Source organism: Suncus etruscus, chromosome 12 (assembly GCF_024139225.1).
Source record: "Suncus etruscus isolate mSunEtr1 chromosome 12, mSunEtr1.pri.cur, whole genome shotgun sequence".
NCBI lineage: Eukaryota > Metazoa > Chordata > Mammalia > Eulipotyphla > Soricidae > Suncus > Suncus etruscus.
Genome location: NC_064859.1, coordinates 12,926,015 through 13,070,193, shown reverse-complemented (window position 1 = coordinate 13,070,193; position 144,179 = coordinate 12,926,015). Strand labels below are relative to the sequence as shown.

The 144,179-nt window shown below is 44.2% G+C and overlaps 2 protein-coding genes and 1 non-coding gene across 4 annotated transcripts; 2 read left to right on the top strand and 1 right to left on the bottom strand.

Moving 5' to 3' along the window:
* The first annotated feature begins 27,904 nt into the window (after nucleotides 1-27,904).
* FBXO11 (F-box protein 11) lies at nucleotides 27,905-109,897 on the top strand. The gene is made up of 23 exons (XM_049784340.1): nucleotides 27,905-28,252; nucleotides 81,554-81,681; nucleotides 81,807-81,888; nucleotides 83,122-83,266; nucleotides 85,722-85,851; nucleotides 86,168-86,251; nucleotides 86,342-86,474; nucleotides 89,605-89,711; nucleotides 89,841-89,952; nucleotides 90,043-90,149; nucleotides 90,235-90,372; nucleotides 94,279-94,496; nucleotides 98,362-98,447; nucleotides 99,519-99,613; nucleotides 102,038-102,160; nucleotides 102,282-102,367; nucleotides 104,375-104,451; nucleotides 104,541-104,684; nucleotides 106,269-106,379; nucleotides 107,332-107,439; nucleotides 107,637-107,745; nucleotides 108,415-108,513; nucleotides 108,594-109,897. Exons 1-23 carry the CDS (start codon nucleotides 27,958-27,960, stop codon nucleotides 108,721-108,723), a joined length of 2,847 nt encoding a protein of 948 aa, XP_049640297.1. The 5' UTR covers nucleotides 27,905-27,957; the 3' UTR covers nucleotides 108,724-109,897.
* On the bottom strand, nucleotides 109,864-122,122 carry MSH6 (mutS homolog 6). Of its 2 annotated transcripts, XM_049784337.1 has the most exons (9): nucleotides 121,921-122,122; nucleotides 120,432-120,598; nucleotides 115,154-117,668; nucleotides 112,506-112,771; nucleotides 111,703-111,820; nucleotides 111,442-111,531; nucleotides 110,389-110,543; nucleotides 110,110-110,309; nucleotides 109,864-110,020 (listed from the first exon to the last, which is right to left on the bottom strand). In XM_049784337.1, the coding sequence occupies exons 1-9, from the start codon at nucleotides 122,087-122,089 to the stop codon at nucleotides 109,942-109,944; spliced, it is 3,759 nt and encodes a 1,252-aa protein (XP_049640294.1). In that variant the 5' UTR covers nucleotides 122,090-122,122; the 3' UTR covers nucleotides 109,864-109,941. The 2 variants fall into 2 exon arrangements, with proteins under 2 accessions (XP_049640294.1, XP_049640295.1); XM_049784338.1 differs by lacking the exon at nucleotides 109,864-110,020 and having other exon boundaries at nucleotides 110,132-110,296; nucleotides 121,921-122,105.
* A 546-nt stretch (nucleotides 122,123-122,668) lies between these two features.
* LOC126025086 (U6 spliceosomal RNA) lies at nucleotides 122,669-122,775 on the top strand. Its single transcript, XR_007501133.1, has one exon. It is a non-coding gene; the product is annotated as a U6 spliceosomal RNA (small nuclear RNA).
* The last annotated feature ends 21,404 nt before the right edge of the window (nucleotides 122,776-144,179 follow it).

The following is a 144,179-nucleotide window of genomic DNA, read 5'->3' as shown; positions in this document are numbered from 1 at the left end:
TTCAATGTCCAGCAATGATCCCACAAGTGTCAACCTCCTGTCACCCACCAATGTTCCCACATTCCCTGCCATATCCACTCCACTGCCTATCATTTTGACAGCCACCTTTTTAAGTCTGGTTGTCCAAGTTTGGGTCTCATGAGTTCTGTGTAGTTGACATGTCTCCAATTATAAAACACTTATGATGAAATGCTTCACCAAAAATGTAGTACACACATTTTTAGGAGAAAAATAATGCAAAATTATTGCCCATTTTTAAAAACACTAAAATAAGATATGAGGGGGTGGGATATGTCTTAGAACTGAGGAAAAATGTAAGATAAAATCTTTAAAGGAATTAGAAGATTATTATCATTTTATTGTAGGCCATGGAGAATTAGGGGAACGAGATGGAAATGTGGGAAAACATAGTGGCCCTGCACTCTGGTCAGAAAGGTACAGAACAAGACCATGGGGACTTGGCATGAAAGACCGCAATAATGAATAGAAAGACCTCAATAATGAGGGAGGAAAACCTTGAGACAGTCATGGGGCATGCAAAGGCCTGAAACCTGGTTCAGGGAACTAGCCTGTGCCCCTCCTATTTATTTTGTTTTGAGGCCAAACCAACTGTGATATACTCCTGACAGACTGGGGGAACCATATGGGATGCCAAGGATCAAACCCTTGTCAGCTACATGCAAAGAAAGCACTTTACCCTCTGTACTATAGTAGTGACCCCAAACTATGTCTCCATATAATACTTATAACCAGAAACCTACAAGAAGTTATTAAAGTGAGCTCTCACTTCCACAGTGTTTCTTGTCAAAACATACCCAACAGGAAAAACACAAAGCATTTCATTGTGCCTGTTTGAGAAAATAGGCCTGATTACTCAACCTCATAGAACATTAAAAATTATATTTTATTTCATTTTAGTGTTTATTTAAAAAACAAAACATTTTAGTAACATGAACATTGAGTGGAAATAAAAATGATCAGACCTAAATTCCCAAAGTCAATACCTAAATTCCTAAATACCAGTAGTCAAAAGTCATTGACTTTTCAATGACAACAGAATCAAGCTTCCTAATCTACAACAAGTTATATACAAAAGGGATCTGTTATACTAGCAGTACAGGGGGGTACGGCGGCAGGTGTGGGATGCATGCCTGGAACAGGGACGGAGGGAGGACAACACTGGTGGGGGGAATAACCCTAATGCACTGTCACTATGTACCTTAAATATAGTAATTCACATTGGTCACAATAAAAATTTTTTAAAAAACGTTTTTTAATTCTATGTGGTAAGAAAAGCAAAATATTTTCCTAAAAACCAGAGAAGTCTAGTCATTAGGTGTTACAGTGTTTACCCAACCATTGGCCCCTTTCCTATTATGGATGAATCTGTTTCGGAAGAGAAAAATACATTAAATAGAAAACAAATCCCCTACCTACATGAAGGTCATGTGGGCTCTTTGTAACCAGGAATGAGGTATTGCAGTAAGTTTACTAAGCACCTGGTATTTCGTTCAGATGGCTTACTTCACTCTGTAAATGACAGTTGCGGGTTTGTGTAAGTGTGAATTATTAAAATAATTAAAATGGTCACTTTCATGTAATACTCTCATCCCTGTTCTCTGATGGGGAAAACAACATAAAAATTGTGGGCACTATGTGACTAAAAAAATACATAAATAGTTTGGGAAAAGAAATCATGTTGGGAGAATAAGAGTCCAAAAGGCCTTCCAGACTTCTGGTTTTGATTCTGTTTTCACCAAAGTCTAAGTGGTTCCAGAACAGTATCCATTTCTGTGGAGTTGCTCATTACTGACTCCTTTTCAGGTAGAGAAAACACTTCAATCTAATCAATTTGGTGGTTGGAACAGGCCACACTCAGCAGTGCTAGAGGCTATTCCTGGCTAGATGCCTGGGATCTCTCCTGGAGCTTGAACCTAGGTCTTCCTGCAGCAGAATGTGCAGTAGCCTATTGAGCTATATTTCTAGCACCATCAATATTTTTCTTTGGGGGTATTGAAGTGGAAGATTAGGGTCACACCTGGCTTTGCTCAGGGCTCACTCCTGGCTCTGCACTCAGGAATATCTCTTGCTGTGGCTCAGGAGACCATATGAGATTCGGGATCAAACCCAGTTTAGCAGCATGCAAGGTAAGTGTCCTACCCACTATACCATTTCTTGAGACCTGTTGTCATTTCATTTCTTAAGCCCTTGGTCAGAGGCTTCATGTGAAGGAACTATTTCCTTCACTCAATCTTCTAAAATGTCACAGCTAGGCTTATAGAACTGAAGATTACTCAATTCAAGTCATTTTCCTTTGAACTATAATATGGTAATAGATAATGGTCAATCATTGAAAGCAGATAAGAAAGCAAATTGTTAGACTGCTAAATATTTATAACAGGCAGGCAGGGCCTGTGGAATTTTGGTGGGCAAGGAAAGTAGGACAGCAAACTGCATGAAGACTTTCTGAGAGGTTTGTGGGGAGCAGAGAGGTTAAAGGGTTTGGTTTGGTTTCATTTGCAGGGCCTCACATATACAAGGCAAGTGTACTATGGCTGAGCTAGAATATCCTGAACCCAGAATATCAATATTTTTGTGAAGTAAAATAGTTTTTGTAGAGAAATTTGAGGGTGGTGGGGAGAAAGGAAGGAAGGAAGGAAGGAAGGAAGGAAGGAAGGAAGGAAGGAAGGAAGGAAGGAAGGAAGGAAGGAAGGAAGGAAGGAAGGAAGGAAGGAAGGAAGGAAGGAAGGAAGGAAGGAAGGAAGGAAGGAAGAAATGGAGAGATTGAAGAACAGAGGAACAGAGGCGGGGCCGGAGAGATAGCATGGAGTTAAAGCGTTTGCCTTGCTTGCAGAAGGTCAGTGGTTCGAATCCCGGCATCCCATATGGTCCCCTGAGCCTGCCAGGAGCGACTTCTGAGTTGAGCCAGGAGTAACCCCTGAGGCTTCTCCTGAAGGAGGGGGAAGCCAAGAGTACAAACCTCAGGTTGAGATGTGGGCCAATCTCCAGGGTGGAGAATGAGCCTAAATTTCTACCCAGTGTGTATCCAGTAGCCAGATGGTGTTCAGCAAAGGAATGTAGGAGAGCCCTGTTGGCAGAAAGGACAGAAAGAAAATTGGCAAAGAATTGTCAAGTTGTTAGAAGGCATCTGAGTCAAAAAGAAAGAGGAGGGCCTGGAGAGATAGCACAGCGGTGTTTGCCTTGCAAGCAGCTGATCCAGGACCAAAGGTGGTTGGTTCGAATCCCAGTGTCCCATATGCCCCCCCCCCCCCCCCCCGTGCCTGCCAGGAGCTATTTCTGAGCAGACAGCCAGGAGTAACCCCTGAGCACCGCCGGGTGTGGCCCAAAAACCAAAAAAAAAAAAAAAAAAAAAAAAGAAAGAGAAAGAGGAGCAGGAATTTGATTCTGCTGTGAAGGTAAAAGAGTCCACATCAAGTTTGGTTTTGCTTTTGTTTGGGGCTACCAAACAAGCCCTTCAAGACCTTGAACCCTAAGGTTTCAATCAGCACTGCCTCCTACCACTTCCATCAGAAGAGAGCCCTCTACCCTAATTGTTAGCTCTAACTTTGACCTAAAACTTGGCTTTTTGACCCTCTCTAGGAAAGAAAGGACAATTCTAACCTCACTCTCTGGGCTTGGCACTTTGGAAGCCAGCATCTTTCCTCCCCTCTCTTTAAACATTAGTGCTTTAATGTATTTTTCTTTTCTTTTCTTTTCTTTTCTTTTTCTTTTTCCTTTTTTTTTGTTTTTGGTTTTTGGTTTTTGGTTTTTGGACCACACCCGGCGGTGCTCAGGGGTTACTCCTGGCTGTCTGCTCAGAAATAGCTCCTGGCAGGCACGGGGGACCATAAGGGACACCGGGATTCGAACCAACCGCCTTTGGTCCTGGATCGGCTGCTTGCAAGGCAAACTCCGCTGTGCTATCTCTTCGGGCCCTAATTTTGTTTTCTAGCACTTGGTGGAGCCAGCAGCTACTCCTAAATCTGTGTTCAGAGATCACTCAGCAGGGGGACGGGGGCAACCTCTAGCACCAAGCAATGTGGGATGTGTGTCCACATAATTATTTAAAAGTCAAATTTAGGGTATCTTGTTGCTTGATTGACAGGTGTTCCAAATCCTTCCTGCTTAGTTTAGTTCAATTAAGTTTTATATTTTGGGGGAGAACTACACCCTGTGATGCTGAGGGGTTGCTCCTGACTCTAAGCTCAGAGATCACTCCTAGTGGTGCTCAAGGAACCATGTAGGATGCCAAGGATTGAACCTGGTAACTGGTTCAGGTAACTGGTAACCTAGTAACTGTTGCAAAGCAAGTAAGTGCCCTTTCTGCTGTACTATAGCTCTGGCCCCTAGTTTGATATTTCTTTATCTTTTTCAGAAAGAATATGCTGACTCAAAATAAGAGTACTCAGAGTCTTTGGTCTTTAAATGGTTTCAAAGAAATAACCAAAAGCCATGGTTTGAGAGCCAAGAAACCCCATTGTCATGAAAATAGCCATACAAGTAGAGTTAGCTGAAAACCTAAAGATTTTTTTGGGTCACATCTGGCAGCACTCAAGGGTTACTCCTGGCTCTATGCTCAAAAATCACTCCTGGCAGGCTCAGGGAACCATATGGAATGCTGAGATTCAAACCAACGTCCTTCTGCATGCAAGGCAAATGCCCTGCCTCCATGCTATCTCTCTGGTCCCATATTTTAAAAGATAAAACTATGAACACTTAGTATGCCAAGAGCCTATAGTTGGTCTTATGCCAGGATGATTCATGGGTAAGGTCTCCCTATTTTTAGTTCAAAGGTTTTTTTTTTCCTTTTTATTTTCCCCATATTTTGCTATGCCTATGGAGAACAAAAAACGAAAACAAAAAAAAAATCCCCCCCCCAAACAATACCACACACATACTTTTTTATTGTATTTTCTTTTTATCTCTTATCTTTTAAATTGGAACCTTGGGACAGGGATTACTTTATTTTACCTCTATTCCCACATTTTTCTATAAAAATAAGGAGAAAGGAATAAGGAAATGCTGGGGGCCAGAGGCCAAGTGGTCTCAGATGCATTGGTGGGGAAATAAGGACAGAACTAAATACCCAAGCCAAAGTCAACAATAATAAAATCAAGGGACCTAAACTTTTTTTTTAATTTTTATTTTGATCATAGTGGCTTACATATCTTTCACATTAGTATTTTAGGTACATATTAACATTGAATCAGGGGAATACCCACCACCAAATTTGTCCTCCCCCCTCCCCGTTCCCTTTCTGTAACCCATATCCCCCACCATCACCCCCCAGGCTGCTCGAGTAGGTGGTCCCCTCTTTGTCTAGCTTACTATCAGTGATCATATATCTGTTTGGTCCTGGTGCCCTCCCTTGTTTCTCCCTCTATTTGAGAGGCTAACCTAGATAAATTGAGTTATGTGGTTTTGTTTGAGGAAAAAAAAGGCAATAGAATGGGGTAAAGATTAAGCAAAAAATTAATTAATTAATTAAAATAAAAATTATGCTGAAAATGGGTGGAGTCCTTCTAGTGGATATCAGCCTCAGTTTGAGAGAGGACATGAAAAAGGTAATTGAAACACCATAACAATACAAAAATAAATGTCAAATTAAATATCCAGTGAGCCCTACAGCAATAAAGAGAAGCACTACACAATAGTCTCGGTTCTGAATTCAAATCATGCTGGAGTGCAAAAAGAAAGAGAAAGATAAGATAAAATAATATAAAATAAAAAGGAGACATCAACTTCAATATCTATGCCAAAACAAAGATGTCAAAAAACAATCAATCAATAAATATATGTGAAAAAATGATTATTTTGTGCTTTTTTTTTCTTTTTTCCCCTGCATAGGCACAGTAATTATTGGGGATATTATAGAGGGAGGGACCTAAACTTTAACAATCTTTTGTTTTGTTTAGTTTGAGTTTTTGTTTTTGGGGCACACCCAGAAGCGCTCAGGGGTTACTCCCGGCTCTATGCTCAGAAATTGCTCCTGGCAGGCTCCGGGGACCATATGGGATGCTGGGATTTGAACCAATGACCTTCTGCATGAAAGGCAAACACCTTACCTCCATGCTATCTCTCCGGCCCCCAAACGTTAACAATCTTAAACTTAAAGGGGCCTGTTTTACTGCCAAGCCAGGGGACAAAGGGTGGTGGTATAGGATGCACTCTGGGTTCATTGGTGGAGGGAGGTTGTGAGAAGGGTTGTTGGTGGTGGGAAGGGCCCTGATTCACTATATATCTGAAATTCAAATATGAAGAACTCTGTAGATCACAATAGTTTTAATTAAAAAAAACTATGAACAAATTCTTATGCATACTACTTTATTTGAAAGTAAAAAAACAAAATGGGAGCAAATACAATAGTTAAAATGAAGAACAACTGGGGCCGGCATGGTGGCACTAGAGGTAAGGTGTCTGCCTTGCCAGTGCTAGCCTAGGACAGACCGCGGTTCGATCCCCTGGCGTCCCATGTGGTCCCCCAAGCCAGGAGCGATTTCTGAGTGCTTAGCTAGGAGTAACCCCTGAGCGTTACCAGGTGTGGCCCAAAAACAAAAACAAACAAGCAAAAAAACAAAAAAAACAAAATGAAGAATAATTAAAGTTTAATCAACAAAGTGGTCAGCATTTCAATGGGAACTATAGGCCTGTTTTTGGTGGGCTATAGTTTGAGGACAATTAAGATAGAAAGAGCCTAGAACTAGCTGTGGTAGAGGATTGGGGTGCAAGCCTGGCACCTCAACATGGGCTTGTACCCCAATCCTCTAACACAGCTAGTTCTAGGCTCTTCCTATCTTAATTGTCCTCAAACTATAGCCCACCAAACAGAGAAAAGGAGGGAGTCGGAGAGTGAGGTGCACATACCACACACACATGCACATTGTGAGCCTGCGAATCAGCAGCTAAGCAGGATAGACAGTGGTGGCAAAAAAAAAAATACCCAAGGGCCAGATAAATGTCCTTGGTGGCCACATGTGGTCCACAAGCTGTAGTTTGAGGATCCCTGGCCTACACCAACCTTCACATTTCATTTTCCATGCACACTCTGAGTTCCTAGGACTCCACACCTGTAGCAGCTTCTCCTTGGACCAAGTTACTTCTCTATAGCAGATCTGGGCAGATCACTTTGAGGAGCTGTTGGCGGTATCTTGTGACCATGAGACCTACTGGCATTGAGCAAGGCAGAGTGGGAAAGAATGTGAAGAAACAGTCCTAATAGAACAGAAATTTGTGCCACTTCAAAACTTAGAAGAACAGTCCTTAGTCATAACATCAAGTCTGACTTGGCCCAACCTCTGGGCTTTCCAATTTCACCAACCAAACAGTACATTCTCTTATTGGGTAAACCAGTTTGAATCATACAAATTCACCCCACCTATTTTTTTTTTTGGTTAATAAAATTAAAAGTCTTATAAATTTGTATGACGCAATAGCACAATGGGAAGGGCATTTGCCTTGCATGTGGCCAACCCAGGTTCAATATCTGGCTTCCATATGGTACTCAAGTCTGAAGAAGTGATTCCTGGGTGCAGAGCCAGGAGTGCTGAAGGAGTGATTCCTGAGTGCTGCCAGGCATACACCCTCCCCCAACACACACACGCGCGCGTGCGCACACACACACACACACACACACACACACACACACACACAAAGGAAAAAAAGCCATGCTAAAATATAGATAAGATTTCCTCATTAAATTATCAGGGTTTCTTAAGAGCCCACAGAGCTCCTCCTGGTTACTCTCAGTTCCTGTGATGAGTGAGATGTTCCCTGCCCAGTAGTGAGCAGGGACACCCTGGAACCTGGAGCCACATGGTGGCAGAGATGGGACTTGTGGCCTCCCATGTTGAAGTGCCAGGCTTGCACCCCAATCCTCTACCACAGCTAGTTCTAGGCTCTTTCTATCTTAATTGTTTTTTTGTAGTGTGTATGTGTGCTTTTTCTGAATCAAGATCATATTTATTGAATGACAATTACTTCAAAGTAGGTGGGGGGGGGGGAGAGAGAGGAAGAGTGTGTTTGAAAGAGAGCACAGGCTTTCCTTGAGTAGAACCAGCAAGCAAAGAGACAGAGATTAAGAGCCTGAATTCAAAGTATGTACTTGTGCCAAGAGATAGCACAGTGGGTAGGGTATTTGCCTTGCATGCAGCTGAGCTGACATCCCATATAGTCCCCCAAGACTTTCAGGAGTAATTTCTGAGCACAGAAGCAGGAGTAACCCTTGAGTATTGCTGAATATGGCCCCAAAGCAAACAAACAATAAATAAACAAACTGATGAAATACTTGGAAAAACCAGTTTGTGTGGCAACAAAATAGTAAACAAGGAAATTTTAGGTTTGTCTCTTCTGCTCCCACACTAAGCAAGCTCTGGATCCACTCTCCTAAGAATTCTGAGAAATGGGGAATAGGCATTTGTAGAACTGATCCAAAAAAGAGACAGAGATGAATAAGGGAGACATATGTTCAAGGAAGAATACAGGCTTGAAAGCTAAAGCCTCATTTTACCTATTTCTTAAGAATAGAATGCTCGGGAGCCAGAGAGACAGCACAGTAGCAAGACATTTGCCTTGCATGCAGAAGGACAGTGGTTCGAATACCGGCATCCCATATAGTCCCCCGAGTCTACTGGGGTTGATTTCTGAGTGTAGAACCAGGAGTGACCCCTGAGCACTGCCAGGTGTGACCCAAAGACAAACAAACAAAACAACAACAACAAAAGTATAGAATGCTTGGCAAATTATGTCTCTCTTGCATGGTGGGTCCATGCCAATGTACTGCCTAGATCAGCACCCGATTTTAAAAGTGTAATTTGGGGGCAGAGTGCTGTGGTCTTCATCACTGCATATTCCAGTCAGCATCCTGTGTACTTTTAGGAAACCCCACTGTTTACCTGATTACCTTTTTCCTCTGTTGGTGTTGGTCTTCCCAGATTTGCACACATGTACAAATTTGGTTGTGGTACTCAGTGGGAGTCACACACGAGACTGTGATGCTCTCTCACTTGGCTGCAGGCTTGATAAGTCTCCCACTCATTCCATTGCAGTGCTCGCTCCCATGTTCACCAGGAGTCACACATAGCATCTTGCTGGGGCAGAGGGATTTGATCTGGCCATGGGGCCTGCACCTCTTTTCAGTTATGGTACTCACACACATTCTCAATATGATGAAGCTAGAAATTGCTGGTGATATTGGGGTTCACAGAGAGCAGAGTGCTGGACTGTGCTTGGTACATATGGTAGCACTGGGAATCAAACTGTGGCCTCACACTTTCGAGATAGGCACGTTAGCCACTTGGCCATCTCCTCACCATGGATATAGGATTCTCAAATGAAACTAAGCCTAGATTGTGATTTTCTCAAACTGAACCATTACTTGGTGAAGATTTGTTTACTAGAACTGAGTATTGAAAGGAGGTAAAGTGATGTGCACGTTACTCCTTCAATAGCAGCATTGCAAATCATGGTGCCTAAAAGGATAAAAAGAGAGAGTGGAGGAGGAGAAAGAAGAAAAATGAAGATGAAGAAGGAAGAGGAGGAGGAGGAAGAGTTGAAGAAGAGGTGGAGGAGGAGGAGGAAGAGGCGGAGTAGGAAGGGGAGGAGGAGGATGAAGAGGAGGAGAAGAAAAAGAAGAATGAGGAGAGGAGGGGAAGAGGAGGAGGAGGATAAAGAAGAGGAATAGAAGGAGGAAGAACAGGAGGAAGAAGAGGAAAAGGAGGAAGAAGAAAGTCTGCCATAAAGTCAGCTTGGCAGTGTGGGAGAGGGAGGCGTCAGAAGGAAAACTGGAGACATTGGTTGTGGGAAATGTATAAGGGTGACAATCATGAACAACTTTGTAACTGTGTGTCTCATAGTGATTCTAGTACAAAAATTATTACGAAAAATAATTTTGCTATTTTGGGGATCACACCCAACCATGTTCAGGAAATACTGGTGGAAATTGAACCCAGGCCTCCGACATGCCAAGAATATAACCTGCCCTTTGAGTTATCTCCCTAGTGTTTAGAGTATTTAAATACAAATACACCCTATTTTTCATAATTTATTATAGTGAGATGTTAAAAACTCAAATAAGGAAAAGGGGAGAGAAATTGGTCAAAGGACCAGCCTAGGAACTACAGCCCAGAGAGCAGAATCATGGAAAAAGCAGATTCAATACTTGGGAACATGGGAGGACCAGAAAGGGATGACTCCAACTCTGGAAAGGTGGAACTGGAAGTTGGAGTTGAGGAAAGGAGACCACATGAACCCAGAAGTAGGATTTGACAGGTGTCTCACGCATAGAGATTAACAGGCTGAGCTGCCTTTGTTCACCTTACCCTGGCTTTAAGGCGAACAATCCTTGTCCTGCCCACTTCACAAAAGGATTCTGACCTGCAGACTATTAACAAAGTATATATTTAAAACAAAAGTACCCTGTTTCACATCAAGCATTCATTAAAACCAGTCACATAATAAAGGAGATCTGTATCAGAAGCAACTATTTCTGGGGTGGGGCTGTTTCATTAAATAAAGTCTGGAATGATCCAGAGCATGCTCTAGTTAGAAAAAGATGAATTCGGGGCCCGAAGAGATAGCACAGCGGCGTTTGCCTTGTAAGCAGCCAATCCAGGACCAAAGGTGGTTGATTCGAATCCCGGTGTCCCATATGGTCCCCCATGCCTGCCAGGAGCTATTTCTGAGCAGACAGCCAGGAGTAACCCCTGAGCACCGCCAGGTGTGGCCCAAAAACCAAAAAAAAAAAAAAAAAAGATGGATTCCAAGTAGTGCTCCCTAGAAAAAAATAAACACACACACACACACACACACACACACACACACAATTAAAAGAAATTACAAGGTTCTGTGTAGAAAGCTACTCATCTTTGATGAGTATCTCTTAATTGTTTACTTTTTTAACTAAGGGTTTTTAACTAGGGCTATTAGAAGGGGGGGGGAAGGGGAGGCAATAATCTGTTGATCTGTTTGTTTTCAAAAGTCTGGCTCCTTTCATTTGTGATCCCAGGTAAACAGGGTTTTACTTATGCGAAAAGACAGATCCCTGATTTTCCATTTCTACTTGTGCTCCTTTCTACTGGTTTGACATGGGAGAAGGACATTCTAAGAACTGATGGAGTATGGCCAGTGAGACCGCTCCAATGGCTGGAACCCCAGCTTTGCACGTGAAACATCAGGGGGTTAGAGGTCAGACCCATCGTGGTCCTTGGAGCACCCCTGAGAGCGACCTCCATCTGAGCACTGAGCTAGAAACAGCTCCTGAGCATCATCACTAGGTGTGGCCCAAACACACTCCTTCCAAACCTGGCCCTCCTCCTAAATCCTTCTCCTGCTATCTAATGCAGGGATATGCTCACATTTGGGGCGCAGATTGTCCAGGAGAGCAGGCACCTTTGCCTGGCATGCCTCTGCCACGACTCTGGTTCAAACCCCCAGCACCACACTTGGTCACCTGAGCACTATTTGGGAGCAGTCCTGAGCACAAGGTCAGGAATTGAACTTCAACATCTCCAGGTGTGACCCCAAAGTAAACAACCAAAAATTAAATACTTTTTCCATAAATTTTTCCCACATAACTCTTAAGAGCTGACCTGACGAGTGTGAAAGGAGCCCTTATTAAAACCTTATAAAGCCCTAATAAAGGTTTTGCAATCTTTATTGAGCAGAGGAGATGCGCTACCCCTGCCTCAGAGCAACATTTGAAGAGTGACCCCTGGGTGTGAACAGACCTCTTTGCTGTTTATAATTGGGAACAGTTTTCAGGGCAAGGGACAAAGTATGCAGTACTGCTTATGTCCTGGGGTGTGGGGGCCTCCAAGGCCACACATAGGAGTTGCTCTGGGGGGGGGGGGGGTAACTGGCCCCACCCACCAAGGCTTGGGGCCTTTCAGGGATCTGTCTGGTATACATGGTGCTAGAGATAGGACCTGAGAGCAAGAAACATGCAAAGCATACTCCAATCTCTATTATTTCCTCGATCCTACCCCAACCTCTTTGCTATTTCCTCGGTCCTGGACATGCAGGTTGTGGTTTGGTTTTGTTCAAAAGTTTTTATTTTAAAGATTTTTTTAACATGAAAAACACTTTAAAAAGCTTAGTGCAGGAACTACATAGTATAGTGGGGCGGGTTCTGGCTTTGCATAGGGCTGATTCAGGCTCATCCCAGCACGCTTCACCCCCACATAATCACATGAGCTTGCCAGGAATAATTCCTGAGGACAGAGTAGGGTGTAACTTTGAGCACAGAGTGAGGAGTAACTTCTGAACCCTTGTGGGACACACACACACACAACCTAAAAATAAAAGTTTGGTGTGAGGGCGAGAAAGATAACATAGGGGTTAGATGTCGTCTATGTGGCCAACTCTGGTTCAATCCTCAGCACCATATGTGCTCCTGAGCACCATAGTTGTGGCCTGGAGGGCCCCAAGCACCTTGGGGGTGGGCGTCAGATCACCTCTGGGTCCACAGTACCTGAGCAGCACCATATCCTCAGACTCTAGAATTGAGCTTTTGGCCAGATTGGCTGAGAATTTTTGTGGGTCTCCAGCATTGTCTGGGACCACCCCTCCTCAGAAAAAAAGCCTGTGTGTAGCATATGTTTAATAAGTTTGATCCCTTTAGGGAAACGTTAGGTTTGTGGCACAGTTTGCCAGAGAGTGCCAGTGTTTCCTCTACCTCCAGAAGCACAGCCCTCCCTGCACTCAGAATCCACGACCGAAGTGGTTCAACCATTACCATTACCATTTTCCTCCTGAATTGAGTGTTTAGTTTACTTTGATGTTGAACTCTCTTAGGACGATTATATTGTGACATACCTACACTCCCCATTATAGTACAACAGGATTGTTTCATTGGCATGTGTAAAGCTTCTTTTCTGCTTATTCATGCCTCTCTTCTTCCTGGTCTCTGGCAACCATTGTTTTCTATTTCCACAGCTTTGTAGAACACTTTCTAGAATGTTTTTGTTAGTAACATAATTTCTGATTAGATCATTTCCCTTAGTAGTACATATTTGTTTCTTCCATGTCTTTCTATCACTTCAGAGATTTTTATTTTTTAGTGCTGAACAATATTCCATTTCCTGGATATAACATTTGCACCTTCACCTACTAACAAACACCTTGGGTGCTCCCAAGTTTGATCATTAGCTAGCAATGTTATAAATGCAGGCTTTATGTTGATGTATACTCTATTTTGGAGCAAATGCCAGTGAATGTAATTCCTGGGTCAAATGGTAAGTGTATGTTGACTTTGGTTTGTTTCAAACTATCTTCCAGAACAATATGGCCCTCTGATCTCTACGAGCAATGAATGATATATTTCCCGCCTGCTTGTTAGTGTCAGTCTTCTCACATTTGGTCTTTCTAGTAAGTGTACAGTGTTTAGCCTCTTCTTTCAGTGTTTATCCTCTTCACCTTCAAGACTCCTTAATGCTTCCAAATTGATCCATGGGCCTTAAGACTGGCCCAGTAGGTGGCAGAAAATGAAGCTACAACAGTAGAAAGGTAATAGAGAATATTGAGAAAGAACTGGCTTCAGTCATTTGAGAGTTCTGCAAGCAAGGATATTCTGACATGCCTTCAACCAGTGCTCTCTTGGCAAGCCGAGGGCAAAGATATATAGCTTTCTCTGGTTAAAAATAGTCTACTGCGGGCCCGGAGAGATAGCACAGCGGCGTTTGCCTTGCAAGCAGCCAATCCAGGACCAAAGGTGGTTGGTTCGAATCCCGGTGTCCCATATGGTCCCCCGTGCCTGCCAGGAGCTATTTCTGAGCAGACAGCCAGGATTAACCACTGAGCAATGCCGGGTGTGGCCCAAAAACCAAAAAAAAAAAAAAAAAAAAAATAGTCTACTGTATGCATGAATATAACAATATTTCTACTTATTTGGGATTACCTTTCAGCCCACCTAGTATCATCTAACTTGAACAGCAAGTTACTCACAAGCTTAAATTGCAGCTTAAAAAAAAAAAAACTTGGGGCCGGGCGGTGGCGCTAAAGGTAAGGTGCCTGCCTTACCTGCGCTACCCTAGGATGGACCACGGTTCGATCCCCCGGCGTCCCATATGGTCCCCCAAGCCAGGAGCGACTTCTGAGCGCATAGCCAGGAGTAACCCCTGAGCGTCAAATGGGTGTGGCCCAAAAACCCAAAAAAAAAAAAAAAAAACCCAACTTGCCCCAAATATCCTTATAAGTTCTTTAGATCTTTTTAGTTTATATATCACAAAATGGGTCTATCTTTTCTGAGTTATAGCCTTCATTTCTCAAGAATTTGAGCCAGACATGCTGTGTTCATGGCTTTAATTAATTATTTAGGTATATATCTGATATATATAAGTGGGGCTAGAGAAATGGTATAGCAGATGGGGTACTTGCTTGGGTTTGGTTCTCAGAACTAGATGGCTCCCCAAGCCTGCCAGGAGTGATTCCTGAGTGCAGAGCCCAAAATAATTGCTGAGCACTGTCAGGTGTAGCCCCCACACCAAAAAGTAAAATAGTGGAGAGGCCAGGGAGAGAGCTCAAATGGTTGGGAAATATGCTTTCCGCACACAAGCTTCACCTTGGTACAGCTGGCCTCCAAGTAGCCCTGGGTATGCACTGGTAACCTCCAAGCACCACAAGGATGGCCCTGGCTACTATGTAGTCACCCTCCCTCACAAATGCAAAAAGTGACAGTGCTGAAAATTTGGGGGCAGAAATCCAAATTCCAGTCCTCCTCCTACCATGCACACTGGTCCTTACACCCCAGTGAAGGCCCCTAAGACTCTGAGTTCTCTAAATAGGCAAATTATCAAACTCAAAGTGAGGCTCAGGTCAAGGATTACTAGAGGCCTTGGAGTACTCAGTGAGGCCTTTTGCCTTTCCTACTTCAAAAATAAATCTTGTGATTCCCTCAAGAAAATCAGAAAACAGTATGGCAAAAAACAGAATTCAGAAAGTGAAGTTTTAAGAACAGAGCCTACATTCCATTTATCTGACCAAGGCCTGTCGACATGAGAGAAGAGAAAGGATTAGATTTCTTTTTTGGGGGCTGGAGAGATAGCACAGCAATAGGGTGTTTGCCTTCCACGTAGCCGGTCCAGGACAGTTGTTGGTTCGAATCCTGGCTTCCCATATGGTCCCCAGTGCCTGCCAGGAGCGATTTCTGAGTGCATAGCCAGGTGTAGCCCTGAGCGCCACTGGGTGTGATCCAAAAACCAAAAATAAATAAAAAAAAATTTTTAGGGTCATACGTGGTAGTGCTCAGGGATCACTCTTGGAGGACCATATGGGATACCAGGGATCAAACCCTGGCTGGTCCTGCAAGGCAAACACTCTACCTGCTGTGCTACTGCTCCAGCCCAGGATTAGATTTCCTTCCCAACAATCCCACACCTGCCCCTAACCCCATCATACCTCTTGAGGATGTGTAAAACAGCAACTGCTTCTAGAGATAGGAAGTGAGGTATAATAAGATAATAAGGCCTAGAAGTCATGATCTCCCCCTTAATATTCTCAGAGGCTCTGACCAGAATGGCTACTTCTTGCATGCACAGGGTATCATAAGGGAGTAGAGAGAGGCAGAAGCTTAGGTGGAAGTAAACTCCTTCAGGGACTCTGCCCAAATTCATGATGACTCAATAAAAAATTAGTTTAAAAAATTATCAGGTCTCAGAAAAGTAAAAATGCCTTAGTAATAGGCCTTAGTAATAGCACAGCAGTTAAGGAGTTAAGGCACTTGCTTTGCAGGTAGCTGACCCAAGTTCAATCCCTGGCACCCCTTATGGTCCCCTGAGCCCTCTCTGAGCACAGAGCATGAGTAAGCCCTGAACACCACTGATATGGCACACACACACACACACACACACAGCTCAAGAGTAAGCCCTGAACACCACTGATATGGCACGCACGCATGCACGCGCGCACACACACACACACACAAACACACGCACGCACACACGCACACACGCGCGCGCGCACACACACACACACACACCACAGCTCAACAGAATACCTTTAGAAGATTTTGTGTGTGTTGATCAAACTGGAACTACACACTTATAAGATAAGCACCTGCTGAATTACAACTCTTCCTCCTACATTCCCCATTATTTATTCTCTCTTTAACAAGTAAACTTAATAGTTAAACCTTTGTCTAGCCAGAATTGTCCAAGTAGGAGAAATAAATCCTTCTCCTAATTACCACCACTGCTTCTTACTGTAAAGTCCAAAAACTAATGAAATGCCCAGTTAGCCCTTCTTATAGAATTTCTGTAATGGGTCCTAACTGATCATTAATCAATTTAACTTTGGCGCTATAGAGCACCCCTGGACAAATATTCACTCCCTGGTTTATTTCCCAGCTGAAATCATGTTTGGTTATGGTGTCCAAAATCGGTCAAGAGATTACTTTGAGAAGTCCAAATACAACAACAATGAATGGCTGCAAACAGAATAATTTGAAGAGTTTTCACGATTGAGTTACAGGCAAAACTCCAGTCCATGATAAATTCTTCCAAATCTGAAATAAACTACGAAGACCTTCAGGTCCAAATGACTCTTCTCCCTAATTTCACTGGAAAGACTCACCTCTCAAAAGCCATGGGGTTTGGATTTCTCCAGGAGCCATAGAACTCTGCATTTTCTTCCAGTAGAGTGGCAAGGCACCTGTGATACCCCCAAGTGGAAGTCATCCAGCCACTCTCTTGTGGCCCCAAAATGTAGAAGCAGATGTAACCTCTGTAGTAGGAGACTGGCAGGGCAATGAAGCTCAAGGGAGTGAGCAAGATGCATTGTGTACAGGAGGCCCACAGTCTGGAACTTGTGCCAAGACCCAAGAGCTGCCCAATCACTGGCTCAAAAGTAGTTCCTGGGTGTTACAAGAAAATACTACCACCCCACCCCATCCCATCCCCAATTTACAAACAGAACACTGCACCTAGCACCTACTTGTACAGTTGGTCTCAGAGATGCGGTAGACTTGGTGTTGCTTAAGAGAAGAGCAACAGATACAAGATGGAGAACATGGCTTTGGCTTTCACTGTAACCAGGGGGCTGCTAGAACTTAGTTTTTTCATCTTGCTTTGAAGTGATGCACACATGCTGTTGGTGGGGGGTCCTGGAAGGGGTTTTGGCAGTACTCACAAACTTGTTCACATGTCCTAGCCAGTGTTGGCACATCTTTTATTCTTTTTGGTTTTGGGGCCACACGGGGGGATGCTCAGGGCTTATACCTGGTTCTGTGGTCAGGAATCACTCCTGGCAAACTCAGGGGAACTTATGGGATGCCAGGGTTCAAGCCCGGGTTGGCCATGTGCAAGACAAACACCCACCCTGCTGTGCTATCGCTCTAGTCCCATGGCACATCTTTTTCGTTGTGCTACTCACTTGCAGTCACTCCTTTTCTTTGTGCTCACACTTACCTAACTGTGGTGTGGCCAGAAATCACTTGTGGCACCAAGGACCCACAGAGAGAATAGTCAGGCTCAGACAGTAGAATTGCGGGATTGTGCTCAGTGAATGTGAGAAATGGGGATTTAAAACTGATGGCCAGGGTTGGAGCCATAGTATAGCTCATAAGGTATTTACCTTACACACAGGCTGACCTGAGTTCAATTCCCAGCACCCCATTAGTGAACCCACCAAAAAATGAGCCCTGAGCACAAAACCAAGAGTAATCCATGAGCACCAACAGGTGTGGCCAAAACACAACTTGCTGATCATAAACTTCCCAGGTGGCCTAAGTCACTGTGTATTCCTGGGATGTTTTCTAACTGCTTCTCCTGAATTCAAATTCAGTTGGGAGCAATGTCCCATAGAGAAATTGACTGACGCATAACATACTTGTTCTTAATAAGAACAGAGTTGAGGGGCCGGGCGGTGGCGCTAAAGGTAAGGTGCTTGCCTTCCCTGCGCTAGCCTCGGACGGACCGCGGTTCGATCCCCCGGTGTCCCATATGGTCCCCCAAGCCAGGAGCAACTTCTGAGCACATAGCCAGGAGTAACCCCTGAGCGTTACCGGGTGTGGCCCAAAAACCAAAAAAAAAAAAAAAAAGAACAGAGTTGACATCCTGTCCATCTTCCTCTATTCTGTCCCCCCCCCCCAAAAAAAAAAAACAACCCCAACTTTTCTGGTCTGTATCCTCCAGCAAATTGGTCACATTTGAAGCTATAGGTGCAAGTCTTTCTGGTCTTAAGAGTATAGGGCCCGGAGAGATAGCACAGCGGCGTTTGCCTTGCAAGCAGCCGATCCAGGACCAAAAGGTGGTTGGTTCGAATCCCGGTGTCCCATATGGTCCCCCGTGCCTGCCAGGAGCTATTTCTGAGCAGACAGCCAGGAGTCACCCCTGAGCAACGCCGGGTGTGGCCCAAAAACAAAAACAAAACAAAACAAAAAAGAAATCCTGACCTATGGGGCCGAAGAGATAGCATGGAGGTAAGGCATTTGCCTCGCATGCAGAAGGTCGGTGGTTCGAATCCCGGCATCCCAAAAGTCTCCCGAGCCTGCCAGGAGCGATTTCTGAGTGTAGAGCCAGGAGAAACCCTTGAGTGCTGCCGGGCGTGACCTAAAAACAAAAACAAAAACAACAAAAAAAAAAAGAGTATATTCGTGCTGGAGATTAACTCAGGAATGAGCATCAGTACCGATTAGGTAGATTTACCCTGGTAGTTTACAGTGCCACATTTTTCTTCTTTCTTTAGCAATCCTTCTCATGTTTTGAACACTTCCTTTTGATTTTAGTGTTGCTGACCTCAAAAGCGTGTGTTCAGTTGAATCTGGTTCCCAAAGAGTAAGTTTTCTTTACCAGTGGTGTTCAGAGGGGCCGGAGAGATAGCAGCGCGGTAAGGCGTTTGCCTTGCATGTGGAAGGTTGCTGGTTCGAATCCCGGCATCCCAAATGGTCCCCCAAGCCTGCCGGGGGCGATTTCTGAGCGTAGAGCCAGGAATAACCCCTGAGCATTGCCGGGTGTGACCTAAAAACAAAAACAAAAACAAAAACAAAAAAACCAGTGGTGTTCAGAGCACTCACATTTATACAAGTGAAACCTGCAGTCTGTGTGGTCTTGGCACTGTTGTCAGGGTACATATCCATCTTCAGAAGGCAGAAGGATCCCAAGACTTTTTTTTGGGGGGGGGGGAGAAGAGGGCATACCCAGTGGTACTCAAGAGTTATTCCTGGCTCTGCATTCAGAAATCATTCCTGGCAGGTTTGGGGGTCCATCCTAGGCCGTCCACAAGCAAGGCAAGCACCCAACCTGCTACTCCGTCTCGTCAGCCCTGACTGGAGAGATTCTGCACAAGAAGTTTGCTCTCAGTCAGTTCCTAGTCAGACTGGCTACCTTCCTGACCAAACTGTTGGGCTTTGGGGACGTCCTCCCATTATCTTTAAACACATTTCCTCCTACCATTCATTTTCTAATGTCATTTCCAATTTCCCTACAGTAAGAGCCTACCTATATCTGTCATCTGGAAGAATGAGGGAAGCTTGAAACAACACCACCGCCACCATTGCCAGCTGCAGCAATGAAAATAACTAAAATGAAATAACTGAAAACAAAAGCCTGCAGTTTACCAAACCCCTGCAATAGACTGAGCACTGTCGGAGGCACTTTAGAGTTCTTCATTGATTAACTCCCCATATAAGCCTAGGAAACCGGGTCCTTTCCAACACCCTCCTTTTCCATATTCAGTCTGAAGAACAGGGATGTTATATTTACCCAAACCGGGGGGGGGGGGGTGTAACTCCTGAACATGTCTATACTTTTCTGTTACAAGTCCTTCCAGAGAACAACACTTTTGTTGTTTGCCCTCATCTTTTCTTGGTGCCTGGAAGTAGGATTCTGCTTTCCTAAAAAAAAAAAAAAAAAAAACAATTTATGATGGCCTATCTCCTCTCCTTCTAAGTCTTGAACTTAATTTCTTTTAATAGTGCTGTCTCACATTATTCCACATGTAGGGTATTATAGATTCCATAATTCTTTCCAGGATCATTTCTCTGATGATTATCATTGGTTAGCATGCTTACCAGGCCTTCCCGTATATATATTAAACTTAAGTCCTTAAGTTCCAAATTAATTTTCACTACCTGATAAAATATTATCTGTGCATGTTTGAAAGAATGAATTTTTTGCAGCTTATCTTAGGGAGATAAGACATACATCCTCTAACGAGGAAATTTTGAACAGAGCGAGTCAGTCCTTCAGGAAAACCATCTTCAGATCAAACTCATTTCCTAAATGACATAAAAGGCACAAAGCAGCTTCGAAGTGTCTGACGGTAATGATGAAGTGCTGATGGTTTGGGACTAAGATGGAATGACAGAGAAAAGGAAAGCTGACTCTTTGAAAAGGCACACATTATCTATTAAAAAAAAAATAAAATCACAATAAATATCACCTGCTACCTACTCCTACTAGAATGATGAAAGCGCTGATTTTTTCCAAACTCCTACTGTGATGGGTTTGATTAATAAACAATTTTAAGCACACCAGCCTGTTAAGCAGCAGTAATTAGTTGAGAAAAACAAACACCACTGTTCTGGAAAAGAAGCAAGCCCTGAGGGACAGAGTCCTCTGAAAGGATGTTCAATGGAAACTGGGATCATTCGAGGAGACTCTGGCCCTAAGTAATCCACCCCCCACACCCCCCCCACATTGTTAGTCTATTTCACTCTCATATGTAGCTTCTAAGTAAGCAAATTTATGGGTTTATTTGCTGTCAATTTGCTGACCCGGTATGGCTAAAACCAGCTAGAATATTTTGGGGTTTTCACAGGAAGAATTAAGAGTCTTTATATAGTAATATGTGGAAGAAGCTTTTAACAGGCAGGCAAATAACTGTGCCTCTAAGTTGTTCCAAGATTTGGTTTAGATCCTTCACCTCTGAACTTCAGCTTTCCAATCTGTCAAATACAGAAATGAGAATTAAAGAGTTTCCAAGGCCAATTCTGACAACTCTCAAGTTCCACAATTTTGGTGTAGGGCTTCTTTTTTGTTTTGGAGGGCGGCATAAAAGAGACTTGAACATTTTTTTTTTTTTTTTTTTTGGTTTTTGGGCCACACCCGTTTGACGCTCAGGGGTTACTCCTGGCTATGTGCTCAGAAATCGCCCCTGGCTTGGGGGGACCATATGGGACGCCGGGGGATCGAACCGAGGTCCGTTCCTTGGTAGCGCTTACAAGGCAGACACCTTATCTCTAGCGCCACCTTCCCGGCCCCAGACTTGAACATTTTAATCCCATTAGATAAACTGAACATATGCATGAGCCAGTGATACTGACAGTAGGATAACTCTTTAAAATCTCTTTCCTAGGAGCCGGAGAGATAGCACAGCTGGTAGGGTGTTTGCCTTGCATGCAACCAACCCGGGACAGACCTGGGTTTGATCCCTGGCATCCCATATGGTCCATGGAGCCTGCCAGGAGTGGTTTCTGAGTGCAGAGCCAGGAGTAACCCCTGAGCGCCAACAGGTGTGGCTCAAACCCCCCCAATAAAAATAAATAAAATAAAATCTCTCTTCTAAATGTTCTATTATTTATCTCTCTTGTATCAATCAGCCTCTATAGCTCCATGAAAACAGACCATTTTCCGTCGCAAGGATGAAGATAATTCAAGCACCTGACAAACAGAAAGAAAAAAATCCAGAGGCCTTGAAACAAAGTTTGGTAGTAGAGCACTTTTCTTTGCCCAGGGTCTGTGAGGGTTTCAATTTGATTGCTGGCACCTGTTTAAAAAAAAAAAAAATCTTCTTGGATTCCTTAGGGTTAATGGACAAAGAAGAGGTAACTGGATCCTTTCTGTTTCTTTTCAGGGTGGAAACTAAGATTCGAAGCATTTATACCAGTGGTTCTCCATTATTTTCTGTCATGCCCCCCAGGAAGAAAACAGTTTTCGCGCCCTCCCCCCCAACTATAAACAGACATAAAACATGGGGCTTAGCTTGTTATGACAGTGTTTGCAGAGGTCAAAAGCTCCCCCTTTACGGAGCGCACCCCACTATTTGAGGAGCACTGATTTATACAGATCTAACACAGTACAAAAAAAATTGGAAATAGTGTTTGTCTCCCCTGGGGCACATAAGTGAGAGGTTGAGTCCTCCAGGAATCTTTTCTGCATGACAGTGTGTTCAATAAGATGTAAAGAGAATGTAACATCAGTGAAGGAAAGTAGCAAAACAGATGAACTTGAAGCAAGGTTTCTAGCTCATCAAGGTCCACATGCAGTCAGTGATCAGGAAGCCCAGAAGTTCCCATTCTGGTTCAGGATAAGCTGCAATGGACCTGCATGCATGTGTCAGTATGAAGGTGACATAGTATAAGGCTCAGGTATGAACTTGGGCAGCTCACAAGGACAGAAATGACCCACAGTTCTACTTCTGAGATCAACAGTCCTGTTCTCGATGACCACATTGACCATTCGAGGCCCCAGGATGACTTGATGACTAGCCTTCATGGCCTAAGGCCCTTCTGATGCCAGGCAAGGGTCCCATTCTTTAAGGTGCAAGGAACCTGTAAGTCACTGTCAGATCAAAAAAGGCACTTCTTTTCCAAGATAATTTCATCTGTCAGAAGATCATCCTCTGGGGTTGGAGAGATAGCACAGCGATAGGGCATTTACCTTACATCATGGGTCTCAAACTCAATTTACCTGGGGGCCGCAGGAGGCAAAGTCGGGGTGAGGCAGGGCCGCATAAGGGATTTCACAAAAAAATTAAAAAGTCCTCAAATGTCATTATTAACAGTTTTAATTATTTCTTCTGAACATGAATAGAACATTGAGTGAAGATCATGAACCATTCTTCTGGACACGACATCTTTTGCCTATTCCTTGCTGCCAGAGACTTGACAGCACTTCTTCTCACATTTCTGAACCACATTTGGCTTTAGAGAGGAAGCAGTTGAGACCCTCAGTATGGCTTGAAGATGATCATCATTAAGTCTAGACCTGTACTTTGACTTACTGAAGTTCAATGTGGAGAATGAATAACTTTTCACACAAATATGTGCTCCCAAAAACGCACATGGTGCACTTGAGCATTCGGGAAAGCTCAGGGAAGCTGGAGGGCAATTCTCTCAAAAATTGCCCATGCATGCCTGCTTTTCCACTAATCTCCCTGAACTTGGCTTTGAGATCAGAGTTGTATTGCAGGTCAATGAGCTCCATTTGAAGCACAGGAGGGGCATCTTGCACATCAAAGGAAAACGGGTCCACAAAAATTTGAAAAGTGGCTCTGTGCTTTTTGAAGTCTGCAAATCTGTGATCAAATTCCTTCTCTAGCTTAAAAATAGCATCAACATATTTCTCACCACTGAATGGTATGCCTGCATCCACAAGTTCCTTCCATGCTGGGAAATGGCAAAGGTTTGTCTGAGAGGGCTGGGATTTCCATAACACAAGTTTTGTGGAGAATGCTCTCATGTTGTCATAGGCAGCACTGATAAGCTGTCCCCAGGGCCTTGTAACATCTTGTTTAGTACATTCAGCTTATATGTGATGTCAACAAGAAAAGCTAAGTCCATGGTCCATTTGTGATCACTCAACTCAGAAACAGCATTCTCATCCTTCTCCATGAAGGCTTTCACTTCTCTCAACTCAAAAAAACTTTTCAGGACATTTCCCCTGCTGAGCCAACATACCTTGGTGAAATAGAGCACATCTCCATATTCTGACTTCATTTCCTCTAAAAAAGCATGAACCTCCTGTGCTTTAAGCCCCTGGATCTGATTTGGTTGATGCATTTCACAACAACAGACATCACATTGTCACACTGCAGGCATTTACTGCAAAGGGCCTGCTGATGGATAATGCAGTGAAGAGCAATGGCCTTCTCTACACCCTCCTCTTCAAGTTTTTTTTGAACAAGTGCCACCAGTCCATTTTTCCTCCCTGTCATCGATGGCATGCCATCGGTTATTATTCCAACAAACCTCTTCCATGGCAAACCTGCATTCTCAATGGCATCACACTGATGCCGAAATATCTCATTAACGGTGGTCTGGCCATGCATTGGAATTATTGTGAGCAGCTCCTCTGTCAATTCAAAATTGCAATTAACACCACGAACATAAATTGTGAGCTGTGCAGTGTCTGTTATATCTGTGCCCTCGTCAAGAGCAACTGAGTATGCAACAAAACATTTGGCTTTCTCACACAGTTGATGATAAATGTCACTTGACATGTCAGAAATGCGCTCTGCCACAGTGTTGGCAGAAAGGCTGATTTTGCTAAACTGACCATTCTTTTCCAGACAGATAATACTTGCAGCCTGTAACATGCATTTTTTAACAAACTCTCCTTCTGTGAATGGTTTCCTGCCTTAGCAATCATCTCACTAACCATGTAACTAGCTTCGACTGATGCAACATTCTCTTTGGTTGGTTTCTTGAAGAAATCTTGTTGCCTCATTAGACATGCTTTAAGACTGGCAACCTGCTTGGCTCTCTCATTTCCTTGATATTTTGCACATTCTTCAGCATGTTCAGTTGAATAATGGCGTTTCAAGTTGTATTCCTTGCGCACTGCAACTTTCTCTGAGCAAATAAGACATGTGTTTGGGGTGCCCCTGTGCTCAACAAAGAAATACTGCATCTCCCACTTTTCCTGAAATTGTCTGTGCTCGTCATCAATCTTTCTCTTCACTGTAGGCTTTGATGAAGTCATGATGAAGGTATGACAAAATCTAATTCTGTAATAAACTTCTCTCCCTTCTCTCCCTTAGGCCTCCGATAATGCAAGGGACAGTGGGCAGGAACAGCGGAAATGATGTCTGTGCTAGATGCAAAGTATTCACAATTATTCGCTTACCGAATATTCACAGTAAAAAATCGCATTAGTGGGCCCGGAGAAATAGCACAGCGGCGTTTGCCTTGCAAGCAGCTGATCCAGGACCAAAGGTGGTTGGTTCGAATCCCGGTGTCCCATATGGTCCCCCATGCCTGCCAGGAGCTATTTCTGAGCAGACAGCCAGAGTAACCCCTGAGCACCGCCGGGTGTGGCCCAAAAACAAAAAAACAAACAAAAAAAATCGCATTAGTAAGAAAAATATCGCATTAAACATTTGCACACCCCAAACGGAACTGCTCGGGGTATGCGAATGTTTAATGCGATTTTTTTCTTACTAATGCGATTTTATTGCGATTATTCGGTAAGTGAATAATTGCAAATAGTGCAATATTTGAAGGCTGGCTGCGGGCTACAAAATTTGTACAGAGGGCCGCAAACGGCCTGCGGGCTGCAAGTTTGAGACCCCTGTCTTACATGCATCTGATCCAGAATAGAATGGTGGTTCAAATCACAGCATCCTATATGGTTCCTGCCATGCCTGCCAGGAGTGATTTCTGAGCACAGAGCCAGGAGTAAACCCTGAGCGCTGTGGGTGTGACTCAAAAACCAAAATAATAAAGAAGAAAATCAGCCTCTTCTACTGCATTTGTTATAACAATGCAGAAGATCACCCTCTTCTACTGAATTTGCTATAACAATGTAATTCACTGCAGAAAATTCTACCATGCTTAGAAATCAGGAAAGCTGAAGATGCATGGCAATGCTTAAAATGCGATGGTAGGAAAAACAAAAATGGAAAGATGCAGCATTTCCATGTATAAAAGAAACTGAGGTTAAAAATAATAGAAAATGGGGGCCAGAGGAATAGCAGAGAGTGAGGGCATTAGTCTTGTACACGGCTGACTCAGGTTTGATCCTGAGCCTGCCAGGAATAATTTCTGAGCGCAGAACCAGGAGTAACTCAAGCACCACTAGGTGTGGCCCCAAACCAAACAACAACAAAAAAAGTCAGAAAATGAACTTTATAATTTAAATCAATCTAAGTAATTCTGAGTAAAGCATACACAAGAGAAAGCAGGAAGGGGTGTTAGGTAAAAAGGAAACTTTTAAAAAAATATATCAAAACTATGCCCTTTACTCAGAAAATGAATGTTTTCTTGCCCCTTTAATTCAAACCAAGTTAAGTTCATCAAAGTGGGTGGGGAGTGTATGCTCAGAACTAAAAATGTCCATTTGCATTAAGTCACATTTCTCAAATAAGGTTCACCCACCTCTGCACAAAATCAGAATTAAGACCTCTCTCACCCTCTCCGCCTTACTTCAGCCAAACTTTGTTCGCACTTCATTCTCTTAAGCCTAGAACACAATTGATCAAGTGCAAAGGCAAAACCACCTAGAGGCCTGAAAGTCTGTTTTACCTGAAAGATCCAAGTCAACTGTTCGGTTTTAAACTCCACCACCTATAGAATGACAAACAAACAAACAAACAAAACAGAGGAAATGAGCAAAGAAAAGGTCCTCTTCTTTCTCGTCACCCTGAGATAAAAATGCGTGTCTGAGGGCCAGAGTGATATAGCACTTTGGGTAGGGCATTTGCCTTGCAAGTTGGGTCTCAGGCATCCCATATAGTCCCCGAGCCTGGCAGGAGGGATTTCTGAGTGCAGAGCCAGGAGGAACTCCTAAGCAGTGCTCGGGATGACTCCCCAAAACAAACAAACAAACAAAAAAGTGTGTTTAACAGGCCCAGGTACAAATAACAAAGTTATTTGTTGATTAAAAGTTGATTCCTCTTGGAGTTCTTTTCCTTTGGAAAAAAAAAAAAGCAATGATTAAATATATAAATGTGTGCATATATATATATATATATATATATATATCTGTAATTTACGACCTCAACTTCCACATTTCCTCCTCTCCTTCCACCCCCTCTCTATGCAACAAAACATTACCCAGATTTAATTTTGCAAAAGTCAACAAGCAGACCAGTCGACCGGGCTGCCCATGGCTCTCCTTGGCTTGCCAATGGATCCACCATCCTGCTCGCGGCCTCCTCCAAAGAAGGGGTCCCAAACTTGGTCGCCTGGGCTCCGACGACCCTCACCCGGGCTGGAGAGATCACAGATCCCAGAACCCCGGCGCCGCGGCCCAGCAGCCGGGCTCTGCCTCTCTCTCCCTCCTTCCCTCCCGTCTGTCTCCCCGTGACGTCACAGCCCTCGCTCCTCCTCGCCGCTCCGGGGAGAGAGAGAGGGAGAGATCGCGCACGCGCATAGGCGCAAAAGCCCCTCCGCCTCGCGTCCTCCCTCCGCGGCGGGGGAGGGAGGAATGCCCGGAGAGGAGAGGAGAGAAGAGAAGAGAGGAGAGGAGAGGAAACGGGGCGTTGGAAGCGGGGCGGGCCCGAGGGCGCTCGGGCGCGCGCGATTGGGTCGCGAGGAGTGGGCGGCCGGCCGCGCATTGGCCCGCGGGGCCGAAACCCCGCCTTTTCCCGTCTAGGCCCCGCCCCGCCCTCCGTCTCGCGGAGGGCGGGGCGAGGCCCAGTGGCGAGCGCGGCCGGCGGCGCCCGAGTGGGAGTAGCTCGCTGAGGCTGCGCTTAGCTGAGCGAGCCGAGGAGGAGAAGGAGGAGGAAAAGGAGGAAGAAGGAGCGGCGGCAGCAGCAGCCGGGCGGGCGCCTTTAAGGAGGAGGAGGGCCGGCCCGCCTCTTCCCTCCCCGCGCCCTCCTTCGCTTCCCTCCCTCGTCGCTCATTTCCCCTGGGCTGGAGGGAGCGAGGGCGAGCGAGAGAGCGAGCGAGAGCGGGGGGCGAAGCCCAAGATTCCTGCGGAGGGTCCTCGCCGAGCCCGATCGCGGCGGCCGCTCGCTCGTCGCCGGATTGAGCCGCGATCGCTGTCGGCTTCACTGAGCACTCGCTCCGAGGCGCCGCGCCGGGCCCGGCTCGGCCTCGGCCTCGGCCCCGGGAGCCGGGCGGGCGGGCGGGCGCCCTTGCGAGGCGAGGCGAGGCGCGGCGAGGCGCCTCCTTCCTCCTCCTGCCTCCTCCTTCCTTCCTTCCTTCCTTCCTTCCTCCCTCTCCCTCTCTCTCTTTCTTCCCCTCGCCCGCTCGGCCTCCGCGGCCCGGAGCTCCCGCGTCGTGCCCCCCGCGCCGCGTCTCGTCCCCCCGCGCCCTGTGCGCTGTGGTGGTGCGGCGCGCGCGGGGCCGCCCCCGGCCGGCAGATGAGCTCGGTGCGGGCCGCCCCGCGGAGACCCCGGCGAGTGTCGCGGCCGCGCCCGGTGCAGCCCCCGCAGCCGCCGCCGCCGCCGCAGCAGCAGCAGCAGCAGCAGCAACCGCCGGCGCCGCAACAGCAGCAGCAGCAACCGGCCCCCCAACAGCAGCAGCAACAGCAGCAGCAGCAACCGCCCCAGCCGCAGCAGCAGCAGCCGCCGCCGCAGCAGCAGCAAGCCCCGCAGCCGCCGCCTCCGCCGCCGCCGCCGCTGCCGCCCCAGGAGCGCAACCACAACGGCGAGCGGGGTAAGGCCGGACAGTCGTCGTCGTCGTCGTCGTCGCCAGGCTGCGCGCGGCCCGGCCCAGTTCGGCCCGGCCCCGCCGTCCGCCCGCCCGCCCGCCCGCCCGCTCGGGCCTCGGCGCTTTGTTCCCCAGCCGGGCTCGGGCCCGTCCTACGCGCTCGGCCGCAGCAGCTCTGCCGCCGCCGTCCCGATCCCGATCCCGATCCCGATCGCTCGCTCGCTCTCGGGAGCTTTTGGGGTGCGGCCCCCCCACTCGGGAACTTGTTTTCTCTCCGCGATCGTCCCCCCTCGCTCGCTTTCTTTCTTTCTTTTTTTGTCTCCCCTTTCTTCATTCCTTCTCCCCTCCCCTTCTCTTCCCCTGCCCTGCCCCGCCGTCGCCCCCTTTTCTGGTCCTCCCCCCCTCTTCCCCGCCGCCGGCTGCGGGGTGGGCCCTCCTGCCGACTCCGGGGGGCCCCCCATTCCCCCCGCCAGCCCGAGTCACGGGGCTCGGGGCAGCCGGAGCCCCGCGCCGCCTCCGGCCCTGCTGCGTAGTTGGGCCCGATCGGCCCGGCCCGGCCCTGGGTGGGTCGGCGAACGGGAAGGAGGGAGCGGTTCGCGGCGACCCCCCGCGGGGTGCGGTGGAGGAGGGGCGCGCCGGGGGTTTGGGGGCGATCGGGGGGTGGGATCGGGCGATCGAGGACCCACCGGTGGGCCGCGGGCACAACCGCACTCCCAGCCGGCCGCTGCGGCCCCCTCCTCTGCGGGGAGAGCTCGGGCGCCCCTTTATTTATTTTATTTTTCTTCCTTTCCCCCTCCCGAGCTTGGGGGTCCGGGGGTGCAGTGGGGGGGAAGAGGGGAAATAAATGCGCGTCTGCGCGCGCGTGCGTGCCTGTGTGTGTGAGTGTGTGTGTGTGTGTGTGTGTGTGTGTGTGTGTGTGTGTGTGTGTGTGTGTGTCTTGTGTGTTGTGGCCGAGGCCTAGCGAAATGAAATGTGTCATCTGGACCCAACTGCGCTGCGCTGCGCTGCGCTGTCTGGGCACCACCATTGTATTGTCTTGTCTGAGCTCCCGGCGGCTGCGTTTTGGCTGGCTCGGAGCACAGAGAAATAACAGAAATAAGTAAATCAATCCATCGGGCCCCGTGTGGCTCGGACGAGACGGCTTTCGGGGGGTCGGGGACGGTGTGGGGTGTCCACACCTACCGACCGTGTGTCTCTTTGGAAGGAGCCAGCCCAGCCGTTCGTTCGTTGTCGGTGGCTGGCGGGGGGCGTCTGGTGGCTGTCGTCTATACAGTCGGTTGTGTCCAGGGGGAGAGTCGTTCGTTAGGAGACATTTTGCGTGTTTTTGTAGCCAGATTGCAGGTTATTTCTCACATGCCTTGGTTTTTTTTGTTTTATTTTTTTTTGTCGGCGAGTGTTTAGGGGAAGTGAGTCCGGAATGCCTCTTTTTATTTTTTCCCCTCCGATTTCTACGTTTTTCCGTTAAAAATGGTTTCTTCTTGCTTGATGGGAAAGACTCGAAAGAAAGGACGATAGGAAAAATAGTTTGAATAAAGGGTTTTTTTGGGTTTTTTTTTCCCCCCCACCTCGTCCCTCTTACCCGGGGCCCTTGAGAAAGCAGTTGGTTGTGGGATGCTCGGAAAGAAAGATGTTTCAAGACACTTTGGTTATGTTCACCGAGATTGTGTGAATGTGTTTGGATGGTTTGCTACGTCGACCGGTTTCTTTTGTATATGAAGGTTGTGTCGTTTCATCATTTCCTCTCCATTTGCATACCCTGGTTGGCTTGCCCTCCATTCAAATAATTATTCTCCAATCTTGTACACTCGGTGATACTGTGTTTGATAGAGTTGATCCCCTTCTTTCTGGAGGGAATGACACAGGATTGAAATTCGGGTTTATTAAGATTTCTGTCGCTAGGAGTAAGATTTTTTCAGGATGTTTTGATTTATCCACTTGCCATGTGTAATCTTTTCAACCCGAATTAATTTAATTTTCAAACAGATTTGCATATTTTAAATGTTTGCTCCGCCCTTCCTTTTTCACTACTTCACTTTATGTAATTTCAGATTGTAGCTGAGGTACTTTTAACGTTGAACAAATTTTTCATTTGTTTGACGTTAGTAGTGGCTGCCGTCTAATTTCGAAGTGAAGTGACTTTGTCTGACTTTTCCTTGACATCTACCGACTGAGAAAGATGTTCATGAACTAAAATTTCCCGAGCAAATGGTGTATCAGATTCATTGTTAGCATTGTTGCTTTGCTCCACCCGTAGGCACTATCCTGGAGACTCCGTGTTGGCACAGAGGGGAAAAGAACTTGCTGATTAGCCTTCAGGGACAGTGCTGTGGTTTTTTAAGGTGGCAAGTAAAGGACTTCAAAATGAATAAAACAGTAAGATGAGTTTTAAAAGACTAAACAAGTTTAAAAAGTAATGTAGAGTTTAAACGCTTTCAGTGAAAGTGTCATTCTTTGAAAACGGATGTTTGATTTTTTGTTTTGTTTGGTTTTGTTTTGGGGTCACACCAGGCAGCAGCACTCAGGGTTACTTCTGGCTGTGTGCTCAAAAATCACTCCTGGCAGGCTCGGGGGACCATATGGGGTGGCGGGATACGAACCACCGTCCTTCTGCATGCAAGGCAAATGCCCTACCTCCGTGCTGTCTCTCCAGTCCTGATCATTTTTTTTAATGAATGTACATAATGATTAGAAGTTAGCCAACAGTAATTCTCTTTTCTGAGTTTTGTGTCGCCTGCAAAGTATCACTGTTCTGTTTATGGTTTTGTTTTTTTTTTTGGTTGGTTGGTTGGTTTGGGGGGGGGTCACACCCGGCAGTGCTCAGGGATTACTCCTGGCTCAGAAATGCTCCTGACAGGCTCGGGAGACGCTGGGACTCGCTGGGATTCGAACCAGCTTCCTTCTGCATGCAAGGCAAGTGCCCTACCTGGAGGGTATCTCTGGCCTCTCACTGTTCTGCTTTAGGTAGATCTGTGGTTTAAGAATTTGCTAGATTTCATAGTTTTGACAAGACAGTTGGATAACATGTGTATTTGTATCTATGTTGTATTTGTGCTCTTAATTTGTAACTCTTGTGTTTCTAAGGCATGTCTTGGATAGTTATATAGTAACAGATCAGACAACTGTCTAGTTTAGAGAATTGAAGTGGGTTCCATCTCTGAAAAACTTAAGTGAGAAGTGGATTTTAGGCCTTCTAGTGTTAATAAATTCATTTTTCAGGGCCCGGAGAGATAGCATGGAAGTAAGGCGTTTGCCTTGTATGCAGAAGGATGGTGGTTCAAATCCCAGCATCCCATATGGTTCCCCAAGCCTGCCAGGAGCAATTTCTGAGCACACAGCCAGGAGTAGGTCTGAGTATTGCCGGGTGTGACCCAAAAACAAACAAACAAAAAAATACATTTTTCAGGCAAAAATTCTTTAAGAACTAGTTTTTAAGTTATTCTCCCACAGGTTAATTGGTCCCCAAACATTCCACGGGTCCTTTTCTCTCTTCACCTCCCCAAATGGAAAGGTCAATGGGGCCATGGAGGGCAACTCAACAATTTGTAGAATGAAATCTTTGTGTATTTTTGTTTTGGGGCCCTACCTAAGCAGTGCTGGGGACCACTCTGGCTGGGCGCGGGTCACTTCCTGCAGTGTAGCCTTATGCACTCAAAACTGGCCTCCGCCCCTAAGCTACTTCTCCATCCTTAGAGTGAAGAAGTCCTGAAGGACTTTTCAAAGTCTTTTCTGGAGGCAATCTTTTTATACCCCATACTGGGAAATAACTGGCCTGGGAATTTGATAAACTGTAGTCTTCATCTTGCTCTCTGGAATGGTCCATAGTCTTCATTTAAATTCCTGAGTTTAGGATTTCATTGACCACTTTCAGTTGGTGGAAGATAATTTGCCTTTCACGAAGGAATACTTTGATAATGTTCAGATACCTAGAAACGGAAAGTAATGCAGTTGAAATTTCTGTAAGTTTTGTTTTAAACTGCTAAAAGTGCAGCTCTTGCTACTTACTCTGCTGAAATTAGCTTTGTATTTGGTAGTTTTCTAAGAGAAGTATGAGAAAAGTTTATAAGAGGTTTTAGGAAGTGCTATGTATTCTGAGCCGTTTGTTTTCAGCTGTTAGAACTGATTTGAACAAGTAATTATGCATATGGCTTAAAGTTCAGAACTTCCCCTAGATATCAAATTCATTATCTGAAATCATTCAGAGGATTAGGTTCTCATTTTTTGTTATGTTTTAACAAAAGAGGAATTTAACTTCTGAAAGATAATTGAAAATAGATATATTTTTCTAGTTATTGGAAAATTCTTGGGATAGTTTTGAATTGATGAAATTTTGGTGAATCATTCATTGTTTGTAGTTCAGTAAATTTAATGAATTTATTATACTAGAGATTTTGTGATAGTAAAAATGTAATCTATCTTTTTAATCCCATACTTGTGAGATAAAATGTTAACTGTGACCTTGCGATTATAGATTTGTGGCTGATTGTCTTGTCATAACACCTTTAATATTATATAAAGTATACTTGACAGAGGGGCCCCAGAGTAATAGCACAGCAGTAGGGCATTTTGCCTTGCATACAGCCGACCCAGGACATCCCCTGGTCGATCCCTCGCATCCCATATGGTACCCCAAGCCTGCCAGGAATGATTTCTTAGGGCAGAGCCAGGAATAACCCCTGCGCACCCAGGTGTGGCCCAAAAACAAATAAACAAAATATATATATATACCTGATAGATATGCATATGTATAATATGCAGCTAAAAGGAACTTCTATAGTGTTGAAGTTTCTTCTTAAATTATACATTTTGGGAGATTGTTCTAGTTCATGTTATTTTATCTCAGGTTCTTCATTTTAACATCAAAAATCTTCTCCAAGGTTGTCTGGAGTAGTTCAAGGAACATGATTTTTTCCTGTTTTAGGAATTGGTGCTCTGGGGAACTTGGGAATTTAGGAATTAGTACTCTCGCTGGTGGCTAAACCTTCACAATATTTATATCTCATCAAAGGACCAAAAATCCTCGTGCCCTAGTGTGTGTCTCCTGTTTTGCTAGGGTATAGAGGGATAGAATTTGCTTTAGTGACAATGTTGATATTAAGGTTCTATTCTTATGTCTCTATTTGCCTCTTCTATATTGAACTTTATTTTAAAAAAATAGTGTAAAGGCCTAGGCAAGAGATGTATTAGAAAAATCTGCATATGTCCTCTTTGCTCTCGCATGCATGTGTGTGTGTGTGGGGGGGAGGGATCAAACGCAGGTCTACCGTGTGCAAGGCAAGATCCATTATCTTTAAAATGGAAATATCAGATTATGAAATAATTGTTTGAAAAAGAGTACATTGTACTAATATTACAAATCATACTAAGAAATGGAATCAGCTGCATATAAGACTAAACACCAGTAGGCTGAAAAGAGAATAAGAGAGCTAAATGGACTGAGTATATATACTTTGCATGAAAAAAACAATGGTTAGTTCACTGGCATAGTTAGGAATAATACTTCAGAACAGAGACAGGAGTAAATCAGCACTCACCCCTCCAGCATACATAAAAACAAACATAAAACAACCCCCCAGAACAACTTAGTACAAAAGATAAAATGTCTGTATATCCTTTAAAAAGTTTGGTGTACCCCAAAATGTATTCTAGGTGACATTGTCATAACAGAGAGGATGGTCATTGTCAACGAACCCAGTATCTGATGAGTTGAACTCGTCTTTGAAGAAAGAAGGAAACAGGAAAAACTGATATTTGGAATAATAATAACCATTGGCTGTTTTATGCCAACCTAGCCCCCTTAGCAATTCTGTATGATGGATGTTACACATCCATGAAAAGCATACTAAGTAGCAAATAATTGTAAAATGTGTATTTCCATCCTTTCCATGAACAAGGTGAGAAATCATGTTACATCTGGGATGTCTGTCACTTTGAGTGGAGGGAATAAACTGAGCGATAAGCCACACTTGTACTCTATCCTTGTCCAGTGAGAGTGCTGCGATGCGTTTGATGCCACTGATTCTTAAATCACCTGGTTTCACGTTCTAATTTGGCTTCATGTAGATTTGTCTCCAGAAGAGATTGCGCTGATTGGCCAGTCTGTTTTTTCAGCTTGCTGATGAGGTCACTAAGAACTCATTGTACAAAGAAGGATAGATTTCCCCTGAATTACTCATAAGTTATGAATAAAAGGGTGTTATGTCATTTTAGCTCAAGGTTAGAGAACTGGATATTTCAGGAAGGAAAAAATATGACTAAATGAGACTTCACTAGAAATTCGACTAGTTTGTGTACTGGCCTTTCCTTCCCAAAGCTTGGTACCTAAGAAATGTGTTTATACTGAATCCTTACAAAACAGAAATGAAACCATCATTCTTAAAATGCATCATTTATTTCAGCTGAAGGCAAAAAGAAAATATTTTAAAAATAGTGGATTATGTTTTAAGTTTTATTATTTGGGGGGGGGGGGTCCACACCTGGCGGCGCTCAGGATTTACTCCTGGCTCTGTGCTCAGAAGTTGCTCCCAGCAGGCTCGGGGGACCGCATGGGATGGGATGCCAGAAATCAAACCGGAGTCAGTCCAGGGTTGGCTGGCTGCATGCAAGGCACATGCCCTACCACTGTGCTATGGCTCCAGCCCCATGTTTTAAATTTTAAAAGAGCAAAAATATATTAAAAGCAAATACAGATTTTGTATAGTAGTTGCTCACTATCCCAGTTTCTAAAAATCATTGTCAGATATTCTGCCCTTCTAACAAGTGGCATATTGAGTTACTTTAAAAAAAAAAAAGTTGGGGCCCGGAGAGATAGCACAGCGGTGTTTGCCTTGCAAGCAGCCGATCCAGGACCAAAGGTGGTTGGTTCGAATCCCGATGTCCCATATGGTCCCCCGTGCCTGCAGGAGCTATTTCTGAGCAGACAGCCAGGAGTAACCCCTGAGCAACGCCAGGTGTGGCCCCCCCCCCCAAAAAAAAAAAAAGTTAATAAATGCTATTATCCAATTGTGGCTAATCCTTAAAAACAGGAGGTGGCTAAACCTTAAAAAAAAAATAACAATCTCGAAGTGATATCACAGTGATAAAGTGGTTGCCTTGCATGCTGCGAACCTGGGGCAGATCTGGGTTCCATCCCCAGCGCCCCATATGGTCCCCCAAGCCTGCCAGGGTTAATTTCTGAGCACAGAGCCAGGAGTAAACCCTGAGCGCTACTGGTTGTGGCCCGCCCACCCACCCCCCCAAAACCAACAATCTCGTAAAAAGAAGTGTCCTTTTTGTGTGTGACAAGGGCCTACTTTTTCTGTTTTATCAAAGCTTAGAATTTAAATAAGGGGCCAGAGAGATAGCACGGAGGTAAAACATTTGCCTTGCCTGCAGGAGGACGGTGGTTTGAATCCCGGCATTCCATATGGTCCCCCGAGCCTGCCAGGAATGACTTCTGAGGGAGTAACCCCTGAGCGATGCCGGGTGTAACCCAAAAACCAAAAAAAAAAAAGAAAGAAAGAAAGAGAGAGAGAGAGAGAGAGAGAGAGACAGAGAGAGAGAGACAGAGAGAGAGAGGGGAGAGAGAGAGAGAGAGAGAGAGAGAGAGAGAGAGAGAGAGAGAGAGAGAGAGAGAGAGAGAGAGAAAGGAAGGAGGAAGGAAAGAAAGAAAGGAAGGAAGGAGGAAGGAAAGAGAAAGGAAGTAAGTCCAGGTTACTGGAGCCTTTTGGAATGGGGCAGGTATGGTTCCTGCCCTGTCACCCTCATCTGCCCCTGCTTCCACTTGCATTTCAATGGCCTGGCCCCCTGACTGGTATTTGGAGAAAAGCCACTAGCCTGAAACTGGTACGCCTAAGATGCACGATCATCCTAGTGATACAGATGTGGGAATGTGTCGCCACTTCTGTGGCCACAATGCCTCTCAAAGTTTACAGGACTTATCAGGCTAGTTAAGAACACAGAAAATTCGATGGGGAAATTGTATAGAAGCCCACTCACTAAGCGTAGTTAGTGAAAACAATAACTCAGAAGACTCAGGTTAGCACCTAACAGCTCAACAAATCCTCGGACAGTAATTTCAGTAACACTATTATGAGATATACATTGTAACAAACAATATAAAGAAAATAATTTGTGCCTGCTAAGGTGGAAACTTGGGACATTGGTGGGAGGGGAGGTCACACTGGTATTGGAATATTAAATACCTGAAATGACGATGTGTGAACAACTTTACAAATCAATGTTTTTATAATTTCAAATGGAAAATTTTTTTTCTAGTAATAGTAACAACCTTTTCTATGACTTTTCCCTTGTTTACAACACTCATTTTCTAAATTATTACATCAGATGGTATCAAATCTTTAACATTCAAAGTGTTTTGTTTTCTTTTTAGTGTAGAATTTACTAGCTGATAATCTGGGTCCAATTTTAACATTTGTTTCTTTTTTGGGGTCGCACCTGGTAGCGTTAGGAATTACCCCTGGCTCTCTGCTCAGCAATCGCTCCTGGCCACCTGGGGGGTGGGGGACAGGAGTCGAACCACTGTCCGTCTATACCACGGCTATCTCTCCGGCCCCACATTTGTTTCTGTTTTTTTTTTGTTTTTTTTTTTTTTTGGTTTTTGGGCCACACCCGGCGGTGCTCAGGGGTTACTCCTGGCTGTCTGCTCAGAAATAACTCCTGGCAGGCACGGGGGACCATATGGGACACCGGGATTCGAACCAACCACCTTTGGTCCTGGATCGGCTGCTTGCAAGGCAAACACTGCTGTGCTATCTCTCCGGGCCCACATTTGTTTCTTTAATGTCTTTTTTGATTTGTTAGACTGTGCTTGTATTGGAATTTTTACTTCTATGACTTGAGGACTTATTTGTAAGAATTCTTATATTATTTGCATATTTACAAATTTTACTTACTTATTTGTTTATTTGAGGGGTGGGGCCACATCCAGTGGTGCTCAAGGCTTACTCTTGGCTCTGCGCTCCTGGCAGGCTTGGGGGGACGACCATATGGGCTGCCAAGAATTGAACCTGAGTCTGTTTGAGGTCAGCTGTGTGCAAGGCAACTGCCCTACCGCTGTACTAATCACTCTGGCCCCTCTGTATTTTTCAATCTTGCCTTCTGTGATGTTGCAGTGACCTGAGTTGCACCCTCTCCTGTCATATTGTTAGCTGTAATGCTCTCCAGAGGTCATACAATTTACTGATATTTGCAACCCTATAATTGCAGTTTTGCACATTTACTTACAGGATTAAAGTTTGCCAGTTAGGGCTGTGGTGCTCACCAGGATTTGCCCTTCCCAGCTGTGGCAATGGTATGTCTTTAGTTGAGGTACTTGCTGATGGTTGTGCCACTTTTGTTGTGGTGCAGTTGGAAATTGCCTGCGGCATTAGGATCACAAATAATGGAGTTGTCAGGCCCCGAGGGGAGCTTCCAGGATTATTTGGCGTACATGTGGGGTGCCAGGGATTTGAGCTTGTGTCAATCCATGTGCTTGCAAGGCAGGTGCTTTCAACTCTAGTTCTCTATTTACACTTTTAGGTTACTTCTGGCATGGTGCTTGAGAGCCCACACAGTCCCTGGGTCTTTTCCATGTAGAACACAAGCTCCAGCTATTGTAACTATTCCTGGGCCCAACCCCATCTCCTTTCTCTCTGATCAAGAACCCACCCGGGGTTATATAAGTGAGTGGGGGGGGGGTCATGAAAAAATTGGTAGTGGAAAGGTTTCTGGGTACACAGTGATCACAAATGAATTCAAAATCAAATCTCAGGTGTTTCCAGTAGCTCTTCCTTGGGCAAAAAGATATCTAGTAGAAGAATTGCAGTAAGTCCTCCCTAAACCACATGTTATTGCTCAGGGTCAAGAATTCTTCTCTTTTCCTTTTTTACTTGAGCAATCAGATTGAAAGAAATGGTTGTTGGTAAAATTCATATTTTAAAAAATCAAGTCCAATATTTTAGGCAAATTAGTCATGTGGTAAAGGAAGTGGTGAAACCATTCTTTCCATAGAAAGAATGTGCTAAAACTATTCACAAATTGCATCATCCTGGGAAATCTTTTTTAAATCTTTGTTTGGGGGCTATAGTGGACATGCTCAGCAATTGCTTCTGGCTCTGCACTCAAGAATCATCACACCTGGTGGTGATCGGGAACCATATGGGATGCCAAAGATCAAACCTAGGTCGCACATACAAGGCAGATAAATGCCCTCTCTGCTATACATTAAAATTTTTACTTATTATTTGGGGGGGGGGGAGTGGGCCACACCCGGCGGCGGCAGCACGCAGGGGTTACTCCCTAAGTCTGCACTCTGAAATCACTCCTGGCCGGCCCTGGGATGCTGGGAATCAAACCCAGATCTATCCTGGGTCAGCCGTGTGCAAGGCAAATGCCCTACCTCTATACTATCACTCTGGCCCCTGTGCATTAAAATTTTTTAAATCTCCCATCTTTTATTTCATTATTTCGTTTATTTCATTACTTGCATTCATGTTGTTGTTGATATTGCAGTAATAGGAGTTGCAAATAGGCCTTCTGGTACTAGTTTACTTTTTTTAGCTATGGTGCTCATGTACTTGGCCATAGTGCTCGCGGAGATTTGCACATCATTATTTCTAGTGCCTGTACATATTGTCATTAATGTTTATTCTCCTTGTTGAAACACACAAGTAACTCGGTTATGTCATGCTTGTCATACTATATAATATATGGGATGGTCAAGTCATGCTTGACATGACTTGCTGCATGCTCACACATTTACTCATATCTCTTTAGTTGGAGACCTGACTCATTTTTTTTTTTTTTGGTTTTTTGTTTTTGGTTTTGGGCCATGCCCTGTGACGCTCAGGGGTTACTCCTGGCTATGCGCTCAGAAATTGCTCCTGGCTTGGGGGACCATATGGGACGCTGGGGGATCGAACCACGGATTGTTCTAGACTAGCGCCAGCAAAGCAGACGCCTTACTACTTGCGCCACCGCTCTGGCCCCACAGACCTCACTCCTTTTTGTGGTACTCATGAACACCTCACTGGGACTTGTGGCTGAGAATTGTGGAGCTGGGAATCGCAGCTGAGCTGCCAGGATCGTGCTCTGCATGTGTGGGAGACTGGGAGATGGTGGTTTCATACAGAGTGTGGCAGAAGCCTGTGCTGTTCCCCAGGGCCCTCCTTTTGTGGGCCTTTGTTCTACTATTGGGGGACCCCTCTCCCTGCTGTGAGGATGCTGCTATTGTAAGGAGTTTCTGCCCTGCTGCACCAACACATGTAAGATATGTACTGTTACTAAATCATCTTTCCAGCCTGAAAAATGTATTTGTATGTTTTAAGAAACAATTTTGTCCAGCCTGAAAAATGTATTTGTATGTTTTAAGAAACAATTTTCCAATATCAGGCTTACAGTAAACAAGGAGAAAAATAAGCAGAGTGGAGAAAAAAGAAATTTCTTTTTGCAGGGGGACATGTTTACACACAAAGTAAACAGATACTAAAAGATACTTGCAAAGGATCAGACATTTTGTGTTTTTGTTTCGGGAGCTTGTGGATGTGCTCTCTTAGCTGTACTTGGGGCCAGTAGTTTGGAGCAACAGTGATTGGAGGATCGTGTGTCAGGGATTGAACTTGGGGCCAGGCAAGTGCAAGTCCTCTTTAATTTGAGCCACATTCCTGACTGAGAATTTTTTATGTGACTGGGTGTTTTTGTTTTGGGGTCATGTCGACATGACTTACTCCGGATTCAGGGATCACTCCTGGCATTGCTCAGGAGGCTATCTGGGGTGCTGGAAATTGAACCTGGTGGACTCTGTAAGGCAGACGCCCTACTGCTCTACTATTTCTATAAAAAAAAAATTTTATTTTTCTTAATGTGCTACTGAACCTAGTTTTTTTCAAGTTACCCTTTTCTAACGACTCATTTGTTGGACAAGAGAGGGCACACCAGCTTACTCCTGGTGCTGCTCTAGGACATTAATCCATGAGGTTCTCAGAGGACCTTATATGGTGCCAGTGATGGAATCTGGAATGGTCAGCCTTGGACAAGAAAGTGGACTACCCCCCCTGTACTGTCACTCTGGCCTTCAGGTTTTAATTAGAATCTATACCAGTGTTTTAACCATTGATGTGCAACATAATTGACGGTTCATAATGTAGTTAACACCTCTGTGTAATCTGTCATGCCTGCATTGAGAATTCAAAAATGACAGTTAACCCCCAAATGTCTCCTTGTGCTTTTCTGTCTCTCTCCTCAATTTTAGGTTAGCTTGACCTGCTTTTGAACTTGCTGTAAAAAACCCAGTTTGTACTACTCTTAAGTGCTTTTTTTTAGTTGGTTCTTTTATTGTGATTTTTTTTTATTTTTATTGTAACCAAAGTGAATTACAAGTCTTTCACAGTTATATTTAAGGTACATAGTGACAGTGTATTCGGGCCATTCCCACCACCAGTGTTGTCCTCCGTTTGCCGCTGTTCCCAGCACGCATCCCATACCTCCCCCATTTGCACCCTGAACTGATAGTGTAACAGATCTGTTGTGATTTCTTGTAGCAAGATTTTGTTAATTTTTTTTGCCCGCCCCTTCCTCCCCGAGTTTGTTAATTTTTGTTGCTGTTTATTCTTGTGTTGAATGTATTATTCATTTTACTGTTGATCTCTTTAACCCTATTTGACTGTTAAGAACTGTGCTGAGGGCTGGAAAGATAGCATGGAGGCAGGGCGTTTGCCTTGTATGCAGAAGGACGGTGGTTAGAATCCGGGCATCCCATATGGTCCCCCGAGCCTGCCAGGAGCGATTTCTGAGCATAGAGCCAGGAGTAACCCCTGAGCGTTGCCAGGTGTGACCCAGAAAACAAACAAACAAAGGAACAGTGCTGCTTTTTGACACTCTGAGTGCGCGCACACATGTGTCTTTTAGTGAACACAGGCACTTTTCCTACATGTCAACTTTTTTGGGGGGGTGGGTGGGTCTTGATTCACACCCAGCAGTGCTCAGGTTACTCCTGGCTATGTGCTCAGAAATTGCTCCTGGCAGGCTGGGGGAACCATATGGGATGCTGGGATTCGAACCGCCTGTCCTGGGTTGGCTGCGTGCAAGGCAAACGCCCTACCGCTGTGTGATCTCTCCAGCCCCTACCTGTCAACATTTAACAGTACTTTCTCCCCAGGAAAATTTCCATTTATGAGATGCAGATAGGATACCAATTTTTTTGTTTTGTTTTTGTTTTTGGGTCACACCCGGTAGTATTCAGGTTACTCCTGGCTCTATGCTCAGAAATCGCTCCTGGCAGGCACGTGGGACCATATGGGACACCGGGATTCGAACCACGGACCTTCTGCATGAAAGGCAAATGCCTTACCTCCATGCTATCTCTCCAGCCCCAGGATACCATTTTTAAGACACAGGAATATGGCTTCTCTTAAACAGTTTATTTAAACTATTAAGAGTTTTTGAGGGGTTCTGGGAATTAAACCCAGGCTTTATGCATGTGGGGCACCACACTCTGTCACTGAACCACATCCTCGGCCCCCAAATATGAATGCTTTTCTTATTATTTGGGGGTGGGGGCAAAGGACCTCACCCTGCAATGTTCTGCAGTTACTTCTGGTACTTTGCTCAAGGATCACCCCAGTGAGGCTTGAAGGAACATATGGTTGCTGGGGATCCATATCAAGCCAGTAGCATGTGTTTTATCCGACTTTTGTGGCTCAGTGCTCAGGCCTTGCTGCACCAGTGACGTTTGATCCTATGCCAAGGAACTGTATCATTGCTATATCTGCTTTTTGAGTCCATGCTAATCAGGAAATTTACTTGCCATAATATACTTTTAATTTTTCATAAAGATGGTAGATCGTGTGATTTGTTTTTTGTTGTTGTTGTTGTTTTGGTTTTGGTTTTGGTTTTTGGGGCACACCCAGTGACGCTCAGGGGGGTTACTCCTGGCTATGTGCCCAGAAATCATTTCTGGCTTGGGGGACCTTATGGGATGCCGCTGGATCGAACCACGACCCCTCCTAGGTCGGCTGTGTGCAAAGCAAACGCCCTACCGCTGCACCACCGCTCCAGCCCCTAGATCATGTGATTTTTGTGGAGAGATGGGAATCTTTTTTTATTTTTTTTATTTGGTTTTTCGGGCCACACCCATTTGATGCTCAGGGGTTACTCCTGGCTAAATGCTCAGAAATTGCCCCTGGCTTGGGGGGACCATATGGGACGCTGGGATCGAACCATGGTCCATCCTAGGCTAGCGCTTGCAAGGCAGGCACCTTACCTCTAGCGCCACCTCACCGGCCCCGGAATCTTTTTCTTATAATCAAAAGATTTGCTCAAAGATTTAACTTGATACTGTGAGCTTTTATTGTGTTATTCTGAATCTTCCAAAACTTTGATTCATTTTATCTACTAACAGATATTTTTACTTCTCTGTTTTTGGTTTAGAACTGTTTCTACAGGAATAAAGCTTATTCTTTTACTATCTGTGAAACTACTTTTCTATTATTATTTGGTTGATTTTTTCCCCCTGTGCATATTGGTTATACTTTTTCATCTTATATTCAGCTTACTTTAAAATTATAAAAAATATCATTAACAGTATTGTAAACCACAGTGCCTAAAAGGAAGGAAAAGAGGAAAATATGTGCTTGCCATATAGGCAGGCTCAGGGTAGAAGAAACAGGCAGGGGGAAACCAGAGACCCTGGTAGAAGTGAATACTGGTAAAGGGATTGATGTTGGACATATAAAATTAATCATTTGCAGTGAGGAACTCCTAAGTACTACAAGGTTTAGCCCCCAAACACCCTCTCCCCCCCCCTTTTTTTTTGGCTTTTTAGGTCATACCTGGCAATGCTCAGGGTTTACTCCTGGCTCTGCACTCAGAAATCGCTCCTGGTAGACTCAGGGACCATATGGGGTACCAGGAATCAAACCAGGGTCCGTCCTGGGTTGGCCATATTCAAGACATGCAGCCCTACTGCTGTGCTATCTCTCTGGTCCCCCAAAGTATTTTTTTTTAATCTGACCTTATTTTCCATGCTTGACATATAGGAAGGTGTCAAAATGTGCTTCTGCCAGCCTCATCAGTAAATCTTGAAGTGGAAGTTTGTGCAGTAGTGGTTTGTTAGTGATTGGTTAATATAATTGTCCCCTGAAATGATAGGTGGGGCTCAGTTCTTTTTTTTTTTTTTTTTTTTGGTTTTTGGATCACACCCAGCAGCACTCAGGAGTTACTCCTGGCTCCACGCTCAGAAATCACTCCTGGCTTGGAGGACCATATGGGACACTGGGGGATCGAATCGTGGTCCATCCTAGACTAACGTGCACAAATGCCACCACTCCAGCCCCATTCATTTTATTTTTTTTGGGGGGGTGGCACACCCAGTATCACTCAGTAGATACTCCTGACTCTGCTCAGAAATCACTCCTGGTAGGCTCAGGGGACTATATGGGCTGCTGAGGAAAGAACCATGGTCAGGCACATGCCAGGCAGACGCCCTACCCACTGTGCTTTTGTTCTGGACCCAGCTAATCTTTCTTATCCACAGCACACATTGGAAAAGAGATTTCCACCTTCTTTTTCATTGTACTTTACTTCTTTTTGGGGATGAGGTGATGAGGTGTGTGGTTCTATACCTAGTGGTGCTCAGGAACCTCATCTGTTGATAATCCAGTCTTTTCTTTTGTTTTAGTAGCCAACAGTCAATAAATGTTGTTGTTAAGGTCGGGAATAAGAAACCTTACTCTCAGTTCTCAATAGGGGATTTTGAATCTTACATTATCATTTTGAGTTACTTGTGTAAGTTAATTTAAAAAAAAAAAAAAGTATTGGGGGCCCGGAGAGATGGCACAGCAGCGTTTGCCTTGCAAGCAGCTGATCCAGGACCAAAGGTGGTTGGTTCGAATCCCGGTGTCCCATATGGTCCCCTGTGCCTGCCAGGAGCTATTTCTGAGCAGACAGCCAGGAGTAACCCCTGTGCACCGCAGGGTGTGGCCCAAAAACCAAAAAAAAAAAAAAAAGTATTGGGCTGGAGAGAGCATGGAGGTGTAGGGCGTTTGCCTTGCATGCAGAAGGACAGTGGTTTGAACCCCAGCATCCCATATGGTCCCCCGAGCCTGCCAGGAGATTTCTGAGCATAGAGCCATTAGTGACCCCTGAGCACTGCTGGGTATGACCCAAAAACCAAATATATATATATATATATATATATATATATATATATATATTCTTACATAGGCACACTAAAATTGAATTAGAGACTGAATTTAAGTGATATTTGAGGTCAGAGTATGTTATAGACACACATGTTGGTGTGGTTTTCCTTTGTCACATAGCATTGATTTTATTCTATGTTTTGTTATTTGCTATGGGGGAAAGTAGATTTTTAGCTGGGACTACTGCACAGATTTGCATGTCTTCCCATGTCTGCATTGGTATTTTCTAAGTACTTCCATATCTGAAAGATGTGCTCATTGGTTGAGTTAGTTAGTAGATCTAAGTTGGTCCAGTCTGAATGAGTCTGGATGTGTACATTTTGTATAAAGAAAGCTTGGTTTCCTTCCAGGGTTAGTTTCTCTTTGGCATGCAGAGCTACCGGTTTATGCTCTGGTCACTCACACCCCTAAACTGGAATTAGTGGATTAGAAAATGAAGAAGCAAGAGTTATTTAATATTTCATATGAAAAACTAATTTTTTTTTTAAATTTTTGGGCTATACCCGGTGACGCTCGGGTTGCACCTGCCTATACGCTCAGAAGTCGCTCCCGGCTTGGGGGGACCATATGGGATGCTAGGAATCGAACCGAGGTCCATCCTGGGTCAGCCACGTGCAAGGCAAACACTCTACCACTGCGCTATCACTCTGGCGCCAAAATATCATGACATTTTTTGTGCACTAAAAAACACCATAGAGGGGCCGGGAAGGTGGCGCTAGAGGTAAGGTGTCTGCCTTGCAAGCGCTAGCATAGGACGGACCGCGGTTCGATCCCCTGGCTTGGGGCGATTTCTGAGCGCATAGCCAGGAGTAACCCCTGAGTGTCAAACGGGTGTGTCCCAAAAACCAAAAAAAAAAAAAAAAAAAAAAAAAAAACCAAAAAAAAAAAAAAAACACCATAGAAAAAAAATTTCGGGGCCGGGCTGTGGCGCTAGAGGTAAGGTGCCTGCCCTGCCTGCGCTAGCCTAAGATGGACCGCAGTTCGATCCCCCGGTGTCCCATATGGTCCCCCAAGCCAGGAGCGACTTCTGAGCGCATAGCCAGGAGTAACCCCTGGGTCACCGGGTGTGGCCCAAAAACCAAAAAAAAAAAAAAAAAGAAAAAGAAAAAAATTTCACTTAAAGTCACAGTTTCCAAGAACTTGGAAGGACTTACTATGTATTTATACTAATGCATGTGAAATTAGAGGTTTGTTTTGTTTTGTTTTGTTTTGACTCACACCTAGTAGTGCTCAAGGGATTGTGCTTTGCTGAGGATCAAACTCAGGCCTCCTGCATACAAAGCCTGCATGCATGCATCCTTTTGAGCTCCCCGAGTCACGGAATTTCATTTGCAAGTCTAGTAGAGAATTTTTCTTGTCTTTTTTTTTTTTTTTTTTTTTGTGGAGGGAGAGAAGTTGCTACACCCAGCTGTACTCAGTTATTCCTGTCTCTGCGGGAAACCTAATGGGATCCCGGGGATCTAACCTGCAAGGCGTGCACCTTTAATGGAGGATTTTCAATGAGAAACGATTAATATGAAGGTTGTTAATGAACTACTGGTTTCTGGTTTATATTTTGCCTTTTAAACTGAAGTGAAATTACATTTGCGCCACACTTAGAAACCTTGTATTTCAAATATTTAGCTTATGTTACAGCATGTTCACAGAGCTGATTAAAAATGAAATATACTGGGCCGGAGAGATAGCATGGAGGTAAGGCGTTTGCCTCTCATGCAGGAGGTCATCGGTTCGAATCCCGGCGTCCCATATATGGTCCTCCCGTGCCTGCCAGGAGCAATTTCTGAGCCTGGAGCCAGGAATAACCCCTGAGCACTGCCGGGTGTGACCCAAAAACCACAAAAAAAAAAAAAAAAAAAAAATGAAATATACTTAGTGAAATAAATGACCGCCAAATTGGTATCACTCACCTTGTTTTTATGTTATTGTTCTTCATTATATTAAATTTTTTTGCCCTTTTATCTAGAAATGGAAGATCTCCCCAAAGATCAGAGTTGAATTTAGATTAGATGATGTTAGAATTTAAGCTCCTTAATTACAGAGATAAAGCAATACTTTGTGGATTTTGATACCATCTATAATCCCCACATATGTCTCAGGGTGCGTGTTTGGATTTTCCTGATAGACTCTATCAGGAAACAAAGCTTTTGTTTTTTCTTTTTAACCTCTTAACTGAAAAACTGAGCTAGGAAGTGTGGATGTAGTGAACTTGTCCAAGGTCTTAAAAGCTAAGTTTGACTTTTTTGGAGGGCTGGAAAAAGTCACATGCCAACATGCCCAGAACACAAATATAGCGAGCGACACTAAGATTATGAGCTCTTGATTTTGAAGAGTCCAAAATAGTGTCTTGAGATGGTGGAAGTTACTTCTTAATTGTGGACACTTTTTTGTATTTGTGTCCACAAATACTTAATGGAACTTTAAATTATAATTACCTGCATCATTTATAGGCAAATAGAATAACTGATAAATAGAAATTAAAAAGTATTATTTGGAGCCAGGAAGATAGTACTGTGGGTAAGGTGCTTACTTTGCATACATCTTGCCCATGTTCAGCCCTTGGAATTATGTAGGATCCCTGAGCTCCCCCAGGAATGACAGACCCTGAGAACAAGGTCAGGGGCTAAGTCCTGAAAATAACTTTTTTTTTTGGTATGGTCCAAAAAAACAAAAGTAAAATTTTATTTTGAACTTTGGTTAATGCTTTCTAGGACAACTTTGTAACTCTAGATTATGATAGTAAATACATGAAATAAATGATATTTAATTGTCTGCTTAGCTGAATGTTAGAAGCCAGACATTCGGTGTGCAGATTAGAAGGAAACCTGTTACCAGTCAACAGGCAGCTAGCTGCCCTGCATCCGGATGGTGTGAACACATGCCCATTAGCACTGAAGAAATGGATAGCTTCAGCTTAATAGATTGAAGCAGATTACAAAGTGAACGAATTGATTTTTTTTAATGGTTTGGGGGCCACACCGGTAGTGTTTGTGGTTGCCTCACTGGTGGTTGAGGCTGTTGGGGGTGGGAGAACATTTTCTGGTGCAGGGATTGGCTCTGGGTTCCAGCATTCAAAGTTTGTGCTTCATCTGCTTGGATATATCTTCCAATCGGCACTTTGTAAAAAAAAATAGGGGCTGCTGATAATGGTGTAGTTATTAACTGTACATTTCAGCAAGACATTGGCAACGGCTTTTTAAAGAGTTGGTTACAGATACAGTTAAAGTGTTTCTGTAGAAAGTGTTTCTGTAGGAGCCAGAGGTGAAGGCACAATCTTGTCTGTGGCCTATCCAGGTCCAAACACCTGATCACAGGGATATACTTTGAAGGCTGAACCACCTCTGGCTAGCTGAGATTTGCTTGGAGTGACTGCCTAGCCCTAGACCTTCTGAGCACCACTGGGAGGCCTAAATGAAATAAGAAATTATAAAGTATTTCCCCCAAACTTGACTTCGTTAGTTGAAGAGGGAACTGATTCAGCATAATCAGATTTGAGTAAAAGTTCTATCCTTTCATGAAATACTTACTGATGTTGGGGATTTTGGCTTTTGTTTTGGTTTTTAGCCACACATGGCAGTACTCAAGGCTTTTCACCCGACTCCTAGCTCAGGGATCAAACTGGGTCAGTACATGCAAGGCAGCTGCCCTACTCTGTATTATGATTCTAGCCCTGATAGGGGGAATATTTTCATTTACTTATTGGGCCATACCATGTACATACTAGGATTTACTCTGGCACTATGCACAGGGCTTACTCCTGGTGATACTTGGTGGAGCCCAGAGGTGCGAGGGATGGAACCTCCTGGGTCTTTACTCCCAGTACGGAATAAAATAAAAGTATACATATAAAAACTAACTTGTAAAAATAGTATATACTGTTTGCAAGTGGACATAATTTAGATTTACTCTGCATAGTGATATGTAAACGTTAATAAAAGTCAAATTACTTTACTTTTGAACAGTCTATTTTTTTAAAATATCTTTGTAGAACTACCAAAACAGGGTCAGAGAAGGTAGGGCACTTTTCCTTGCATGTGGCAAGGAAATGGCTGGAGATGGAGACTTCGTCATCTCCAGCACCCCTTGTGGTCCCCAACCATAGTCAGGTATGTCCCCCTCAAAAGAAATGTGCAGCTAGAACTAAGTAGTAAATAGTGGTGCAGACCAAGGTTTGAATGATACCTCTAAAGTGTGTACATGAAAATACTTGATAGCACAGAGCAGCTAAAACCTTCACGATGTGGGTATATGTGTCACACTCAGCAGTGCTCAGGGATTACTCCTGGCTCTATGCTCAGGAATCACTCTTGGCAGGCTAGGAACTCTGGGATGCCAGGGATCAAACCCAGGTCAGTCATGTGCCTTCCCAACTATATATTGCTCTGCCACCCGCCTCTCTTTCTTCCCCTCAGGAGAGATTCCTGAGTGAAGAGAAGAGCCAGGAGTAAGCCCAAAGCACTGCTGGGTATGACTCAGAAACAACGAAACTGAGTTGTGGGGCCAGGGAAGTAGTTCAGAGGCTTTGAGTGTGGGAGCTTTGGTTCCAGCTCCACTGGAAGCAACCCCTGAGCTCGGGAGTAGCCTTTGTGCACCGGAGGTGTGGCCAAGGGAAAAACAAGTATGCCACAGGCCAAGGAAAGGGAAGACATTCTTGGGAAGAAGTTATGGGCCAAACAAAGGCCAGGGAAGAATTTCCAGGACAGATTTTTTAAGTATCTTAGTGTCTTCCTTCAGTTAGTATCTCAGTTTACTTTCATCAGACATTTCTTTTAGAAAATAGAAAATTGAAGTGGAGTTTGGCATATTCCTTGCTTTAAAACTTGATGTCCATGGAGTGATCTGAATTATTTAATCCAGACTTTGAAGTTGTCTGTATTTTGGCTGCCAGTATTTTCTTTCATATGTTGATTTGCTTTGAGACCACACCCTGAATGCTCGGGGCTTGCCTATATGTAAGGGGCCTAGATACAATCATCTGCACTGATTGTTCTCTGCTGTGACACAACTAAAAAACTAAGTACACAAGCATGTATATGCATGTAGTTAGAAAAGAACTTCCTTGAGCCTTTTTTTTTTTGGATTTTTTTTTTTGAGGGGGCCACACCCAATGATGCATATGGCTTGTTCCTGGCTCGGGAACCATACAGGACACCGGAGGATTGAACCATGGTCCATCCTGGGTTAGTTGCATGCCAGACAAACATCCTACCGCTGCACCATCACTCCGGCCCCCCTTGAGCCTTTCTTCTTTTTTTTTGGATTTTGGGTCACACCCAGCAGTGCTCAGGGGTTACTACTGGCTCTACACTCAGAAATCGCTCCTGGCAGACAGGAGGAACATAGGGGATGTCGGAATTCGAACCACCATCCTTATGCATGCAAGGCAACTCCCTACCTTCATGCTATCTCTCTGGCCCCTCCCTTGAGCCTTTCTTGAAGAAACTACTTAAGTATAAAACTTCAGCAAACCAAGAGACCAGCTGAGATAAATATTGGCAGGAAGATCATATATATACATACATATATATATATATATGATATACCTTAAAACTAAAAAAAATATGGAGACCATGACACTAATGTTGTTAGTGCTATTGCATAGCCTGAGAATGTAGAAGTGATAAATAAAACTAACAAATTTGAGAGAAGAGGAAGTTTATGGAATTCTTCATTATAATTACAAGTAGTCAACAAGTTATTTACAGATATAAATCAAGCAATGAAAGTATAAGCATTAACATTTCTAGGGAAAAACCCTAAAGACAATATTATTTATTAACTAGGTATTGGGTGCAGGGAAAGAAAGCAACTGAATTTTAATACTTTATATTAAGAAACTAAAATGAGGGGCCGGGTAGGTGGCTCTGGAGGTAAGGTGTCTGCCTTGCAAGCGCTAGCCAAGGAAGGACCTCGGTTCGATCCCCCGGCGTCCCATATGGTCCCCCCAAGCCAGGGGCGATTTCTGAGCACATAGCCAGGAGTAACCCCTGAGCGTCAAATGGGTGTGGCCCAAAAACCAAAAAAAAAAAAAAAAAAGAAACTAAAATGAGGGGCTGGAGCGGTGACTCAAGGCGTAAGGCATCTGCCTTGCCGTGCTAGCGTAGGATGGACCGCAGTTCAATCCCCTTGGCGTCCCATATGGTCCCCTGAGCCAGGAGCGATTTCTTGTTGCATAGCCAGGAATGACCCCTGAGCATCACCAGTTGTGGCCCAAAAACAAAAAAAAGAAAGAAAAGAAACTAAAATGATAGATATCTAGGAAAAGTCTAATTGTAGAGTGGCCACTAGTACAGAAAAAATTTCAAACCTTAATAGATTTGTCAAAAATAAGATATCTAAGTGCTGGAGCAACAGTACAGCATGTAAAGTGATTGCTTTGCATATGACCAATCTAGATTTGATCCCCAGTATCCTTTAGGGTCCCCCAAGCTCACCAAGATTAATTCCTGAGTACATTTGGGAGTAGCTCCTGAGCACTGCTGGATGTGACCAAAAAAAGATATCTAGTGAAAAATACTCATTTGCACCCACACATGTACCCAAATTATTAATGCTAATACCAGACTAACACTGGTGACAAAGTTGTTCATAATACAAAAATACCTAAAGACATTCAATATGCCAACACCAGTCCCACCACTAGTATGACCTTACCTACACCAGTGTCTTATCACCCAAGGCAGCCTTGCTTCTTTAGCCAGCACAAATTATTTATTAATTGATTGTTTTTATTGTTTATTTTATATTAGATGTTCAGCAAAAAGACAATTATCAAGGAATAAATCAATAAACATCAGTTTGTGATAGCTGCTATATCTCACTTTGGTGCTAGTTTGTGTCTAAGGACTTACCAAACAGATTGGTGCTAGTTGTTAGCCTTCTTTGTTACTGTTTCCATTCACCTAGGTTGGTGGAATATTAGACCTTTTCTGTATGTGAAGCAAGATAGATTTTATTGAATGAAATTCCCTTTTTAAAAATTTTGGGTTGGGCTGGATCGATAGCACAGCAGCAGGGTGTTTGCCTTGTACGCAGCTGACCCAGTACGGACCTGGGTTCACTTCCCGGCATCCCATTTGGTCCCCCTAGCCTGCCAGGAGCTGTTTCTGATTTCGAGCTAAGAGTAAATTCCTGAGCAGCTCTGGGTGTGGCCCCCAAAAAGAAAAGAAAATTGGGGGGTCACACTAGGTGCACTCTGGCAATGCTCAGGGGACCATATAGGGCATCAAAGATTGAATCCCTTGTGCAAGTCAAAGTTGTGCCCTGGCTACTGTACTATTGCTCCAGACCCCTAAATAAAATTTTACAAAAACATGAAGGAAGGTCAAGAAAGAAGTACCTTTTTGTGAGAGATTACAGACTGGGGGTGGGGGCCAAAGATGTATAGCAAGCAAGTAAATGTTCAAGGGAGAACTCAGGCTTGAAGAGCATACCAATACCAGACATTTTTCAGATCCAAAAAAAAGCAGTAGATTTAATTTACCTGTAAAGCAATATTCAGACTACACCCAGCTCTGTTCTTGGTGATCACTCTTGGTGTTACTCAGGGAACCATACAAGTGCAGGAGGTTGAATCAAGGTCTCTTGTGTGTAAACCAGGCATATTACCCTTTATGATCTCTCTAGCCTGGAAGATGAACGTTTTTCAAAAGTTGGGTCAAGATATACAAATGATGCTAGTGGCAGGAATTTAGATTGATGATCTGAACATAAAAAGTGGAATTGGTAGGGGGTGGAGAAATATTACAGGGATTAAAGTGATGAACCTGGTTCAATCCCCTCATGCAAAAATGATCTCCTAAGCACCATTACATCTGGCCAAACCGTTCCTGACCCCACACACACACACACACACAAAATTGAACAGCTGATAGCATGGAGGTAGGGCATTTGCCTTTCATGCAGAAGGTCGGTAGTTGGAATCTCAACATCCCATATGTCCCCTGAGTGCTGCCAGGTGGTGACCCCCCCAAAAAAAAACTGAACAGCTAGATAACCATCTGAAAAAGTTAGATTTATATTTCTTACATAGCAAATGGAGCGATGTCTAAGCTTTATTGATATGATCTAAATACAGTAATAACAAGCATTAGGATATGGAAGAAAGGGAAATATTCTTATACATTGATGTTGGAAACAAATTGGTCGTCTCATTTTGGAAAAATGAGCTTTCTCAAGAAGCAATAGCATTGTTGCCATATGATGCTATGTCCTGTTTTGGATATTGGGAAAATAGGAAAATAGCACAAAATGTTTAAGCCATCTCATTGTTTATTGCAGCATTTTTAAAATAATAGCTGCAATACAGAAGCCAGTGAAATGTTTGTGGTTTTGGTTTTTGGGCCATACCTGGTGACTCTCGGGGTTATTCCTGGCTATATGCTCAGAAATCCCCCCTGACTTGGGGACCATATAGGACACCGGGGGACACTGATTCATCCTAGGATAGTGCGCACAAGGCAGATGCCTTACACCCTACTCCACCACTCCAGCCCTGAAGCCAGTGAAATGTGCCCACCCATTGGTGGTGATTAGATAAAGTTGTTTTTTTGTTTTGTTTTGTTTGGTTTGGTTTTTGGGCCACACCTGTTTGATGCTCAGGGGTTACTCCTGGCTATCCGCTCAGAAGTCGCTCCTGGCTTGGGGGACCATATGGGATGCCAGGGGATAGAACCGCGGTTCGTCCTAGGCTAGCGCTGGAGACACCTTACCTCTAGCACCACCACGCCAGCCCCAGATAAAGATTTTCAATTGTGCAATAAATAATGTTCGCTTAGATCAGAGTGGAAATTTTACCATTTGCAACACAATGGGAATTTGAAGGAATTAGAGGAAGTGGAAATAAGGCAAATTCATCTGTGCAATATAGGGATATAAAATTGATCAAGAGACAAACCTCTGGACATTGCGAATAGAACTAAGGTTAGCTGAGACAGGTGTGGTGTGGGGAGAAGAAAGGGCATTTAAATAAATTAAAGAAAGAAAATTGATCGATACTAGCAATAGAAGACTATTTGACCATAGGAATAAAGTCCTGTCATATCATGAATGAACTTTGAGGGTATTGCACTAAATCACAAGAGAATCACAAGAAGTGGAAATACTGTGTGGTTTTATTTCAGTTGGATTCTGAAATTGTTGGTTTCTTACACAGTGCTGAGGAATGGGGGTCTAGGCTGGGAACCCTTCAGTTCAGGGATCAGACTTAGGGCCTCAACTCGTGAAGCAAGTGCACTGCCCAGCACCAAACTTAGACTTTTCTTTTTCTTTTTTTTTTAATTTTTTTTAATTTTAGTGTATTTTAGGTAACATGATTGCAATCAAAAACAACTGGTTCGAATCCCGGTGTCCCATATGGTCCCCCGTGCCTGCCAGGAGCTATTTCTGAGCAGACAGCCAGGAGTAACCCCTGAGCATCGCCGGGTGTGGCCCAAAAACCAAAAAAAATTAAAACCAACTTTTTTGTTTTGTTTTGTTTTTTCAGCATGAACATTTATTATCTGCAACTCCACGAACATCGATGTGCCCAGGACACTCTACTACTTGTCCTTATAATTCTAGTCCATCTCTTCCTTCTTCCTCTCCCTCTCTTCTGATTTTGGTAACTCAGTTTTCTATTTCAAGACCAAGGACTTGATCATTCCATACTGTTGTCTTGTTTTCAGATTGAGTATCTTTAAACCTCCAAGGAGATTTTAAAAAACTAAGAAAAAAGACATAAAAGAAGATCAGTTAAATGTCATTTAACACATAGATCTAAAAGGAAAATGCAAGAAATCATTAAACTTCAAATATGAAATGTACTAAACTGAACAAAGTCAATCAAATATTGATTTGGAACACAATAGTGGGAAATTCTCTCAGACTGTAGCAAGGAAAAAGTAGTTACAAAAGATTAGATGTTTATAACAGGTTAGACATAGGGATTTAAATTAACATCTAAGAGACTAGGGATGTAGTTCACTGATTGGCCACTTGTTTTACATCTGTGAGTGGGGTGTTGAATTTTTATTATAACGAAAAACTTATTATATAAAAAGTATATTATAATAAAATGATAAATTTTATTTGTTAAAAGATAAAATAGATCCAAAAGAAATTTGGGGGAAGACTAAAATAGTAGAAAATAGGGCCCGGAGAGATAGATAGCACAGCAGTGTTTGCCTTGCAAGCAGCCGATCCAGGACCTAAGGTGGTTGGTTCGAATCCCGGTGTCCCACATGGTCCCCCGTGCCTGCCAGGAGCTATTTCTGAGCAGACAGCCAGGAGTAACCCCTGAGCACCGCCGGGTGTGGCCCAAAAAACAAAAACAAAAAGTAGAAAACAATATTCAATGAGTCTATTAAGTTTTTCAGAATTAAATAAAACCCATTTATGCTTTCAACTATTATAATAATGAAGTCCAAAGTGCTAATCTACACAAAACTAAGTTTGTTACTTAGAAAACTTACATAGACAGGGAGAAGATAGTAAAGTGAATAAGGTGTTTGCCTGTACACAGTTGACCCTGGTTCATTCTCTAGCACCATATATGGTCCCTTGAGAACTGCCAGCTGTGGCCTAAAGACAAAAACAAAAACATTAATACAGGGGCAGAGCTATTAGCACAGCTGAGTGGGCATTTGCCTTGCACAGAGCCAGCCCAGGTTCCATCCCCAACATCCCAGATGGTCTATTGAGCCCGTGTCAGGAGTAACATATGAGCACTGCCAGGACCAAAAAAAAAAAAAAAAAAAAAGAGAGAGAGACTACAGGGGCCAGAGAGATAAGCAGCTCAATGGATTAGAGTATATCCTTTACTTGCAGGAGACCAGTATTCAGTCCCAGCACTACAGAATCCCCCTGGGCACTACAAGTCAGTGAACCATGCTTAGCTTCTGAGCATTACCAGATGTGACCCCCCCCCCCAAAAAAAAAGAAAAGAAAAGAAATTTGTTGCAAGAACCAAAAGATGTACTTAAGGAAGAACTTGTGAAAGGGATGAAATGGGTGAAAGAATATTTTATGGCATTCATCCCATAATCCAGGAGTTTGCTTGCCTTTACCCCCTTTCTGTTTTTATATTTGTCTGTTTGTTTGTTTGTTTTTGGGTCACACCCAGTGGCACTCTGGTTACTCTTGGCTCTGCGCTCAGAAATCGTTCCAGGCAGGTTCGGGAGTACCATATAGGATGCTGGAATTTGAACCACTGTCCATCCTGGGTTGGCTGCATGCAAGGCAAAAGGCCCTACTGCTGTGCTATTGCTCCGGCCCCATCTTTTTGTTTTTTTAAATAGAAAAAAGAATAATTCATGAATGAAAGATTGATAAATAATAAATTAAGATCCTAAGATAAGTGGTTTTTGTGTTTAAACTGCTATGTTAAATAATTTTTCACTATTATGAATTATTTGTAAATTTACTTAAAATTTTTGTTTTCTTCCGTGGGACCACCTCAGCCTTGTATTGCTTGGAGAGCCGTGTGGTGTGCAGGGCATTGAACTTTGGACCTCAGTTCTGCAAGACACATGCTCCATCTTTTTGAGCTACCTTTCCAAAATAATCGTTTTAATATAGTCCATTGGGCCCAGCTGGCAAATGGCTTATTGAGGTTTCAGGTATCAGTGGGAAAACTGGGTGGGTGTGGGAAAAATTAAAATATAAAGAAAATGGGGGCCAAGTGATAGCACAGCTGTAGGGCATTTGCCTTGCACGTGGCTGACCCAGGACAGACCTAGGTTCAATCACCAGCATCCCATATGGTTCCCCCATGCCTGCCAGGAGTAACCCCTGAGTCTCGCCTGGTGTGGCCAGAAAAAAAAAAAAGAAAGTGCAGGATACAGACTGAGGAGATAGCTGCTCACGGGTCAAACTAGGTCCCAAATAGGAACCCCAGTACCAAATACCCCACAAGCACTGCTGGTGTCTCCTAAAAGGCTCTGAAATACTACCTTAGTTCCCACAGTGGCCTGAGCATTGCTAGACCTCAAGCATTGAGTCCTTTGGCCTTGTTAGCCAAGGAGAGTCCCTATGCCCCCCTGAACACTGCTTGGAGCACTACACACATCACCAAAAGAAGGCTAGAGAGCAAGGATGTGATTCGCTTCTATAAGGCCTGGGTTCAATCCTTGACACTGCAAAAGCAAAAAAGAAAAAGAATAAACTCTAAAACAAAACAAAACAAAAAACCCCTTAATTCAGAGGTGTTGAGTAAAAGGTGTCAAATGGTGATATGCATATCAATCAAATTGACTGCTAACAAGATAAACCCAATGCACACAACAGAAGGAAGGCAGAGGGATGGAAATGTATTTGAATAGTATCCCTCTGTTTCTCTTGGATTCATCTTGAAGCATCATAGTAACTTAGAGGGCATGATCATCCCCCTTTCCAAATAAAAAGGGAGGAAAGAGATCAAAATATGTCAGCACTTTAAAAACTGAAAAATTAACAGGAGCTAACCAATTAGTCTATCTGCTAAAGCTAAAAGTGAGGCTGCAGGAGTGGGAGAGAGAAGCTGAAAAACCATGCCCCTCTGCCCCTCACCTCCACCCCCCACTTTCCACAGGCAATTATCGACAGAAGTATGTGTGAAGCCTTAGTGGAGGGGGTGGGTAAAGCCCAGACCACAAGTTTTAAGAACATAAAAGGATTGTGGGCACATTCCTGCATCCTGTGTAGATACCAAGTCTTCTTCACAGTCAGGGCCAAAGCACTGCCTTTCATTGTGGAGAGAGGATGCACCACATATGGGTGAGGATGATAACTTAAAATAAGAAATACTAAAAAAAAAAAAAAAAAAACCTAAAGAAGTACTAAAGAAAAGATGAGGCCCGGAGTGAGAGCAGTGCGGTAGGGCATTTGCCTTGCATACAGCCGATCCAGGACAGACAAAGATTCGCATCCTAGCATCCCATATGGTCCCCCAAGCCTGCCAAGAGCAATTTCTGAATGCAGAGCAAGGAGTAACCCCTGAGCATTGCCTGGTGTGGCCCCCCCCCCCCCAAAAAAAAAAGAAAGAAAGAAAGAAAGAAATACTGAGTAAATGAGAAGTCTGCATACTGCAGTGGTGAAACTTCAGCCTTCCTTGGTTTATTGATATAGCCCTTCCAGGGGAGAGATAAAAGAATCACTCCCTGGACTTGTGTGTTATCAGGCCACAAATATGGAGCCCACACACATGTCGCTGTCTCCCTTTTGAGATATGCACTTTCATGCAGAGATGTGTACTGGTGCACTTGTGCTCTCTTTCTCCCTTCTCCTCTCTCTTATCTCTCTCCCTATCTCTTTTTCCTCCTCCTCTTTTCCACTCTCCTCTATTTCCCCTTTTTCAGAAACTCCAAATAAAACCTGTTTCTATTTCAAAGGGTGGGGGGAGATTGAATCTAAAAGCATAATCTTAAACTTTTTCTAGTCCTATTTCATTCCTCTTCAACAGAGGTCTTCAAACTTTTTGATCTGAGGATTCCCTAAAAACTTGTACACTTTTAGTAAAAGGACCAGAGAGTTAGTACAAATGTTTAATTAAGGCAGTTGCCTTCCCCGGGGTTCAGTGCCTAATACTGCACGTGATTCCCCCAAGCACCACCAGGAGTGATCTTTGAATGCAACCAGGAGCAAGTCCTGAATACCACTGAGATGGAGTGCCTACCCCCAAATCCAAAATTATTTATTATAAATAGAAATAAAATATGTATCGTTGCCTTTAAAGGCAGTAATAAGCTCCTATGTTAACATAATAGACTTGCATTGTTCTCCAAAGCAATATAACACTGTAGCACTTTGGCATGTTTATAAGTCTCATGTCCAGCTTAATAAAAAAGACTGGCTACTTCTGCATTTGGTCTTGTGTGTTGTCTCAAATCATGTGTATGACTTTTGGAAAATGCTATGCTTGTTTAAAAAAAAAAAAAAAAAAGACTTCTGAAGGGGCCGGAGTGGTGGCACAGAGCGTAAAGCGTCTGCCTTGTGCCTACTAGCCTAGGATGGACCTTGGTTTGATCCCCTGGTGTCCCATATGGTCCCCCAAGCCAGGGGCGATTTCTGAGCGCATAGCCAGGAACATCACCGGGTGTGGCCCCAAGGAAAAAAAAAAGACTGAAAATATGTCGTGGTATTAATGTTTTGACCTTACTGCCCTCTAAAAGTTCTCCCTACCTTGACTCCCAGGGCTTCTCTGAAAACAGTTGCTCCATGCTGAGGCCTATCAGTCAGCTCACACAGAATGTCCTAAGACCACTTAGTACTTTATTCTACCATCTCTAAATGAACAGCTTTACCCGATTACCCGACAATTGAAAAAACTTAATGACTTGAAAGATGGAAATAAAAGCAGAACAATAGAAACAAGTGACTTGGAAGAAGCAGAAATGGTACAGGAAAGCAAAGAAAGGAATAAACATAGCAGAGAGTAGCTCTCCTGTTTGTAAAACCAGAATTGAAGGTTCAGTAAGGATTATTGACGCAGAAAAGGTAGTACTGGAGAAGTGTTTACCTTGCATGCAGCTGCAGAAGCTAGAACCCTAGTTCAAACTGCAGGCACCACTTAGGATGTTTTGAGCACAGCGCCAGGAGTTAAACTTAAATAGCAAGGTGGAGCCTGACCTCACCCCTACCCTCCCAAGTCTTAAAGCAAAAATAAAGTTCATATTTTAAAAGCATAGCAGATAAGAAAATTTAAATAACCTTTACTTCTTCCCCAAATAAAAGTAATATTGATGATAGCGTTTGTAATGTAAGAGTTACAAGCAACACAGTTCAGAAACACAAGTGGAGTGCATTGTTTACATTGGAATTAAGTTCTGTGAGGTCCTGGGTTTTATCTCTCTACACCCAAGGGACATCATAATAAAATAGAAGATATTTGTAAAAATAAGTGCTTACGGGGCCGGAGAGATAGCATGGAGGTAAAGCGTTTGCCTTTCATGTAGGAGGTCATCGGTTCAAATCCCGGCGTCCCATATCGTCCCCCGTGCCTGCCAGGAGTAATTTCTGAGCCTGGAACCAGGAATAACCCCTGAGCACTGCCGGGTGTGACCCAAAAACCAAAAAAAAAAAAAAAAAAAAATAAGTGCTTACAAAGATTTGCTCTCTTGAAAATTCAAAGAACGCATGAAACCTCGCTACCCCCCCCCCATGTAAAATTAGGGAAATGTTCTAAATGGGCAATTTATAGAATAAATAACCTCAAGGTGAATAAACCTGTAAAGAAATGCAAATTTTGGGCCAGAGTGATGGCACAGCCAGTAGGACATTTGCCTTGCATGTAGCCGATCCAGGTTCAAACCTTGGCATCCCAGATGGTCCCCTGAGCCTGTGGGGAGTGATTTTTGAGCATAGAGCCAGGTGCAACCCCTGAGCGTCACTGGGTTTGTCCCCAAAATTTAAAAAAAAAATGCAGAAATCATTGTTGTTGTCAGGAAAATATAAATTAAAACATTAAGATAAACTCATGCTTAATTTATTTGGACTAATGGTTTTCGATCTTTGATCCATAGACCATCAGTAAAAAATGGGGGTAGGGGGTCAAAAACCACAGGTTTCAACAAGAAAACTTGAATGCATAACAGGTGCCTCCAAAGTTTATAGCAGCAGACATTTCTCATCTCACAGGTGCTGAGGGTTAATAGTAGCTCAAACTTTCTTAGGGAAGGGGCCATTGAGTAGAACAGGGCTTAAGGCCTGGTACGTTGTCTTCCCAAGTTTTATCCCTGGCATCCAATATGGTCATCTGAGCACTGCTGGGTGTGACACACACACAAAAAATAAGTCTCTTAGGAGGTTATTGTCAAATTATTTTATTGAACTCTAGGACTACAGTTATTTGAATATTTGAGACCTGAATATCTACTTATGCCATGGCTTACTCACAGAGCTGCTTGCATGATGCTGTGGCTGATTGTCTGCAAGGCCGCTTTCTCCTGCATGGGCCTATCCACAGGGCCACTTGAGTGGATCCTTAGCATTGCTCTTAGTTACATGGTTCTATGGACCAAATGTGTCCCCCACCCACTGAAGTTTGTATGTTGAAATTAATCTCTACTATGATGTTTTAGAAGATCATTCAGTCAGGAAACTGAAGCCCTCAGTCAGGAATGGCTTAAAGGACCGATGAGGTCCAGTATTTGTTCCCCCTGTAAAGGGAAGGAGGCTCTTGCAGGCTCTGTCCTGAACAAAGCCCTCAACAGAACCTGATCATGTCAGCAGACAATTCTGATCCTGGGTTGGGAGCCAGCAGAACTGAGAAATGGATCATTGTTATAAGCTATTGTGTTCATGGTGTTTTCTAAGCAAAACAGAAGCTGACTTGAGACTCATGGCACCCAACTTTCCCCAGAATAAATGGTCTTAGTGGCAACAAACATGAAGTGATTGTACCTTTTGTGATTCTGCCAGATTGTAACTTAGCACTTTATTAGCAGTCAGTCCTTCAGAATAAGGGGCTTCCTAAGCGTCATGTTAAGAGAATGAGTGGACTTTCTACAACTTGCTGGACCAGTCAAGAGCTATTAGAAGCATAGGCTGCAGCCAGTAGGAAAATTAGCAATTCTTAGGTTAAGCGTATTAGTGCTATGTTTCCCAGTAATTTCATCTCTTAGATGTTCATCCTTTTATTTTTTGGTTTCCTAGGAAGTTTGTCTGGCGATACACAACATCTGATTTTGTACAAGAGATTGAAGGGCCTTTTTCCACATGAGTGCGAATATGTAATACATGTGACCACACATTTGTACTAGCTTTTTTTTTTGAAGTCTAGACTGGCTTCAAATAACAGAAACTTCTCCAGTTCTCGAGACTGACATAAAGTGGGGCTATGAATGGCCTTACTACATCCCTCGGGCTTGGGCTCCCTCTATGATTTAAGATACAACCATTCCTTGCTCATTACTTGATCAAAAGTGACTTTCCAGTCTTGGCTTCTATCTTTATTACTCCAATCATTGCTTTTGTCTTTATATGTTTTTTCTCACAAGAGCATTAAAATCACAGTGGAATAGGATACACCATAACCTTTTTTTTTTTTAAGTTGAGATAACAGTAAAAGTGTCTTAAGTTTTATGAGTGCAGTGTTCTCATATCCATCTGAAAATACCAATATCTTTCCACCATTGTTCGTAGAATCCTGGTCCAGTGTTTAAGTAATCTCATTTCTTTTTGTTTTGTTTTGTTTTTTTTTTTTGGGGGGGGGGGGCACACTCAGCGGTGCTCAGGGGTTACTCCTGGCTGTTTGCTCAGAAATAGCTCCTGGCAGGCATGGGGGACCATATGGGACACCGGGATTCGAACCAACGACCTTTGGTCCTGGATCGGCTGCTTGCAAGGCAAATGCCTTACCGCTGTGCTATCTCTCTGACCGCTCAAGGCTCATTCTTGATAGTTCTGGGGACCACCTCTACTGGGGGACTGAACCAGGTTTGCCCACAGGGATGACAAGTACTTTAACCTTACTGTGTTCTCTCCAGCACAACCTCCAAACCCCTTCCAAAGGTCTTCTCCTAACTTGATTACATCTAACATCTACAAAGTTCCGTTTTCAAATAAAGCTATTGTTAGATACCAGAGGTTAGGACCTTAGTGTAATGAGGGACTTATTTTACCCCATAAGCACATGGAATTATAATTATATTTTGCTCAGAACAAACTGATTAGGCATATGCATTTATATACATAGTATATAGTGGAAGTTGTAAGAAACAAAGAGGGCAGGAGCAGTAGTACAGCAGGGAGGGCACTTAACCATGAATACAGCAATCTGGGTTCAATCCCCAACATCCATATGGTTCCCTGAGCTCACCATGAATAATTTCTGAGCACAAAGCTAGGCGTACTCCCACGCGCCACTACGTGGGTTAAAGAAAAACAGAATGAGGGGAAATAGTAATATTTGCCTAAATGAAAAATATGTGTGTTTGAGTTCTTCAGTAAAATAAAACAAATAAGATGAATAAATGTTTTGTTTAAATATACTTGGGGGTGGGGAATAGTATATAGAAAGTGAGATATTTGGGTCCGGAATAGTAGCACAGCAATAGGGTGTTTACCTTGCACGGGGCTGACCCAAGATGGACATGGGTTCTATTCCCAGCATCCTATAAGGTTCTGTGAGCCAGGAGTGATTTCTGAGCACAGAGCCAGGAGTAATCCCTGAGTGCTACCAGGTGTGCGCCCCCTTACCCCAAAAAAAAGAAAGTCAGAGGTTGATTACAAGAAGTTGGTTCACATGGTTCTGGACACTGCGAAGTGAACTGTGTAAGGTAGGCTGGTAGGCAGGTGTCTGAAATGAGGTGATGATCCAGTCCAGTCAGAAACTTAGAGACACAGGAGAGTCTATGATGCGGGCGAAGTTCAAGTTCTCTTGCTTTAGAGACTGTTGAGTGGCAAATGGAGTAGTCGGCATTTGGGACCCACATTTTCACAGAATTAACCATGACCCATCACACGCCTATGTGTGTGTGTGTGTGTGTCTCTAAGTATAAAACTTCAATTTTAGGGCCTGAGCGGTAACATAGTGGTAGAGCATTTGCCTTGAACGCAGCTGACCCAGGATGGACCTAGGTTCAATCTCTGGTGTCCCATATTGTACTCCAAGCCAGGAGTGATTTCTGAGCGCATAGCCAGGAGTAACCCTTGAGCGTCACTGGGTGTGACCCAAAAAAGCAAAACAAAAAGAAACACCCACAAACTTTAATTTTATAAGGAAAATGCTACTGTGAGTGCCCAGTTTTACAATGAGAGTGCCTACTATGCATGTTTCAGATAAACAGTACTTCAGTTCATGATGAGGATGTACGGTAACTAGATGGTGATAGTTAGTTATTTAGTCTCTGTTAAGCAGACCAAGAGCTTCAAAGGGAATAGTAGTTATCACACAGACATACTGCAGATGGAGCGCTTGTCTTGTGCTTAGCTGACCCCGGGCTTGCTCCTCAGCACCCTATTATGGTCTTTGAGCAACACCAGGAATGATCATTGAGCACAGGGCCAAGGCCTAAGAATCACTGTGTCAGACCCCAAAACAAAGCAGCAGAATAGCAGTGATTCGCTCCTATGGTTCCAGATAGTCCTCCTGGTACTTGAATCTGCTGAGTCACGTAGCTGTAGTGTCCAGAGCAGTTTGCATAGCACCGTGCGTGGCCTTTTCTTATTTCAGACCTTATTAATCACTGACCCTGTTCTTGGCCCCTCCAGCACCCATTGGGAGGGACACTTTCTGGTAGAGCTCGTGACTGTAGAGACTGATTGCCTTGCTGTGGGGTTAGGGTTTGGTCATTCCACTTAGGTGGTAGTGGAATTGAACCTGGTTGGTGGCATGTAAGGCAGATGTCTTCCCTGCTGTGATGTCTCTTCATGCACAACCCTAACATTTAAAGGAGAAGTTCAAGTCATCTTAAAGGGCCCAGAACCCTTTAATATTTCAGCTAATCTGCTCTCACTGGCTTAACCTTCAACATGGCAACAGCTGGCCAGACAATAGTGCCTGGACAATAAACTGCAGTTTTCTACCTCTCTACATTTGTGAGCAGGGGAACTTATGTGTGATTCGTGCTATGTTAGGTGGTGTTCAGGGACTACTCCTGGATCTGTGTTCAGTGTAGGGAATCCAACCAGGGTTAAACCCGAGGCAAGGCAGGCACCTATAAAAACCCTTGTACTTTATTACTTATTCTCACTATCTCTTGAAGTTTCGCTTAAGTCTTTTCTATAGACCTGTAAGTGAATGTGACCTATGTATATAGCTTGTTGAGTATGAAAATGTAGATTTTGATAGTGACATGGAAAATTAACACTGATTGGGATAAATTAAAAGTTTATGACACTAGAGAGATAACACTACTGTTATTGCCTTGCATGCAGCTGACCTGGCTTCAATATTCAGCATCACTTAAAATCCAATAAGTGGGGCCCGGAGAGATAGCACAGTGGCGTTTGCCTTGCAAGCAGCCGATCCAGGACCAAAAGGTGGTTGGTTCGAATCCTGGTGTCCCATATGGTCCCCCATGCCTGCCAGGAGCTATTTCTGAGCAGACAGCCAGGAGTAACCCCTGAGCACTGCCGGGTGTGACCCCCCCAAAAAAAATCTAATAAGTGATTCTCTGACTACTGAAAGGCCAGAAATAAGCCCTGGGTACATCTGGGTGTGGCCCCCAAACCAAAGAAGAGGTTATCATTTTTAAAAGCTTAGTTATTTCATTTTGTTTATAAGTTTTAAGTTTGAAGGCCAGAGCGCGGCGAACACAGAATGAACCCCGGTTCAAAGCCCTACATCCCATATGGTCCCCCAAGCCTGCCAGGAGCGATTTCTGAGCACAGAGCCAGGAATAACCCCTGAGCACTGCCTAGTCTAGTGTGACAAAAACAAAAACAGTCTTAAGTTTGAGGTAAGTGATCTGACCTAGTATTAAAGTCCATTCTTGGGGCTGGGAGTTAGCACAGGGGATAGAACTCTTATCTTGCACACAGCCGACCTGATTCAATCCCACATCCCATATGGTCCGTTCCCCTACCAAGCCTGCCAAGAATGATTCCTGAGTGCAGAGCCAGGAACAATTCCTGATTGCCACTGGGTTTGGCCCAAAGACAAACAAAAAACAACAGTGCATTCTTGGGATGCCCGAAAAACTGTATTATGAACAACTTTGTAAAACCATAGTGTTTAAAGTAAAGTTTTTGTTTGTTTTCTGAGCCACACTGATGACACTCAGGGCTTACTCCTGGCTATACACTCAGAAATAGCTCCAGGCTTGGGGGACCCATGGGATGCCGGGGATGGAACCGAGGTCCATCCTGGGTCAGTGGCGTGCAAGACAAGCACCCTACCACTGCGCTGCCACTCCAGCACCTAAAGTAAGATTTTTTTTTTTAAAGATGCATTCTTGGGTCCAGAGCAACAGTACAGCAGATAGGGCACTTTCCTTGCATGTATCCAATGCAGTTTTGGTCCATGGCACCCCATATGATTTCCCAACCCTATCAGGAGTGATCCCTGAGCATTGCCAGTATGGACCCCAAACCACGCAGTGCTTTCTTGTTATGGAGATAAAGGGTCACAGTGTCAGGTGCTTGTCTTGCATGCAGCTGAACTAGGTTTGATTCACCACACCCCATACGACCTTCAGAGCACAGTCAGGAGTGATGGAGGTGCAGGGTGGGGATGAGTGGGGGGAGAACAGAGGGAAGGGGAAGGCATTCCTGGAATATATGAATATGGATTCTGCCTTCGGCAGGTAAAGTCAGTTTTGTATTTAGGCCAGCATTGCCATCTCTTGTTCCCTGAGCTGTATTATGTCTTTAGGAAAAAAATGTTTATGTATGAATCTGTTTAGATGTAGAAAGCATTATGGGTTCTCTTGGAGTCACAGTTTCTGACTACACATTCACTACAAGAATGCAATGGATTAAATGTTCTCCAAATCATGGACTGTGCAGTTCAAAATTGCGTAGTATTGTCAGCCAAGTAGCATCACAGGAAATCTGATGGGAAAGTGACATAGAAGCCCACCAAGCCTAGTGAGCCTTAAGTAATTCAGAAGAGAAGCTCAGCTAGCACCAAACACAGTCCAGTCAATCCTTAGACAACGACTTAGTCGCACCATGGAGAAATGGAACAGTTACTTCAAATTGACCCTTATTGATCTACGTTTGGATCATTCCACTTGCCTTTGTGTTGTAACAGGCATTATGAAGTCAATTTGTTTGTGCCTGCAAGTGAGCACGCAGGCTATGGCCGTGGGTGGGGACACTGGTGGTGGGTTGGTATTGAAGCATCTGTATAATGAACAGCTTGTTGAATCATGGTGTTAAAATAAAAGTTGAGGTTGCAAATAAAAAGTCTTCCCCCACCATAGCAAATAAATAAATAAATAGAATGGTAAATTTAGATAAGGTCTGAATTTTATCACATAATGTAAACTATAATGAATAGCATCTCATCTATATTACTGAAAAGGTTTGACTTTTTACTGTGCCATATTGCTTTGGCCGGTTAATTTTTTTTTTTTTTTTTTTTTTTGGTTTTTGATTTTTGGGCCACACCTGGCGGTGCTCAGGGGTTACTCCTGGCTGTCTGCTCAGAAATAGCTTCTGGCAGGCACGGGGGACCATATGGAATACCGGGATTCGAACCAACCACCTTAGGTCCTGGATCTGCTGCTTGCAAGACAAGCACCGCTGTGCTATCTGTCCAGGCCCGGTTAAAATATTTTTAACTCTTCTCTGTCTGGCATTTCCTGACCTCTCTTCATTGGACTGTCACATGGTTTTGGCCACAGAGTTTTGAATGAAAATGAGTGTGTCACTTCCCCGCCAGCCTGAGGCCTTTCAGAAATCGTTTTTTCCTGCTGCTGCCAACAGTGGACTTCCATGCTCTGTAAATCCGGAAGTCTGAGTCCCATCTCAGGGGAGAGCAATTTTACCTATCAGAGCTCTTTTACCAACCTGTGAGGCTTGTTTTAAGCTGAAGTGAAACCTGCTTTATCCTGGAGATTTTTGGATTTGTTGGATACAATTTAACCTCCTTTAAATCTATCTAAAACTGGGGCCGGGCGGTGGCGCTAAAGGTAAGATGCCTCCCTTGCCTGCGCCAGCCTTGGACGGACCGCGGTTCGATCCCCCGGTGTCCCATATGGTCCCCCAAGCCAGGAGCAACTTCTGAGCACATAGCCAGGAGTAACCCCTGAGCGTTACCGGGTGTGGCCCAAAAACCAAAAAAAAAAAAAAAAAATCTATCTAAAACTGTTCTGCTGTACCAATCAAGTGGGAGGGAATTGTGCAACTAAAGGTAGCTATACTAAACACATCTGTAACTTATAAGCTATTAGAAGATTGGTCTAGGTTTCGGTTGGGGGTGGCCACACCCAGTGGTGCTCAGGGATTACTTCTGGCTCACTCCTGGTGATGCTCAGGAATGTTGGGATGTTGGGGATGGGACCTGATTTGGCTCATGCAAGGCAAGCACCCTAGTCATTGTACTATCGTTCCACTAGCAGGGGTCCTCAAACTTTTTAAACAGGGGGCCAGTTAACTGTCCTTCAGACTGTTGGAGGGCCAGATTATAGTAAAAACAAAAATTATGAACAAATTTCCATGCACACTGCATATATCTTATTTAAAAGTGAAGAAACAATGGGAATAAATACAATATGTGGCCCGCGGGCCATAGTTTGAGGACCATTGCATAGGGTATTTCTTAGAGTTGTGTCCTCAAAACACCTGAATTCTTAGACATTTCAATTCTGTTTGAATCCACCTCAATGTTATATACATTAAAATACTCAAAGACAGGTGCCAGAGCGGTAAGGCATTGGCCTTGCACGTGGCCAATATAGGACTGACCCTGGTTCGATCCCCAGAGTCTCATGGTCCCCTGAGCCTGCCAGGAGCGATTTCTGAGTGCAGAGCCAGGAGTAACCCCTGAGCGCTGCTGGGTAAGACTCAAAAACAAAAGGAAAGAAAAAAAAGTGACTTGTAAATACAGTAGATATTTGTGACAGCTGCTGGGTAAGACTCAAAAACAAAAGGAAAGAAAAAAAAGTGACTTGTAAATACAGTAGATATTTGTGACAGCATGCATGTTTCTGTTGTATGTTAAAAAGGTGTGTGTGTGTGTATATATATATATATTTTTTTTTAATTACCTGTGTATACATTGTTATTCCATCTTAAAATACTCTTGACTATCCTTCCACAAAAGCTTTACTGATGCTTGATGACTTTATTTTGTTTACTTAAAGAGTAGTTTGTTTTGTTCTGGGGTGTTTTTTTTTTTGTTTGTTTTTTTTTTTTTGGTTTTGGTTTTGGTTTTGGGGGCCACACCCCGCAGCGCTCAGGGGTTATTCCTGCTCTGCGCTCAGAATCACTCCTGACAGGCTCAGGGGACCATATGAGATGTCGGGGTCAGTCATGTACAAGGAAAATACCCTACCTGCTATGCTGTCACTCTGGCTCCTACATAAGAAATCCCTAATACAAATAAACTGTTTAAATTTTCTGTGATTATAAATTAAAATGGTGTTTGTTAGAAAAACAGGACACAACCGGTAGTTGTTTCAAAATATAGAAGTTGAATTCCAGTCTAGTATTTCAGCTGTAGAACACTCAACTCACCTGTGTCTGACCCTGTGCTCAATCCCTAGCACCACACAAAAACTAGTTCTTGGGTTTTTTCCCCTTTGGTGTCATCACCCAGTGGTACTTGGAGGCTCATAGAGTGCTGGGAAAGCAAACCTTATCTTCACTGTCCTCTGAGTTTATTCTTGTGATTGAAGATATAAGTCTACCATGGATGGCATGGATCTGGGCTTCAATTGGGGGGGGGGGTTGGTTTTTGGGCCACACCCGGTGACGCTCAGCTCTTAGCTATGCGCTCAGAAATCGCTCCTGGCTTGGGGAACCGTATGGGATGCTGGGGGGTCGAACCGACGTTTGTCCTAGGGTAGCGAGTGCAAGGCAGACAGACGCCCTGCCATTTGTACCACCGCTCCAGCCCCGAGGGCACCAATTTTTTTATTCCACTTTTCCTTTTGTTGTTGTTTGGGGCCACACCTGGCAATACTCGGGATAATTTCTGGCCCTGTCTGTCCTTTCAAATTACTCCTAGCAGTGCTCAGGGGACTATACCGTACAACAAGGGTGAACCCAGGCCAGCCATCTGCAAGATGTACCTGCTGTACCTCAGCTCTGGCCTTTAAATCAGAGTTACTTATTGAGCATTTACAGTCAACTACAACTTATTTCATATGTAGTAATCAACTGTTGGGTTCACTTGAAAATAAGGGGAATTTAATTCTAAATACTTCCTTTGAAAATAAGACATATGGCGTTTGCCTTGCAAGCAGCCGATCCAGGACCAAAGGTGGTTGGTTCGAATCCCGGTGTCCCATATGGTCCCCCGTGCCTGCCAGGAGCTATTTCTGAGCAGACAGCCAGGAGTAACCCCTGAGCACCGCCGGGTGTGGCCCAAAAACCAAAAAAGAAAGAGAGAGAGAGAGAGAGAGAGAGAGAATGAATGAGAGAATAAGACCTACTTATAGGTTTCTTTCTGGGTGAAATATAAGGCATCCCCCCCAAAATAAGACCCCCTTAGGCTCTTTCTCAGAATGAAAATGTATTTACTGTAAACTGGTTGCTAGGTCTTCCCTAACTGGCATCTGTAGGACTCACAGTTTGTCTGGTTTATGTTGACAAATAACATACTACCATACTGTATACAGGTAATTATTGACCTTTATCTTAATTTAACAATAAATGTGTACCATATTCTTCATGGACAAATAAGACATCCCCTGAAAATAAGACCTAGCGCATCTTTGGGAGCAAATAAAGTGTCAGGATAGTATTTTACTATAGGGGCAAAATACGTGTGAAAAATGTTTTGTCTTACAGAGTATGGTTTGTAATATATTTGGGGATCTAAAAAGTAGATACTTTGGGGGGGCCGGCGAAGTGGCGCTAGAGGTAAGGTGTCTGCCTTGCAAGCGCTAGCCAAGGAAGGACCTCGGTTCAATCCCTCGGCGTCCCATATGGTCCCCCCAAGCCAGGGGCAATTTCTAAGCGCTTAGCCAGGAGTAACCCCTGAGCATCAAACGGGTGTGGCCAAAAAAAACAAAACAAAACAAAACAAACAATTTTGCTTTGGTTTGGGTGTGGGGTCACAGCTGGTGATGCACAGGGGCCGTTCTTGACTCTGCTAAGGAGCAACCTCTGGCTGTGCTCAGGTCTAAAGCATGCAGATTTGAACCAGGCTCTTCTCAGGTAGGGCAGGTGCTTTACTTCCTGACTTTCACTGACCCTTGAATTAGATTTTAAAACTTTATTTTTTTATTTTCCACTTTCACCAGACACGGGTTGAAAGCCCTAATAAGCATGCCATTTTCCTGTGAATCTGAGTTAGTGGTTTAAACTAACCTCTCAAATGATACTAAAGCTAGATCCTATTCAATACACATGCCCCGTCTTTATGATGGGTTGCTTAAAATTAGATTGTTCCCCTGCCTTTGTTTGCTTTCTCAACAAATATTACTACTCAAATACTTTTATTATTAAAGAGGAGTTTTCACTTACTATGGTTTCTTTGTGACTGCTCTTGCAGATATTAGCATTGTCCCATGCTTTTGTAAGCATTTTTAGTTTACAGCAAATATGCCAATTGATAAATTGGTTTGTAGTTTTCAAATGGCAAAAATAGGGCTGTAGAGAGAATTCAGACCTGGGTTTCATCCCTGGTATCCCATATGGTCCCCCAAGCATCACCAGGAGTGATCTCTAAGCACAGAGCCAGGAATAATACCTGGTATGATCACTAATCATGGGGCTGGAGAGATAGCACAGCGGTAGGGCCTTGTGGCCAACCCAGAAGGGACCTGGTTTGATTCCTGGCATCCCATATGGTCCCCCAGCCTGCCAGGGGCGATTTCTGAGTGCAGAGCCAGGAGTAACCCCTGACCACTGCTGGGTATGGCCCAAAAACCAATCTATTGGTTTAAAAAATTAAAGATCACTAATCACTAATTAGGGAGATACAAATCAAAGTAACGTTGAGGCACCATCTCATGCCACAGACACTGGCACACATCATAAAGAACAAGAAAAATCAGTGCTGCCAGGAGAAAGGAACTCTTCATTCACTGCTGGTGGGAATGCCATCTAGTCCAGTCTTTCTGGAAAACAATATGGAGATTCCTCAAAAAACTGGAAATTGAGCTTCGATATGATCCAGCTATACCACTTGTAGGAATACACCCCAGGAATACAAAAATACCAATACAAAAATGCCTTCTGCACTCCCATGTTCATTACAGTATTATTTACAATAGCCAGAATCTGGAAACAACCCAGGTGCCCAACAACAGGTGAGTGGCTAAAGAAACTGGTACATTTACACAATGGAGTACTATGCAGTCATCAAAAGTGAAGTAGTGAAATTTTTCTATTACATGGATGGAAATGGAAACTATTATGCTGAGTGAAATAAGTTAGAGGGGGAGAGAGACGCAATAGTTTCATCTGTGGGTTTTAAGAAAAATAAGACATTATTATACACAGAGACAATAGAGATGAGGGCTAGAAGGACCAGCCCACGATGTGAAGCTAACCACAAAGAGTATTAATTCAATTAGAAGGGAAAAAAAAAAAGAAAAAAAAAAGTTCAATTAGAGAAATACCTACACTGACAACTATCATGACAGTGGTAGTAAGTGGTAGAAGTAGAATGCCTGTCTCAAATACAGGCAGGCTGGGGCCAGAGAGATAGCATGGAGGTAGGGCATTTGCCTTGCATGCAGAAGGATGGTGGTTCAAATCCCGACATCCCATAGGGTCCCCTGAGCCTGCCAGGAGCCATTTTTGAGCGTAGAGCCAGGAGGAACCCCTGAGTGCTGCTGGGTGTGACAAAAACAAACAAAACAAAACAAAAAATCAAATACAGGCAGGGGTTGGGGGATGAGAAGGTAGGGTGCATTGGTGGTGGAAAGGTTGCACTTGTGGGGGGGTGTTCTTTTTTATCACTGAAACCAAACTACAAACATGTTTGTAACCATGGTACTTAAAGATATTAATAAACCAGGCCCGGAGAAGTAGCGCTTGCCTTGCAAGCAGCCGATCCAGGACCAAAGGTGGTTGGTTCGAATCCCAGTGTCCCATATGGTCCCCCGTGCCTGCCAGGAGATATTTCTGAGCAGACAGCCAGGAGTAACCCCTGAGCACCGCCAGGTGTGGCCCAAAAACAAACAAAAAAAAAGATATTAATAAACCAAAAAGAAAGATTAAAATAAAATCCCTGGTGTGACAATGTGAAGGAAATAAAGAACGCAAAACCTTACGGTTTTATTTTTATCCAGTTTTATTTTATCTTTACATTCTACTTGAATGATATGTTAAGTATCTGACATTTTTATTTTATTATCTGAAAGTCTAATCAAAACTGAAATCAGAAAACTGAAACTTTCTACTAAACATTTCCTATATTAGGAGCTGTTATATAGACTCTTAGCTATAAACAAACCAATGTATTGTTTCTTTTAGGTTTGTTTCTATAGAATTTGGATCATTCTAACTTTGATCTTTTTAATCTTAAATCTTCTATAAAGTCAACTAGTAATTATTCTTTTCTCTCTCTCTCTCTCCTCTCTCCTCTCTCTCTTCTCTCTCCTCTCTCTCTTCTCTCTCCTCTCTCTCTCTCTCTCTCTCTCTCTCTCTCTCTCTCTCTCTCTCTCTCTCTCTCTCCCTCCCTCCCTCTCCCTCCCTCTCCCTCTCTCTCCCTCTCTCCTCTCTCCTCTCTCCTCTCTCCTCTCTCCTCTCTTTGATTTTTGGGTCACTCCTGGCAGGCTTGGGAGACCATATGGGATGCTGGGTTTCAAACCACTGACCTTCTGCATGAAAGGCAAACGCCTTACCGCTATGCTCTCCAGCCCCTTGTAGTTACTTTTTAATTTTCAGATTATTCTAGCTCAGTGGTTATGTACAAACTTGGTTGTTCTTTAAAATGAGCAGAAGTTTCTCAAAATTCAAGACACTATTAGATGTAACTTAAATCCCAAATCCATAGCCAACTACAACAGAATTGATACCCAATCTGCAACAAGCTAGACACAGAAGGGACCACTTATACTAGCAGCCCGGGAGTGGGGGAAAAGTAGGAGCGATATGAGATGCATGCTGGGAACAGGGGTGGTGGGAGCTCAACATCGGTGATGGGAATGCCCCTGATTCATTGTCACTATGTATCTAAAATACTACTGTGAATTATTTGTAATTAACTTAGGTCATTATTAATAATAAATAATTATGAATGAATAAATAAATAAATAAATAAATAAATAAAGCAGATTCTTGGCCTTTCAAAAAAAAAATATCTAACCCAAAACTGGATTAAACAATGCGAAAACATCTCAGATGGCAAGAAGTTTTGTCAAGTTAGTTCCCCTCAAGATACTGGGAAAACTACCGTAGTTACATACCCGCTTCATAGAAGCCGAAGGAAAGACCCTCTTTACTCTAAAGCAAAAGGGGAGGAAGTCATTGAGACCAGTTGAATACAGTATTGCCAGAAATGGCTAAACTTTATATGTGGAATGAATGAATAATCGAATGTCAGTCTCAGCAGCCATTTCATAAAATGTTATGTTGAAATTAAGTACACAAGTAATAGGTGAGGGGAAAATAAAACTTAGCATTTTCCAGTGGAGCAAAGGATAGCTTCATTTAATCTATACTGTGCTCATTGAAAACCCTTAACCGGGGGCCGGGTAGGTGGCGCTGGAGGTAAGGTGTCTGCCTTGCAAGCGCTAGCCAAGGAAGGACCACAGTTCGATCCCCCGGCGTCCCATATGGTCCCCCCAAGCCAGGGGCGATTTCTGAGCACATAGCCAGGAGTAACCCCTGAGTGTCAAACGGGTGTGGCCCAAAAACAAAAAAAAAAAAAACAAAAAAAAAGAAAACCCTTAACTATTGTTAATTAGGTTAAAGGATTGAAGCTTGTATTTGTTATTGTTACTTAGATTTGTTAAACAGTTGTATGAAATGTAACTGGTTTATCGTGTATTTATTGTTAGTCTTTGTGTTTATCTGAAAAAATAAAAGATGTCCACTCAAAGAACAGGGCCAGGAAGATAGGACAGGAATTAAGGTGCTTTAAAGCTGCAACTCCAGTTCCACCCCTAGCACCGCCAGGAGTGTTGGGTTCCCCCCAATCTAGAACCAGCACAGTAAGCCCTGAGCACTGCTGGGTGTTACACTAACAATACAAAACACAGAGAGCAATGACAGAAATTCAGTTTACTTACTTGGAATTAAGTTCCTTAGCAGTCTCATTTATTTTCAATAGTTAAGAAATAGAAGCAGTAGTCTTTTGTGTAATAGAATATAGTTCTAAAATCCTTTTGTTTTATTCTTGGCTAAATTATTTTTTAAATCGTAGTCTATAGTTTCTTATTATTTCATTTCAAACGTGAGTTAGCCTAACTAGAGAAAGAAATCTGTATGCTATTTGAATGACACATAAAGTCTAGCAGTTTGAGCCAACCCTAGAAAGCAGCCCTTTTTTTGAAAATAGCTTTTTAATATTGATTAATAAAATCAGTTCTTGAGAGCCTCATCTTATTATAAAAATTTCTCATGATTCTAATGATTATCTGATAATCAAGAAATTGTTGAGGCTGGAGTATTAGCTCAGCAATTTTGTTTTGCCTTGCACATGGCCAATCCAGGTAGGACCTGGGTTTGATCTCCAGCATCCCACGTGTTCCCCCAAGTCTGCCAGGAGCGATTTCAGAGCACAGAGCCAGGAGTAATGTCTGAGCACCACTGGGTGAGCACCAAAAACAAAGAAAGAAAGAAAGAAAGAAAGAAAGAAAGAAAGAAAGAAAGAAAGAAAGAAAGAAAGAAAGAAAGAAAGAAAGAAAGAAAGAAAGAAAGAAAGAAAGAAAGAAAGAAAGAAGGGAGGGAGGGAGGGAGGGAGGGAGGGAGGGAGGGAGGGAGGGAGGGAGGGAGGGAGGGAGGGAAATTGTAAAAGAATTGTTTATTGGGCCCATGCGTTGATGCTCAGGGGTTCCATACATATAAATCCATACATATATATATGTGTATATATTATATTATGTTATGTTATATTATATTATATTATATTATGTTATGTTATGTTATGTTATATTATATTAGGGCTAGAGCAATAGCACAGTGGGTAGGGTGTTTGCCTTGCCTGCAGTCGACTCACATTCAATCCCCAGCATTCCCATATGGTCCACCAAACCTGCCAGAAGCAACCCCTGAGTGCTGTTGGGTATAGCCCCCCCAAAAAGTCTACTATATTGTGTAAATAACTCGGTCTACTTATAATCTTGCCAGTTTTATTTCCTCTTCTTAACCCATCCACACACCAGTACAGATTAATTTAATTTTAACTTAACTCATACACCATATAAAGTTTATTGATATTGACAGTTATCATCTAGCTCCCCAATTTATTTTAATTTTTGAATTATATAATAACAGTATTTTATTTAACAGATAAATGTTGCTGTCACTTTAACTTCCATAACATATAGTTGTGTATACAAACTTTTAATTTTTTACATGCTAGTATTTTTAAAAACTAGTATCTGTTGTAGAAAAAAAAAAATATATATATACACATATAGCTTAAAATTTTAGTGAGGCCCAAATTGTTTCAGTTAGTCACTTTATGTGATTCTGCCAGGACTGTAAGAACTAATTATATTTTGGCGCCATCTGCTGTTCTCTCATGTACTAATTCATCTGTCTCAGTCAAACTTGTTGGTAGATTTGAATATGTATATATTTTTTAAATTTACTCATGATAAAGCCCCAAAATACTGGGGAAATTTGAAAATCTGCTAGAGTTGCCTATGATTCCTATATTTACAACCTGCCAAAGCTATTTCCTAGTAATGTTGGTGATAAGAAATAAGCTTATTTGGGAATTATTTATTTTTGTTTGTTTGTTAGTTTTGGGGTCACACCTGGCAGCACTTAGGAGTTACTCTTACTCAAGGCTCAGAAATCAATCCTGGCAGGCTCGGGGGACCATATGGGATGCCGGGATTCGAACCACCGTCTTTCTGCATGCAAGGCAAACCTCCTACCTTCAGGCTATCTCTCCGGCCCCAATTTGGGAATTATTTCTATAGGTAGTAGAGCAATAGCTAGAACAGCAGGTAGGGCCATTGTCTTGCAAGCAGCTGACACAGGCTCAGTCCCCAGTATCCGCATATGGTCCTCCCAAGTACCACCAGGAGTCAGTCATTCCTGAGTGCAGAGTCAGGATGAATCCTGAGCCCCATCCAGTATGGCTCAAACCCCATCCCCCCAAAAGGATCCTCTAACATTGGACAAGATGCTTATGGTCTTTGCCTTTAATTTTCTCAGCTGTATGATAGCAGTAATTTCTCATAGGGTCAGTGCAGGGGTCGTGAGTAAATATCAGTCAGTAACTATATAAGTCCCTTGATATAGTAGCACCTACACATTATAAGTATTCAGCATTAGATACTAGTAGGAATGGTGGTGGTGTTGGTATCATTATTGACATTTATGTTGATGATAGAACACGTTTATTGGAAGCCACTGACCTAAAATTTTTTTCTGCTATAAACTAGCTTTAATCTTTGGCATTTTATGAAATTTTATTAGCCTTCAGGTGTCTTATAAGTAAAATGGGCTAATAATTTTGCTTATCAGATAATCAGTCTCAGCCTTTGAAAGCTTTTGAAGAAATCATGAAGTTCCAAGAATTATGTTCTTTTTATCATTCTTGGTAGAAGTGGTCAGGGGTTACTCCTTGCTCTGCACTCAGGGATCAAAAAGTCTTTTATGACTTTGTTCCTAGATTTTCTATGTTTAAAACATATTAAATTCTAAATAAAATAGTTGATTTCAACAAAGTATTTAAAATTAAAACTTAAAACTTTATCTTGAATTTCAGTCTGTGAATTTTTAAAAGTAAAGAGAAGGCTGTGGTAGTTCCCCACTGTGTTAGAAACAGTTGTCAAGTGTGGCTCTTTACACTGTGAGGCAGGGAACTGTTTCTAAACACACAGTTACTAGCAAAGATTTGCCTAAGTGTCCAATCTGACCTGTGACTATGGGTGAGTAATGTGGAATGATAGGCATATAACATTGGTTGGGAAAATTGTGTAAATTCAACTCTAAGATATGGTAGCTTCTAAATGTTAGGTGAGTTGACTGAAGTATTGACTTTAGACTCCAGCCAGTCAGTACTGGTTTTATATATACATAAAACTTTTATGGTTTTAAAAACTTTAGGATGATTATAAGGTATGAAAAAATTAAGATATTATTCAAAGCCTGTTGTTGCAATAAGTCATAATATAAATATCAGTGCTATTGGGTTCATTTTTGTAGATTTTGGAGGGATTGTGTTTCTTACAAAAGGGGACCTGAAAGGGTAGCTACAAAATACAGAAACCTTAAAGTTGAAATATGGGTGTGATCCAAGGAACCCAAAGCATTAGATGGACAAAATGAGGACTATCTCTAAGTTATTTCCATGAACTAGAACAACAAAATGCAAAGCTGAAATTTCCGATTAATGAATTATTTGAATAACTGAATTTGAGTTACTCTCTTGAATTACTACTACCACCCTCCCTTACAAACTAAGACTCCCTCCAAGAAACATCTTAAAACACAGTTTTGGAAAACTTACTTCTCAAAAGAAGCATGCCTATTCTCTAGAATCCTATACTTACCTGAGATGTCTGTTAATAGTGAATTCTAACATATAATGGTTATAGTTAAAAAATGAGAAATTATATTATGTGTGTACAGTAGCTTTTCTTTAAATAGCATGATACTGACATTTTCTATTTGTTTTTTTGGGGAGTGGGGGGAGTTACACCATGCAATGCTTGAGGGTTACTTCTGGCTTTTCTCTAAGGGATCAGTGCCAGAGAGAGCTCAATGGACTGGGGTTCGTCCTTCATAGCCAGATGGGGCCCATCTTCAGCCCCTGAGCATTGGTGGGTGTGGCCCAAAAGCAAAACAAAAGTATAAGTAGATTTTAATTCATTCCACTTATTAATGCTCATGTCCAAATTTGTCACGTGTTTAGTCAGTAGGGAGCCTCCCGGCATTGAGGAGTTTTCTGTTCTAGTAAAAATCTGGGTATGCCAAATTCATTTGATATGTTTTGTCATTTATGCCTACTAATTATTGGAGATAGGGAGATAGTTCCATCTCAGTCATATAAAACTGGTTTATATTTTAGAATAACCACATAATCTATTTGTTCATGAACAAAGCGTTATTTATGAAAATGTGTTACCTTGTAGTTTAACATTTATTTTCCCATGTGGAAATATAAGTGCAAAAAAAACCTCTTCAGATTGAGTTATTTCCAAAATGTTTTCCTTAGAACAAAGTTTTTGATGTCTTTCTAATAGTAGTGTGAGATCAAATTTTATTCCTGATAGTCTGCTAATTTTCCATGGTTTTTATTAGTACTTTGTTTATGTTTTCCTTTTTTTTTTTTTGCTTTTGTTTTTGGGTCACAACCATGTGCTCAGGTGTCACTCCTGGCTCTGCACTCAGAAATTGCTTCTGTCTGGTACGGGGGGACCATATGGGATGCTGGGATTCGAACCACCATCCATCCTGAATTGGCTGCATGCAAGGCAAATGCCCTACCTCTGTGCTATCTCTCTGGCCGTCGTTTATATTTTCTTTTTTTTTTTTTTTTTTTGGGTTTTGGTTTTGGGGCCACACCCAGCTGTGCTCAAGGGTTACTCCTGGCTGTCTGCTCAGAAATAGCTCCTGGCAGGCACGGGGGATTTGAACCAACCACCTTTGGTCCTGGATCGGCTGCTTGCAAGGCAAACGCCGCTGTGCTATCTCTCCGGGCCCCGTTTATATTTTCTTAATTCTGAATTGTTTCTCTATGTCCTTGTTCTAATATATTGTAAACCTTTTCTTAAATGAGATATAGGATCTCAGATATAATGAGTTCAGCCTTTTGTGATTTGTGTTGTAATTGTTTTTTCTAAATGGGTTGAATTTTTTAAATTTGTTTAGTGGTGCTCATTTTTTAAGAAGAATTAAAAAAAAACAATCCAGGGGTTGGAGTGATAGCACAGCAGGAAAGGTGCTTGCCTTGCATGCGGTCAACCTGGGATTGGCCCAGTTTGATCCCTGACATCCCACATGGTCTCCCAAGCCTGCCAGGAGCAATTTCTGAGCTCAACCAGAAGTGACCCCAGAGCACTGCTGGGTATGGACCAAAACCAAATAAATCAATAGCAAGCCAATATTTTAGTGTGCTCCTTATAGGGGAGGGAGGGATTAGGGGGACCATGCTTGGATGTGCTCATGATTTATTCCTGCTTCTCTGCTCAGAGATCACTCTTGGCTGTATTGAGGTACCGTAGTGATGACGGAAATTGAACCTGGGTCAGCTCTGTGCAAGGCAAACTTAGTTTATTCTTTCTCTCTCTTTTTTTTTTAAAACATTTATTTTGGGGCCACAAACAATGGTACTCCAGGATTACTCCTTGCTCTGTGCTCAGAAATATCTCCTGGCAGGCTTGGGGGACCTTGTGGGAATCCGGGAATTGAACCCTTTGGAATAAATTTTTTTGTTTTGTTCTGTTTTGTTTTTTGGTTTTTGGGTCACACCTGGCGGTGCTCAGGGGTTACTCCTGGCTGTCTGCTCAGAAATAGCTCCTGGCAGGCACAGGGGACCATATGGGACACTGGGATTTAAACCAACCACCTTTGGTCCTGGATATGCTACTTGCAAAGCAAACGCCTCTGTGCTATCTCTCCGGGCCCTGGAATAAGTATTTGAGTGAAGCTATTTTAAACATGTTTTCTTGCCAAATGTTTGGTGTGTTTTGGGGTGGAGAGATAATTCAACAAGTTGGCAGGGCACTTGCCTTACACACCAATGACCCGACTTCCATCCCTGGCATCATTTATTGTTGCCCTAGTACCACCGGCAATAATTCCTGAGTTACCACATGAGCAATAGCCAGGGTGGGATAAAAAAAAAAAAAAAGGCAATCTTTTGGCGTATTGATTTCTTTACAGCATTAAGAATTTATGGGTTGCTGCCTATTTGGTAGGTTATAAAATATTTCAGTCTTAAATTCTGAGGCTGCAATATACTTTGCCAGTTAATATTGTTCAGCCTGACTCGTGTCCTTTGGCATCATCTCATCATTCCTTGAGCACTTTTTTGGGTCACAAAACCCACATGGAGTCAGTAACTTTTCCAAGAAGCCCCTATTTGTCTTTTGGGGTGTGTGTGGTATGCCACACCCGGTGGTGCTCAGGGCTTCCCTGAACTCAGGAATCAGCCCTCGAGATGCTGAGGGGAACCATAGGTGATGCCAGACTGTCTGCGTGCAAGAAGTGTGCCTTACCTCAGTAGTAGCTCTTGGCCCTGAGACCTTTCTTTTACTTACGCTGTCATTCAGAAGCTAAGATCTCTTCATGCTCTTCATGCTCATTGCTCTCAGTGTCACTGCTTCCAGGCTCTGTCAGTTGGCACCACTGCCGAGGACATCACACCCACACACCACATGTACCGTGAGCCATGCATTATAAACCAGGAGAGCACATTGAAGCCTTGTTTTAGTATAAGATTTTATCCTGTCTTTTGTCTTTCATTTTAACTCCTTTCTGATCGCCCGTGCCCTTCTCTTCCTCTTCTGGCTCTGTGTCTGTCCAGGTCACTCCTCTGCATGCAGAGATACATGAGCTCCAGCACCCTCGGACACCTATTCTCTGCCTTGGTATCTATACCAGATAGTCTCCTGAGTGGCGACTCTTCCTTGCACTTCCATGCGGGCACACTGCTGTCGGTGGTCCCGCCCCGAGTCCACACAAGCTCGGAATGTGCTATTTGCTTTTCCTCCTGTCACATGAGCTCACGCCTCTCCACCTTACTCTCAAGGCTTCCCACATGATGACTCCTTCTTGGAAGGAGCTTTTCCACTTCAGAAGTGGAAGCTCAATCCCTTGTTTGCTTCTAGATGGCTTTATTGGTATTGCTGCTGCTACTTTTTAGAGGCCCACACCAAGTCCAGCTCCATGCTGGAAGCTGACATGCTGGTAACCTTGACCTCCCACATGCAAACACTCTAGCTTCTTAGATATTTCTCCAACCCTGCATAGCTTACTTGTATATATCTGTGTGAGCACGTCTGTATGCATGTATGGTTTATTCACAGACTTCATGTAAGAAATGAAGTAGTAATCCCAATGATTTTCTTTGTTTGGTTGTTTAGTTGGTTGATTTTTGGGCCATACCTGATGACACTCAGGGGTTACTCCTGGCTGTGCACTCAGAAAATGCTCCTGGCTTGGGGGGGACCATATGGGACGCCGGGGGATCGAACCACTGTCCGTCCTAGGCTAGCGTGGGCAAGGCAGATGCCTTATTGCTTGCGCCACAGCTTCGGCCCCAAATCCCAATGTTTTTATCTTGGTTATCCAAGGAATAAGCCCACTTATTTGGAATTACTGTCCGGGATTTTTTTTATGACACTTGTATCTTCTCCCACCTTATAGCCCCCACCCCACCACCACCACTATTAAAGAAGTCTTTTGAAAGTTCTCAACTACATCCATGGAGCACTTCTTTTTAACTGGTTGTTGGTTTTCTTATCACTTTCATTTGTAACAGATGATGATGTACCTGCAGATATGGTTGCAGAAGAATCAGGTCCTGGCGCTCAAAATAGTCCGTATCAGCTTCGGAGGAAGACTCTTTTGCCGAAAAGAACTGCGTGTCCTACAAAAAGCAATATGGAGGTACGTTGAATCATAACTGCTTTTCCTCAATGAGAAATAAAGAAATCCAAGTTCTGTCGGAATAATGATTGCTATCTGGTAGCAAAGAACTTCGAGTTGATTTATTCATTTATCTCTTGATGAAGGGTGCCTCAACTTCAGCAACGGAAAACTTTGGTCATCGTGCAAAACGTGCAAGAGTGTCTGGAAAATCACAGGATCTATCAGGTATTTCCAGTAGGAAAACTAACAAGTAGAGTTGTGTAGTTTTGTTGTTCGTTTGTTGGTTTTTTTTTTTTTTTTTGGTAGTTTTGCTGTTGGTGGTGGTGGGTTTTTTTTGTTTTGTTTTGTTTTTTGTTTATTGTTTTTCTTTTTTGGATCACACCCGGCAGCACTCAGGGGTTACTCCTAGCTCTAAGCTCAGAAATCGCTCCTGGCAGGCTCGGGGGACCCTATGGGATGCCAGGATTCGAACCACCGTCCTTCTGCATGCAAGGCAAACGCTCTACCTCCATGCTATCTCTCCGGCCCCTCGTGTAGCTTTTTATGTTGTTAGTTGTTTGGCCTTGGTCTTGAATTTTGGGCCACACCCAGCTTTGCTCAGAGCTTACTCGGTCGTTCCACACAGAGACAGAGCAGAGCTCTGAGACCCGATGAGGTACCGGGCATCCGACCCGGATTGGCCGTGTGCAAGGCCAGTGCCCTGCCTGCTCCAGGCTCAAATCATACAAATGATTTTTGATTATGTGAAATACCAAAAAGTTAGAATGGTTATATTTGGGATTGAGAAATGATTTTTAGTCAACTTGAGAGCCTTGACTACCCTCTTTGACTAGAAGAAGAATATTAAAAACAAATTTTTGTTGTTGTTTTTGTTTTTGGGCCATACCCAGTGACACTCAGGGGTTATTCCTGACTCTGTGCTCAGAAATGGCTCCTGGCAGGCTTGGGGGACCATATGGGATGCTAGGGGTTGAACCCGGATCTGTCCTAGGTCGGCTGCATGTAAGGCAAACGCTTTACTGCTGTGCTGTTACTCTGGCCACAGTATTCCATAAATTTTTTTTATGATGCTCTGGGGTTGTCCTGGCCATGTGCTCAGAAATCGCTCCTGGCTTGGGGGACCATACGGGGCACTGGGGGATCGAACCACGGTTCACCCTAGGTTAGCGCGTGCAAAGCAAATGACCTACCATTTGTGAAACTGCTCCAGTCCCATTATTCCATAAATTTTTTATAGTTTTATTTTAACCAATATTTGAATGGTATGAGAGAGCTCAAAGAGAAAATGTTATGTCCAAATAAAGTGCCATTTAAGAAAGCAATATGCTTATAAAATGATTGCTGTAAAATATAAAAGCTGTTCAGTAGATACAAAGTAAATTCTGCTCTTTAAATGTTGAGAAAGTCATAACTGACACGGCCAATAGTATGTTTATGTTGTTTATTGTCTCTTTATAGCAGCACCTGCTGAGCAGTATCTTCAGGAGAAGCTACCAGATGAAGTAGTTCTAAAAATCTTCTCTTACTTGCTGGAGCAAGATCTTTGTCGAGCAGCTTGTGTGTGTAAACGTTTCAGTGAACTCGCTAATGATCCAATTTTGTGGTAAGTGAAATCCATTTTATTCCTTATTCTCTTGAGAGATGTGATTTACTGCACCAAATGCTAAAAAGGTGGCAAGAAGTTGAATTATGACATGATAATTACAGTTCAATAGCTGTAACAAGTTTTTATAAATTTTATTTTATTTCATGAATTTTTATAAACGTGTTTATAAACTAGTTGGCTGTTTATCATAAATATGGCTTTGTCAGTCCAGGCAGTATTTATAAAACAGTAAAGTCCTTTCTCTATGATTTTTCAGTTACTGTCAGCTACATGGGGGTAGGAAACCTTTTTTACTTAATTACTTTTTTTTTTTTTTTTTGGTTTTTGGTTTTTGGATCACACCCAGCAGTGCTCAGAGGTTACTCCTGGCTGTCTGCTCAGAAATAGCTCCTGGCAGGCACGGGGGACCATATGGGACACCGGGATTCGAACCAACCACCTTTGGTGCTGGATCGGCTGCTTGCAAGGCAAACACCTCTGTGCTATCTCTCCGGGCCCTACTTAATTACTTTTTAAAAATTAAAAAAAAATCATTTAGTGAGTATTTATAAATGTACGTTACTTTTTTTTTTTTTTTTTTGGTTTTTGGGTCACATCCAGCAGCCTCAGGGGTTCCTCCTGGCTCTACGGTCAGAAATCGCTCCTGGCAGGCTCGGGGGACCATATGGAATGCCGGGATTCAAACCACCGACCTGCTGCATGCTCCATGCTATCTCTCCAGCCCCACTTTTTGGGAAAATTTTGACAGCTGTATTCATGAACCTTAAAATTGTTACTTCTGAAGAATTTTTTGCCTTATCTTTCACATCTTTCACATGAGCACGCTTAATAGTGTGTAGAATGCTGAGGAATTAGAAGTGATTTAAGTGTCTCACCAGAAGGGAGTACACTAATCAGTTAATGTTTACTTGGAAAGATGTGATATGGTCATTAACAGTCATTTTTTTTTCCCTGAGATTTTTTTTTTTTTTTTTTTTTTTTTTTTTTTTGGTTTTTGGGCCACACCCGGTGGTGCTCAGGGGTTATTCCTGGCTGTCTGCTCAGAAATAGCTCCTGGCAGGCACGGGGGACCATATGGGACACCGGGATTCGAACCAACCACCTTTGGTCCTGGATCAGCTGCTTGCAAGGCAAATGCTATCTCTCCGGGCCCTTCCCTGAGATTTTAAAACAAGGAAGTAATCTGAAAAGAAGAGGACTGGGGCTGGCGAGGTGGTGCTAGAGGAAAGGTGTCTGCCTTGCAAGCACTAGCCAAGGAAGGACCGCGGTTCTGTGTCCCATAAGGACCCCCAAGCCAGGGGCAATTTCTGAGCACTTAGCCAGGAGTAACTCCTGAGCATCAAACAGGTGTAACCCGAAAAACCCAAAAAAAAAAAAAAGAAAGAAAGAAAGAAAGAAAAAAAAGACTTAAGAGAGTTCAGGGCCCGGAGAGATAGCACAGCGGTGTTTGCCTTGCAAGCAGCCGGCCCAGGACCAAAGGTGGTTGGTTCGAATCCCGGTGTCCCATATGGTCCCCCGTGCCTGCCAGGAGCTATTTCTGAGCAGACAGCCAGGAGGGAACCCCTGAGCAATGCCGGGTGTGGTCCAAAAACAAAAAAAAAAAAAAAGAGAGAGTTCAATGGGCTGAGCTCAGGTTTCTCAAGCCTGGTGTGATCCCTGGTACTTCATGGTTCTGGAGGCACTGCTGGGTATCACCCAAATTCTACCCCTCAATAAAGTGAAAAGAACACACAAAATTATATACTCTGCATAGTCATAAAATGATATACTCCATATAATCAATACAACTATCCAATGAAAACTGAAAAATTGTTAATATATTGAAAAAATTGTTAATATATTGAAACTATAGATGATCTCTTTATACTATTCAAAAGGAAAGAACAAGAAAACCAATTTCATCTTGTACAAGAAGTACCGGAAGTTATCTCTGTCACCATTTCTAAGATTTCATTATTCTTGATAAAATTCATGTGAACTAAAGTTATAAAAAGAGTTGTTTTCTAAGTATTTCACTATAGGGCATTTAGTTAAGTAATCACTGATTCTTTTGTAGTAAAAGTAGTGTTTTTTCTGAATAAAAGTTGAATGCTAAAGATTTTACTTGTTTTTGGGCCACACCCAGTGACGCTCAGGAATTACTCCTGCCGATGTGTTCAGAAATGGCTCCTGGCTCAGGAGACCAGGATGCTGAGGATCGAACCCGGGTCCATCAGGGATCAGCCGCGTGCAAGGCAAACACCCTACCGCTGATGTATTGCTCCAGCCCCAAGATTTTACATTTTTTTTCTATTTGATCTACAGTATGCCATATATAGCTCCATTGTTTTAGCCCCTCAAAATTTGTATCTAGTTGTCTCTTTTTTCATATTCTTGAAAATTTTTGGAGCCTTATTTTTTTTACACTTCAAAGGACATTTTTATGAGGAATTATTTAATCATTTTCTTCCAGGAAACGATTGTATATGGAAGTATTTGAATATACCCGCCCAATGATGCATCCTGAACCCGGGAAATTCTACCAGATTAATCCAGAAGAATATGAGCATCCAAATCCTTGGAAAGAGAGTTTTCAACAATTGGTATGAATTATATGCAGACAAATTATTAGTTCATGTTTTGTTTTTATAATTAAAAGTTCCTTTAGGGGCCAGAGCAATAATAGTACAACCAGTAGGTCATTTGCTTTGCATAAAGAATGCAATCTTAGTCTTTCTAATTGGATTTAATGAATCAGAAGCTATTCCTCTTTTTCCAATGCAGTTTGCAAGTATGCAACAGAAAATATGTTGTAATGATGGATGACTTTGATACTTGGAAAAATTGTTCCTGCAGTACTAAACTGAAAGTGTTTATCTTAATAATTCGTAGTTTCATTTTGAATTTTTGCTGTTTTAGTATAAAGGTGCACATGTAAAGCCAGGATTTGCGGAACATTTCTACAGTAACCCTGCAAGATATAAAGGGAGAGAAAATATGCTGGTATGTTATGTTTGGTTTCTAATTTTTATTAGATTTAAAATAATAGTCTTTCAGTTCTGTATTGACTTTTTTTCTTCTTCTTCTTCTTAGTATTATGATACAATCGAAGATGCACTTGGTGGGGTACAAGAAGCCCATTTTGATGGTCTTATCTTCGTTCATTCTGGAATCTATACCGACGAATGGATATATATTGAATCGCCAATCACCATGATTGGTGCAGGTATTTGGAAATGCGTTGTCATTCGATTTTAAGATTTTACCCTTGGTTTTTTTTTTTGTTTTTTTTGTTTTTTGTTTTTTTGGGGCCACACCCGGCGGTGCTCAGGGGTGACTCCTGGCTGTCTGCTCAGAAATAGCTCCTGGCAGGCACAGGGGACCATATGGGACACCGGGATTCGAACCAACCACCTTTGGTCCTGGATCGGCTGCTTGCAAGGCAAACGCTGCTGTGCTATCTCCCCGGGCCCCTTTACCCTTGTTTTATTTATTGACCTTTAATGTATTAAAGCTCTTTTTCTAGTCAGGCTTCTAAGATGAAATATACTGAATTATTTGCTGATCCTGAGCTAGCTTTTTGAAATTTTGTTCTCTTTTTATTATTTTTTTTATTTATTTATTTATTTATTTATTTATTTATTTATTTATTTTTGGTTTTGGGCCACACCTGGCAGTACTCAGGGGTTACTCCTGGCTATCTGCTCAGAAATAGCTCCTGGCAGGCACGGGGGACCATATGAGACGCCGGGACTCGAACCAACCACCTTGGGTCCTGGGTTGGCTGCTGTGCTATCTCTCCGGCCCCCCTCTTTTTATTTTTTAAGATACTATAACTAGTCCATTAAAAAATAGAATTTACGGGGCCAGAGAGATAGCATGGAGGTAAGGCATTTGCCTTGCATGCAGAAGGACAGTGGTTCGAATTCCGGCATCCCATATAGTCCCCCAAGCCTGTCAGGGGAGATTTCTGAGTGTAGAGCCAGGAGTAACCCCTGAGCGCTGCCTGGTGTGACCCAAAAACCAAAAAAAAAAAAAAAAAAAAAAAGGAAAATAGAATTTACAGGGCCTGAACGATAGCGCAGCAATAGGGCGTTTGCCTTGCACACAGCTGATCAGTATGGACCTGGTTCGAATCCCAGCATCTCATATGGTCCCCAAGCCTGCCAGGAGCAATTTCTGAGAACAGAGCCAGGAGTAACACCTGTGCGTCACATAGTTGACCCAAAAACCACACCAAAAAATAAAATAGAGAATTTACTGGGGCTAGAGCGATAGCACAGTAGTAGGGCATTTGCCTTACACATAGCTGACCCAGGACAGACCTGAGTTTGATCCCCGCCATCCCATATGGTCCCCTGAGCCAGGAGTGATTTCTGAGCACAGAGCCAGGACTAACCCCTGAGCTTGCATGTGGCTGTCCTAAGTCTAATCCTCAGTACCCCATATGATCTAAGCCTGGCCAGAAGTGACCCTGAGGGCCAGAGAGATAGCACAGCTGTAGGGCGTTTACTTTGCACGCAGCCGATCCAGGACAGATGGTGTTTTGAATCCTGGCATCCCATATGTTCTCCCAAGCCTGCCAGGATTAACCTTGAATGCTGCTGGGTGCCCCACACCCCCCCCCCCAATAAAAAAGAAGTGATCCTGAGCACTGCCAGGTATGACCAAAAAGTAGATAATAGTAATTAATTTAACAGTTTACTTTATGTGGACTGTAAACTTCTGCTTTGTTTCTTTATTCTCTTCCCACCCTAAAGAAGAGGTGCAATTTTTATTACTTTCCAAATCAAGTCAAGTATTAAGAGTAAGAGTTCTCTCCTTGCTCATCCTCTTCAACTATTTTATTCTACCAGGGCCCCTTTTCTGCTGATTTCTCATTTGTTTATATAAAGAACCATTTTCTAATGTGCCTTTGAATTTGATATTAAATACTAGTTGTAGTAGAATGCTATTAAGAGTATTAATTTACATAGATCTGCATGTAATGGCATGCTCATTAAATATCTAGTATAGTTAAATAATACCATTAAATGTGCCTTAAATTCATTAAGTATGTCACTGAAACCATTTTCTGAGTAATTAATTCCTTTTTACTCATTTTATTTTGGGTTTGGGGTTTTTTTTTGGGGGGGGAGAGAATGGGATTTTTGTTTGGTTGGTTTGGTTTAGGGGCCACACCCAGCGGCACTCAGGACTTACTCCTGGCTCTGCACTCAGAAATCACTCCTGGAGGGGCTGGAGCGGTGGTACAAGCGGTAAGGTATTTGCCTTGCACACGCTAACCTAGGACAGACCGTGGTTCGATACCCCAGCATCCCATATGGTCTCCAAAGTTAGGAATAACTCCTGAGCATCACCAGGTGTGGCCCCAAAGAGGAAAAAAAAAAAAAAAAAGGCAAAAGAAATCATTGGAGGGCTGGAGAGATAGGCACAGCGGTAAGGCATTTGCTTTGCATGCGGCCAACCCAGGACAGACCCGGCTCGATTCCTGGCATCCCATATGATCCCCCGAGCTTGCCAGGAGCAATTTCTGAGCACATAGCCAGGAGTAACCATTGAGCATTGCCGGGTGTGGCCCAAAAACCAATCAATTATTAAATAAACTACAAAAGAAAAAAAAAGAAAATTATTCCTGGCAAGCTTGGTGACCATATGAGATGCCGGGAATTGAACCCAGGCTGGACCTTTGCAAGGCCCTACCTACTCTCTGTGCTATCACTCTGGCCCAAATTTGTGTTTTTGTTTCCTTCTTCAAATTGAACCCAACTTGGAAACAAGACAAAGGGTTTTGGGCTAGAGAGAGAGTGCAGCAGGTATGACACCTGCTTTGCATGCAGCCAACCCAGATTTCATTCCTGGCATCTCATAGGGTCCCCTCAGCACCTGCAGGAGTGATTCCTGAGTAAAGAATTTCTGAGTAAAGAGCCAGATCTATTAAGTAGCCCCTGAGCACTGCTAAGACCCTCCTCCCCCAAAAAGGACACAGGTTCAATGAACCAGAGAGGTGCCTCATAGGGCTGGAGCACAACTTTCTATACTGGACCTCGGTATGGTATTAATATATCCAATATTGGTGTTGGAGCCAGTGTGAGCATTCCCCACCTCCGCTGGATATGGACCCAAAAGTGTTGGTGGGACCTTCTGTTTTCTGTTGCTTGTTTTATGGAACAGCATTTTTGCTGGTTCAAATTCTTCTCTTTTTATTCTGGGAATGTACCTCAGTGGTAGAAGAACACATTCCTGGTGTGTATGAGATCCTGGGTACCTTTCTCTTCCCCCAGACAAATCTAGCTTCTGTTCATCTTTCTGATAAAGATAATACACTAATTATGTTCTCAAATGTTCCCCCACAGCACCTGGGAAAGTAGCAGACAAAGTTATCATCGAAAACACTAGAGACTCGACCTTCGTTTTTATGGAAGGTTCTGAGGATGCTTATGTTGGATATATGACAATAAGAGTAAGACATTTTAATCTTTCAGATGTATGTTAAAATCACTAAAATCATTAAGGCTGGGGGGGGGGGGCAAAAAAATAAAATCATTAAGGCAGTGGTGGTTTCTCTTCAAAAAATATTTCTACTTTTCAGTTTAACCCTGATGACAAATCTGCTCAACACCATAACGCACACCACTGCCTAGAGATCACAGTAAATTGTAGCCCTATTATTGACCACTGCATCATCCGAAGTACATGTACAGGTTAGTGTTCCCTGAACATTTTCTTGTTCGACGAGTGAAGTCGTTGAAATCTTCTGCCTGATTGGCTTTAACTCTCCTGTCTTTGTCCAGTCGGCTCTGCAGTGTGTGTGAGCGGGCAGGGAGCGTGTCCGACTATCAAGCACTGTAATATCAGCGACTGTGAGAACGTCGGACTCTATATAACAGATCATGCACAGGTACTTTTACGTCTTTCGGGGGCATGTTTTCTTTATAAAACATTTTTTTAGATTCCTACTCATGTCTCCCTCTGATTCATTACAGGGAATATATGAGGATAATGAAATTTCCAATAATGCTTTAGCTGGGATTTGGGTTAAAAACCATGGAAATCCAATTATTAGACGGAATCATATTCATCACGGTCGTGACGTTGGTGTATTCACATTTGATCATGGCATGGTAAGGATATATTCAACAGAAAAAAAATCTGTTCCGCTTCAAATAAGTTTCAGTATTTCTCACCACCAGATTATCTGAGTTCAATTACAAAATTGTGGCATATGCTTTGAGAAATACGGTCTTATTTATTAACTTGACATAAACTTTACTCCTAATGAATTTATTTTGGTAGGCAACACTTATTAATTAAAGAGAAATAGAGGGGCTAGACGTAATATAGTATAGTAGATAAGCATTCATGCATTCAGCATGCATTCAGCCCAGGATTGATTTTCAGTACCACATTCTTTTCCCCTGAAGCCCTGCCTGGTCTAAATCCTGAGCACAGCTGGGTGTGCCCCACCCCACCCCCCAAAAAAATCAGCAGTGGTGTGTGTGTGTGTGTGTGTGTGTGTGTGTGTGTGAAGATAGAACTTTTATGTCTGATTTTGGGGGGTATGGGGGAGGCTCTGACATTTAAAAAAAATCAGCAGTGGTGTGTGTGTGTGTTTGTCTAAGAAGATAGAACTTTTTATGTCTGATTTTGGGGGGAATGGGGGAGGCTCTGACATTTTACTATACTACTATACTTTTGGGGTTTATTTTTTTTGTTTTATTATGTTTTGTTTTGTTTTGTTTTTTGTTTTTGGGCCACACCCGGCATTGCTCAGGGGTTACTCCTGGCTGTCTGCTCAGAAATAGCTCCTGGCAGGCACCGGGGACCATATGGGACACCGGGATTTGAACCAACCACCTTTGGTCCTGAATCGGCTGCTTGCAAGGCAAACGCCGCTGTGCTATCTCTTCGGGCCCGGGGTTTATTTTTTTAATAGTTATATAGTTGGTACATTCTACAACATTCTACAGTTTGCTAAAGATGTGTACCTTAGGGCTGGAGCAATAGCACATGCAAAGGCATTTATTTGCCTTGCATGCAGCCAATCTGGAACGGACCTGGATTCAATTCCCAGCATCCCATGTGGTTCCCTGAGCCTGCCATTGATTTCTGAGTCAAGATTTATGAGTCACCCTGTATGAGTCACACTATGTGTGGTCCAAAAATCAAATGAAAAATAAGATGTGTACCTTGCATTACTTTCTTGGTATTTCACAATAACTCCAATTTATAAGCAAGGGAATAGATTTAAAATGTGGCATAATAATATTGGATGAGCAAAATAAATAAACGTGATACTTTACTGTTGTGGGTCTTTTGTTTTTGTTTTGGGGCCACAGTCAGTGGTGCTCAAGGGTTACTTCTGTCTCTGTGCTCAGAAATCGCTCCTATGGGGCCAGAGAGATAGCACAGCGGTAGGGCGTCTGCCTTAGATGCAGAAGGATGGTGGGTCAAATCCCGACATCCCATATGGACCCCTAAGTGCTCCCAGGTGTGACCCAAAAACCAAAAAAAAAAAAAAGGAAAGAAAGAAATCGTTCCTAGCAGGCTCGACGATCATATGGGATGCTGGAAATTGAATCCAGGTCCATCCCAGGTTGGCCACATGCAAGGCAAATACTCCATTGCTGTGTTATTGCACTGACCCCTGGCCTCTGCTGTTTTTTAAATCATATGACTTTGGACCTATCTATGTCTTCTCAAATTTAAGTACAATTGGATGGCACACACGCAAAGTCAAATAATGAAATCTAACTACATAGTGTGAAAGTGAGTGTCCTTCATATGTTAGGGTGCTGTAATTGATTTGGGGGGGGAGTTGGGTCACTCCTGGTGATGTTCAGTGGTTACTCCTGGCTTTGCACTCATAACTCACTCCTAGCTTGGAGACCATATGGGATGCCAGGGATCGAACGGAGGTTCGTCCGGATCAGCCATGTGCAAGGCAAAAACGCCTTACCACTGCGCTATTGCTCCAGTCCCTGTAATTGACTTGTAGTGTAGAATTTTTTTTTTTTTTTTTTTTTTGGTTTTTGGGCCACACCCGTTTGACGCTCAGGGGTTACTCCTGGCTATGTGCTCAGAAATCGCCCCTGGCTTGGGGGGACCATATGGGACGCCGGGGGATCGAACCGAGGTCCTTCCTTGGCTAGCGCTTGCAAGGCAGACACCTTACCTCCAGCGCCACCTACCCGGCCCCTGTAGTGTAGAATTTTATAAGCTTTTTAAAATTTCCTTCATTAGGAAACAAAATCTGTTCCTACTGGCAGATTGGATTTAGGATTAACACGTTTCATCTTTTTTTTTAAGCTTGTCATACTTTAAATATAGCTCATATAACTATAAATACAGCCTAATTGGAAATAGCTTCAAATGCCAGTGAACTGCATTACAAATAGACCAACTAATCCAAAAGCTAAGTGCTCTCTGTGGCCCATTTTTCTTCCTTGAATATGCAAGGACTCTAGGCAGTTTCATTTCATCCGTTAAATTGCTAAAGTTTTTAAAATCTGGAATTGATGGGCCGGAGCCGTGGCACAGGCGGTAGGGTGTTTGCCTTGCACATGCTAACCTAGGACAGACCTGGGTTCGATCTCCTGGTATCCCATATGGTCCCCCATGCCAGGAGTGATTTCTGAGTGCATAGACAGGAGTAACCCCTGAGTGTCACCGGGTGTGGCCCAAAAAGCAAAAAAAAAAAAAAAAAAAAAAGAAGAAAATCTGGAATTAATGACCTTTTGAAAGGCCCAGTTGGTGTTCTCTATGTCACAGTGATTTTCTATAGTAGCTGCTGGATCGTTTTATAATCGAGATCAGGCGCCCAGCCTTGTTCCTCAACCCTATATCTCAGGTCTAAACTGATTGGTATCACACAGCCAGGCCTCAGTAACTTCTCTGCCTATCAGAAGAGCCAGACTTCGATCTCTACAAGTGCCTACAGATTTGAGTTGTCATTGTTATTCTGATCCTTGATCTAACAAGTGGGCTGGAGGGGGGCTTGAGAAGACTTTTGGAAGTACTCTCTTGTTTTATTTTATTTGGAGGTGGGGGCCACACTAGCAGCACTCAGTTACTTCTGGCTCTGCACTCAGAAATTGCTCCTGGCAGCCTCAGGGAATTACATGGTATGCCAGGAAGCGAACCCCAGTCTGTCCCAGGTTGGCCTCATGCAAGGCAAACACCCTACCGCTATTCTGTAGCTCCAGCCCCAGGCTCCCTTGATTTCCTTTTCCTTTTATTGATCTGTTTTTGGGTTTGAGGGTACACCCAGCAAAGCTCAGGGGTTACTAATGGCTTCTCCTTCAATACTTAAGCCTGGCAGTGCTCAGGGGTAGGAGACCATATGGCATGCCAGGGATCTAACCTGGTTGGCCACATGCAAGGCAAGTGCCCTGTCTGCTCTTCTCTCACTCCAGTCCACACTCACTGATTTTTCTTTTCCCTTGCTTTGAATCTACTCAAACTAATTAGAGGATTTGTAGATCTTTGTCTTATTAAAAACATGTGTTTGGGCTGGAGAGATAGCAGAGCAGTAGGGCATTTACCTTGCAGGAGGCTGATCCAGGAAGGCCCAGGTTCAATTCCCGGCGTCACATATGGTCCCTTGAACCTGCCAGGAGTGATTTCTTTTCTTTTTTTTTTTTTTTTTTTTTTTTTTTTTTTTTTTTTGGTTTTTGGGTCATACCCGGTAACGCTCAGGGGTTACTCCTGGCTATGTGCTCAGAAGTTGCTCCTGGCTTGGGGGACCATATGGGACACCGGGGGATCGAACTGCGGTCCATCCAAGGCTACCGCAGGCAAGGCAGGCACCTTACCTTTAGCGCCACCGCCCGGCCCCCAGGAGTGATTTCTGAGTGCAGAGCCAGGCATAATCACTGAGTGCCGGTGGGTGTGGCCCCCAAAACTAAAAACTAACTGACTAAATAAATTTGTTTCCTTCCGTGTTTAACAGTTGAAATTAAATTTTTTCCAATGTCAGTTTTTGGAAGAAAATTGCCTGACCTACATGTTGAATTTCTTATTTCTCTCAGGGTTACTTTGAAAGCTGCAACATACACAGAAACAGGATAGCAGGCTTTGAAGTAAAAGCCTACGCTAACCCCACAGTGGTTCGATGTGAGATTCATCATGGACAGACTGGAGGAATATATGTCCATGAAAAAGGAAGAGGACAGTTTATAGAGAATAAGATCTATGCAAACAACTTTGCAGGGGTATGGATTACCTCGAATAGTGACCCAACAATAAGGTATTTATTATGATACTAGATGGGTATTATTTGGGTTTATGCTGTAAGTCATTAAGCTTTAACTCTCAGTATTTTTCTAGACATCTGACTGTTCTGAATGTATTTTTTTTACTTGTAGACAAAAGTCTAATTTATGTGATTATACAGCAGTGTCTGGTTGCCTGACAAATTGTTTTCATTAATAATGCTTTTTTCGGGGCCAAGAGATAGTATGGAGGTAGGGCGTTTGCCTTGCATGCAGAAGGACAGTGGTTCAAATCCCAGCATCCCATATGGTCCCCCGAGACCCCCAGGAGCAATTTGTGAGCATAGAGCCAGGAATGACCCCTGAGCGCTACTGGGTGTGACCCAAAATCCAAAATAATAATAATAGGGGGGCGATGAGGTGGCGCTAGAGGTAAGGTGTCTGCCTTGCAAGCGCTAGCCAAGGAAGGACCACGGTTCGAACCCCCGGCGTCCCATATGGTCCCCCCAAGCCAGGGGCAATTTCTGAGCACTTAGCCAGGAGTAACTCCTGAGCATCAAACGGGTGTGGCCCAAAAACCAAAATAATAATATTAATAATGCTTTTTTCTTTTTTTGGCTTTTGGACCACACCTAGCTGCGCTTAGGGGTTACTACTAGCTCTGAGCTCAGAAATCACTCCAAGCATGCTCGGAGGTGGTGGACCATACAGGATGCCAGGGACCAAACCTGGGTTGGATGCATGCAAGGCAAATGCCCTACCAACTGTGCTATCAGTCCAGCCCCAATAATGCTTATTTCTGAGACCAGAGTATGCACAGTGGGTAGGGAGCTTGCCTTGCATGGGGCTGATCCAAGTTTGATCCCAGCACCACATAATGGTTTCCTAAGCAGGAGAACACCAAGAGTTATCCTTGAGCACATTACCATTGTGTGGGTCACACCCCACCCCTAAAAAGAAAAATGTTTATTTCTGGAGCTGGCAAATAGCATAGCAGATAGTGTGTTTGCTTGGCATGTAGTGTGATTCCTAACATTCCACATGGTTCCCGCCCACCAGGAGTCAGAACTGAGCACTGTCAGGTGTAGCACAAAAAAAAAAAAAAATCCTAAATAAATATGTTTGGCTCGGGGCCGGGAAGGTGGCGCTAGAGGTAAGGTGTCTGCCTTGCAAGCGCTAGCGTAGGACGGACCGCGGTTCGATCCCCCGGTGTCCCATATGGTCCCCTCAAGCCAGGAGCGATTTCTGAGCGCATAGCCAGGAGTAACCCCTGAGCGTCAAACGGGAGTGGCCCAAAAAACAAAAAACAAAAAAAAAATATATATATATATATTTGGCTCAAGAAGTCAAGATGCCTTACTTTGCAGTGTTAGGTATTGTGCCATTGCTTCTGCATATGAAGCAATTAAGCACTCCAACCCATAGGGCCTGCTTTCTTGGCCCCACATAAAATTATGATATCTTACTTTATAATTGTATTTGGTTGTTTTGTTTTTTAATTTGGGGCCACACTGGTGATGCTCTCAAAGGATAGTCCTGACTCTGCACTGAGGAGTCATTCCTGGGACCCTATGAGATGGCTGGGGATTGAATCCTAGTCAGCCAAATACAAGACTACCATATTTTCCGGCGTATAAGAGGACCCCCTAATTTTTAGTTAAAACATAGGTTTAGGCCTATATTCACTGTATGAGACAGAACGTTCCTGTGCTGCAACTTTATGTACCACAGTGAGCCAATCGCAACAAGCAACGGTTCAAAGGTTCTACTGTAATAGACTTCCTCTCTGACTCTGGCCAATCTGAGCAGGCTTTTTACAGTGTAGATTCGGTACAGAACATTGTCTAATTTGTAGGCATCAAACGCCTGCTTGGATTGGCTGAGTTAGAGAGGCGGTCCGAGCAGCCTTGCAGTGATTGGTGCAGGATCGAGTTGGAAAATTCGTTTTGTGGCAATATCCAGACGATTTTGGTTTAGCGGCATATTGAAACGTTTTTCAGGATATACTCGACGTATAAGATGACCCCCAATTTTCGGTTGACTTTTTTTCTTCGTTTCAAAAGTCATCTTATACACCGGAAAATACGGTAGTGCCTTACCTGCTGTACTCTGGCTCCAGCCCAATATGAAATACTGTTATAGTAAGAGTCTATACATCAAGTAAACACTGCTATGGTGTTAATTTTTGGATGTTCTTTCTTTTTTTCCCCTTTTTTAATGATCTCAGTCTTTTTTAACCTTTTTACACCTAGGGTCTGCACAATCTTTTAGAACTTACAATTAAAATAGTGTATGAAAATACCAAATATTGGGCCCGGAGAGATAGCACAGTGGCGTTTGCCTTGCAAGCAGCCGATCCAGGACCAAAGGTGGTTGGTTTGAATCCCGGTGTCCCATATGGTTCCCCCGTGCCTGTCAGGAGCTATTTCTGAGCGGAAAACCTTGATGCTTGAGGCCAGAGCAGTAGCGTAGCAGTAGGGCGTCTGCCTTGCATGAGGTTGACCTAAGATGGACCTGGGTTCAATCCGGCGGCTTCCCATATGGTCCCTCAAGCCAGGATCAATTTCTGAGTGCATAGCCAGGAATAACCCCTGAGTATCACCGTTGTGGCCCAAAAACAAAAATAAGAAAACAAAACAAAACAAAAAAACTCCGGAGAGATAGCATGGAGGTAAGGCGGTTTATCTTGCATGCGGAAGAACAGTGGTTCGAATCCCGGCATCCCATATAGTCCCCCCCCGAACCTGCCAGGAGTAATTCCTGAGCGCTGCCGTGTGTGACCCAAAAACGAAAAAGAAAACCTTGATTCTCTCATGAGGGCAAGTGGGTTAGTGGGGTGGGGGTGGGGGTACAACACAAGAACCACAGGCTCTAGGGCCACTCCTGATTCTGCATCAGGAATTAACGCCTGGTGATGCTCAAGGGACCACACAGGCAAGTAAGTGCAGGACATATGCACGCATTGCTGGACCTTACCTGCTGTGATGTCTCTTTGACCCCCGGAGCTATTACACTAAATCAGAAAGCATGCAAAAAGGTTTTGTGGGGATGTTTTTGTTTTGTTTTGGGGCCACACCGAGCTGCACTCTGGTTACTCCTGGCTATCTGCTCAGAAATCTCTCCTGGCAGGTTCGGGGGACCATATGGGATGCTGGGATTCGAACCACCTTTGATCCTGGGTCGGCCGCTTGCAAGGCAAACACCCTACCTCTGTTATCTCTCCAGCCCCAAGAATTTTTTTTTATATAATAGTTTAAAAAAGGGGCCAGCGCGGTGGCACTAGAGGTAAGGTGTCTGCCTTGCCAGCGTTAGTCTAGGACGGACCGCGGTTCGATCCCCCGGCGTCCCATATGGTCCCCCAAGCCAGGAGGGACTTCTGAGTGCATAGCCAGGAGTAACCCCAGAGCGTCACCGGGTGTGGCCCAAAAACCAACAAAAAAAAATACTTTAAAAAAATATGAATGCTTCACGAATTTTTGCATGTCATCCTTGCACAGGGGCCATGCTAACAGTTTACTTTTGTTTGCTCTCTCTGACTTTAGGAAAGTAGATTCTGGAATTGGCAGCTTGCTAATGTTCAGATATTTCTAAAATCAACTAAAAATATTCTTTATATGTTCTGGCTTTTTTCTGGGTGTTTTTTTTGTTTGTTTGTTTGTTTGTGTTTTTGTTTTTGGGTCACACCCGGCAGCACTCCTGGTTCTTCCCTCAGAAATCACTCCTGGCAGGCTCGGGGAACCATATGGGATGCCGGGATTCGAACCACCATCCTCCTGCATGCAAGGCAAATGCCCTACCTCCATGCTATCTCTTCATTTTATATCTTATAAAATAAACTAAAAGACAGCTTAAAAAATATTGGTTTGATTCCCTCATTTTAATCATTGTCCATGTTTGTAGGGGGAATTCTATATTTAATGGAAATCAAGGGGGAGTTTACATCTTTGGTGATGGAAGAGGCCTTATTGAAGGAAATGACATTTATGGTAAGCATATGATTTGTGCTATAACATTTTTTAGTATGACCTGTCTTCCTGACTTTAGCAAAATAGGCTACTTTGAAACTAACCAAGTGGAAAATATCAGATTTCTTTTTAATTACCATATTACATGATTATTATTCACTTAACATTTACTAAATATTTTATATCAAGGACTATCCCACATACCAGAGATAAATTTTAATATTAAGACATACTAGTATTAAGAAATATCTGCATTTTCCTTCTATTAATTTTATTGTTTAATAATGTTTAAATAATTTTATATTAGTTTATTATACCTTGGGAATAACTTGAAAAGGAAAATTAACATTTTGGGGGTATTAATTCAGTAAATAGCGACTAGATGCCTGTATGCTAGATAAGGATATATTCATGAGATTACACCAGGAAAATACTTAACAAAGCATACATTAAGCTGCTGCTCCAAGCACCTTCACTGAAGTAAGTCAGTTAATAGTCACGTCAACTCTTTGAAATACATACTTCTGGGCCCAAAGAGATAGCACAGCGGCGTTTGCCTTGCAAGCAGCCGAACCAGGACCAAAGGTGGTTGGTTCGAATCCCGGTGTCCCATATGGTCCCCCCGTGCCTGCCAGGAGCTATTTCTGAGCAGACAGCCAGGAGTAACCCCTGAGCACTGCCGGGTGTGGCCCAGAAACCAAAAAAAAAGAAATACATACTTCTAAGTTTCCCCACTTAGTATTAGGAGACAGAAATAACCAAGAATTATTTGGCTTCATTAGGAAGTAGGTAGCAGTTTCTAGAATCAAAAGCTTCCCAAGCCTCCAGCCAGTCTATCTTTTGTAACTCCATAGTGCCCATGACCCTCCAATACCTTTTTATGCTCTTCTGTTTTATGTATTGTACAAAATTATATTTATATGTTTTGTACAAAGTTATATTTATATTATATCTGGTATAATATGAATATATAGAATTTTATATATTGTCCCATTACAAGATCTTAAGAAAGATTTTACTATCTAATGTAGATTTTTTCCTGTATTTCACCAGGCTCCGTATGTTGACTCTATAACTTTCATTTTTAAATAGGCAATGCATTAGCAGGAATTCAGATTAGGACTAACAGTTGTCCAATTGTTCGACATAACAAAATTCATGATGGTCAACATGGAGGAATTTACGTGGTAAGTTAATGAATACAGTCCTAGAATCTCAAGCAAAGAATGGGGAATGAATTACGATATTCATCTTTCAGTAGACTACAGCCAGTTTTTATTAGTATATGAATTTATGACTACCTTTAATATTTAAAAAATACCAAGAATCTTATTTTCTTCGGCCAGTAAGTGAATGACTTGTTTTCTTGTTTGTTTTTTGCCCACATTCAGATATAGATCAGGGATTGCTTCTGGCAGGCTCTAGGAATTGTGTGTGGTTTCAGATCAAACCTGGTAGTCCACCTTCAAGGCAGATGTCCCCTAATTTTCTTTAATGCATAGTGTTAAATAAAATTATTCAACACTGATTAAATTATGCACATCTTTTTATCAAAGTCTTCAGAGATAATTGGCAGTTTAAGCTAAATTCACATTGGCCGTCTTTATATTTGTTACACTGGGATCTTGCCATTTAGACTACTGGATAAGTCTATGAAATGTCACAGAGCTCTCTATATCACTAAAAATAATGACTCTAAACTTGGACCTCAAAATGTCCATTTGTAATTTTAATTTCTATAGAAAAATAACATTGTAACTTGACAGCCTATATACTGTATACATAGTTCTCTTACTGTAATACTTAAGACCATTACAACTGATTGCAGTAAGAAAACTTTAGAAATATGGGGCCAGAGCGGGGGCACAAGCTGTAGGGTATCTGCCTTATGGTAAACTAGGACGGACCGCGTTTTGATCCCCCAAGATACTATATGGTTCCCCAAGCCAGGAGCGATTTCTGAGTGCATAGCCAGGAGTAACCCCTGAGCGTCACCAGGTGTGGCCCAAAAACCAAAAAAAAAAAAGAGAGAAAGAAAATTTCAGAAATGGTGCTGGAGCATTAGCACAGCGGGGTGAGTGTTTGTCTTGCACACAGCCAACCCTGGTTCCACCCCTGGCATCCCACATGGTACAGCGAGCCTGCCAGGAGCAATTCCTTTGCACAGAGTCAGGAGTAACCCGAGTGCTGTGTGGTCCAAAAAACAAACAAAAAAATCTGCTAAAAATAGAAATACTTAATAACCTAAAACCTTACATTTTGTAGGATTTTGTCAATAATAAGTTTTCAAAATCTTACTGAATGAGAGGTCTTCAGTATGTCCTTTCGCTAAAGAAACTTGGAGTGTTGGGGTGGGGGGGAGAAACTTGATTGCTGCAACTCATACTGTAATAGATTTAAAAGTAAAAAAAAAAAAAAAAACACAGAAATAGGGGGCCGGGCGGTGGCGCTGGAGGTAAGGTGCCTGCCTTGCCTGCGCTAGCCTAGGATGGACCGCGGTTCGGTCCCCCGGCGTCCCATATGGTCCCCCAAGAAGCCAGGAGCAACTTCTGAGCGCATAACCAGGAGTAATCCCTGAGCGTCACAGGGTGTGGCCCAAAAAAAAAAAAACACAGAAATAAATGACAATACAGGGACTAGAGAGATAGCATGGAGGTAAGGTGTTTGCCTTGCATGAAGGATGGTGGTTCGAATCCCGGCATCCCATCTGGTCCCCTGAGCTTGCTAGGAGCGATTTCTGAGCATAGACCCAGGAGTAAGCCCTGAACAGTGCCAGGTGTGACCCAAAAACCAAAAAAAGAAATGACAGTACAAAACTTTTGGGGAACCAACTTTACGAATTGGGATCTTGGACCCAGTAAGAGCTCAATGGATTGTGCACAGGATGCGACCCTGGTTCCATCCTCATTTCCAGGTTACCCTGGAGCACGGCCAGGAGTAGCCCCTACTATCACTGGGTGTGGCCTAGAACCAAATAAAAAGGACCCCAAATCTTTGAGAGATAAATATATGATGTAGAAACTACAAAAAATGTTAATACCTATTGGGAGGGGTTGGAAGGTGCAGACCCAGCCATGCTCAGAGGTTATTTCTAGCTCAAGGACCATATGGGATACTGAATTCAAGCCCAGGTCAGCTGTGTGCAAAGCAAGTTCCCTGCCTGCTAGTATCGCTCTTGTAATTGTATGTCAATCTGAAAAATGGAAATGGAGAATTTTTTAATGTTTCTTTTTTTTGGGGGGGGGGTTGGGGTCACACCCTGCAGCACTCAGGGGTTACTACTGGGTCTGTGCCCAGAAATCGCACCTGGCAGGCTCGGGGGACCATATGGGATGCCGGGATTTGAACCACCGTCCTTCTGCATGCAACGCCCTCCCTGCCTGGAAATGGAGAATTTTTGTTGGTTGTTTCTTCCAGTGTGGTGCTGGGACTGTCAGAAGTAATGACCCATGGGCTCCAGGGATCAAACCAGGGCCTTCCACTGCAGCCCTTGGAATTTCATGTGTGCTTGCATATGCTTGTGTGTGTGATAGCTGCCTTTAAAGAAAAAGTGCACTATAACCTGCTTGCTTTTCTACAAGAGAGGATTAATCATTGTAACTTTGATTTAGCATGAAAAAGGACAAGGTGTCATAGAAGAGAACGAAGTCTATAGTAATACTCTGGCAGGGGTCTGGGTAACAACCGGCAGCACTCCAGTTCTGAGAAGAAACAGAATACACAGCGGCAAGCAGGTATGGTTATTTTGGACTGTTTTTCAAAAGCATTGTTTTTGGTTCCTTGAAAATCAAGGTTCCATATTTTTGGTTCCTTGAAAATCAATTGTTTTTTTTTTTTTTTTTTTTTTCATTTTAGGTCGGTGTGTATTTTTATGACAATGGACATGGAGTGCTAGAAGACAATGATATCTATAATCATATGTATTCAGGGGTTCAGATAAGGTGAGTCCACCTTGAATTTAGGGAAGGTAGCAAGGAGTAAATGGAAGAAATCGTGTTATTCCATACTTAATCTTTATCACTAGATGTGTATAGAGACTGCAAGCGTGTGCAGCAGATTCTGGAAAGCAGATTCCTGTTCTGTCAACATAGTATACAGCCATATCAAGTACTGGTGTACTCCATCATACTTCATAATTGGAAGGGTAGGAGATTGTGTAAAAAATATGAGGGGGGGCCCGGAGAGATAGCACAGCGGCATTTGCCTTGCAAACGGCCGATCCAGGACCAAAGGTGATTGGTTCGAATCCTGGTGTCCCATATGGTCCCCCGTGCCTGCCAGGAGCTATTTCTGAGCAGACAGCCAGGAGTAACCCCTGAGCAATGCCGGGTGTGACCCAAAAACCAAAAAAAAAAAAAAAAAAAAAAAAAAAAAATATGAGGGGGTTAAGGTTTGGCCAGAGATAGACGGTGATTGAGCACATTCTCTGATAACAGGAGAAAGGGAAAAATGAGTTCTACTCTGTTTACGCTGATCACTTTTTGTGCTGTTTCTGTAAGATTAACAATTTTACCTGCCTCTTTCCTGTTTTTACTTTTTTTTTTTTTTTTTTTTTTTTGGTTTTTGGGTGATACCTAGTGGTGTTCAGGGGTTACTCCTGGCTCTGCACTCAAAAATCACCCCTGGCAGCCTCGGGGAGACCATATGGGATGCCAAGAATCAAACAACTGTCTCCTGGGTTGGCCTTGTGCAAGGCAAACACCCTACCGCTATGCTATCTCTCCGGCTCCTGTTCAACAGTTCTTTTTCTTGTTTGTTTTTGTTTTTGGGTCACACCTGGCAGCGCTCAGGGGTTACACCTGGCTCTATGCTCAGAAATCGCTCCTGGCAGGGTTGGGGGACCATATGGGATGCTGGGATTCGAACCACCGTCCTTCTGCATGCAAGGCAAACACCTTACCTCCATGCTATCTCTCCAGCCCCATTTCAACAGTTCTTAAGCTGTTGTATTTCTAGTCCTCATAATACTTCACCTTTTATATATGTCTACCAAAATAATGTGATTTAACCCCAGTTTAGATATTATAAGATCATGCAGTGTTGAATTACATCCCTGGATGGGGCTGGATGGTGGTGGGATGGATGGATGGAGGGGTCTTTCTCCTCCAGCTCAGACAATGCATCTACAACTGTTTTCAGCCGGCGGGTCTGAGGGTTCAGGATTACAGTGAGAAAATGATTCACAGACAGGTTTCAGGAGATCAGCTTTATTCAGGCCCTAGCCAACATGTGTGGCTTCTATCCTAACCTTTCACGCTGGATGCTTAATCAGCCCTGCATTCAAAACCTTGTCTGTCCTAACTCTCCATCCTACCAGCCCTCTCTTCCTGAATCTCTCTGTCTCTCCTCCAGATCTTCTTCCTGTCCCTGAGGATACCTTGATACCTCCCAAAGACCCCTCCCAGAAATGGGCAGGTCTTACCCCCAGGCTAGATTACACAGGAAGATGGGGGGGGGGGTGACAGTGCAGTAACAATAATCAGCAGCTAAATATGTCCTGTTAAAGAATCAAGCAGGATGGGCCGGGAGAGATAGCACAGCAGCGTTTGCCTTGCAAGCAGCCGATCCAGGACCAAAGGTGGTTGGTTCGAATCCTGGTGTCCCATATGGTCCCCCGTGCCCTGCCAGGAGCTATTTCTGAGCAGACGGCCAGGAGTAACCCCTGAGCAAGCAGCTTTCAACCACTACAAATATTATCATTGGAGAGTTTTGGTTTCATTCTGGTCTTTGGGCCCGTTCCCAGAGTGCCATAGAAGGAGCCCACTGGGAAAAAGTTCTCAGAGCATCTCGAAGGGAAGAAAGTATATTATTCCTTCTGGCTATGTGTGATGTGGATTTTCCATGAGGGGGTAATTAATAAGGAATATAGGAGTCAAACATCCCTCATCTAATACCATTTGTCAGAGTGAGAGCAAATGAAATGGCATTATTTTCTGTTTTGTCCATAGGACTGGCAGCAACCCCAAAATTAGACGCAATAAAATCTGGGGAGGACAGAATGGTGGAATTCTAGTTTATAATTCTGGTACGTAGATGATCCATCATCGTTTTCTCCATATTCACGGTTTTTAGAAATTTACTTTCTAAATAACACCTGAATTTTTGCATTCATAGGCCTAGGCTGTATAGAAGACAATGAAATCTTTGACAATGCAATGGCAGGAGTGTGGATCAAGACAGACAGTAATCCTACACTCCGAAGAAACAAGATCCACGATGGAAGAGACGGTGGCATCTGTATATTTAATGGGGGTCGAGGTATTGTTGTTAAATTTGCATTAGTCAAAACCCCAGTTCTGCATTATTCTATATCTTTAATGATCAAGAATATTTCCAGTTAATGTTATAAAAGCATAAATCTTAGTATTTTTCCCCATCAGGTCCTGAGATAGAGATTGTTGTCTAGAACTAGCAGACATGTTTGCAGAAATTTTTTTCTTTATAGCCATCTGGAGTTTTGTTTTGTTTTGTTTTTTAAGGTTGCAGAATTTACTTATTCTCTGAACTCAGAATAGTGATATGATTATAATAAACTCTAAAGTCAATTTGTAGGAGGGAAAATAACTGAAAATATGTGAAAATGTCTGTAGCAAACAAGTAATGCTTTTGTATCTATTGACAACTGTTTAAGGATAATGGAACAAATGAAACTAAAGTTTGCCTGCCGTGGTATCCATACTCACTTTGCAGTGAAACAAGTTCCATCACTGTTCCTTGCAACTATACATGTTATTCACTGAAAGGTTAATTTATCACCTTTCCTAAAAGATCAGTAACCTAACGTCCCTATTTAGAGAACATCCCAAGAGCCCATTGAAAAACTAATTATTGTAACAACCTGTAATTAAGTAGACTTAAAAAACTTACGAGTGCATTCAAATGACATCTCAGTTTTTAAAAACCATACGCTGGCTGGTTTTATTTGAAAGGCCAAAAGAACAGGTTCGTGGATAAAAAAAAAAACACTCTTGAGGTGTCTTAAAAATTGAGTATGCACTCAACTGCGGGTAATGGCTGAGAGAGACCATTTTAGGTATAGAAAGTATAAATCTTTTACTTTCATTCATTCTGTACATACTAATCGAACATCCTTATACAAACCATGTGGTACAGGTACCAAAGATGAATAAAACAGTACCACATGCAGGTAGTTTACATTACAATGGAATAGCACATTCTCAACAGAAGTCTAAAAAAAACTTGAAAGTGAAAGGAAACAGCACTAGTAGTCCTTGAGGAAGTTCAGGTGACATAGAATAGTTTCCAATGGGATAAGGAATTTATAGGTTTGAGAAATATCAGTTAGGACATATGTCAACAAAAATGTTTCACATCCTCAGGAAACAAACTAGGACTTGGAATATTAACTGTTTAGTGCTTTCTACTTTTATGAATCCATACTATACTTTATATGTAATTACACGGATTCATGCTGATGATGATTCATTACACACGTTAGACTAGTAAACTAATGACTAGGTCATCTGCCTACTCGAAACGAGGTGGAATCAATCAGTACTTGATGACATCCAAGTGCTGCTTCCTCGGCTCACGTACTCATGTACTCAGTGTTATACTGCCAGAAGAAATTTGAGAAAGGGAACGTCAAAGTGCAAAACGTTGCCTGAATGAACTAGAAGAGAAACCAGAGGCAATTGGGCCACGTGTATTGAGAAGCAGTATGTGAGGGAGTGAAATTTCAAAGTGCTCGACTCATCAAACACGACATTAACAGTTGACAAGAAGCCAATCTGGAAATAAAAACTAAATACTACACCAAAAGCTACTACAATTCATTATGTGCATTAGCTTTATTTAATCTTAGAAAATACTTCCTTCTAGGTCTTCTTGAAGAAAATGATATTTTCAGGAATGCTCAAGCAGGCGTTCTCATCAGTACTAATAGTCATCCAGTCTTAAGGAAAAACAGAATATTTGATGGATTTGCTGCAGGTTTGTAGCTTCTTGTTACCTGTTACATTGAAGGTGATCTGTGCCTGTTTTCTGTTGCTCGTAACTAAAGGTGTGCAATGTCTGCTGCAGTAGTCAAAATACTGCTTTCAGAATTACACAGTACTGGGAGTTCACATAATTTGTTACTCTGTCCTCAAAACAGCTTTTGTAAAAAAAAAAAAAATCTGGGGCTAGAGAGATAGCATGGAGGTAAGGTGTTCGCCTTTCATGTAGAAGGACGGTGGTTCGCATCCCATATGCCTGCCAGCTGTGTGTCGAGCCCTGAGCGCATCCGGGCATGACCCAAAAAAAAAATTCAGGAAGATGGCATATGTATTGTTCAGTGTTTTGTCAGTTCAAAGCATTATATTTAATTCCATTTTTCATGCACACTAGCCGCTGTCTGAACATGTTCCAGGGAACTATCTTCTTAGAAACTGCAAAGGAATATTTAAATGCGGGGCCTGGAGAGAGAGCACAGCGGTAGGGCATTTGCCTTGCAGGCAGCCAACCCAGCACCAGTGGTGATGATTCCATTCCCGGCATTCCATTTAATCCTCTAAGCCTGCCAGGGGCGATTTCTGAGCGCAGAGGCAGGAGTAAAATGAGTGCCAACAAAAACAAACCAAAGATTTAATTCCATTAACAGAAAAATACAAGTTTCATCATTGCATGTATGAACAAAGATAGTCAGCATATTTTAGTGTTAACAATAGTGTTGATTGGTTTGGGGGCCACTCAAATTGCTCTGGCTGGCTAGGGGACCATAATGGGATGCCGGAATCGAACTGGGTTCCTCCTGGGTCAGCCGCATGCAAAAACGACTCACCACTGTGCTCTCTCTCCAATCCCCCACTAATGATTTTAAATCTACACCTTTTTAATGGCTGGTTAAAGAAGCCAATGCACTTTGGATAAAAAAATTAAGTGATGCATCTACTTTTTACTTCAGGTATTGAAATCACAAATCATGCAACTGCAACACTAGAAGGCAATCAGATTTTTAACAACCGGTTTGGAGGCTTATTTTTAGCATCTGGCGTTAATGTGACAATGAAAGGTATGTTGGCATTTGTGTTGCCTCTGTATGAAATAAAACGAAGATATTAAGCCACAAGCTGTCAGTAACTTTGCTTTAGTTCCAAGTTCGTAACCTTGCATCAGGAGTATCATCCCTTCTTAACTTTTGGTGGGGAGGGTGTTTATCAGTAGTCTTTCTGTCTGCATCCTCTAGAATTTTACTTTCTTCTATTACAGATAACAAAATAATGAACAATCAAGATGCCATAGAAAAGGCTGTTAGTAGAGGTCAATGTTTATATAAAATATCAAGTTATACCAGCTATCCCATGCATGATTTCTACAGGTATATTTCTAAATTATTTATAAGTCTTAAATGGGTGACTTGCTTGCTTCTTGTAAATTGTCAAACCTAGCACTCTATATAAACTCTTGGCCATTGTTCCCATGATAAAAATCCTGTCAGGGGCTGGAGAGATAGCACAGTGGTAGGGCATTTGCCTTGCACGCAGCCAACCCAGGACCAATGGTGGTTCGAATCTCAGCATCCCATATGGGTCCCCCCCCAGCCATTTCTGAGCATAGAGCCAGCACTGCCGAATATAATCTCCCCCCTCCCCCCCCCCCAAAAAAAAAAACCTGTCAATTGGTGTTTTCCTTGTTCTCAACTATTTAAAAAGCTGTCAGGCTTGCCTATCTATACTGCACTGCCCTCTAAAATTCCTCTTCAGAATCCAGACTATAGCCATAAAAAATTTTGCCGTGGGCCCCTTTTCTTTGTTAAGCTTTTTGGGGGGAGGGGAGGGAGGCTGGCAGGCTCAGGGGACCATGTGGGATGCCAGAGATTGAACCTGTGTTTGTCCCAGGTTGGCCATGTGCAAGGCAGATGCCTTAGCCACTGTGCTATCTATCCTCCAGCCCCTTTTAAGCCAAAGGGCGGATACATAACATAAAGACAGTATATTGGCTCAAGTAACAACGTTCAAGAACAATAATGTAAGCTTTTGCTTTTTAGATGTCACACTTGTAACACCACAGATCGAAATGCCATTTGTGTGAACTGCATTAAGAAGTGCCATCAGGGACATGATGTAGAGTTTATCAGACACGATAGGTATGTAACATCCTTGCTTGCTCTACTGCCCAGTTCTCACATCTCACTTTCCTAACGTTTGGGTTTTCATTTCACTTTAGGTTTTTCTGTGACTGTGGTGCTGGAACATTGTCTAACCCTTGTACATTAGCCGGTGAGCCAACACACGATACAGACACACTCTATGACTCTGCTCCACCTATAGAATCTAATACATTGCAGCACAACTGAATTCCTTCCCTAACGAAAAAAAATCCTGCCATCCTAACATCATAACTTAAAACCTTTTTTGAAGAAGACTTAAAATATTTGCCCATGCTACAGAAAGAGACTGTATTAAAAATGGATATACAAGGTCAGTTGACACTATGAAGCTCAAGCTACCAAAAAGAAAGTGGCAATATATTGACTCAGGATCTCAAAGCTGGGTGTTTTAGCATTACTGTGTAAAGACTTTTGATGGAGACAGAGTGAAGGAAAATAAGCTGCAATTTTGTAGATACCAACTTCTGAAAAAAGTGGTGTTTCTACAACTAGCATTGAATGCAGTCCAGTTTGCAGTAGCATCTTCCATAGACAAGCAGCTTTGCTGCTGCCTTTGAGGACATGGGTACCAATTGCTTTTGTAATATGGTAAAAATGTGAGCTAGCACTTCTGCTTTTTTTAACATGTATTCAGATTGAAAAATATGATTTTAATGCTTTAATCTCATGTAGTTTGTTTTTAATTTCAAGCAAAATCTTATTGTACTTGAATGTGCCCTGTTTTGTTAGCACACCTAGACTTGCTGTAAACTGTACTCATGTCCCAGTATGTACGTTCTTTCTATGAAAGAGAAAACACTAATCTTAAATTATATCCAGCAATGTTTCTGGTATCCTTTAAGAAAAGTTAAGACTATTATTTCCTTCCCTTCCCTGTGCAGCATTCAAATTCACCCCTAGAAAAAGTGAGTGTTTTAATGAGACTTCCTAGGAAGGGATACACTGTAAAACAAAAGTATTCTTGTAACTCAGTTTTGTGAAAGGTAAGAAACTACCATGTTTTAAAAGTACACTTTAGAAAGTCTCTTCAAAACAGTCCTGTATTTGAACTCTGTTCATAGTTTTTTTTTGAACAGTTTAGACAAACTGCTGGAAATTAAGTTTCCTGCATTAAGCTGAGACAAGTATATATACAGCCCTATACAGTTTCATAGCCCCTCCCCATTTATGTGTATTGGTGACAGTTGGGTATAAACAGCCTGAAAGTGTATGCATGTACCATAACATCTAGACTTAATATATTGTGGAGTACTCAATAACCATTATGTAGAAGGTAGATAACAATTAAAAGGATTTAATTTCCTAGAAACAAAGTGGAAAAGATGGTCATTTTTTAAAAATAAAGTTTATTAGATCATAATGTTGTCTGAATTTACCACCTTTGTCAAAAGCTTCCAATGCAGTTTATGGTTCCATCAAAGTCACCAGCTTATGGAGAGAGTCAGCATCGAGAGTGGATCTTTCACTAGCAAGACAAAATTCCCTTAAAATTCAAAAACAAAATTTTTAGTCTTATTGCTGCGCTAAAAGTAACCCTCTAAAATTCCAACTACATGGAATGATCATAATTACCGAAATAACCGCAGTGACTGAGTCATCTTCTCGAATTCTCTTGCTTTTCTGTGTCCCTTTTGAATAATCTCCTCTGGAAGATTAGCCAATCTTGCTGCATTAAAGCCATAACTTTTAGGACAAGCTCCTTTGATGAATTTATAGAGGAAGGTGATGGTCTCCTGGCTGGGATCTTCACATTCGTTTTCTACCATGCAAGCCTACAAAAGAACAAGTACCTTAGAACCTTAGAAGCGTTTGTAGCAGTGCAAGCACACCTGGCTCTTTAAAGACACCTACCATGTGTCCAAGGCGAACTGCGACATTCTGAGAGTATTCTCCAACTAACGAGTGGTAGTGGGTAGAAAATAACGTGCGACACTTGATATTCTCAGCAAGTTCTTTAACAACGGCATTTGCTATTGCTGTCCCATCAAATGTGGCAGTCCCTCTTCCTGAAAGTCAAAGATGCATAAACCAAAAATGAGGGGGGTGCCGAAGCTACAGCACAGTGGTAGGGCATTGCCTTGCACGTGGCCGACCTGGGACAAACCCAGGTCTCGATCCCCAGGATCCCATAGGGTCCCCCCGAGCCTGCCTGGTGATTTCTGAGCACGCAGAACCAAAAACAAAATAAAATGCGTAAAGATATAAGATGCCTTGGGGCATGGAGATAGGGTGTTTGAGGACGTGGTTCGAATCCCGGCATCCCATATGGTCCCTACAGCCAGGAGTAGCCCGAGAGCTGCTGAGTATGATCCAAAAACATAAGATGCCTCATCCGCCCTCGACCCCCAGCACACTAGTTCTGTAAATAAGAATCACTTAGAAAAGCAAGTACCAGGGGTAGAGTATGGAGGGATTTGATTCCCAGGAATCCAGTATCTGGGGAGCAATCCCGGCTCCCCAGAGCGCCACCAGTAGTAACCTGAGCACTGCTGGATGTGGCCAAACCCCTTCCCCAAAAAGGGTGAAGGTAGAAATGCGTCTTCAGAAAGTGTGAGGCCCAAGAGATAGATACAGTCCTGGCTCATTCCCTCCCACAGTCCCATGGGCGAATCCCCAAAGTGGCTTAGGGTGGTAAATGTGCACATATACTGCCCAGTGCTGGGGCTGGAGAGGCAGGCAGAGCCTCGCATGCAGCCAACTGTTTTGATCCCGGGCATTCTATATGGTCCTCCCAAACAGTGCCAGGGGTAATTCCTGGGTGCAGACCCTTAGCATTGCCAGGTGTGGCCCAGAAACTGGGAACAAAAAGAAATGTTTTATATCTATAAAAGTGAGAGCATCTGGGCTCTAAAATAAGAAAATAGAAAATAAGAGAGCCTTCAAATGGAAACTTGAATTTCTTACCTAATTCATCCACAAGCACCAAAGAATGGACTGTTGCATGTGTAAGTATACTGGCTGTCTCACTCAATTCAACAAAGAATGTACTTTCACCTAAACAGGAATGGGCAAATTTAAGAATTTTAGATTATCATTCTCATGTAACTTAAAGGCATTAAAGAATTCTCAGGTGTTTCAAAAATATCTGAAAGCCTAGCACCAGACTTTATTTGCTATATGCCAATCTGCAGTTATTTATCACGAAAGATGAAAATAAAATCTCACCTGACATTATTCTGTCTGAGGCACCAAGTCTGGTGAATATTCTATCAATTGGTGTTAGCCTACACATTTCAGCAGGTACGTAACAACCCATCTGAGCCATCACAGCCAAGAGACCAGCCTAGGAAGGAAGGAAAAGAACTGGCATGGTATTGAAAAAAAACTTTAATAGTTCACAAACATCTTTCTGAAATGATGTTGGATTTCAATGAACTCAAAGCAACTCCAGAGTTGCCCACTACGACATGTATACAACTGGAAACTTCTAAAATGGGCAGATATATTCTGCTCCTGGGTTGTCAAGCTTAGCGATTTACTGTACCATGACCAAAGCATCTGTCCCATTTCCCCTGGCAATCCTTTTGATCCCTTGTAGCGAGGAAAGACAAATATCATCGGCCATAAAAGCAGTTCTTAATAGCGGCTGTTTTATGGAGTTTTGGGCTTTCCTATCTAATTTGTTGCCAGTTTTTTTAGCATTCCTACATGAGAACCTTAATTTAAAGAAGAGATCTGCATGATTTACATCTGCCTTCAGAGGTAATGGATTCTCATTTGAGTATATCTCATAGGTCCTGGCCAGACACCACGAACACTACTTCTCTTGCATGTGTGAAGCCGGTTCGAATGCCCCATCACGTCCCACCCCAAGAGTAGCCAATCAAGACCTGAAACCTCCCAGCCCTTTGGCACGTGCAGGCACTCAACTTCACTAACTGACTTGAGAAGGCTACCTGAAACAGTTAACTCACTCTTCACAGTGATAAATCACCTCCTGTAACAAAACCTTCCATAGTTCAGTTTACCTGTCTCATCAGTGTAGACTTGCCCCCCATATTTGGTCCAGTAACCAGCACACAAAATGCTTTACTGCTTTCCTCCTCTTCATCACAGCCTATTTGAATATCATTAGGGATAAAGTCATCTCCAAAAAAAGTCTTTGTGATGCAGGGATGACGTGCTCCTTTAAGGTCTAAGAAAGGGGGCGCGTGTTCTCCCGGCAAGAGAAGCACTGGGCGACACATAGGACCGTCACCCCCTCGGCTGTAGTTAGCCAGGCACAGTAAGACATCTGTTAAAGAGAGAAGGTTTAAATTAAGGCTTTGTGAGTTCTGAGGTACGTCAAGTATGGACCAAATTGTTTTATAACATAACAGTTAACTCATGTCACATAAACTGTATTCTTTCTAGCACTTTTAAGTGAAATTGAGAATCTTAATCTAAACAATTTTCTAACATCTAAAGAGGAAAAAAACAAGGGGAAGCTTAAAAAAAGAAAACCAATCTGTATTAATTGGTTAAATACGAAGTTCTCTCCATATTAACCCTGTATTAACCCATATGGCCAGAGTGATAGCACAGTGGTAAGGTGTTTTGCCTTGCACACAGCCAGGACCGACAGTGGTTCGAATCCTGGACCCCCAAGCGATTTCTGAGCATAGAACCAGGAGTAACCCCTGACCAGTGCCTGGTCTGACCCCCCACCACCACCACCAAAAAAATAAACAAAAAAAATCAAACATATTACCCTGTATTCACTACTTAGCCTAGAAGCTGAATATTCTTACAAAGTCCTGCTTAAGGAGTGCAAGTTTGTGCAAGTTTGGGGCCGGAGAGATAGCATGTAGTAGGTAAGGTGTTTGCCTTGCATGCAGAAAGTCAGTGGTTCAAATCCCGGCACCCCATATGGTCCCCTGAGCCTGCCAGGAGTAAACCCTGAGTGCTGCTGGGTGTGACCCAAAAACAAAACAAAACTAAGTGAAAGTTCAATCCACAAGAAAGAGATGTCCGGACAAGAGAGCTATGCAGGTGGGGCCAGTCTGGCACAAAGCCAATCCTGGTTTCAGTCCCTGGCACTGCCAGGTATGACACACCCAAAATAGTGAAAAGGGAAGGAGGGGGAAGAAATGTGTGTTCAATCTAAAAACTAAAACCTTTACTACACTGGCCATGGGAGGGATATGGGGAATGAAGGGGGATGAGTACGGGGAGAACCCAGAGCCACTGGGAATGGCACTGGCAAAGTCGAGCACTCTACTACAGGACTCTGGTCCTGGCCTAGCTGTGGTGTTGAAAAAAAAAAACAATAGCTACCAAATTACAAATACACAAACTAGGACTAAGAGGGATGAAAATTAGGGCTAAGAGAATACTTTGAATTACCTGAATTCAAACCACCTGAATCTTGGAATGCTTCAAAGATTAAAATTCAAATGAGGGCCCGGAGAGATAGCACAGCAACACCGATCCAGGACCAAAGGTGGTTGGTTCGAATCCCGGTGTCCCATATGGTCCCCCGTGCCTGCCAGGAGCTATTTCTGAGCAGACAGCCAGGAGTAACCCGAGCACAGCCGGGTGTGGCCCAAAAACAAAAAAAAAAAAAAATTTAAATGAAAAGAAGTTTGGGGCAGGGGCCAGCGAGGTGGTGCTAGAGGTAAGGTGTCTGCCTTGCAAGCACTAGCCAAGGAAGGACCGAGGTTCGATCCCCTGGCGTCCCAGATGGTCCCCTCAAGCCAGGGGCAATTTCTGAGCACTTAGCCAGGAGTAACCCCTGAGCATCAAATGGGTGTGGCCCAGAAAAAAAAGTTTTGGGCAAGCCAGAGATTACAGGATAAAGCCCAGTGGGGCTGGATTATTGGCCTATGGCCTTAGTTGCCCCAGTTCAATACACTAACTCCCCTCCTGTTTCTCAACTCTTATGTTTCGAGCAGGGGTTCTCAAACTATGGCCCGCCAAAAACAAGCCCAGAGATCCCATGGAAATACTGGTAAATTTAACTTTGTTCATTTTTTTGTTTTTGGGGCCACACCCGGCGGCGGTCAGGTTACTCCTGGCTCTGCGCTCATATATCACCCCTCACAGGCTCAGGGGACCATAAGGGATGCCCAGAATCAAACGCGGGTCCCTCCCGGGTCACTGCATGCAAAGCAAACGCCCTACTGTGCTGTGCTATCGCTCCAGCCCCTTGTTCATTTTAAATATTATATTCCTTTTTTTTCTTTTTTTGGGACAGAGACTTGGTTCCCTATTTAAAGAGTTTGAGGACCCTTGGTTCCTTGCACAAGCCAATCCATATTTGATCGCCAGCCCTCCAGAAGTGATCTTTGAGCAGAGGACCAGGAATAAGCCCTGAATACAGCCTGATGTGGCCCAAAAATTAAACTAAAGAAAGAGAAGGGTTAAAAAAGAGCAGCAAAGAGCCACCCTTAAACCAGGCGTGGCCTAAAAGCAAAAATTCCCAAAGGGACCACAAAACAGGCAGGGTGCTTGCCTTGCTCACAGCAGGTTCAAATTCCAGTGCCACCAGGAGTGGTAATGAGCAGAGCCAGTGTGGAAACTTGCAATCAATGTCCTGCTGGGCCAAATACTAGATTCAGCATAGTTACAGGGCTAAATCCTATCCACTTGTCAGTGTTGACAGGTCTGGGTAGGCCCTGGGATGAGGAAGTCTTACCCAGTACTGCAATGCACTCCACAGCCGCCTGCCAATCCTTGTGGTTCTTGTCAAAGTTATAGAAGAGACGCCGCATGCAGTCCTTGAGTGACACATCCCTGCGCTCCTCAGCATTCATCAGATTAGCCAGTTTATTTTCGATGGTCTTTGTCCAGTATCTCTTACAGCCTTTCTTGGTAGATTTCAACTCATACTCTTCTGGCAAATTCCGGTTGGCGAAAGTCTCTGGAATTTCTAACTGGTAGCGATTCCTACCGATCCCCCAGTAGACTATGGACCGACAACCGATTCTGACGCGCTGTTTCTCCAAGTAGTCTAGGAGGCTCTGTTCATTTTCTTTAATGTCTGCAAGAGCCTGGTCATAATCCGAGTCAAATCCTGCTTTGGGAGTAATCAGCCCAGTCCTTCGGGCCTTTTCATGGTCAAAGGCGGTATCCCAGCGGTTCAGTTCTAGAGATAAATCAGGAAACCGGCCCTTGGGGCTTTTTGTCTGCAGAGTAATGATCTGTTTAAGAATTTTAGATCTGAAGTCATCAATGCTATCCTCCATGATCTCAATAATTTTACATACGCTCTTGAAGCCTTCCAGGGCAGAAAGAAAATCAATGATCTTTTTTTTGCTGTATGTTGTCTCCTCATACATTATAGCCCGGCTATCGGGGTGATTCTGGTTCTTGAGGGGAGACCCAACAGTATGAATTTTACTCAGCAGCCTCTCCAGGTCTGGAAGCTTCTTGAGAAGCTCCACCACCTCTGAGACTTTGTCAGGCACTTCCATGAGATCCTCTATAGCATCTAGACGGTCATTGATGGCCCAAGGGCTACAGAGCGGGGCGCACAGCCACTGTTTTAAAAGCCGCTTGCCAAATGGGGTGTGGCACGTATCAACCTTCGACAAGAGGGTCCCCTCAGTGGAACCATCTGTTCCATTCATAAAAATTTCTAAGTTATTCAATGTCACAGCATCTAGCACCATTCGTTGATTGGTTCGAGCAAAGACAGCGCTAGGTTTGTTAGCACTGATCATGTCCGAATCCAGGGGAACATACTCTTCAAAATTAGCCATGGATAAGAGTTCCTGATCGATAAGGCATTTTTTGAGGTAAAAGACACAACCACCAAGAGCAGAGAGGGCCAACGCACTCTTGTCTGCTGGTGTCAGGCCAATAACGTCAGACTCTGAGGTCATTCCTTTCAGCACCTCAGGGAACATCGCCCCACCATCCTGGCCTGATTGTTCTGAAAAATAGCCTTCCTCAAGTAGAGTCCGCAGGGTCTTGGCTGCATCCCAGAACTGGGAGCCTGGTGCCAGACCTTCCTGGAGGGAGGGAGCCAGCAGGCCCTTCAGAATCGTCTTGGTTTCCAGTGAGAGGTTCCCCTTCTCAAACAAGACCTGGACTGGGGGATAGTGGGCCACAAGCGTCCGGAACCGAGAACAGTGACGGTCGTCAGAAAACTGGCCGATGAAGAATTTTCCCAGCGAGGCCTCAACAAAGCACACTCCGTACTCACGCGTGTGGCCCGAAAGATCGCCCTCCTTCTCTTTAATACTGAGCAGATACTTACTGTAGTTCTCCGATGGGTCTCCTTCCAGAACACTGTAAGTCTGCGTCCCCTTGGTGATGACCCTACAGATCTCCCTCCTCACCACTCGGTCATGCTTGGAGATATGTGCCATCTTTCGACATCGGGCCTCCATCATCTCCGGGGTTTCGGTCTGCTCCACACGTGCAACTTTATAGCCCTTCTGCACCAACGAGTCTGAATACCGGCCAAAGGCAATTTCAGGGAAGCCCGAATGGGCCCAGATGCCCTTCATGAATACCAGCCCCAGTTCACTGACCCCAATGAGAGCATCCATGTGATACAGCTCATAAAACTTCCCTACCTTATAAAATATGACAAGATCAAAATTCTGGGCTTTGATCTGCCACCACTTCCTCATGCCAGGGGTGCAAGAATTGAGGAAATCCTCAGGCACGTAGAGAGTAGACGCATCAAAATCAGGGTGGTCGGGCCACCTCCTGTGCATGTCCCTTCTCTTATCCTTCTTAAGCCACTCTAACGTCTCATGATACCAGACAGTCAGCTGACCACTATCCTCACCAACAGGGGCACTGGGTTCCGAAACACTACTGGGCACCGAGAAACCACTCAAAGCGCTCTTGGTTTCTGATAAAATGCCCGAGGTTCGATTGGCATCCTTCTTGGAGTTCTTCCTCTTAATGGAGCCATTTCCGGTCCCTGCCCTCTTCCGCTTGGGAGCAGCTTTGATTGGACTCTCCAGATCTTCGATCTCGCTGTCGCCAGCACCGTCACTCATCCCGTCACTGCTGCGTTCCTCCTTGATGTCTGGCTTGAACTCCACGTCAGAGCCACCTGTATCACTCTCCGAGTCGGAAAAAACCCTCAGTTTCTTGAACTGACGGCTACTCCTCCGGATCCCTTCCATTTTGGGCTGCGTTTCCTCCTCACTCTCCAGCCCGTTACCCTCACTTTTATCAGACGTACCCACCTGGAGCAACAAAGGAACATTTTGAAACAAGGCAAAACTTGGAAAATGTAATCCATGAAATATCTCAGCATGCCAAGACTTCATATATGAAGGGGGGGAATCCACCTCCCGAAATGAGAAACTCCCCTTTCTCAAAGAATATAAATTTCTGTTTCCTAGAACATTGCAACATGTATCACACTACAAGATTAAGAAGTTCTGGACCCGGAGAGATAGCACAGCGGTATTTGCCTTGCAAGCAGCCGATCCAGGACCTAAGGTGGTTGGTTCGAATCCTGGTGTCCCATATGGTCCCCTGTGCCTGCCAGGAGCTATTTCTGAGCAGAGAGCCAGGAGTAACCCCTGAGCAACGCCAGGTGTGGCCCAAAAAACAAGAAGAAAAAAAAAAAGAAGTTCTTTAAAAAAAATTCTTTTATCAGGGTTCTGTCCTTGCATACTGAGACCTGTTCTAAATCCCTGGAACTTATATAAAATAAAATAATCTGGGGCAGGAGATAGCATGGAGGTAAGGCATTGCCTTTCATGCAGGTCATCGGTTCGAATCCCGGCGTCCCATATGGTCCCCCGTGCCTGCCAGGAGCAATTTCTGAGCCTGGAGTCAGGAATAACCCCTGAGCACTGCCGAGTGTGACCCAAAAACCACAAAAAAAAATAATAATAATAATAATAATAATAATAAAAAAAATAAAAAATAAAATAAAACAATCTGTTTCCTTCCCTCCTCTTCGAAACAGACATGCTTGAATATATTCCCATTTTATAATGCCCCAGCTCCTCTCTCACAATCCCGCTGTGATTTCTTGGGTAAAGCTCCCTGTTTTATATTCTGCTTCTAAACCTAATTAAAAATACAATTTGGAGGGCCTGGAGAGATAGTACACCGGCATTTGCCTTGTAAGCAGCCGATCCAGGACCAAAGGTGGTTGGTTCGAATCCCGGTGTCCCATATGGTCCCCCGTGCCTGCCAGGAGCTATTTCTGAGCAGACAGCCAGGAGTAACCCCTGAGCACCGCTGGTGTGGCCCAAAAACCAAAAAAAAAAAAAAAAAAAAACCAATTTGGGGGAGGGGTGCTGAAGAGATAGCATAGCAGTAGGGCATTTGCCTTGCATGCAGCCAAGCCAGTATGGACCAGCATGGACGGCGGTTCGAATCCCAGCAACCCTAAGCACCGATAGGTATGACCCAAAAAAAACAAAATAACATAAAAAACAATTAGGGGCCAGAGAGATAGCACAGCGGTAGGGCATTTGCCTTCCATGTGGCTGGCCCAGGAGGGACCCAGTTCTATTCCCAGAATCCCACATGGGCCCCCAAGCCCATTTCTGAGTGCAGAGCCAGAAGTAACCCCTGCTTGCCACTAGGTGTGGCCCAAAAAAACCAATCAATAAATCAAATCAATATAAAGTTTTAAAATAATGAAAATACAATTAAAAACAGATTATCGAAGCTGGCATGATAGCACAGCGGTAGGGTATTTGCCTTGCATGTGAACAATCCCGACAGACCTGGGATCCCATAAGGTCCCCTGAGCCTGTCAGGACTAACTCCTGAGGGGCCGGAGAGACAGCACAGCGTTAAGGCAAAAATTTGCGTTGCGGGGCTGGTGAGGTGGCGCTAGAGGTAAGGTGTCTGCCTTGCAAGCGCTAGCCAAGGATCAGGACCACGGTTCGATCCCCCAGCGTCCCATATGGTCCCCCCAAGCCAGGGGCAATTTCTGAGCGCTTAGCCAGGAGTAACCCCTGAGCATCAAACGGGTGTGGCCAAAAAACCAAAAAAAAAAAAAAAGAATTTTAGTGCTATATAAAATTTTTGGGCGGTGGCGCTAAAGGTAAGGTGCCTGCCTTGCCTGTGCTAGCCTTGGACGGACCGCGGTTCAATCCCCCGGTGTCCCATATGGTCCCCCAAGCCAGGAGTAACTTCTGAGCGCATAGCCAGGAGTAACCCCTGAGCATTACCGGGTGTGGCCCAAAAACCAAAAAAAAAAAAAAAAAAAAAAAAAAATTTGCGTTGCATGCAGCCAACCCTAGACGGACTTGGTTAGATTCCTGGCATCCCATATGGTCCCCCGAGCTTGCCAGGAGCAATTTCTTTGTTGTTGTTGTTGTTGTTTTTGTTTTTGTTTTTTTGGGCCACACCAGTTTGATGCTCAGGGGTTACTCCTGGCTAAGTGCTCAGAAATCGCCCCTGGCTTGGGGGGACCATATATGGACATCGGGGGATTGACTGTGGTCCTTCCTTGGCTAGCGTTTGCAAGGCAGACACCTTACCTCTAGTGCCACCTCGCCAGCCCCATCCAGGAGCAATTTCTAAGCACAGAACCAGAAGTAACCACTGAGCACCGCCAGGTGTAATTTCCCCTCCCCGCAAAACAGTAGCAAGCAGGCTGTCCAGAGGTGTAGCTCAGCAGTAGAGCTAACATGTTTAAAGCACTGAATTCAATTCCCAGTGTTCTAGGAAAAATAAAGGGGACAGGTAGCCAAGTAATTCTACTTAAACTAATTTGGGAAACTAATAAATATGGGTCTGCATGCAAGTTGACAATAAAACAAGGATTATTGGGGCCAGAGTGATAGCACAATGGATAGGACAGTTTCCTTGCAGGAGGCAAACCAGGATTCAATCCCAGACATCCTATATGGTTCCCAGCACCACCAGAAATAAACCCTAAGCACTGCCAGGTGTGGCCCAAAAGCAGAAACAAAAATCAAAAAAACAAAATGAGGATCACTTGAATACACCTCATCCCATCCCCGTGTGCCCACCTCCATCTCCTCTTCCTCTGGCTCCGAAGGCTCATCACACACAGCCAGTTCAAGCCTCTTCGTCTTGTCTTGAGTCAAAGCTTCATCTGCACGCTGCATTGCTCTGAGTATCTCAGGCTTTGCACTATAAAAATGACCTCCTTTCTGGGTTTCCTTAGACTTTGAACCTAAAGGAAGTGTATATGCATGTATGTTTATAGATTGTTGACTGGAGAGTTAGTTAATTCTTCAACACCTGCCCTAATGCACAAGAATGACAAGTGTTTAATAGTACACTTAAATGAAAAGCCCGTGCAAAGAAATTTCCAAGGAAAATGAAGCGAAACTGAAATTCCCTATTTCATCTCAAAGTTACTTTACATGTTGGTTCACTCAGGACCACTTAATGACCTGGTAAAGTGGGGGTACTGAGGTACAGGGCTCAACACAGAGCCAGCTGCAAGCTAGGCAAGCTCCTTGTACTGTCTCTTACTTGAAACAAGAATAAAACTAAAAGCTAACAAAAACCGTTTCTTTTGTTGAAGATCATACAGCAAATTCATGAAGTCAGAACCAAATTTCCTGTTCCTTTCCATGCATAAACTCTCACATCATATTCAGAACGTCAATGTTCTTCCCTGAGACCAGCCCAGCCCAGTTCCTAAACACGAACCGCAAGCCCCAGAGCTGGCTGCGCCCACCCCGCTGAGACCCCCATATCCCAGAGCTGGAGTGAGGAGGCAGGAGTGAAGAACATACATCTGTGTGCAAGAGAAAAGGCCCTAAACAGGTCCAGACAGCGACTGGCAGGGCACTGCTGGCTTCTGTGGCCAATACTGCAGGACTCCAGAAAAGGGCATGCAGGTCCCAAAAGGCCCTAGTGAAAATTAGGAATGCCTCAGACATAAGACTTTGGAGAGCCAGACCACATCCACCTATCTGTCCTCCCTGCTACTCTTCCTCTTACTAAGGGGCCTGCCTGTCTGCTGGAACACTTGGATCTTCAAGGTGGGAACTGCTAAATCCTTTCAATAGGGAATTTGGATAGCATGGAGGTAAGGCATTTGCCTTTCATGCAGGAGGTCATCGGTTCGAATCCCGGCGTCCCATATGGTTGGTTCCCCGTGCCTGCCAGGAGCAATTTCTGAGCCTAGAGCCAGGAATAACCCCTGAGCACTGCCAGGTGTGACCCAAAAACCACAAAAAAAAAAAAGGAGGGAATTTGGTCTTTTGGGCCAAATTATAAATAAGGTTAAGCTAGGAAGGTTTTTATTCCATCTTTACAGTTTCACATAATTGCAAGGACAAAAATTACTATTTCATACACACACCACCTTGCAAGGTAGTGGGATTGGATTCTTTCCTCAGGTAGAGGTAGCTCTGATGGTCTCTGGCTGGAGTTCCATTTAGTTTCACACTCACTCCATTAAGACTCAGGTATCTCTGAGCAAACTCCATGAGCTTTCAGGCCTCCTTGCACCCCCTTTCTGTGCTCCACTGTGACCCTCACCTGTGTAGGGCTTTAACATCCTTTTGCTGACCCAGCCCCTTGTTGGGCTGTCATCAAAAAACTGCACGTGGACACGGACGGACTTGGACCTCTTCCCCTTCTCACGGATGAAGGTCCCGTCGAAGGGGTGGTTGTAGACCAGGCAGGGCCACCAGGGGTACCCCTCCATCTTGGCCCACACCAAATCCCCAGGGGTGAAGTCACAAGAACTGTTGCAAAAAAAGAAATAAAAATTTGGTCAATATTTGATTAGGCTAAATCATCTTCAACTAAGCCAGTGATCAATTATCTTCTGTCATGCTCCCTAGAAAGAAGAAAACAGTTTCGTGACCCCCACACAACTGTAAATAGTATTTTTATTTAAAAAAAAAAAACAACTTTGGGGGCCGGCGAGATAGCATGGAGGTAAGGCATTTGCCTTCCATGCAGAAGGAAGGTGGTTCGAATCCCGGAATCCCATATGGTCCCCCGTGCCTGCCAGGGGGCGATTTCTTAGTGTAGAGCCAGGAGTGACCCCTGAGCACTGCCGGGTGTGAACCCCCCCCAAACAAAACTTTAACCTGAAAAACATAAATGTATAAAATAATTTGAGCTGATTTTTTTAATCAGAGATGATATCTGGATTAATGGATACAATGAGCACATTTTGCAATGCATAGCTTTTCGAAAAGGGTTTGAAGCAGGACACAGCAACTCTCAGCTCCAGAGACATAAACATGGGGCTTATCTATGTTAAGACAGTGTTTGCGTGCTCGCTTCGGCAGCACATATACTAAAATTGGAATGATACAGAGAAGATTAGCATGGCCCCTGCGCAAGGATGACATGCAAATTCGTGAAGCGTTCCATAGTTAAAAAAAAAAAAAAGACAGTGTTTGCTGTCAAACACAGCCCCCTTTATGGAGCCTTGTGCCCCAGGGGGGGGCGGCATCCCACTATTAAAGAAGCACTGAACTAAACATTTCCAAATAAATTAGCACTTTAAAACTTCCAGACTTGGGGCCCGGAGAGATAGCACAGCAGCGCACAGCGGCGTTTGCCTTGCAAGCAGCCGATCCAGGACCAAAGGTGGTTGGTTCAAATCCCGGTGTCCCATATGGTCCCCCGTGCCTGCCAGGAGCTATTTTTGAGCAGACAGCCAGGAGTAACCCCTGAGCACCGCCGGGTGTGGCCAAAAAAAAAAAAAAAAACTTCCAGACTTGTGGGCCGGAGAGACAGCATGGAGGTAAGGCGTTTGCCTTGCATGCAGGTCATTGGTTCGAATCCTAGCATCCCATATGGTCCCCCAAGCCTGCCAGGAGTAATTTCTGAGCATAGAGCCAGGAGTAACCCCTGAGCACTGGCAGGTGTGACCCAACAAAAAACATAGTACAACAAAACAAAAAAAACACTGGGGGCCGGAGTGGTGGCGCAGTCAGTGGGGCATTTGCCTTGCGTGCACTAACCTAGGACGGACCGCAATTCAATCCCCCAGCGTCCCAGATAGTCCCCCACAGCCAGGGGTGATTTCTGAACACTTAGCCAGGAGGAACTCCTAAGCATCACCAGGTGTGACCAAAAACAAAAAAACGAACAAACAAAATAACACTGGGAAGAAGAACTGAAAGAGCTGGAGAGCATATTGTGCATGCTGGAGCCCCAGCACTGTCTGTCCTTGAAGGATCTCAGGAGAGATAACTAAACCAGGAGTGTCCCTCACATCACTATGTGATCATTACCACCACCACCAAAAATTGCGGTCATGAATGAGGTGATCTCTGCGTGCATGAGGCCAAGTTTCAGCTCACACTGCCAAGTGCAACCCCTGGCACCACAACAGAACAGAAAGAGTCCTGAAGGTTTCCAAGAAAATAAGAGTGGAGGGCCGGAGAGGTGGCATTAGAGGTAAGGTATCTGCCTTGCAAGCGCTAGCGTAGGACGGACCGCGGTTCGATCTCCTGGTTCGATCTCCTGGCGTCCCATATGGTCCCCCAAGCCAGGAGCGATTTCTGAGTGCATAGCCAGGAGTAACCCCTGAGCGTCAAACGGGTGTGGCCCAAAAAAACAAAAAATATAAGAAGAGTGGAAAAGGGTGCCTGAGAGATAGCATGGAGGTTAAGATGGTTTGCCTTGCATGCAGAAGGATGGTGGTTCGAATCCCAGCATCCCATATGGTCCCCTGAGCCTGCCAGGGGCGATTTCTGAGCGTAGAGCCAGGAGGAACCTCCTGAGCGCTGCTGGGTATGACCCAAAACCAAAAAAAAAAAAAGAGTGGAAAAGAGAATAAACTAGTTGATCAGCCAAGTGAATTTTTCCTGCCATCCACAATTGGCAAATCCTCCCATGTAACGCCCAAGACAAGCTTTCACTAACCAAAAAAGCCAACAGCCATATGACAAGTCCTCTGTCCTTCAGTGTCAGAGACATGGTCCAAAGGCAGATTTACCATACAGGAGGCCTGGGGACTCTTCATATAGTCCCAAGAACCCATGCCCACACCAGCAGAAACGCCTGGACTGGCACGGAGAGAAACAGCATGCTTCTAACTGTGTCAGTGTCACACATCTCAACATCAACACCTCACGCAGCCTACACAAGTTCACCAGCACTGTTAGGCCACCCGCATGGACCTGGGAACGAAGTCCAACTCAACACACTTCCTGCAAACCAGCATCCTAACTGGGTGTGCAGATGATTCCAAGTATCCTGTGGTCTAGAAGCTGCCCTGTGGTTCAGTGGCCAGCAGCCTCCCAACCGCAGGGCCCATAACACTCTTATTAGGGAACCATGAGCTGTAAGCAACTGAAGACAACCCTAACACAATGGCTACTCCGGCTAAGGAAATCGAGATACTCCAACAGGTTCAGGGCCCGCTCTGCACATAAGAGGCCCTGGGGGTGAGGCCACACCACTTGGTCCCCAAGCACAGAGCCAGGAGTAGCACCCATGCACCACCAGTGGGGAGTAAGGGCCATATATAAACAAAACCTAGTGATCCCTTTTTCTACAAAGACACTAATCTATTGGAAGTCCTTTGGCGGGTGGGGATAAAGGCAAAGGTTGCCCCTAGCAGTACTTCGGGGACCAAGAGGCACTGGAGATCAAAGCCAGGTCTCCTGCTTACACAGCATAGTCAGCCCTTAGCCATCCCTCCGGCCCTACCTCAATTTCAAGACTGGCCAAATGGGGCCAAGGAGATGGCTCCAAGAACCGGTCTGCAGGATCCATAGGTCTCGTCCAATTCCAGCACTTTGCTGGAGTAAAATCCTGAGCAGTACTGTGTATGGACCCAAAGGCAATATACAAAGGCATGCACACACATGCTCTTGTTCTGCTAATATTCTCCTGAAATATCTCCCCACAAGACTCCTCTGTCTGGCTGGAAAGTCTGGAGACATGAGGCTTCATGGCACTACATTGTACCAGAAGCCTCACTCAGTCTGTTCAGATGGGAAACATTGGGCCCAAGCAATAGCACAAAGCTAATATGGGTTCAAATATTGGCACCCCAGATGGCCCCACAGGCCTACCAGAAATGATTCCTGTGTACAGAATCAGGAGTAAGCCCTGAGCACTGCCAGGCATGGCCTACAACCCTAACCCCCACAAAAAGAAATGGAAGAGGTGTGTGTGTGCAGTGGTGAGCACAACTGCCTTGAGATGGAAAGGTGAACCAAGCTTTGTTGTGTACATAGCTAAGGCTTAACCCCATCACTGGGGGTTCATAGTTTCTCCCCTGCAAACTCAAATGAATACCTCTAGATCAGTGGTCCTCAAACTTTTTAAACAGGCAGCCAGTTCACTGTCGCTCAGACCGCTGGAGGGCTGGGCTATAGTAAAAACAAAAACTATGAACAAATTCCTATGTATACTGCATATATCTGTTTGAAGGGAAGAAACAAAACAGAAACAAATACAGTATGTGGCCCACGGGCCATAATTTGAGGACCACTGGTCTAGATGAACCCCAAAGCTGAATAGTATGAAAAAAAAATTTTTTTGGGGGGGCGGATTTTGGGCTACACCCAGTGACACTCTGGGGTTACTCCTGGCTATGCACTCAGAAACCGCTCCTGGCTTGGAGGACCATGAGACGCAAGGGATCGAACCGGGGTCCATCCTAGGTTAGCATGTGTAAGGCAAACGCCTTACTGCTGCGCCACTGCACCACTGCTCCAGCCCCTGAAGATTTTTGTCTCCTTCCTTTATAAACTTGATAATGACATTTGCCTGTGTGAACCCTTGTGAAAGGTAAAGATTAACTATGCTCCTTACAATTAAGAATCTACAGTGTCAGACAAAGGAGCAAGGGATCATGAAGGGCAGCAGTAAAGAGGCTGCTTAGTTTAGAAGCATGTGGAGAACTATGCACATGGCATTTAGGGCCATGAAATAAAACTGACTGACTCCTGAACAAAAAAATAAGAATCTGGGGCTGGGCGGTGGCGCTAAAGGTAAGGTGCCTGCCTTGCCTGCGCTAGCCTTGGACGAACCGCGGTTCGATCCCCGGTGTCCCATATGGTCCCCCAAGCCAGGAGCAACTTCTGAGCACATAGCCAGGAGTAACCCCTGAGCGTTACCGGGTGTGACTCAAAAACAAACAAACAAAAAAAACAAAAAAAAAATAAGAATCTAAGTGTCACATTTTTAAGATTACAGTACCAGATCCCTTGACGAGAATGGGCATCTTGGTGGTACATCTGACCTTCAAAGCAGCATGACTTAGCAGCCCCAATGAAAGCAAATGAACATTGGGTCACCTAGTATGAGATTACCAAAGACCTAGCTCCATGCCCAGCTCGTGGTCCCACTTCATCCCAAGTCCACCCAGCAGACCAGGGAGTAGCTCCTAGCAACACTGTGGTCCCTAAAATAAGGTAATCTCAGGGATGAGAGAGATGGTACAATAGGTAAGGTGTTTGCCTTGTATATATGACCAACCTACGTTCAATTCCCGATATTCTGTAATCAAGGGTGTGGGGCTAAAGCAATAGTCGTCAGCAGGTAGGAGGCTAGCCTTGCATGAGGTGGACCCAAGGTCAATTCCCTAGTAGAACATGTGGTCCTCTGAGCCCACAAGGAGTGATCCCTGAGTGCAGAGCCAGGAGTAACCCCTAGGCACCACCAGATGTGGTCCAAAAACAAATATATATACAACATGTATTATATATTACATATCATGTATTATGTATTTTATTTATATATAAAAATGTGTTGTGATATATTTATTAATGTACTATGTACTGTATATACATTATATATATATATATATATATACATTATATATATATATATATATAATATATATATATATATATATATATATATATAAACTGTATCTGAACAAGTCACCAGAGCTGTGTCAACACTCACACCAACTTAACAAACTAAGAACATGTGTCCTCTGAACCTGGGCCCCACAACATGGAGATGAATCTCCATTCCTGAGATGGGGATTTTCCTGTTTCCCTACTAGGCTGTGTGCCAGAGCTCTGGAGCCTTTGGAAAAGCCTGTGCTCTCCCTTCCTTAGCCTCTCCTTCCCCTCCCTCAGTACCTTCCATAAAATCTGTTGTTACTAAAACAAAACGCTAAGCATCTGTACCCACCTTTCAAGTGGGTACAGTAAAAACCCCTTCCTCAGGACAGTGGGTCCTACCACATGTCCCTCTGCCCACATAGCCTGATTTCTTCATTTAAGGGTGACTATGGCCCAGTGCTCAGGGGTCATCATATAAATGACACAAATTAGATTCGTATTTTACAAGAAGCCTAGGGACCAGAACAATAGCACAGTGGTTAGGGTGTCTGCCTTGCTGACCAGGATTCAATCCTCGGCATCTCATATGGAGCCTTTCAGAATTGATTCCTGAATGCAGAGCCAGGAGTAATCCCTGAGCACCACCAGGTATGGCCCAGGAACAAAATAGTAATAATAATAAATAAATAAAAGTAGCGTTGGCCTTGAACGCAGCTGACCCAGGACACATGCTGGTTCAATCCCTGGCATCCCATATGCACCACCACCCCACCAGCCAGGAGTGATTTCTAAGCGTAGAGCCAGGAGTAACCCGAGAACAACAGGGTATGGCCAAAACAAAACTAAACAAAAAAGAAGCATTGGTCTTGGAAGAAGTCTTAGGAGAATTGAGAAGTGTCAAAAGGAAAATAAAGTCACCTATAGAATGAGAGAAAATAGTCACCCACCATATATGTGGTAAAAAGCTAAGAGACAACCAACTCCTCACCAAACTCAAAAGCAAAACAACCTTTAGAAGAGGGGCTGAATGAAAGATTTCACAAAGATTTACAAGAATGGCCAAGCGGCATAAAAAGCACCAATTATTAGGTGTCGTATACCACTTTTGACCTGTCAGTCCACTGAGAATCAAAGTCCAGAAATAACTGCTGCTGGGAGCCGGAGAGATAGCACAGCGATAGGGCATTTTCCTTGCATGCAGTCAACTCAGGAGACAGTGATTCGATTACTGGCATCCCATATGGTACCCAAAACCTGCCAGGAGTGATTTCTGAGCAGAACCAGGAGTATCCCGAGCTCCACCAGATGTGACCCAAAAACAAAACAAAACAAAACAAAAAAAACTGTGGACTCTTGGATACCAAGCATGTGCTCAGTTTGAGTCTATGTGAGAGGTTCGTTATGGGGGCTGGATTTCAGAAACCAGGGGTAGTTTAGAAGGGGAAGATTAGAGAGAGATTGAACCTCTGGTCATAGAGAAAGAGTGAAATATAAAAGGTCACTTTGGCAAGAGTGGATGGAAGGAAGCTGGGTCACCCCAACTCACAGTGGGCAAGACTGGAGGTCAGAGGCTAGGTAGACCAGGACACTGAGCCAGCCAGCACAAAGTCATTTTGGTCCCAGTTTGATGGAGGAGACATAGTGCCTTGAATGGGTACCAAGCCAGAGAAAGAATAGAGAGGTTAAGGCACCACCATCTGAGCACAGAGCTAGGAGTAAGCCCTGAGTACAGGCAAGTGTGACCTCTTGGGGCCAGAGTGATAGCATAGCGATAGGGCATTTGCCTTGCACACTGCCGACCCGGGACAGACCCGGGTTCGATCCATACGCCCTCCCCCCTCCCGAGTCTGCCAGGAGTGATTTCTTTTCTTTTTTGGGTTTTTCTTTTTTTTTTTGGGGGGGGGGGGCACCCAGCGGTGCTCAGGGGTTACTCCTGGCTGTCTGCTCAGAAATAGCTCCTGGCAGGCACAGGGGACCATATGGGACACCGGGATTCGAACCAACCACCTTTGGTCCTGGATCAGCTGCTTGCAAGGCAAACACCGTTGTGCTATCGTTGTGCTATCTCTCCGGGTCCTTTTCTTTCTTTCTTTCTTTTTTTTTTTGTTGTTGTTGTTGTTGTTGGAGTGATTTCTGAGTGCAAAGCCAGGAGTAACCCCTGAGCACCACCGGTATAACCCAAATAACAACAAAAAAAGAAAAAAAAAAAGAAACTGCGGCTGGAAAAAAAAAAAAGAAAAAAAGAGCAGTATTCACTGAAGTCTAAACCACCTGTGCAAGGCTTTTTGTTGCTGTTTTGTTTTTTGAGCCAAACAGCAGCACTCAGGGTTTACTCCTGGCTCGGCACTTAGAAATCTTAGCAGGCTCCATATGGCATGCTGGGGGACCAAACCCGGGTTAGCCATGTGCAAGGTATTGTGCTACCGCTCTGACACTTGAAGCTTGAAGCTCGAACCACCTGTGAGAAAGACTTCTCAAAACATCAAAACAGAACTTCTACATGGTGCAGTGATCTTACTCCTGGATTTCTACAAGGACAGAGAAACACAAATTCAAAAAGATATTTAGCAGGAGCCGGAGAGATAGCATGGAGGTAAGGCGTTTGCCTTTCATGCAGGAGGTCATCGGTTCGAATCCCGGCTTCCCATATGGTCCCCTGTGCCTGCCAGGAGCAATTTCTGAGCCTGGAACCAGAAATAACCCCTGAGCACTGCCGGGTGTGACCCAAAAACCACACAAAAAAAAAAAAAAAAAAAGATATTTAGCACAGGTCCCTTCACTGCAGCCTAGTGACAGTAACAGGCCTGGAAATAACTTGTGCCAGCCAACAGGAGTGAAGCCCAGGCTAGCAGTTTGTATAACAATGGGTACTCAGGTGTCACCTGAATGAAACTGGATAGCAAGCTGAGGAAAAAGAGAAATACCAGATGATCTTGATGACAGGTGAAATAAGTGAACAGACCAGTCACTGAAAACAAATGCTGACATTCTGCTTGGGGTTGAGGACCATAATAAAGCAGGTAAAGGTGCATGCAGCTGACCTGAATTCAATCCTCAGAATTGCATATGGTACCCCTGATCACTCTAGGACTGATCCTAGAGCAGCAAATAGGCCCCACTGGAGGGGAGCCCCCCAACAAGCCCAAAAGCCAGAGTACAGCAAGTAGGGCCTCTTTGCCTTGCAAGTGATCAACTGAGGTTCAATCTCTGGTTCCCAGGGCACTGCCAGATTTTGATTCCTGAGTAAAGAACCAGGAGTAACCTTTGAGCACTGGCCCCAAAAATGAAAAAGACAAAAAATAAATGGCAACCCGGGGCCACAGAGATAGCATGGAGGTAGGGTGTTTGCCTTGCATGTGGAAGATCGGTGGTTCGAATCCCAGCATCCCATATGGTCCCCTGAGCCTGCCAGGAGCTATTTCTGAGCCTAGAGCCAGGAGTAACCCCTGAGCGCTGCCGGGTGTGACCCCAAAAAGAAACAAAAACAAAAATATGGCACCCATCTATATGTGAACTATTTCAAAGTAAAGATTGGGCCCGGAGAGATAGCACAGCGTTATTTGCCTTGCAAGCAGCCGATCCAGGACCAAAGGTGGTTGGTTTGAATCCTAGTGTCCCATATGGTCCCCCGTGCCTGCCAGGAGATATTTCTGAGCAGAAAGCCAGGAGTAACCCCTGAGCACCGCCGGGTGTGGCCCAAAAACCAAAAAAAAAAAAAAAAAAAGTAAAGACAATTAAGGCCCCAGAGACCTAGGAAGAGCTTTTCAGCTCACCTTCCCCAACACTTAAAAGAATTCTGCCTACTGCAGGTCACTGTTGCTCACAGCAATTATGAGCTAGCAGGACCCACTTGTATTCCTTGCCTGTTGTTTGTGGCAAAGGTCACATAAGCGTCTCCTAGGACACAATTTCCTGTAAGTTGCCCCTTCCTTCCTTCCTTTCTTTTGAAGTCTTTTGAAGTCCCTGACAACTTCTGCTTTTGTCTTGTTTTGCCTGTTTTTAAGCTTGAATCTTCTTTGCAACCAATACTGGATCAGATGTGAAATTTGCAGTCTTATAAACAAGTATTTATGAATGAGATTCTCAGAAAGATATCCACAAAATACGCACCAGGGCTGCAAATAAAAGTGAATGAAAGCCTTTCAAAAAAGGAGCTGGGGGCCAGAGTACAGCAGGTAGATGAGGCCCTTTCTAGCCTTCCACCCAACACTGCCCCATTCTTCCTTCCCTCCCTGAAAATGGCCCATTAAGCGCTGCCTGGAGTGTGGTAGAGATAAGCTCAAGAGCAGGTGCTACAAGAAAGTAATACAGGAAGGGCTTTTGCCTTGCAAATGTTAACCTGGGTTTGAGCCAGAGCCCCTATGGAACCCTACTGGCCAGGAGTGATCCCCGAGTATAGAGTCAGGAGTAGTAAGGAGTATTGCCAGCTCTGCCCCCCCCCACCAAATCACCACCATGCCAGATAGCACAGTGGTAGGGTGTTTGCCTTGCAGGTGGCAAACAACAAACCAAGGGCGGACGAGTTAGATCCCTAGCATCCCATATGGTCCCTCAGACTGCCAGGAGCAATTTCTGATCACAGAATCAACAGTAACCCCTGAGCACCGCTGGGTGTGGCCCAAAAAACAAACAAAAAAATAAAAAAAATATTGGGGCCATCCCTATGCATCCACAAACTACAGAGGCAGGGCTGGGCTCAGAAGACTCCACATGCCAGGACTTATGGGTGTCTTCGACTGGTATGTTGGGGGGCTCTGGGTAGGACAGCTAGCCATGGGCGGAGGAGGGAAACCCCTCCCCTATGTATATTGGACCCCGTTTTGTTTGCTAGTAATACTATTATTCAAAACTGCGCGGGCGACAAATATACTTTTTAAGCATTATCCAAAAACGTTACTGATCCTAGACTGTTCCTAGGAATAGGATCAGGATGCCCAAGATTTAGATAAAACACTCAAATTGACCTTTATTGTCTAGTCTTTTATGTATTGCCTCTCCCCTCACCCCGGTCTCTCCTACCTCCTCATACCCAAACCCTGAACCATTATCTTCCCCTTATTCAACCCTCCTTATCCTCAGTTCCTAATTGGGTAGACACCAAGACTGACCTTTTGTCCCAACACCACCATTCAGCTCCTCATTGAAAGACACCCTCTCAGTCTCCAGCTCATGCCTTTACAAATAACTACAACCAACACGCCTGTTGACCCATGCTTGGTGGACCCTCATGCCCCCATCAAACTATGGCTGTTGCATGATACCGGAATCAGCTTCAGCAAAACCCCTAGTTCAAGGACAATATAGGGTTCCATAATGCCACAAAACATGTCTCAAACTCAACTATCACCTGTTGTCTTCAAATACCCTTGTTTTCTTTTTAAAACATAAAAGGGTCACATGTATCTCTTTTGTATATCTCAGATGTATTCCCTTAACATCTATAACTCTTTTCGAATATCCTCATATAGTGACAATTTTGCCCACTAGATTAGTTATTTGATTGTTTGATTTTCCCCGTGAGATGTTTTATAAGCAATACTGGTATAAGAGTAACTATAGATTTCACGTTTTATACCAAGTTACGGAAATGTTGGACTTTATTCGTCGGCCCCCAGATGCACCAACAATATCTTGTGACATTGCTTCTCTTTTGCATAGGCACATTAAAATGGGAAAATAATACTTATGCAAACAAGTTCTTATCTAATAGAGATGGGAACACAAATTTGGTAATGTAATTAGGCCTTTTACCCTGAACATTGGCATAATGATTTGGCTCAGGCCTCAGAAGAATGGGCATCGCCCACACACACCTGAACAATGGATACCATCTATGGAAACAACCACAATTGTCTTTAACATTACCAGGATCCGAGCCCGGAGAGATAGCACAGTGGCGTTTGCCTTGCAAGCAGCCGATCCAGGACCTAAGGTGGTTGGTTCAAATCCCGGTGTCCCATATGGTCCCCCGTGCCTGCCAGGAGCTATTTCTGAGCAGACAGCCAGGAGTAACCCCTGAGCACCGCCGGGTGTGGCCCAAAAACCAAAAAAAATAAAAAATAAAATAAAAAAACATTACCAGAATCCAAGCCTCTACCAGAGAAGACCTACCACTGCTTTGGCAGTGACTTACTCCAAAGAGTGCTCCCAACACCTAGGCGACTCAGCAACAGTCTGCATGCAGGGCAGATCGCTCCGCATTTAATGGTATGCTGAAACTAGAGGATGCTCCACATCAGCCTGACATCGATAAAAGAAATGCACAGAATCCAGAGTCTGATACCAACAATAGCTAAAGTGTGAAAAAGTTTCACCGGGACCTTGAGAATGACTGGAGTTGGATAGACTGGTATGCCTGGAACCCAGAGTCTGTCTTATGCCAATAAACTTCTGGGATGAGGCCTTTTTGTAATCAGGTCAAGGATTTTTTTTCCATTTTCCCCATTTTTTCTGGACCTATGCAAACATTGGCAATTGCCAATATCACACCTTTACTATATTTTTTTACTCTTATCCTTTAAGGAAAAAAAATACAACTTACTGAACTTAAAAACAAATTACTGTAGTAGAATACCTGTCTCGAATACAGGCAGGGGATGGGAAGGGGGAGGGGGTAATGTTGCACTGATGAAAGGGTGGTGTTCTGGTTATGACTGTAACCCAAATATGATATTACTTAAATAAAAAAATATATATTTAAAAAAAATATTGGGGCAGGAGAGATAGCATGGAGGTAAGGCTTTTGCCTGCCTTTTTTTTTTTTTTTTTTTGGCTTTTGCCTTTCATGCTGAAGGATGGTGGTTCGAAGCTCAGCATCCCATATGGTCTCCAGTGCCTGCCAGGGGCAATTTCTGAGCCATAGAGCCAGGAGTAACCCCTGAACGCTGCCAGGTGTGACCCAAAAAAATAAATTAAACAAATAAGATAAAAAAACTTCACTGTATAGGCATCAAAGCGCCTGACTTGAGGCCAGAGTGATAGTACCAGCGGATAATGTTTGCCTTGCACACATCGACCAGGGTAGGGTTCATTCTCTGGCACCCCATATAATCCCCCGAGCCTGCCAGGAGCGACTTCTGAGCGCAGAGCCAGGAGGAACCCAAGTGCAAAAAATAAAAATAAAATAAAATAAGAACAAGAAAAGCGCTTGATTTGCATGTGGCCAACCTGGTTCAATCTGGCACCTCACATGGTCCTGAGCCTCGCCAGGTGTGATACCTGAGCACTACTGAGTGTAGCTCAACTCTTCCCACTAAAAGCCACAATAATAAAACAACTGGGACTGGCCTGCAAGTGTTATGGGGACGAGGGCAAGCACTTGCCTTTGTGCGCACCCAAACCCCTTCCCTGCTGGCACCAACTGTGGGCCCATGAGACCCGCTCCTCCAAAGCCACGAGCCAGGCCTGCAGCCTTGAGCTAAACTGTTCGCTGGGAGCCCACTTGCCCACCTCTCGCCCTTTTCAGCTCTGCAGCTGGAGGGCAAGAGTGGGGTGAGCGCAGCTGAATCGAGTTTAAGAGGGGAGGGGGCTGGAGTAGTTTGGTTGCACAGCCTCCCCAGGTTCGATGCCTGGAGGCCCATAGGGTCCCCCGAGTCTGCCAGAAGCGATTCCAGAGCGCAGAGCCACAAAGGGAACCCTGAGCGCCGCCGGGTATGCCCCCCCCCCCAAAACAGGTTAGAGAGGAAAAAGAAAAAAAAGCAGTTTAGAGGCCGGAGAAATAAGACAGCACAGTGGTAGGGCAGGGCGTTTGCATCCTTGCATGTCCCCGATACTGGACGGATTCCCAGCATCCCATATGGTTCCTCTTAAGCCTGCCAGGAGTGAAAGCCCCCAAGAACAAAAGAAAACAAAACAAAACAAAAAAGCAGTTTAGGGTTTTTAAAGAACCGGGATCGTATGGAATCCAGACCGCAAGAATAAGCAAATTAAGATGAAGTGGGGGCGGGGACCAGAGAGTGTGGAGGTAGGGCGTTTGTTTGCCTTGCATTCGGAAGGTAGGTGGTTCGAATCCCGGCATCCCATAAGGTCGCGAGCCTGCCAGGAGGGACTCCTGAGCGCTGCCGGGTGTGACATTAGAGTAGATTTGGATGGATGGATGGATGGATGGATGGATGGATGGATGGATAGAGGAGAGGAGGGAGAGAGAGGAGGGAGAGAGAGGAGAGAGAGGAGAGAGAGAGAGGAGAGAGAGAGAGGAGAGAGAGAGGAGAGAGAGAGGAGAGAGAGAGAGGAGAGAGAGAGAGAGAGAGAGAGACCGGGTGTGACCCAAGATAGATAGATAGATGATAGATGATAGATAGATAGATAGATAGATAGATAGATAGATAGATAGATAGATAAGAAGTAAAGTTAGAAACGAAGGGAGGAAGGGAAAGGAAGGAAGGAAGGCAGGAAGGAAGGCAGGCCTGGAGAGATAGCACAGCAGCGTTTGCCTTGCAAGCAGCCGATCCAGGACCAAAGGTGGTTGGTTCGAATCCCGGTCTCCCATATGGTCCCCTGTGCCTGCCAGGAGCTATTTCTGAGCAGACAGCCAGGAGTAACCCCTGAGCACTGCTGGGTGTGGCCCAAAAACTGAAAAAAAAGAAGAGAAAGAAAGAAAGAAGAAAGAAAGAAAGAAAGAAAGAAAGAAAGAAAGAAAGAAAGAAAGAAAGAAAGAAAGAAAGAAAGAAAGAAAGAAAGAAAGGAGGGAGGAGGGAGGGAGGGAGGGAGGGTGGAGGGAGGGAGGGAGGGAGGGAGGGAATGAATTTGGGGCCAGAGACGTAGCACGGAGGTAGGGAGGCGTTTGCCTTGCATCATGAAGAAGGTCGGGATGGGTTTCGAATCCCGGAATCCCGATAGGTTTTCCCCCAAGCAAGCCTGCCGGGGGCGATTTCTGAGCGTATAGCCGGGAGGAACCCCTGAGCGCTGCAGGGTGTGACCCCAAAAAATCAAAGTAACAAAAAAAGAAAAAGATTAAGAGACAAGCAAGTAGATCAATTTTACTTAAACTTAAATTCCCTTAAACCTAAATTAAATCTTAATTAATTTAATCAATGAGTTCAAATTAAATTTTGTTTTGAGACCGGAGAGATAGCATGGAGGTAAGGCGTTTGCCTTTCATGCAGGAGGTCATCGGTTCGAATCCCGGCGCCCCATAGGGTCCCCCGATTCGGCCAGGAGCGATTTCTGAGCCTGGAGCCAGGAGGAACCCCTGAGCGCTGCCGGGGGTGACCCCAAAACCACACAGAAAAAATTAAATTTGGCTTTGCTTCAACTGACTTTAAAACTTACCTAAGTTTGCTTTCCCTAAAAGCAAAAGACTTTAACGAATCCCAGCCCGTCTCCCGGTCCCCCCCGTCCGTCCCATCCATCGCGCGGGGCGGGTTCGGGTGGCGGGCCCCTCGCTGAACCCCGCCGAGCTCCCCCGCCCGCCCGCCCGCTCCTCGGCCCGGCCCGCCCGCTACCTGGCGCCGCCCGCGGACGCCGCCGCCCCGTTGAGCCCCCCGGCGGCGGCGATGGCGACGCGGAGCCCGGGCCGGCCTCGCTCCAGGCCGCGGCGGCGGCGTCGGGGTCGGGGTCGGGGGGCGGCGAGGCCCGGGCCTTGGGGCCCTGGGGGCGGCCCGGGCGGCCGCGTTGAGCGCCGGCGACTTGGCGAAGAAGCTGTCCAGCGTGCTCTGACGCGACATCGCGGCGGCCGACACAACCGCTGCGGCGGCCAGAGACGCGGCCTCCCGCGCGGAGCCCAAAGGCGGGAAACCCGGCGGAAGCCGCGCGCCCCCAGGCAGCTGGCGCGCCGACCAATCAGAGCGCGCCTGGCCGCAGGTGCCGGCCAATCAGAGCGCGCCGTGCCGCGCGCGCCGGCGTGGTGGGCGGGGCTAGCGGGTCTCGTCCCCACCCCCCCAAACGCCAAGCCACGCGGGAGAAGGCGGAGTCGCTGCGCGGCGCGTGATTGGAGCATGAAAAGTAGGCGGTCTCTCCGGCGACCAATCAAAAGGCGTCAGGGAGAGCGCGCCGGCGTGGTAGGCGGGGCTAAAGGATCTCGTACCTCCCCTCGACGCCCGGTCACGCGGGAAGGGGCAGAGTCACTGCGCGGCGCGTGATTGGAGCAGGGTAAAGCAATAGGTCGCTCCGGCGGCCAATCAGAAGGCGTCGGGGCGAGCGCGCCGGCGTGGTGGGCGTGGCTAACGGGTCTCGTCCCCACCCCCCGGACTCCCAGCCACGCGCGAAGTAGCGGAGTCACTGCGTGGCGCGTTATTGGAGCAGTGAAAGTAGGAGGTCCCTCCGGTGGCCAATCAGAAGGCGCTTCGGCGGCGTGGTAGGCGGGGCTTTCTCCTGTTCCCACCTCCCCGGGCGCTTGGCAACGCGTGAAGGGGCGGGCTCGAGCGCCGCTGACGTCACGTCACTACTGGGCCCGGGGGCCCAAACGGTCATGCTTGTGGCGAGCGCTGTCCTGCTTGTACGCGCTGCAGGAGTGATCACTGTCCTGTCTAGAAGGGGTGCCCTGGCAGGGGTTTGGGGGTGCTCAGGAACAGAACGAGCAGCATTCCAAACCTGAATATCTGAAATCTGCTGCTCAACTTTGGTATTTTCAAAGCGTTTGCTGAGAGTGGACGGTTGACCCTTTGTTTTAAGATTTTTAAAATATGGGGGTGGGACGGGGGCAAAAAAAAAAAGATTTTTAAAATATGGGGTGGGACGGGGGCAAAAAAAAAAAAGATTTTTAAAATATGGGGGCCGCACGCAGAAGGACAGTGGTTCGAATGCCGGCATCCCACATGGCTCCCTGAGCCTGCCTGGAGTGATTTCTGAGCATAGAGCCAGGAGTAACCCCAGAGCGCTGCTGGGTGTAACCCAAAAACAAAACAAACAAACAAAAAAAATCAAAGATTTTTAAAATACCAGCCAGGGGTTTTGCCCAGGAGAGTTGAAGCTCAGGAGAGTTTGATCCCCAGTATCCCATGTGATCCCCCTGCGTCCCTCCTGCAGCACGGGGTTCCTGAGCACAGACTCAGGAGTAAACCTCAAGTATTACCCCAGAACAACAACAAAAGAAAACAAAACCCAAAGTGAAATTTCCTCTAAAGTCTCAAGTTAGGCCCAAAGGCATGTTTGAGGCTCCAGATTTGAGGGTCATAATGCATCCGGCCCCCCTGCATTTGCAAGCATGACCCCACTTTAAAAGTTACATGGAGTGAAGACTTCATACTACCTGCCTTATACCTGCTGATGGATCCCAGGCACCCCCAGTCCTTCCAGGGGTGATCCCTAAGCACAAAACTAGGAGAAAGCCCTGATCACTGCCAGGTGTGATTCAAAAAAAAAAGTTTTAAAAATTTCTGGGGCAGGAGCGATTACCACAGCGGTAGGGCGTTTGCCTTGCACGCTGCCTATCCGGGACACCCCCGAGCCTGCCAGGAGCGATTTCTGAGCACAGAGCCAGGAGTAACCCCCAAAATGATTCAAGGGCCAGAGAGATAGTACCAGGGTCAAAGCCTGAGTTCAAGTCTCCAGAACCACATATAGTATGTTCCCGAGCACGGCAAGGGGGTTACTTCTGAGTACTGTCCTGTGGCCCCCAAAACAAACACCAAAAGTTCTTAAAATGTCACGTGCGTGCAGAGGGCCAGACAGCTCAATGGTCTGGTCGGGACTACCCCCTGGAAATCCCCTGCATTCTCCTCCTTGAGGGGAGCCTGACCAAAATGTAGGCAGGGGGCCCCTCTCATTACCGAGTCTTGTCTCCCCAGCGTCCTGAAGAAAACAGGGTCGCTTATGAGCTATGTGTGTGACCTCCAGCAGTCTGTGTGACTCTAGACATACCTGCTTGGGTGAGGCTGGAGAGTGAGCAAGATTTTCCCAGCTTGAACTTGCCTCCCACTAGGCTGGCTTGGGCAAAGGGACACTGGAAGCGTCTGAAGCTCAGGGCCCAGAGCTATGCAGTTAATTCAGCCATCTAAGGGAGTTGGAGCAGCAGGCCCAGCACCAGAGATGATGTCGGATTCAGTGGGATGGACAGCAAAGCTCCTAGGCCAGCCATCTCCGGCCCGCAGTACCCAGAACAGACATCCATCCATGGTACCCAGAACAGGCAAGCATCCATCCCTCCATCCATCCATGGTACCCAGAACATACATACATACATACATACATGGTACCCAGAACAGTACGCATCCATCCATCCATCCCCATCCATCCATCCCCATCCATCCATCCATCCATCCATCCATCCATCCATGGTACCCAGAACATCGATACATACATATATACATCTGTGGTACCCAGAACAGCAGGCATCCATCCATCCATCCCTCCATCCATCCATCCCTCCATCCATCCATCCATCTATCCATGGTACTCAGAACAGGCAGGCATCCATCCATCCATCCATGGTACCCAGAACAGGCAGGCAGGCATCTATCCATCCACCCATCCACCCACCCATCCACCCATCCATCCACCCATCCACCCACCCACACCACCCACCCACCCACCCACAACCATCATCCAATCATACCTCCATCCATCCATTCCATCCATCCATCCTTCCCATCCATCCATCCATCCATACCATCCATTCCTCGAAGCCCACCAGGTCCCCGCGGTTGGCTGCGACTGCAGTTGCGGCGCACAGCCCCAGGCGTCACTCTTCGGTCGATGCTCAAACCGGTGCCCGGCTGCAGCGGTTTGCACCCTCAGACCTTGCAGTTCAGTCTCCAGCACCCCTAGATTCGGGTACTGGGACCCCTGAGGGCCGCTGGAGAAAATCCTGGGCGCTGCAGAACTGCAGATGAGCACGAAACAGCTTTGCAATAGGAAAAATCTCTCCCCCGTAAGTGGTGATTGCTGAATCGGGGGCCCAGTTTGAGAAATAATCCGCTGCCCTCCTGAGCCTCTTTGTTTTTTGGAGAACTTGGACAAAGGGCTCTTGGTCAAGGGGCAAATCAAAGTAAGATCCCTAAGTCGCTAGTTCTGTTTTCAGAAACACTACCGAGGGATTTCTTGATAGCTGTAAGATGCTGTTGAGAGCACACCACACACACACAACACAACAATAAAACAAATAACCAACACATCCACACACATACACACACACACACCACACACAACTCACACACACACACATACCCCACTCACACCCCATCTCAAGCATCACACAGGGAGTAGGCCCAGCACTGCAGGATGTAACCCCGAAACCCAAATCAAAAGCTAACCACAACGTGATCTTTTGTGCTTTATCTTTTCCAACTGTTTTTGAACCTCAGTAGGTGATACTCAGGCGTTACTCATCAGACTCCAGGAGGAAGTGAAATGTGATATGACAGTTTTCATTCAAACTTATTCAAAAGATGTGAGGCAAAGGTTGGGCGAAGTTTGTGTTCGAGGGGCTAGAATAATAGCATAGCAGGGAGACTGCCTGCCTTGCATGTGGCCGACCCAGGTTCTTTTTTTTTTTTTTTTTTTTTTTTTTGTTTTTGTTTTGTTTTTGGTCACACCCGGCAGTGCTCAGGGGTTTACTCCTGGCTGTCTGCTCAGAAATTGCTCCTGGCAGGCACGGGGGACCATATGGGACACCGGGATTCGAACCAACCACCTTTGGTCCTGGATCGGGCTGCTTGCAAGGCAAACACCACTGTGCTATCTCTCCGGGCCCCCGACCCAGGTTCTAATCCTGGCATCCCATATGATCCCCCAAGCCTGCCAGGAGTGATTTCTGAGCAGAGCCAGGAGTAAGCCCTTAGCATTGCTCATGTGACCCACGCCCTCCCCAAAAAATTGCAGTTCGAGAGAGAACACAGGTTGGGCTCTTGCCTTGCTCAAGTGCAACTCGAGTTCCATCCCCAGCATCTCAGATTTCTGAGCGATTTCTGAGCACAGAGCAAAGAGTATCCCTGAGCGCCACCGGTGTGACCCAAAACACAAACAAAAAATTACTCCTGGCAGGCTAGGGGACCCTATGGGATACCAGGAATGGAATCCTGGTCAGCTGTGTGCCAGGCTGTTGCTCCCTCCTCTAATTTCCTGTTTATTACCACTTTTGACAATTTTTTTTCTCCTGTATTGTAAATGGTCTGGGAGGAACATTTCTGAGTAAATGGCCACTTTTCCTCCCCCATTTGTGCGGGATTCAATCCCATTGCAGATAGCTCCTTTCCAAGAGAGCAAAAATTCACTTTTGCTTTTTAATTTTCATTATTTGTTTTAGGCTTGGAGCCACACCTGGGACCACACCGGAGTTTGTTTGTTTGTTTTCAGGCCACACCTGGCTGAGCTTATGGCTGACTCCTGCTGTGCTCAGGGGATCATGTGCAAGGCAAGTGGCCTCCCCACTGTAATTACCAGCTCAAGATCTATTTTCTCTCTCCTCTCTCTGTGTGTGTGTTGTGTGTGTGTGTGTGTGTGTGGTGTGGTTTGTTTTGAGTTTTATTAATCAACCAACAGGACAGAGGGTGAGTTGCAAGATGAGCCATAAAATCCCCTATGCTGTGGGCCTGAGCGATATCACAGCAGTAGGGCATTTGCCTTGCCTACCGCCGACCAGGCCAGACCTGGTTTGATCTCGGGCATCCCATATGGTCCCCCGAGCCTGCCAGGAGCTATTTCTGAGCGCAGAGCCAGGAGTAACCCCTGAGAGCCGCAGGGTATGGCCCAAAAAACAAAATCTAAATTAAAAAATTCCGCTTTGGTGGTCCCCAGGAGACACTGCCTTATCTGCAAACCTAAGGGTCAGACTTCAGGTGGTATGGGGAGAAAGGAAAACTGAGGCTAAACTGTCCTTATCTTTAGGTTTTGAGGCAAGGTATGTTTGTCCTTGTCTACTATTGATCTTTCTTTGGTTTGGTTTCACTAGTGGTCGTTTGTTTAAATTTTGTTTGCCAACGTCTGTGCTTTGTAGAAGCATCTGAAAGATAGGGATGGGTAGAAGAGCCTCAAATTTAAAAAACTCAAAAAAGAAAAAAGTGGGTAAAATATTTGAATAGACACTTCCCAAAAGCGATATATAGATGACCCCCCCAGCAATGCAAACTATTCAACATAATTAGTCATTAAGGAAATGAAAATTTAAACTGCAGTGAGTCGCAGCACGTGCTTATTAGAATGGATAAAATTAAAACCCAGATCATTCAAGATCTGGCAAAGGTGCAAAGCAACTAAAATGCTCATCAATTCTGTAGCACTGCAAAATAAAACCGCTTTGGAAAGCAGCTTGCCAGTTTTTGTATAAAGTTAAACATTTGCTCTTACCACCCAGAAAACCTAAGTATTTATCTAATATAAATGAAATCTATGTTTATTGCTGCAACTAGAAATGACATAAAGGGCCCCTCAAGTAGAATTTAAACTACAGGGTTTCAGATCCCGTGTTCTGTCCCCACTGACAGCGTCTCCTTCCCTCCAACAAGGCTGCCTTCCTCCCTTCCCGTGTCAGATTTTTTTGTTTGTTTTTTGTTTTTTGGGTCACACTCGGCAGCGCTCAAGGGTTACTCCTGGCTGTCTGCTCAGAAATCGCTCCTGGCAAGCTCGGGACCATATGGGATGCCAGGATTCGAACCACTGTCTTTCTGCATGAAAGCCAAATGCCTTACCTCCATGCTATCTCTCCGGTCCCACCGTGTCAGATTATATTTAATATGCTTTTCCTTCTGTCAATCTTTCTTTTTTTGTTTTTGGCCACAGATCATTGTGTTCAGCCGGTTACTCCCTGGCTCTGTGCTCAGGAATCACTCCTGGTGGAGCTAAGGGAACCATTTGGGATGCGGGGATCGAACCCAGGTCAGCTGTGTGCAAGGCAAATGCCTTCCCTGCTGTATCATTACTCCAGCTCCAAAAAGTTTTACTTCATTTTGATTAAAACATAAAGATTTGGGGCCGGAGAGATAGCACAGCGTATTTGCCTTGCAAGCAGCCGACCCAGAACCTAAGGTGGTAGGTTCGAATCCCGGTGTCCATATGGTCCCCTGTGCCTGCCAGGAGCTATTTCTAGCAGACAGCCAGGAGTAACCCCTGAGCACCGCCGGGTATGGCCCAAAAACCAAAAAAAAAAAAAAAAAACAAAACAAAACAAGGGGCCAGAGAGATAGCACAGCGTAAGGCTTTTGCCTTAGATGCAGAAGGATGGTGGTTCAAATCCCGGCACCCCATATGGTCCCCCGAGCCTGCCAGGAGTGATTTCTGAGCATAGAGACAGGAGTAACCCCTGAGCACTGCTGGGTGTGACCCAAAAAACAAAAATATAAAGATTTGAAGCCATAGGTGATAGCACAGTGGGAAGGGTTGCCTTGCAAAGGGGTCAACCCAGGTTTGATCCCAGACATTGCATATGATCCCCCAAACCTGCTAGGAGTGATTCCTGAGCTCAGAGTCAGGAGTTGTGAAGCTTGGGGCAGAGGGACTTCATTTTGTCAAACCAATGTTAAGTTTCCATTTAAGGCTAACTAGGCTAAGTTTCCTCTACGGGCTAAGTTTTTATTTCAGCAATAATACGCAACCCCAGGAACCAATAAACCATAACATACCACCCTAGACATCTAGCCATAAAAGGACATGATGAGGGACCAGATCAATAGCACAATGGTAGGCGCATTTGTCTTGGCACTGCAGCCAACACAGGACAGACCCCAGTTCAATTCCTGCATCCCATATGGTCCCTGAGTCCTGCCAGGAGTGATTTCTGAGCACAGAGTCAGAAGTAACCCCTGAGCATCACTTAGGTGTGGGCCCAAAACAAAATAAAATAAAAAAGGACATGATGAGGGCCCGGAGAGATAGCACAGCGGCGTTTGCCTTTCAAGCAGCCTATCCAGGACCAAAGGTGGTTGTTTGAATCCCGGTGTCCCATATGGTCCCCCGTGCCTGCCAGGAGCTATTTCTGAGCAGCCAGCCAGGAGTAACCCCTGAGCACTGCCAGGTGTGGCCCAAAAACCAAAAAAAAAAAAAAAAAAGACATGATGAACACCCTAGACAACAGCCAATCAACTTAAAAGTCAAAACGTTTTGCTTTCCAGCCAGAACAAATAGCACAATAGTAAGGCCTTGCATGTCCCA

Bases quoted from the DNA above. Each gene is read 5' to 3' on its own strand.
- MSH6 (XM_049784337.1), bottom strand. From the start codon at position 122,089: ATGGAGGGGTACCCCTGGTGGCCCTGCCTGGTCTACAACCACCCCTTC. The intron at 110,310-110,388 runs GTAGGTGTCTTT...GTTCTTTTGTAG, and splicing joins CAGTTCGCCTTGGACACATG to GCTTGCATGGTAGAAAACGA. The intron at 110,021-110,109 runs GTAATTATGATC...TTGAATTTTAAG, and splicing joins CAGTCACTGCGGTTATTTCG to GGAATTTTGTCTTGCTAGTG.
- FBXO11 (XM_049784340.1), top strand. From the start codon at position 27,958: ATGAGCTCGGTGCGGGCCGCCCCGCGGAGACCCCGGCGAGTGTCGCGG. The intron at 90,150-90,234 runs GTACTTTTACGT...GATTCATTACAG, and splicing joins ATATAACAGATCATGCACAG to GGAATATATGAGGATAATGA. The intron at 104,685-106,268 runs GTATTGTTGTTA...ACTTCCTTCTAG, and splicing joins TATATTTAATGGGGGTCGAG to GTCTTCTTGAAGAAAATGAT.